The sequence below is a fragment of the Oryctolagus cuniculus genome, chromosome 9 (genome assembly GCF_964237555.1).
Source record: "Oryctolagus cuniculus chromosome 9, mOryCun1.1, whole genome shotgun sequence".
NCBI classification, from domain to species: Eukaryota; Metazoa; Chordata; class Mammalia; order Lagomorpha; family Leporidae; genus Oryctolagus; species Oryctolagus cuniculus.
Window position 1 is genome coordinate 64,424,408 of NC_091440.1, and position 134,997 is coordinate 64,559,404.

The 134,997-nt window shown below is 47.3% G+C and overlaps 2 protein-coding genes and 1 non-coding gene across 9 annotated transcripts; 1 reads left to right on the forward strand and 2 right to left on the reverse strand.

Moving 5' to 3' along the window:
• Window positions 1-17,664: 17,664 nt before the first annotated feature.
• Window positions 17,665-21,560, reverse strand: TPT1 (tumor protein, translationally-controlled 1). 2 transcript variants are annotated; one of them, XM_070048797.1, is made up of 6 exons: window positions 21,347-21,560; window positions 21,053-21,126; window positions 20,359-20,549; window positions 19,924-20,029; window positions 19,057-19,173; window positions 17,665-18,200 (listed from the first exon to the last, which is right to left on the reverse strand). In XM_070048797.1, exons 1-6 carry the CDS (start codon window positions 21,372-21,374, stop codon window positions 18,198-18,200), a joined length of 519 nt encoding a protein of 172 aa, XP_069904898.1. In that variant the 5' UTR covers window positions 21,375-21,560; the 3' UTR covers window positions 17,665-18,197. The 2 variants fall into 2 exon arrangements, with proteins under 2 accessions (XP_069904898.1, XP_069904899.1); XM_070048798.1 differs by lacking the exon at window positions 19,057-19,173 and having other exon boundaries at window positions 21,347-21,487.
• Window positions 18,258-18,385, reverse strand: LOC127492214 (small nucleolar RNA SNORA31). The gene has a single exon (XR_007921374.2). It is a non-coding gene; the product is annotated as a small nucleolar RNA SNORA31 (small nucleolar RNA).
• Window positions 21,559-110,555, forward strand: SLC25A30 (solute carrier family 25 member 30). 6 transcript variants are annotated; one of them, XM_051850042.2, is made up of 12 exons: window positions 21,567-21,693; window positions 58,469-58,565; window positions 59,728-59,839; window positions 92,630-92,752; window positions 94,574-94,721; window positions 96,751-96,845; window positions 98,648-98,733; window positions 100,890-100,985; window positions 101,764-101,888; window positions 105,752-105,890; window positions 106,784-106,864; window positions 107,898-110,555. In XM_051850042.2, exons 4-12 carry the CDS (start codon window positions 92,689-92,691, stop codon window positions 107,937-107,939), a joined length of 876 nt encoding a protein of 291 aa, XP_051706002.1. In that variant the 5' UTR covers window positions 21,567-21,693; window positions 58,469-58,565; window positions 59,728-59,839; window positions 92,630-92,688; the 3' UTR covers window positions 107,940-110,555. The 6 variants fall into 6 exon arrangements, 5 of the variants coding, with proteins under 5 accessions (XP_008258218.1, XP_051706002.1, XP_069904894.1 ...); XM_070048793.1 differs by lacking the exon at window positions 59,728-59,839; XM_008259996.4 differs by lacking the exons at window positions 58,469-58,565; window positions 59,728-59,839 and having other exon boundaries at window positions 21,559-21,693.
• The last annotated feature ends 24,442 nt before the right edge of the window (window positions 110,556-134,997 follow it).

Genomic DNA, 134,997 nt, shown 5'->3' on the forward strand with positions numbered 1-134,997 from the left:
CTGTTACAAGAGCAGTGCACAGCGAAGCTCTCTGGGCTCTCCGAGGGGAACAGAGGAGAGCGGCCCTTGTGGAGAGGGTCCCTGGGCTGTGCTGACGTAGCTGGGTGAGCTGGAAAGGGATGTTCTAGGCCAGAGGAATACCCGAGGAGGGGCATGGCGGACGTGTCTGAGGAAAAGTGGATTGTTCAGTTTGGCTCAAAGGGGGCTGAGGACGGCAGTGGGAAATAGAGTTGGAAAAGTGGATTTGGAGTTAAACATTTACCTCCAGCCCAGGCATTCTACGCCTGGGTATTTACCCAGCAAAAATGAAATCCGTGTCACTCAAAGGCTTAGGGGCACAGATGTTCCTAGCAACTTTATTCACAGTAGCCAAGAATAGAAGAAACACCAGTGGGATTCCATACTGCAATAGAAAGGAAAAAATCGGCGATATATGCAACAACCTGAATGACTTTCATTCAAGTGAGTGAAACAAAAATGCAAAACTGATCAGTAGTGTCGGGAGCGGGGGCTGCTCAGACCCAGGGCAGATGGGCTATGAAGGGGCCCAGTTATCCTCCGTGGGTAGCGGAAATGCTCTGTATCTCAGCTGTGGTACTGTCTTCGTGGGCAGACACATCCATAAAACTCATCAAACAGGGGCCAGCGCTCTGGCAGAGCCGGTAAAGCCGCCGCCTGTGGCACCAGCATCCCTATGGTTCAAATCCTGGCTGCTCCGTTTCCTATCCAGCTTCCAGCTAATGCACCTGGGAAAGCATCACAGGATGGCCCAAGTCCTTGGGCCCCTACACCCACATGGGAGACCCGGAAGAAACTTCTGGCTCCTGGCTTCAGACCAGCCCAGCTCTGACCATTGTGTCCATTTGGGGGCTGAACCAGCGGATGAAAGATCCTTCTGTCTCTCCCTCTCTTTCTGTCTGTAACTCTGCCTTTAAATGGATGCAGCTCATTGTATATAAGTCATACTTTAATGAAGCTGATTTTCAACAAGTAGAATTGGGACACATTGTGCAGGTTTCTGAAGCAGGGTGGGAGGAGAAATGATTGGGTTGGGAGGTTTAGAATTTAACAACAAAGTAAATTTACTTTTGGACTTTTTTGGGGGGGTACTTTTTTTTTTGGTACTTTTTTTTTCAGTACTGACTAAAGCTAGTTACTTAATACATGGCCCACAGCCTGGCCCAAAGACAAAGACACAATAATTTTATGTTTATCTAATTTAAAAATAAAATCAAAATAATCTCATAAGAAAAACCACTGGGACTGTATTTTGTGTTTTTTATTTCCGACAAACATTTCTAGTCATTTATGTTTATTGCATTTGCAAAAGCTACCAGTCCAGAAGAGACTGGAAATTTAAAGAAGGCCAGCCCTTTACCCACATACAGTTTGAAAAACATTGAACTTAGAGCAGAACAATGCAAAGCCAGATTTTTCTCTTGTAGTTTAGATTAACTGCTGGCAAAGAGAAAGGCAAGTGTGCTAATTAAAGTTGGCTGTTCAGAAACTTGTAGTTTGTCCAAGGAGTGGAAATGTGGAAGGAGTGTCGGCCGCTGGGTTAAGTACGTTCAGAGGGAAGTGTTCATGACAGCACCACTGGTTTCAGACGCCTGCGGGGCTCCCAGAACCTCATACCAGATTCAGATTAAAGTCGAGGCTGCTAGCAAGTAAATGCAGAGCAACCTAACGGGCGAGAATTGACGCTTTCTTCTTCTTAGGCTGACCTCTTGCTGTAACCTGGAAGAGCAGCTGCTTTCAGACTTTTAAAGAAGTTATTTACGGCCGGCGCTGTGGCTCACTTGGTTAATCCGCCACCTGCAGCGCCGGCATCCCATATGGGCGCCGGGTTCTAGTCCCGGTTGCTCCTCTTCCAGTCCAGCTCTCTGCTATGGCCCGGGAAGGCAGTGGAGGATGGTCCAGGTGCTTGGGCCCTGCACTCACATGGGAGACCAGGAGGAAGCACCTGGCTCCTGGCTTTGGAGCGGCACAGCGCACCAGCCGTAGTGGCCATGGGGGGGGGGGGTGAACCAACAGAAGGAAGACCTTTCTCTCTGTCTCTCTCTCTCACTGTTTATAACTCTACCTGTCAAATAGAAAAAAAGTAAAAGGAAAGAAGTTATTTACACATATGGGAACTATTTTTAAAGAAATCCAGTAAAGAAAAGGAAAGGCTGATGTTACAAAACACTGTGTACCAACTGCCGCCCAGGATGACTGCTGTGCCTGGCCGTGCCATGTGTTTCCATAGAATGACACTCACCCTCCTTCTAAACCCCATTGCCTTGCACAGCAACACAGAGCCCACAGTGACCAGGCACGGTGCCTTGAGGAAAAAAAGAACACAGACATATTCCAAAGGCACAAAGACATCCAGTATGAAAATAGTCCTCTTTATGTAGGGAAATCAGCTTCTCAATGAACTGGCAACTTACGATCCAAGACTCCCAGGGACAGCAAAGATTTTGGACTCGTGTCAAATGAAATAAGCTACATGAAAATGTGCTTCGGGGGCCGGCGTCATGGCTCACTTGTTAATCCTCCGCCTGCGGCGCCGGCATCCCATATGGGCGCCGGGTTCTGTCCTGGTTGCCCCTCTTCCAGGCCAGCTCTCTGCTATGGCCCGGGAAGGCAGTGGAGGATGGCCCAAGTGCTTGGGCCCTGCACCTGCAGGGGAGACCAGGAGAAGCACCTGGCTCCTGGCTTCAGATCGGTGCAGCGCACCAGCCATAGCAGCCATCTGGGGGGTGAACCAATGGAAAGGAAGACCTTTCTCTCTGTCTCTCTTGCTAACTTACCTGTCAAATTAAAAAAAAAAAAAAAAAGCAAGAAAGAAAATGTGCTTCAATCTACAGAACGTGGGACACACATGAGGAAGGCATTCTGGTTTTCCTGAGTCTCAGAAGCTTCCATATGTATTTATTTTTATTTATTTATTTATTTATCTATTTACTTATTTTACAGTGTTCCCCAGCGTAGCCCCTCAACACACAGCCACCTGCTGACAAGGCCGTGTCTTCCCATTCAATTCGTGGAACAGCACCTGGCACGTGTTAGCCTCCTCACACCCCGTCCACCCCCTGTAGCCTTGGCGGTGTGGATAACCGTGTGACACCAGTTATGCCGAATGTCACCCCTGAGAAGCATGTCCAGGCGAGACAGCATCTGACTAGCAGAAAACCCAGAAAGTGAGAACTGAAAAGATGGCAGAAAACAAGTTTTTTTTTTTTTTTCAAGAAAATTTCCAAGAAATAAAAACATGTTTCTAAGTTGAAATGACTGACCAAGGGTTCAACACAGGAACATTTAAAAGACACATAGCGAGGAATAACATGAAATGTCGAGACATCAGGAACAGAGTAAAGGCCCCTAGAAACTTCCAGAGAGGGAAAAAGTCACATGCAAAGTGTCGTCAAATCTGCGTCAACACCAGGGAAGCAGCAGGTGCTGGCTTGAGTGCTTCTTTCCTGCCACCCAGGTGGGAGACTCAGAGGGAGTCCCTGGCTCCTGGCTTCGGCCTGGCCCAACCCTGGCTGTTGTGGCCATTTGAGGAGTGACCCAGTGGGTAGAAGATCTCTTGGCCAGGTCTGTGGCGTAGCAGGTAAAGCTGCTGCCTGCAGTACCAGCATCCCATATGGGTGCCGGTTAGAGTCCCGGCTGCTCCACTTTCAATCCAGCTCTCTGCTATGGCCTGGCAAAGCAGTAGAAGGACCCCTGTATCTGCGTGGGAGACCTGGAAGAAGCTCCTGGCTCCTGGCTTCAGAAGAGCCCAGTTCCGGCCGTTGCTGCCATCTGGGGAGTGAACCAGATGGAAGACCTCTCTCTCTCTTTCTACCCCTGCTTTTCAAATAAATCAATACATCTTTATTTTCTTTTTTTAGATTTTATTTATTTATTTGAGAGGTAGAGTTACAGACAATGAGAGAGAGAAAGAGAGAGAGAGAGAGAGAGAGAGAGAGAGAGAGAGAGAGAAAGATCTTCCTTCCAGTGGTTCACTCCCCAAATGGCCGCAATGGCCGGAGCTGCACTGATCCAAAGCCAGGAGCCAGGAGCTTCTTCCTGGTCTCCCGTGCACATGCAGGGGCCCAAACACTTGGGCCATCTTCTACTGCTTTCCCAGGTCACAGCAGAGAGCTGGATTGGAAGAGGAGCAGTGGGACTAGAACTGGTGCCCATATGGGATGCCGGCACCGCAGGTGGAGGATTAATGTACTGTGCCACAGTGCTGGCCCCAATACATCTTTAAAAGAAAAAAGAAAGCAATGAGGCTTTAATAAGAATCCTGTGTGATACTCATTCCACATGTTTTCTTCCAGAAATTGAAATAGTGACTTTTTTCTTACATCTGCCAAGTAGATGCAAAATGGTATCATCTTTTATTTGTTTAAACAGATCTAAAATAGAATTTTAAAATTTTTTTTAAAGATTTACTTTATTTATTTGAAAGGCAGAGTTTTATATAAAGAGAGGTCTTCTAGTCCACACTCCCCAAATGGCAGCAAGGGTGCGGGCTGGGCCAAGCCAAGCCAGGAGCCAGGAACTAGGAGCTTCTTCCTGGTCTCCCACTTGGGTGCAGGGGCCCAAGGACCTGGGCCATCCTCCACTGCTTTCCCAGGCCACAGCAGAGTTGGATTGGAAGTGAAGCAGCTGGGACTCGAAGCAGCACCCATATGGGATGTTGGCATCGCAGGCGGCAGCTTTACCTGCTACGCCACAGCACCAACCCCGGCTTTGCATTTTTGTTAGCGAGAAGGCAGCCTGCTATCCATGTTGGCTACTTTCCAGTGATCTGATAAACTCATCTCCCCATAGTTTCTCATACAATAGTGGTCTCAACCCCCAGCAGGCAGCAGAATCCCCAGAAAGCCTTTGAAGTGCTGAACATTCTGGTTCTATGCCGGTGGTATGAGGGCGATCTTCCACCCATTGGTTCACTCCCCAAACCAACAGCTAGGGCTGAACCAGGGTGAAGCCAAGAGCCTGGAACTCAACCTGGGCAGACACAAGTACTTGAGCCATCCCTGCTGCCTCCCAGGTAGGGTGTGCGCCAGCAGGAAGCTGGAATAGGCAGGAAGAGGAGCCAGGACTCGAAACCAGGTACTCAGATGTGTGAAGTGGGTGCCTCCAGTGGCATGCTGACCTCTGTGCCCAACACCCACCTCCTTTGTTTTAGTTTTTACACACACGCCTCTGCACATTTCTTTTCCATATTAAATGTTTGTTGATTGCTTCAATGCAGTGCGTGATGAATTTTTCTTATGGATGCATAGTTCAGTGTGTAGAATGAGACAATCTATGCAACACCATAATTTATTCACACAGCCTTCTGTTGATAAATGTGTCTCCAATCTTTTGCTATCATAAATAAGAACACCCAAGGATGACTGACTATGCACTTACATAAATAAATTCATTTGCAGCGATGATATCTGTAGAACACATTCCCAGAAACAGAAGAGCCGGGTCAGAGGTGGGGTGCGCTTTGTGACCCTTTGGCGCTCTGCATGGTTCCCCTCTTCATCTATAACGTCCCCTGTGTCCCCCCTTCCCTCGCCGTAACCTGGCCAGGACTTCTTGTTTCCCTGCAGCCTGTGCAGCACAGCAGGGGCGGGGTGTTTTAGCTCTGCTAGTTTGATAGGTGAGCAGTGATATGGGGGTGCAGTTTGATTTGTGTCTCTCGTGTTATGAGTGAGGCTACGCATCTCCATCCAACATGTCCAGCGCCTTCTCTGCACTCTCTCTGATTCCACACCTTGCCCAGCTTTCTCTTCATCTTCTTATTGCCCCGCAGTGCTGGGAGGCAAAGCTCCAGGAATCTTCTCCTGCTCCTGCCTGGTCTGAGCGGAAGACATCCTTGGGAGCTATCAGATTGCTTTGCTATGGGTTGAATATTGGTCTCCAACCCCAACCCAGATCAGGAGTTACTATTCAGTCCCCAAGTCCTGTGGTAACAGTACTGAGAGGGTAGAAATGTAACCTAATTAGAGCACTTACTGGGAGGTGATGGGATTGAGTTAGAGGCCCTGTGATTGGATCCTGGTGACTTTGTCAGAGACCACAGCTGTAGACAAGCAAGTGTGCCTGTGTCTCTTGCCATGTGGTACCCTGTGCCACCATCAAGAATGCTATCGGCTGGTGCTAAGAGGTAACACCCTGGCCAGAAGCACTGGCATCCCATATGGACGCCAGTTCGAGACCCGCCTGCTCCACTTCCAATCCAGCTCTCTGCTATGGCCTAGGAAGGCAGTAGAGGATGGTCCAAGTCCTTGGGCCCCTGCACCCACATGGGAGACCCAGAAGAAGCTCCTGGCTTCGGATCGGCACAGCTCTGGCTGTTGCAGCCAGTTGGGGAATGAACCATCGGATGGAAGACCTCTCTCTCTCTCTCTCTCTGTCTCTTCTCTCTGTGTAACTCTGACGTTCAAATAAATAAATAAATCTTTAAAAAATAAAAAAGAATGCTATCACCAGAGGCCTAAATAATGTAGCCTGCCCAATCATGGACTGTGAACCTCCAAAACCCTAAGCCCAAATAAACCAATAAACCGCTCTTCTCTCCAAAGTAGTCTGCCTCAGGTGTTTCGTTGTAGTGACAAAAAGCTGACTACTACGCCCTTCAAGCAGACTTTGATATGCCCCTCCTAGAGAGTTCCCAGGGTGATCAACCTAAAGTCCCCTCCCCTCTCTCCTGGAGACCGTTCACCTCCCAGGGTAACGAGTGACGTCCTTGTTGGGAGGGGAAGGCAGGCAAACACGCTCGCATCCTTCTAGAAGCTCAGAACCTACTTTCAGGGGGTTCTCCTGTGGTGCACCCATGGCATATGCAGTAGCATCTGGCATCACGTCACCTCTGGAGACTGGGAATAAGGGGCCAATGCATATTCTCCTCTGGACTGCTGTTCTTGCCGTAATAAGTCTATCATCTTTGATCCAGAGGTTTTGCGTCTTCCATCAAAATGTGGCTATGGAACAATGATAAACTTGAGAGTTTGCAAATAGGGTAAAATCTCAGACCTTAACAGCTTCCTATTTAACACTGCAGAAACTTGGCTGTGATGTACATTGCAAAGAATTCCATTTGCATTTTAAAAATCCTATACCAGGAAATTCTGTGGTATGGCCAGGGGGAGTCGAGGGTGCTATATCCTTCAAGATTCAGCAAAATCCCACATCTCCCACTATGTAGTCATTCATTGGATATAGCTTTGGGATCTGGAGTAGGATTAAACAATGTATTATGCAATAGCAAATGCAAAGAGCCTCACAGCTAACTTTAGGCTCTCAGAAAGGCTAAGCATTTGCAGACATTAAGTGTTTTGAAAAATAAGGTGCAAAAGAATTATTTCACATTACTCTGAATTGTTACCTTAATTTTTTTTTAATATATTTATTTATTTATTTGAAAGGCAGAGTTACAGAGGTAGGGGCAGAGAGAAAGAGAGGTCTTCCATTCACTGGTTCACTCCCCAAATGGCCACAATGGCCATAGCTGGGCCAACCAGAAGCCAGGAGCCTGGAGCTTCTTCCTGGTCTCCCATGTGGGTACACAGGTCCAAGGACTTGGGCCATCTTCTACTGATTTCCCAGGCCATAGCAGAGAGCTGGATTGGAAGTGGAGCAGCCGGGACTCAAACTAGCACCCATATGGGATGCTGGCACTGCAGGTGGCAGCTTTACTCACTATTCCACACACCGCCCCAAGTTACCTTAAATTTTAACTCCATTGGTGCTACCAGGACTGATGGCTTGTGTGGAAACACTTCAGATAAAAGATACTGCTGTTCTTCAGACCAAAACTTTTTTTTTAAGATTTATTCATTTTTTAAAAAGATTTATTTATTTATTTGATAGCCAGAGTTACACAGAGAGAAGGAGAGGCAGAGAGAGAGAGAGGTCTTCCATCCACTGGTTCACTCCCCAATTGGCTGCAAAGGCCAGAGCTGTGCCAACCCAAAACCAGGAGTCAGGAGCTTCCTCCAGGTCTCCCATGCAGGTGCAGGGGCCCAAGGACTTGGGCCATCATTTACTGCTTTCCCAGGCCATAGCAGAGAGCTGGATCGCAAGAGGAGCAGCCAGGACTTGAATTCGAAGCCATATGGATGCCGGCACTGCAAGCGGCGGTCTTACCCGCTATGTCACAGTGCCAGGCCCCAAGATTTGTTCATTTAAAAGGCGGGGTTGGGGGGTGGGGAGAGAGAGAGCGAGAGAGAGAGAAAGGGAAGGTGTGAATGAGAGAGAGAGAGTGTGTGTGTGTGAGTGAAGAGAGAGCACTGTATCTTCCATCCACTGGTTCATTCCCCAAATGGCTGTAAAAGCCAGGTCTGGGCCAGGCCACAATCAGGAGCCAAGGACTTCATTCAGGTCTCCCACCTGGGTGGCAGGGAGAAGACTCATAGCTTGGTGTGATGCATTATATAACCTTTTCTCCATCCTGTGTCTAGCCTTCCATGCTTCCCAAACACCCCACCCACCCCATTGCATTAACTTGAGGGGAGTCCACAGTGACAGGTTGTCAGGTATTTGGACCATGTATTTGGACCACCCATGTATTTGGACCACCATCTTCTGCTGCTTTCTTGGGCACATCAGCAGGAAGCTGATTGGAAACAGAATAGCCAGGACTGGAACCTGCACTCTGATATGGGGTGCCAGCATCTTAAGTGGTGGCTTTACCCACTCTGCCACCACATTGCTCCCTAAAAAAACTTTCTTGTCTATCTGATTTTCCACTGTGTCCAAATTTTGTGGCAGTATTTGAAAAGAACAGGAGGGGCCAGTGCTGTGGCAAACGGTTAAAGCCGCTGCCTGCAGTGCCTGCATCCCATATGGGCACCAGTTTGAGACCTGGCTGCTCTACTTTTGACCCAGCTCTCTGCTATGGCCTGGGAAAGCAGTAGATGGCCCAAGTCCTTGGGCCCCTGCACCCGTGTGGGAGACCCAGAAGAAGCTCCTGGCTCCTGGCTTCAGATTGGCTCAGGTCCAGCCATTGCAGCCATCTGGGGAGTGAACCAGATGGAAGACCTCTCTCTCTCTGCCTCTCCTTCTCTCTCAGTGTAACTCTGCCTTTCAAATAAATAAACAAATCTTTTTTTTTAAAGGACTATCAAATTTATTTTAAAAAAATAAATAATTCCTTTTGTATCTTTCCAAGTCCTATACCTAGATACAAATAGGTATTAAATGCCTTAATGCCCATCTGGTGAGTTGGGCACATCCTTTGAGAAATAACTCCTATTGAAATGGCCATTTCATCAAGCGAAACAAGGGGAGTGCTGAGTTGTCTGGTGCATAGATTTTTTTTTATAAAGATTTATTTATTTATTTGAAAGTCAGAGTTACACAGAGAGAAGAGAGGTAGAGACAGAGGTCTTCCATCCGCTGCTTCACTCCCCAGATGGCCGCAACAGCCGGAGCTGAGCTGATCCGAAGCCAGGAGCCAGGAGCTTCTTCCAGGTCTCCCACCTGAGTGCAGGGGCCCAAGGACTTGGGCCATCATTTACTGCTTTCTCAGGCCATAGCAGAGAGCTGGATCGGAAGAGGAGCAGCCAGGACTAGAACCGGTGCCCATATGGGATGCCGGTGCTTCAGGCCAGGGCTTTAACCTGCTGCACCACAGAGCTGGCCCCTGGTGCATAGAATAATCAGACCATGCAAACATGGCCAGGAGGTTGGCTGAGGGAAGGAGAGGGAAGGGGCTTGAGATAGAGGCAGGCTGAGGCGCTCAAAGAGAATATTCAACAAGATAATCATAAGGTATTGATGGGGGAAGTTTGGCACAACTCATCCCATTTAGTGAATGCCTTAGAAAAAATCAGCCTCCATGTTGCTCTTGGGATACTAATGACAGAGTACTGGACAAGCCACCCCCAAAACAGCACCTTGGCATTTGGGAAAACAGCAGAAGCAGGAAAGCCACTCTCATTTCCTGAAGAAGCCATAGGCCCTCTTTTAAGAGGTGCCCACCCTAGGCCCAGAGGGAAGGCATAGCCTCATCTCTGAAGTCCCAGGGACACAGAAGAGAATCCAGGCAGGCCTTCCCCAGTTTGTTATCACCAGAGCCTTCCCTCTTAGTCCCAGGATACCTCCGCATAACCATCCATTCTTCATTAAACCTAAGCATAAAAATGCACAACTTTACCTGGGGGCCGGCGCCATGGCTCACTAGGTTAATCCTCTGCCTGTGGCGCCAGCATGCCATATGGGCACCGGATTCTGTCCCGGTTGCTCCTCTTCCAGTCCAGCTCTCTGCTGTGGCCCAGGAGGGCAGTGGAGGATGGCCCAAGTGCTTGGGCCCTGCACCCGCATGGGAGACCAGGAGGAAGCACCTGGCTCCTGGCTTCGGATCGGCACAGCACTGGTCGTGGTGGCCATTTGAGGGGTGAACCAATGGAAGGAAGACCTTTCTCTCTATCTCTCTCTCTCTCACTGTCTGTAACTGTACAGAAAGAAAGAAAGAAAAAAAGAAAGAAAGAAAGAAAATAAACCTAATTATAAAAATGCACAACTTGGCCTGTTTCTTTGAGTCTACATTTCCGAAGGCTCCCATGTTGAGTGAAACTTATAAAAAATGTATGTTTTCCCCTGCTAGTCTTCTGTTAGGGGTCTCAGCCATGAACGTAGCAATGGGCGATGGTAGGTGATGAAAGAAATCATTTCCTCCCCAAACATTTCTGCTCTCAAACTCACACGCGGTCCTCTTCCTCCCTTCTCTGTGGAGCAGAGAACAGGTTGCACATTACTTAAGCAAGTTGCAGAAGCTTAGTCACTTTTACTTTTAATAGATGCAGCAGTTGGTGTGACTGTTGTGCTCATATTATGGCAGTCACCAAAGGGACTGACACCTGACAGAACCCTCACTGTGGACTCCCCTCAAGTTAATGCAACGGGGTGGGGTGGGGTGTTTGGGAAGCACGGAAGGCTAGACACAGGATGGAGAAAAGGTTATATAATGCATCACACCAAGCTATGAGTCTTCTTAGCTTCCAATTTTACACTTGCCATCTGTTGATATAAATTATTCCACCTCAGTGAGGTGTTCAAAAAAGGTATTCATTTTCTCCTTTAATTTTAATTTCATGTGCAGTAAATTTCCTCTGTAATTAGACAGTTTTTCCTACCAGGTGAAACGTTAGTTTGCATATTGGACTTCCCATGATACATTGGTAATTCTTTTTCTTTCTTTCTTTTTTTTTAAAAGATTTATTTATTTATTTGAAGGGCAGAGTTACAGAGAGGGAGAGACAGAGAGGTCTTCCCATCCACTGGTTCACTCCCCAGATGGTCGCAACAGTCAGAGCTACGCCAATCCAAAGCCAGGAGCGAAGAGCTTCTTCCAGGTCTCCCATGCGGGTGCAGGGGCCAAAGACTTGGGCCATCTTCTACTGCTTTCCCAGGCCATAGCAGAGAGCTGGATCAGAAGTGGAGCAGCCAGGACTCTAATTGGTGCCCATATAGGATGCCAACACTGCAGGTGGCTTTACCCACTATGCCACAGTGCTGGCCCCATCTTTTTTTAAAATATTTATTTTATTTATTTGAAAAGCAGAGTTACAGAGAGGAAGAAACATACACACACACACACACACACACACACACACAGAGTGAGCGAGAGAGATAGAGAAAATCTTGCACTCACTGGTTCATTCCCCAAATGGCCACAATGACCAGGGCTGGGCCAGGCCAAAACCAGGAGCCAGGAGCTTTTTCCGGTTCTCCCCCATGGGTACAGGAGCCCAAGTACTTGAGCCATCTTCTGCTGCTTTCTCAGGTGCATTAGAGAGGAACTGGATGGGAAGTGGAGTAGCTGGGACTTGAACTGGTGCCATATGGGAAGCCAGCATTGCAGGCGGCAGCTTAACTTGCTATTGTACACTTCGGCCACCATTGGTAGTTTTTAGGACAACTCCCAAGTTAATGTACTCAAGAGAAAGGGAACGGCTGTATTTTGAATATACGTGCAGAGAATTCCAACTTTTCTATGATTCGCTCAACTTCTGCCAGCCAGTTATAGGAACAGTGGATTATACCCTGGGCAAAAGCACTGTATAGCCCTGTGCTGGGGGTCATGTGCAAGCTGCATGTGATAATCAGCCAGGCCTTATCTGTCCCTTATCATGAGTGGAACCACCAAGTACATGAGCACATTTCTATCACCTAAATGGATGTTAGGAACTCGAGGCTGGATGTTGTCTAGCAGCTTCACCGTGCTGTTATGAAAAGCCCTATACCTGGGGCTGGCGTTCATGCAGCAAAGACTGTGCTTGGGACACCACATTCCCTAAAGGAAGGCCTGGGTTTGAGTCCCAGCGCCACTTCTGACTCCAGCTTCCTGCTAATGTGCACCTGGGAGGCAGCGGGTGGTGACTCAAGTGTTTGGATTCCTGCCACTCACGTAGGAGATCCAGACTGAGTTCCAGGCTCTTGGCTTCAGCCTGTCCCAGCCCTGGATGTTGTGGACATTTGGAAAATCTGTCTCCCTGTCTCACTCTGTTTCTCTTTCAAATAAACAACTGAAAAACGATCGTCCCTGACTCTTGGCTAACTTGTGGTCTCATGTCCTCCCAGTCAGAGGACATCTACAGGGCATCATCCGATGTCTCCATATCCATTTCTCTGCCTGATGTGGGTGACGAACATATGCAAAAGCACTGCCTCCCGCCCTTCACTGGCCCTGCTCCCTGCTCTCCCCTAGTCCAGGCAAGAGCACAGCACATATATAAGTGGAGGGAGGAGTGAAGGGTGACCGAGGAGAAAGTCAGTAATTGAGGAAAACGCCATTGAACAAGTTACTTTAGAATCTCTCCAGGAGCTCATAGCTGGCATTTTTCTCATCACTTTGTATTGATTCCAGCTAATACCACATCCATGGCAGAGGTTCCCATGGCCCTGCATATGCAGGAATCTTAAATGCCGATCTCCTGCCTCAATTATACAAAACCATGTATAATACAGAAATCCACAAATTACAGGCCCTCAAAAAAATAGTCTGGAATGTTCCAGTAGTTAAAAGCATGCCCCTACAGAAGCTCAGCTCAGCTCAGCTTTGGGCTGCTGACACGTGCAAGGGTCTGTTGTGTCCCTACTGTGTTGACCAAGGGATGGACCTGGTCAAACCACGTGAGATAAAACTGTAAACATTATTAAGACTCCTAACTTACCTGCAGACTGCAAAGAACCTAGCTTATTGTGAGGGCTATCACAGCATCTAATTTGCACACAGTGGAAGGTGCTAAGCTTTTTCTTCACTTGTGTTAAACACTGTAGGCAGTCAACTCTGGTTGGAATAATGGAAATTTAAATGTTTCCAAAATTATGGAGTTATATCCTCAGTTCTTATGGGCAAAATCTCTGGACACACATGCCAATTGCCCACAGAACTGGAGCTCTTTTGGGAGGACAGGTCCATGGCCCACCAGAGCTGTCCTTTCTTTAGTATTAAGGGTTGTGTCATTGTGATCTACTGACTACAAATGACTGATTGCTGAAATGTGATCTCCATTAACTCAAGTCCGTCTCTCCTGGTTTTATTGACATATTTTTTTTTATTTATTTGAGAGGTATAGAGAGACAGAGCCTTGGCTGCTGGTTCACCTCCCAATTACCCACAATGTCTGGGAGGGGTTTGAGCCAGGAGCCAGGAACTCAATGCAGCCTCCCATGTGGGTGGCAGGAACCCACTTACTGCCTCTCAGAGTACATACCGGCAGGAAGCTGGAGTCAGGAGCCAGAGCCAGGCATTAAACCCCGACAGACTAGGGGTGGTGCTCTGGCATAGCAGGTGAAGCTACTGCCTGCAGTGCCGGCATCCCAAATGGGCAGCTGGTTCAAGTCCCGGCTGCTCCAGTTCCGATCCAGCTCTCTGCTATGGCCTGGGAAAGCAGTGAAGATGGCCCAAGTCCTTGGGCCCCTGCACCTGTGTGGGAGACCTGGAGGAAGCTCCTGGCTCCTGGCTTCGGATTGGTGCAGCTCTGGTCATTGTGGCCAACTGGTGAGTGAACCATCGGATGGAAGACCTCTCTCTCTCTCTGCCTCTACCTCTGTAACTCTGCCTTTCAAATAAATAAGTAAATCTTAAAAACAAAAAACAAAAAACAAACAAAAAAAAAACACACACACACACCCAACAACAAAAAACTAGACACGCTGACATGTGACACAGGTGTCTGTTACTGCTAGGCCAAATGCCAGTGCCTCCCCATCCCCTGCCCCATTTTATTCCACTTTACTAAATATTCAGACTGCCAACCCACGTCACTCTACATGTGGGCACATACGTGTACCTTCAAAGGATGCTGTTATGAGTGTTTTTTTTTTTTTCTCAAGTTGCTTGAGGTATATTGTTGTTGTTCTTGCAACTTGACTGCATTTGTCACCCTTGCCAGTTTATAGTTAGTAATTGGCTAACCCTGCTGTTTGGAATCTAGTGATTTCACTAGGTTTTAAGAAAAATTCCCAGTGATTCAAGGATGAGTCATTCCCATACCTATTGCTAAGCAGATACACATGTACTAACAAGAACCATCAACTTGTTTATGATATTTCAGGAGTGACATGCTGCCTGTGAAGATGCTGTTCTCTGGAGCTGACCCCCCCCCCCCCCGCCCCTTTTAAAGATTTATTTATTTGAAAGTCAGCTGCTTCACTCTCCAGATGGCCACAATAGCCAGGTCTAGGGCACACCGAAGCCTGGAGCTTCAAGTCTCCCACACGGGTAGCAGGGACCCAAGCGCTTGGGCCATCTTCTGCTGCTTTTCCCAGGCCATAGCAGGGAGCTGGATCAGAGAGGTGGTGTAGCCAGGACTGGAACTGGCACCCATATGGGATGCTGGCATTGCAGGTGGTGGGTTTACCTTCTACACAACACTGCCCCTCTAGATCCCACTTTCGTTTGCCACTCTCAGTGCTCGTCTTACTTGACCAGTAACAGGCAAAACTGCTGGCTGCTTCCTTTCCGAAGACATTTTTCTCACTTACCCTCCAAGTCCTTAATTATCTTTGCAGATTCCTCGTATCAATTCACCTCGGTGTTGGTGGGCTCTGAGCCTGTACATTCTCTAAGTGATCTCACCCAGTTTTATGGTTTTTCAATAACATGTATTGAGATCTTTCCATGATCTTTATTGAGTTCTCTGGTTAGACTTTGTTCTGTTCCAGGCTCAAAATCCAGCCACCTACCCAGTACACTTGAACAGACAATCAGCATCTCAGATTTAAACACCAGAACCGAACTATTGATTTCCCACCATCAGTCTTTCCAACTCAATGTTGATTCCTTTCTTCCACTTAGGCCAAAACACTTGGCATTGCACTTAAACCTGTTCTTTCACCCATTAGCACATCCTGTTGCCTCTATCTCCGTTCCAAGCACCTCCACTAATACCACCTTCAGCCAGCCACTTTTAATCTCTCACCTAAACAAATCTCATTATGTGCTTAATCATTTTGTGCTTTCTCCCTGCCATCCAATGATCCCTGAAAATTTAAGTCTGATTGTATCAATTTCCTGCATGATCTTCTTTCCCTGTGGACTCATTTCTCCACAACTCTTTTTGCCCTGGAGTTAGCACAGCAGCCCCCTCATTCCCAGAATGTATCACATACACTCCAGTTCCAGTCTGCATTTGCTCTTCTCTTGGTCTGGCCTGGACTGCCCACCCCCCGACCTGCCCAACATAACACACATCACTTAATTCCACACTTCAAGTTTGTATTATCACATTAGAAAGTTCTCTTGAAAGGTACTTGTTATTCTTGCCCCAAATCTCACAATAACGAAGACCCAAAGCTACCTGGGAATGGTGTTCAGCTCAGCAGTTAAGACACGGCTTTTGAACACCAGCAGCCCTTATTAGAGTCCTGCCTGCACCACCAACTCCAGCTTTCAGCTGAACCACATCCTGTTAGGCAGCAGGTGATGGCTCATTACTTGGATCCCTGCCAGCCATGTGGCAGAACCTGCTCTTGGCTTCAGCCTGGCCCAGCTCCAACTATTGTAGGCACTTGGGGAAGTGAACCAGTAGGCAGAAGTGCTGCCTTTCAAAAAAATGGTTAAAAAAAAAAAAAAAAAAAAAAAAAAAAAAAAAAAAGCTACCTGGAGCAGCACTGGCATCCAATTTCCTGCTAAACTACCTGGGAAAGCAGCTGAGGATGGCCTAAGTGCTTGGGTTCATGCATCCACGTGAGACATGAGGCTCTTGGCTCGTGGCTTCAGCATGGCCCAGCCCTTGATGTTGTGGCCACTTGGGGAGTGAACCAGCAGATGGAAGCTTTTACAAAAAGACAACTACTTATTCAGTTTTACTATGAAATAAATAGGGAGACTTGGTCACTTGTGGATTAGACATGAAAACGCCATGTACTATGATTGGACCTGGATTCTGGAGAAGACTACAGCAAATAAAATCATTTTAACAACTGCTGAAACTGTTTTGTAAACAGGTTGGGGCAGAGCCAGAGTCATCTCCCCACGAAGCCTTGCTCTACTCCTACCTTTTCAATTGGCTTTCAGTTTACAACAAAACCCAGTCAGGTCATGTTCATAGCACTGACCACTACCCGAGAATTCCCTTCCTGCTACTTTTCACATCAGAAAGGCACTTTCTTGATTTTAATGTCAGACATCAGAATGCTTGAAACTACTTGACTGGTTTCCAGTATCTGGGTTCACTTCTCTCAGTCAAGATTAACCAAGTTAGTGTCTTCCTCAGGCTCAGAACCACAGAGGTCACTATTCAGAACCCCTGACCAGCACATCACCAGATTCACTGGCCCCAATAAAGTTACTGGTTTGCCTTTAAGCTTCTGAAGGTGTAATTGCAAGCAGGAGTGGTAAGGAATAGGTTTAAAAAAAAATTTTTTTTTTGACAGGCAGAGTGGACAGCAAGAGAGAGAAAGGTCTTCCTTTGCCATTGGTTCACCCTCCAATGGCTGCTGTGGCGGGCGCACCGTGCTGATCCGATGGCAGGAGCCAGGTACTTCTCCTGGTCTCCCATGGGGTGCAGGACCCAAGCACTTGGGCCATCCTCCACTGCACTCCCGGGCCACAGCAGAGAGCTGGCCTGGAAGAGGGGCAACCGGGACAGAATCCAGTGCCCCAACCAGGACTAGAACCCGGTGTGCCAGCACCGCAAGGCGGAGGATTAGCCTAGTGAGCCGGGGCGCCAGCCAGGAATAGGTTTAAATTCTCCTGTTTTCCACCTGCATCCCTCTATGAGCTCTTTGCAGACACAACCAGGAGGCCCAAGGACACTTTAGTCCATTTGGAGTGGAGACCTCAGCAGTAGTTGCTGCTGCAGGCTCTGACAGAGCATGATTAGGCCATTTCCTCTGGATCTACCAGCAGGCCCACATTCCAACTACCTTCTTAAAGCAGGGGCTGGCAAAACTGCATGACAGGCCACATGGTTATCTTAGAACTTACAGGCCCAACTGCCACTCAGCCCTGCTCTTGCAAGGTATAGAGCACCTTGTCACCTGCTCAACAAGCACGCCAGTGCTCCACAACAGGATACGAATTCCAATTCCAACTCCTCTAAGGGGTCTTTCTCATTGGCACAAAGCAGGTGCAGGACAGGCCAGTGTGCCAACCTGTCCCTAGTTTCCAGGGAGTTCTGACATTCACTCCATGATACTTGGTTCATTGTCAAATAAGCTCAGACAATACTTTGCTTTCAACTCAATCAGTCTCTCTTTATTCTTTTGGTAATCTCTTCCAGTTAGCTACTTCCGTTGTAGGTGATGAAATGTGTTAAGGCTCCACTTCAAATGTTGGCACTGCTATGAGCATGGTTTTTCCCTTTACTGTAATTCAGAATTTAACTTTGGATTCTCAGTTTATATTCCAGTCCCAGCAGTTTTCACTGTAGAAGTTATCTGAAGACAGTCTTATGCTTTCTAGTAGTTGTCTACAAACCAGGCTTTAGCTTCTCCAGGAACACACTACAGGATGGATTTAGCTTAAATGTACATTAAACTAATAGGCATTCTCTCAAATGAATTTAAATGCATTTTATTTTTAGACAACCTACATGACAATGTTTTTTGCCTTAAAAACAATGCCTCCACTTGAAGTAAATCATGGTCAAAATAAGTGAGGAGCTCAAGATAACATCAGTCCCACTTCCTGTAAATCCTGGTGTTGTGTGGATGACAAGCAGCAGCCAGTTACGATGAGCAGTGATAGATCCAAATTGCCAACTTTGTTACTGAAGAAAAAAAAAAAAAATTACATCAACACTCTCCAAGCAACATTTCTAGGCTACAAATGTATTCCCCAATTCAATCTGGGCTGCCACAAAGACAGACAGAAAGCGCAGGGATTTTTCTTTGGCATCCTAGTGCAAACCAAAAGAACAACAGCAGACTGTTCAAGGTCTATCAGTGGATGCAGAACATCCTCACCAAAGCAGAGGTAACATTTTCCAGAGAAGTTCCCAAGTCCCACTCACACCGCGTTCTACCAACAAAAACTCCGGTTACTATCTGAATAACCTTCCCTTTGGCAAGTCATCTTGCCCTAATCTTGTTTAACACAGCTTTAAGTCTCTGAAATCCAGGACAAAGAATGCTTTTGTTTCTGTACAGCTTTAAACAGTGCCCTGTGTTTACTAATGCAATTTGCCTATCAGTTCAACAGTCAGCTCCAACTGTATTTACTAAAAGCTAACAATCTCCTAAAAGTTTTCAATGATTAGCTACCAAGGTGAAAGACTTGAGACTCACCCAGGCATGGCAAAGGGTGAGCATAGAATGAGAATGAGGCCATTATCTATGGGAAGATCAACGTAGAGGCTTCTCTGCTCACCAGCTGTTAAATTGCGGAATGCCTCATACACTAAACTTCCTAGAGAATCAAGATTCTAAGCCCTTTTAAATACTGTTATCTTTTACATGTGAACATCATCTTTTTTAGAGCCCACCCCAGAAGAAAATGGATCACATTTTAAAGAGAAAACTGTAGAATCTATGGCAACCATCTCTGTGGCATTAGACAGTGAGACTCACACCCAAAGTAACTCCATTTTTATATCATTTAATCCCAACCCACTTCCTCATACTTACACATTTTTCCATCTCTAAACCATCCTTAAAGAAAATCATAAACGGGGTCACACCATCCTCACGGTAGTCCAGCAGAGCAACCATGCCATCTGGATTCATGTTTTCACCAATATAGAACTTGAGAAACAAACAAGTACCCAGAATTAGACCACTGCATACAAACATGTATCCTATCCAATAAACTACAACGCAACAAAGGATGATTCAGAATACTACAAAATCAAATTTTTGCAACCAGAAGCTGATGCCTAGAAATGCTCATTAATCACAAACATCTGTTCACTTGACTAAAGCACAAATGCTGACCACAGTAAGAGTACAGAGCAATCAAAAACACTTTAGCATTTCTGGAAATCTACTTTCTCAGCCCTACATGCACAATTCCAAAACCTACAAGCCAATTGACATAACCAAACACAGGGAACACAATACTGACAACAAAGTATTATCACATAGGGAAACTATCTCACAGCCAATAGATGTATGACAGCTGGAAAATTAAGAGCCCAGCTGTGGTTTTTTTTTTTTTAATGAAAGTAGAGGGAAGTCACTTAAGTCTTAAAAAGAAAAAAAAAGTACCAACACAATGGAACTGTAAAGAGAAAAGTTGGAAGACTTAAGAGGTTAGGAAGCAATCCAAGAGAAATGTAATCTGGGAAAACAAAGCAAGGTGGGTGGTGGTAGGCTTTTCAATCAGTAGATGGGATCTGAAGACAAAGCACAGATGGACTGCTGCTCCCTGATCCTATGAAGCTAAATTTAACCAGCTCAAAGCCACAACTTCGCTGTTACAGATCAATGAAGTCATTTTTTGTTCTTGCAGTTAAAACCATAAATTATTCGATCCCAATATTTCAAGATGTTTACCTGGTAGTTTTTGAAATTAGCAAGGATGTGCTTGATTTGTTCTGCAGCCCCTGTCATAAAAGGTTTTACTCTCTCTGGTCTCTGTTCTTCAAGTTTGCCTTTGATTCTGGAACAACATTTTATTTACGTGTTATTTTTTAAAAAAAAGTAAATTCAGACCATAACAAAAGAAAAGAGCAAAGTAACATGGGAAGATTCAGTTATCACTAGGCTATAGACAGGGTCTTCCGTGAATATTTACAATTCTGAATTTCACGCTTACTAGTTCCAAAGCACTACTCCAGTATGCTCACATTGCTCAGAAGGTAGCAAAAAGCAAAGCCCCCACTAGGGTCTTTCACCAAGTCTGTCTACTGTTAAAGGAGCTCAAGCCAGCCCATCCCTAAATCCTTTTAAGAGTCCACACATGAGCTGTGCGTTGCTGGGACCACTTACGATTTCATGTAATCTTTGATGTACTTCTTGTAGGCTTCTTTTGTGAAGCTGGTTTCCTGCAGGTGATGGTTCATGACAATATCAACACCAGTGATCACTGTGCTTTCGGTACCTTCGCCCTCCGGGCCTTCGGCGGAGGCATTCCCACCGATGAGCGAATCATCAATGTTACCCTCTGTCCTACTGACCATCTGCATTAAGAAAAAGCAGTTAAGCTGGGAAGGGCGGAAACACTTCCTGACTCCACCACCCATCTCAACAAACGTTCCTAGATCTCAGGGAAAACCACGCGCGCACTGGGAGAGAAGTCACCCATGACCCTTGCTATCCAACTCAGCAAGCACTCATGGGTCTGTTGACTACAACGAAAACGGAGTCCTTTACAAGCAAAGGGAAGAGGTGTCCAGTTGTGGACTCACGCGTTGAGAAGCAGGAAAGGCCAAAGTCCGAGGGCTTGGCACTGCCAAAGCAGAGACCTGTCCCGGACGGCCAGGGAGGAGGATGGGCGCCGAGGCAGCGGACCTATTTACAGGCTCAGCTCCGCCTCCACTTTTCTAGAAAAACCCAAGCCCGGAAAGAGCGTCTCCTCCGCCAGGAGGCGGCGGGGAGGATTGCACAACCTCGGGAGGGGGTGCGGCGGAAACCCGAGCCCGCCCGGCCTCGCCTCCCCCGCGCGGCGGCCCGAGCGACTCACCTTCCCCTCCACCTCCAGGCACAGTCCGCCCGCGATCTCCCGGATCTTGTAGATGTCGGAGAACATCTCATCGTCTGCGCGGGGACAGAGACGCGCCCGTCACACCGCGCCCGGCGCCATTTCCCGCGCCGGCTGCCGCACGCGGCCCCCGCCCCTCCCCGGGCGCGTGTCCCAGGCACCGACCCTCCTCGCTTCGGGAAAAGCCGCCGGCGTCGCCTGGGCCCGCGGCGGCGTCCGCCCCCACCCGCACCCAAGCCGTGTGCGGCACAAGGGGGTAGTGCAGTCAAAACTCACGGCTGATGAGGTCCCGGTAGATAATCATGATGGCGGCTGGTAGGAGACGACAGCGGCGGCGCTAGCTTGGCAGGAGCCCGGAGCTCAGAGCGAGCGCGGTGCAGCCGGAGCGGCCCTCGGGGGTAGGGGGGAGCGGGCGGAAAAGGCCGACTCAGCCGCTCCCCAACCTCATATAGAGGGCACGTCCTTCTACGTCATCGCCCGCTGCGCTCCCGGAAGCGCCGCAAGCAGTGACGTGGCACGCAGAGCGGCGCGGGGGCGGGGCCACGGCTAGGCCTGGTCGGGGCGGAGAAACGCGGACATCCGGGTACTTGGCTGGGAGCCGGGATGCCGTCTGTGTTCGGCGGGTACGCGAGGGCTGGGACACGGGAGTGTGCGGGATGGGGAGGGGCGGGTTGGCGGGGGCTCGAGGAGCGGTCTTCCGCCCTCGGCTAGGGAGAGTGGGAGAAGTGAGGGCTCTGCGCCTCCCTACCCTGCCCTGCGGGGCGGCCTGGGGGCAGCTTACGTGAACTCTCGTCAAGCTTCCGCCCCACCCAAGTTCCCTCCCTTTTCTGGGAGCGAACATGTCAACAGAGGGAGGGACCTGCGTTTACGGAAGGAGGGGCTCTGACCCCTGGAGGCGACCCCAGCGCCGTCTGGGTGCTTGTCTAACTCCCGTGCTCTCCGAGAACTTCCCGGCTTTGCCCCACAGCGGTCCCGTCTGGGGTTCTCGGGCGCCTTTGTCCGGGTGGGGGACCCAGGACGGCCCGCCCGGCCCCCCGGGGAATAATCGTGGCGGGCGCCCAGTGTGGGAGAAGGGACCTCGCGAGGGAAGCAGGTGGCGCGGAAGCTTGCCCGGCTCTCCCGTCTGTTTCAGTTTGGTCCGGAATTAGAAAGCTTAGGGTGTCGTGTTTGTGGCAGACCGCCAAAGAGCTCTTCCCTTTTGTTTTGCACTTGGTATTGAAGTGTGGCCTTTGTTTGCAAGAAAAGGGTATGTTGTCCCTTTAGTATGACGTTGAAATTTTATCCCTGGTGCTAGGGGGTTAAACAAACCAAAATAGCGAGTGTCCCCCAAACCCAGCTAGCCTTTGAAGGGCTGGAAAGTCAATTATTAGGGACTTAGCCCTTTCTAGGAGCATCTTTTCTTTTGAAGGCATAGATGTAGGCCAGGAACAAATCTTTAAGTTTGTGGGAATTTTCCTGTCGCGGGCTGCGCGGGTCCTCTCATGGTTTTCTGAGACCCAAAAGTTGGGAAGTTCTTGGTTTCCAGGAGGCCACATCCAGCGGCCTTAAGACAGTCACCGTGCCACAAAATGAATATATTGAATTACACCGTAAATGCTATAGGTATCGTTTGGATTACTATGAGAAAGAAAAGTCGAGCGGCTCATGAACGTTCAAAGAAAGCAAAAAAAGATGATTGATCTAAAGGCTAAACTCTACGTAAGCAGTGCCTAGCTGAGAAGACACAGATGAAAATGACTATGGGGGGTGGGGCAGGGAGGGCTGACACTGGTGTAGGAGGTTAAACCTCTGCCTGCAGCGCCTGCATCCCATGTGTGCACCGGTTCAAGTCCCAGCTGCTCCACTTCCGATCCAGCTCCCTGGTAATGAGCCTGGAAGATGGCCCAAGTGCTTGGGCCCCTGCACCTACATGGAAGACCTGGAAGAAGTTCCTGGCTCCTGGTTTCAGACCAGCCCAGCTCTGGCTGTTGTGGCCATCTAGGGAGTGAACGGGTGGATGGAAGAGCTCTCTTTGTTACTTCCCCTCTCTGTAACTCTGCCTTTCAAATAAATAAATAAACCTTTAAAAAAAGAATAAAAACCATTAATAGAAAAAAAAGACTATTAGATTCATGAACAGAGAAACACCAAAGGAATGATGAAAAGACTCTCATGGCAGCAGTCCCTGCCTATCTGTTGGACAGAGAGGAACAGTGTGAGTTAAGATTAAACAAAATCACACAATTATAACACACAATTATTCTTAGGTGTTTAAATTTTAACTGAAAAGTGATCCCTGTTAAATATAAGAGTGGGAATAAGAGAGGGAGGAGATGTATAATTTGGGACATGCTTAATCGGACTTGCCCCAGATGGTGGAGTTAGAAACGTGCCAGGGGATTCCAATACAATCCCATCAAGGTGGCATGTACCAATGCCATCTCACTATTCCAAGTGATCAATTTCAGTTCACAATTGATCACACTGATAGGTCTAAGAGTCAAAGGGATCACACAAGACTAGTGTGCTAATACTAACTGATAGAATCAAAAAGGGAGAGAACGATCCAACATGGGAAGCAGGATACACAGCAGACTCATAGAATGGCAGATGTCCTAAATAGCACTCTGGCCTCATAATCACCCCTTAAGGCATTCGGATATGGCTGAGGAGCCCATGAGAGTATTTTAGGCATGGAAAGCCAAGACACTCTGAAAAAAAAAGAAGACGACCTAAATGAAAGATCTCCGCAAGTGAGATCCCAGTGGAAAGAACGGGGCCATCAAAGAAGGAGGTACCTTTCTCTGAAGGGAGGAGAGAACTTCCACTTTGACTATGACCCTGTCGGAATAAGATCAAAGTCGTCAAACTCAAAAGGCTTCCATAGCCTTAGCAACTCATGACTAGAGCCTAGGGAGATTACTGACGCCATAAACATAGAGTGTCAAATTGTTAAGTCAACAACAGGAGTCACTGTGTACTTACTTCTCATGTGGGATCTGTCCTTAATGTGTTGTCCAATGTGAAGTAATGCTATAACTAGTACTGAAACAGTATTTTACACTTTGTGTTTCTGTGTGGGTGCAAACTGATGAAATCTTTACTTAATATATACTAAATTGATCTTCTGTATATAAAGATAATTGAAAATGAAAAAAAAAGATTAAACAAAATCATAACCAGAAAGTGGGGAAATGGGAAGTCCCTCTGCCTAAAGTTCTTGCCCAAGGAGAAACAGAAGTATTAAAAGTTATTCAAATAGGAAAAAGAAAAAAGAAGGGATGGTTACCAAAGTCTGCTTTGTTGAAGATGGCTGTATAAGAAAACCACCTGAATCTGAAAGATTCATTAAACCCATGGACTTCTGTTTCTGGAATTGAAAGCCACCTGCTGTCTGGCAATACTTAGTGTAAAGCAGAATCCATCATGTCCATTATATACAACTTCGAGTATAACCATCTTTGAGGTGAATGTCAGTGACTTGGGCCTTGTGACACAAGGAGGTATATGCCCAAGTCACCAGCAGTCCTGAAAATGATGGTTGCATGAATTCGGTCTTAAGCAGTTTTCATTTAAGTAATTTCTAATCATTATTGAAAACTACAAGCTAAATGGGGAAACCATCATAACAGTGATGTTTCTGAACACTACCAGCCTTACATACCTACTGTCATCAAGAGAACTTTTTATTAAGCAGTAAAAAACGTTAAAATGATTCTACTTTTTAAAAAGCTCATGGAACAATAGAATAAAAGTTGTTTATTTTAGTGCAGAAAGTTTTGAAATCCACATATATATATATGAGAGGGTCTTCAAAGAGTTAATGAAACTCTGTATTATGAAAAACATAAGTTTTTTTGCACCAAAATAAATTTAATTAAAAAATTCCATTTTCCATGAGAAGTACCCTCGTATTTTGTATTTAACTGTGTCCCTAACACTGAAATTAGCACGGAGGTTCCAATCGTGAACAAGTTAGAGCTAGTGCTATTGGTAAAATTCGTCATTCTAGTAAGTCAAAAGAATTAGGGATTTACTTAATTTTTTATAAATCCCACAATAAAGCATTCAGCAGAGTAAGAACAACTCTTGTGAAATAGCAGGATGCAGGAGAGTGATTGCCTTGATGAGGAAGTCAAAATGGTGAAGAGCCAAGAAATGGGACCCCCTGGAACATGGGTTCTGGGGCCTCCCTGGACACCTGGAGGACACTGGGCAATTGGGAGAAAGCAAAATGGGTAAAAGTGTTACAGGTAAGGAGATGGGGGTCAGAAAAATAGCAGGAAATATCAGCACATCCTTCCCTAGGTTTGTCTCTAAAATCCCTATGGCCTGCAACCTAAAATCACTGCTGTAGCAGATCTCTCACCCACCTGCTGCCAGTAGAAATCTCTAACGTGCTGCTGACTTCATTCAGCAATACTGTAGTATCATTTAGTATAGTATCATATTATTATAGTGTCATTCTAATAAAATTACCATGGGTGACCTTCCCACTCTCATCATGTACCTGACACTGTGACACTTTTGAGGCTCTCCAACGTTCAAATTAGGCAGTCACTAGATTCCTGGAAATCCTTGCCCTTTGCTGCAAAACTCCACTCAAAGCACCACACCCTTTGCCTCCGTGTCGTGTAGATGGATGCCCCCAAACCTTGTGGGTCGTGGGAGTCTCACCCTAGAGCATGCTGCCCTTCTTGAGTGTGTATTTTCACTTTGCTAATAAACCATACTCCTCTGCTAATATTTACATCGCGAATTGGAGACAAGAACCTGGACTCCTCAGTACCCCAGTGAAAGGGATCTGAAAACAACAGATACCTTGTGCCAAATGAGAGAGGAAGGGTCTCAGACCTCATGTTTCTAGATTGTGAGATTATTATCCCAGGCAGATTACAGTTTAATTCTTTTCCTGAGCTCTAACATTTTCAGATAATTCAGAAAAACTCATGCCATATCCTCAAAAGTTTGTTACTCTTTTAACACCTCTCCAGTTTTGTAACCAAAGAAAAAAGAATTTTTTCCCCAAATTTTACAAAAACAGTAGCCACTGTGAAAAAGAATAGAGGTCAGAGTCAAGCCACCTTATGTTGAAATCTTGGCTTTTCCCGTTGCTAGTCCTGTGACCTTGAGAAGGTCAGCCTTCCTGAAACCAGGTAGAAATGGCATTTTTTTTAATTAAAAATTTTATGAATCAAATGACAAGGAGATTTCCAGCATCCTCAATAGGTAATTGTCAATATTGGTGGAATTTAATGCATAATTCTTTGTAAATTTTATTACTCCTGAAGATATTTCTGAAACTATTAACACTCTGTTGCTTGGAAGTATTTTGGGGTTTAGTTGATATTTGTTGTGTTAAAGACAATTCTATTTCATCACAACACTAATAGTGGATCGCTGAAAGAATTCAGCTTGTGTCCTACTGAGATCTATCTCAGGTTCATAGTTGATGGCCCATGGCAACTCAGTGACTAGACATAAAAAATTAAGGAAAACTGAAATTCCTTAAAACTCATCCTGTAGCCTACAAAATCTGTGCCATAACTTGAAAATATCTGTTTAACACCAGGAATGCAGCTAGATGGGGGATACAGGGGCTCCGTCACTAATTGCAAGCCACAGAGGAATGTCAAGGATTTTTACCTTTGTCCAAGTTGAGTAGCTGTTATTTTGGAATCATTAAAACTTTTTCTGTTTTTTTTTTTAATATTTATTTTATTTGAAAGAGTTAGAAGAGACATCTTCCATCCACTGGTTCACTTCCCAGTAGCCACAACAGGTGGGGCGAGGCCAAGCTGAAGCCAAGAGTCAAGAGCTTCTTTCAGGTCTCTCCCATGGGTGGCAGGGGCCCAAGCACTTGGGCCGTCCTCCGCTGCTTTCCCAGGCACATTAGCAGGGAGCTGGATTGGAAGTGGAGCAGCCAGGACACCAGCCGGGCCCATATGGGATGCCAGTGTTGCAGGTGGTGGCTGCCACAACACCCGCCCTGATCATTAAAATTTTTTGATAGCATTATTCCTTATGGTGATTTAAGCAGCAATTTCTAACTACATACAAGATTATCCTACATGTTCCCACTAAAGATGACTTGGTATCTTGTCCTAAAGGTACTGAGACAGAAAATGTCTTCTGGCTTCTTCACACAAGTCTTCACATGAGAAAGGCACCTTAATAGGGCTCACCATTTCATCACTTAGGAATTGATGACAACGGCTTAAACACACAGGGGTTTATTCTGTCATATAAAGAAACATGCTGCATTCCAGCTGTGGTCTCCCTTCTGAGGAGCTCTCCTAGGAGTCCCCCCCCCGAACTGTTACATTCGGGCACTTAGTTACAAAACAAGCAGCAAAACTGTCCTCTTCTAGCTCATTCTCCCTGGCTCATTGCCACCATGAAGTCAGAGTTTTGTTAGTAAGAATGTAGGCAGCTGAGAGTCCTTGCTGTAACTACAGTACAGAATCTGGTTCTTAGTGTGGGGCTGATCACTTTGCTCACTGGGGGTCAGGTTCAGAGAGACTGATTTCTGTTTACTAAACTTTTAAGAGATGGATTTATAAACCAGAATACCATTAACTTGTGATAAATTCTAGTTGGTTAGCTGCAGTATAGAAAGTAGGTTAGTCAAAATGTGCTTTCGTTGATAAAGAACTCAGGCAGAGGGGTTGGGATCTATTAAACATGTGCTGGTGATTCGGGTGAAACAGCCAAGCTGGACTGTTCCTGGTGTGTGGTCTGGACCCCTTCACTTTGACAAATGTTACTGAATTTTCACTGCTCTTTTTGGTCCCAGACTTTTTATAGCCTGTCACCAAATCATTGCTTTAGTCAGGTTACACGGCAGGATTCCTTCCTGTGGAAGAGAGCTGCCCTAAAAAGTTTTCTGCATGACAGAAGTGTTCTATATCTGCCCTGTCCAATATAGTAACCACTGGCCACGTGTGCTTATTAAGCACTTAAGCTGTGGCTGAGGTGACTGACTGTGGGCCTGAATGTTTACTTTTAGTTTAAATACCAATCGCTAGTGACTGTGCTGCACAGCACAGCTCTATAATGTGAACTCTCTGAGATAGGGAACTTTGATAACTGCTGAAAGTACCTCAGCAACTAGAACATTATTGAGCAACTAGAAGATTATTGAGCCAACTCAATAATCTTTTTAAAAGGATTTATTTATTTATCTGAAAGAGAGATCTGGTTCACTCCCGATATGACTGCAGTGGCCAAGGCTGGGGCAGGCCAAAGCTGGAGCCTGGTACTTCATTTGGTCTCCTCTATGGGTGACAAGGGGCCCAAACCCTTGGACCATCATCCACTGCTTTCTCAGGTGCTTTAGCAGGGAGCTAGATTGGAAGTGGAGCAGCCAGGACTCAGACTGGCACTCAGATATAGAATGCTGGCATTGAAAATGGGCTTAACCCACTGTGCCACAACACTGACCCCAATAATAATTTTAAAAATTACTTACTTATTTGAAAGACAAAGGGAAAGAACTCCCATCCCCTGATTCATTCCACAGTGCCTACAATGGCCAAAACCTGGAGCTGGAAATGCAGCCCAGGTCTCCTACCTGGATGGGAGGGACCTAGATGCTTCAGTTACCACCACGCCTTCACAGGTCTGCATAAGCAAGATGCTGGAGTCTGGAGCTGGAGGCGGGTATCAGTCAAACCCAGGGACTCCGATGTGGGACATGAGTGTCTGACCCACTGTCTTAACTGCTCAGCCCCGGCTAACTGTAGGTCCCAACAGTCAAGTTTTTCTTTTTTTTTTTAAAGATTTATTTATTTATTTGAAAGAGTTACACAGAGAGAGAGAGGTCCTCCATCTAATGGTTCACTCCCCAGTTGGTCACAACAGCCGGAGCTGCGCTGATCCAGGAGCCTCCTCTGGGTCTCCCACACGGGTGCGGGGGCCCAAGAACTTGGGCCATCCTCCACTGCCTTCCCAGGCCATAGCAGAGAGCTGGATTGGAAGTGGAGCAGCCGGGTCTCGAACCGGCGCCCATATGGGATGTTGGCACCCCAGGCTAGGGCATTAACCCACTGCGCCACAGCGCCGGCCCCTACAGCAATCAACTTTTGAAAGGTGAGCCAGCAGTGGGAGGGCTGTGTGGTGAGTAGAAAATTGCTGAAAGTCCCTCTATCCCTCTGAAAATGAAGCTACTTAATATCTATAGAAACAGAAGACATCAAGTTGGCGCCAATGTTGACTTTTCTCCATGGATCACTCCTGCCCACAATGTTTAAAATTGCAGTCCCTGGGGTGACCAGCACAGTAGGTTAAGGCACTGCCTGTGATGCCAGCATCCCATATTGGAGCCCTTGTTTGAGTCCTGGCTGCTCTGCTAGGTACGCTGTACCTAGGAAAGCAGTGGAAGTTTGCCCAAGTGCTAGGGGCCTGCTGCTACCTACATGGAGACCCAGATGGAGCTCCAGGCTCCTGGCTTTGGTTTGGCCTAGTCCTGCCTGTTGCAGTCATTTGGGAGAGTCAACAAACGATTGGAAGATTTTCTTTTTTTTTTTTTTTTTTTTTTTTTGACAGGCAGAGTGGACAGTGAGAGAGAGAGACAGAGAGAAAGGTCTTCCTTTGCCGTTGGTTTACCCTCCAATGGCCGCCGCAGCCGGCGCGCAGCGGCTGGCGCACCGCACTGATCCGATGGCAGGAGCCAGGAGCCAGGTGCTTTTCCTGGTCTCCCATGGGGTGCAGGGCCCAAGCACCTGGGCCATCCTCCACTGCACTCCTTGGCCACAGCAGAGAGCTGGCCTGGAAGAGGGGCAACCGGAACAGAATCCGGCACCCCGACCGGGACTAGAACCCGGTGTGTCGGCGCCACTAGGCGGAGGATTAGCCTAGTGAGCCGCGGCGCCAGCCGGAAGATTTTCTTTCTCTTTCTCTCTCCCCCTCTTCCTCTCTATCACTCTGCCTTTGAAGTAAAATAAATCTTTAAAAAAATAAATAAAACTGTAGTCCTTGGTTTCTTGGAAATCTGTTTTCTTCTTAATTTTTCTTTGTTTAAAAATGATTATTCATTTTCATCTGCTTCCAAGTCTGAGAGAGTAAAAAAGAGAGAGCACTGCTGACAGCAGCTGGGGCTGGGCCAGGCTGAAGCCAGTGTCAGGAATTCCGTGTGGGTCTCCTGTGGACCCGAGGAATCCTTGAGCCACCACCTGCTGACTCCCAAGATGTGTATTAGCAGGAAGCTGGATCTGAACCAGCACTTCAGGATGGGAGGCCAGGTCCCAAGTGATAGCTTAACCCATGAGGCCACACTGCCTGTCCTCCCTAATTTGTCTTTGTAGTACTTACTGACCCACTTATGATTCTTTTGACTTTATTGTCAGTCTCTCCTCAAGACAATGTAAGCGCCATGAGGTAGAGATGGTCTTTTTTGCTCACGGATGTATCCTCAGAGCCTGGAACAGTGCCTAGGAAGCAACCAGTGAGTCGTTATTGAATAAAGGATCTTCAGACCAAGTCTAATAATAGTAGTAATATGGTTTATTACTGAATTTTAGCATAGCAACTCCATGAGGTAATCATGTTTCTACAATCAGATTTTCAAAATTTCTTTATGACCTGCAACTTAAGGATTTTGTGTGTGTGTATGTGTGTTTGTGCAGTGCTATTGATTGAAAAGTAAAGGTGGAAGAGCAGCAGCCAGTGGCCAGAAGATCCTGGTGGAGTAAGTTAACCTACTACAGAGCTCTTCCCTTGGAGCAGGAAATGGGCTCTAAAACACTTTTTTAGGTTGAAAAATGCAAGATGCAGAACAGCACAACACGCACAGCGGCTTCCATTTACTTAGCACACAGACACACATAATTAAAACCATTACATTGCCATAGATACACGTGTGTGTTTGTAAAAGCAGACCCACGAGGCTAGAAGGCTATCCATACAGCTGATAACAGTGGTGACTCTAGGAGGCAGCTGTGGGGACAGGGGGCAGATCAAGGGAAACATGGCACTAATTGCAGTACTTGGTTGTTTACCCAGTAGTGTTTTCACATTTAATTTTTGAAATACTCTTTTTCTCACAGATACCAAACATCATAATGCAGATAAGTTGTGGGGAAGTGTTTATATTATATACAGGTAACTTATAAGGAAAATGCACTAAAGAAATAAACATTCATACCTGAGAAGAGCTAAGAGACTTCCAGATCTAAATTGTGTGGGTGAGAAGTAAAGGGTTTCTGGATCACAGAATAAGCAGAGTGTGTGTGTGTCTGTGTGCGGGTGAGCTAGCACAATTTTGATCCAAAATATTGACACATAAATTCTGTTTGCTAAAAATGGCAGCAAGTGCATCTTTAGGGAGAATGAAGAAGGGCTGGGAAAGTGCTCACCAACACACTGCAGGAGAAAGATAGCTTATCTCCTACTTTCCACTCTTCCAAGTACACAGCACACTGGGGTGGCAATTAGAGACAGCATAATTCAGAGAGCATATTAATTTCTTTTCATTATGCTTTGCCTTGTTGAATAATTATTGGTAGCACCACTTAGCATTGTATGTAATCCAACCTCCTTCAAACAGTAATGAGATTGTTGGTACAAATGAAAAATGCAAATAAGAAAATTAGATGTATCCAGGAATAAGGATGGTATCAAACTGGGTGTCCTGGCTCTGCTCAGTCATCAGAGATGGATTCCTAATTTTGTTGGGAGCGTTGAGCAACCAAAGCAAATGCAGAAATACAACTAGTTAAAATATTCATCATTTTTGAATAAAAATAATTTTATTGTGAGAAAACGTTTTTAAAAATGTTATTTGAAAGAGAGGGAGAGACAGAGAGCTTCCATCCACTGGTTCACTCCCCAGATGGCTGCAACAGACAGAACTGGGCCCTTCCGAAGGTACGAGCCAGGAGCTTGGGTGCAGGGGCCCATTTACTTGGGCCATCTTCAGCTGCTTTCTCAGGTGCATTAGCAGGGAGCTGGATCAGAAGTGGAGCAGCCAGGACTCAAATTGTTACCCATATGGGATTAACACGATAAGCCACAGCGCAGGCCCCAGCTTTTAAGTTTTTAATAATACAAAGTATTTCTCCTATGGAGCCTCATCACGTAATGAGTCTCAACAAAAGCCTCACTGTAAATTTAGTAATGTGTTTCCTATGGTTTTTTTTTTTGTTTAAACTTTTATTTAATAAGTATAAATTTCGAAAGTACAACTTTCGGATTACAGTGGCTTTTCTCCCCATAACCTCCATCCCACCCGCAACCATCCCATCTCCCACTGCCTCTTCCATCCCATTCTTCATCAATATTTATTTTCAATTATCTTTATATACAGAAGATCAACTTGGTATATACTAAGTAAAGATTTCAACAGTTTGTACCCACACAGATACACAAAGTATAAAGTACTGTTTGAGTACTAGTTTCACCTGTTAATTCGCATAGTACAACACATTAAGGACAGAGATCCTACATGGGGAGTAAGTGCACAGTGACTCCCATTGTTGAGCCAACAGTTGACACTCTTATTTATGACATCAGTAATCACCCGAGGCTCTTGTCATGAGCTGCCAAGGCTATGGAAGCCTCTTCAGTTCACAAACTCCGACCTTATTTAGACAAGGCCATAATCAAAGTAGAAGTTCTCTCCTCCCTTAAGAGGAAGGTACCTCTTTATTTGATGGCCCGTTATTTCTGCTGGAATCTCTCTCACAGAGATCTTTCACTTAGGTCATTTTTTTTGCCATAGTGTCTTGGCTTTCCATGCCTGAGAAACTCTCATGGGCTTTTTAGCCGGATCCAAATGCCTTAAGGGCTGACTCTGAGGTTCTATGGCTTTTTTCTTATAACTTCCTTCAAATTCAGTTCAACAAAAATAATTCTAGTAGGCAGAAAAAAGGGGCCCTGCCTTAGAGCTCTCTGAGATCTGGATTGATCCAAAGATAAATTTACTTTATGATGTGTAACGGACAGAATACTCTGCCAGCCATCAGTCACAAGCATTGTTCCTGTAACACAGATGCCTGGGGTCTCCTCGGGAGGAAACCCCAAACCTCCCCCAGATTTCCACCCAGCTTTAGCCACAGTTGCTGGTGACACGTAGGAAGAGGGAGAGTGTATCACTTCACAGCAGTGCCACTTCAGCTGCACCTCTGAGGGTCGCTGTTTATAAGGTGTCATCAGTCCCCCACTGTGACCTAGCTGACCTGCTTGCTGGCTGTTCTCTCTGCGTCCTCAGCCTCACTCTCCATCTTCCACATCAGCAGAAAATGATTAGGAATCCCTCCTGTTTCTCATACACAGCAGCTTAACCACCTCTCTGGCCTGCCTTCGAGTCCTCTCACCTCTACAACAGAGAGCTTGTTAAGTATTTTCCCAAAGGCGGTCCTTTCCCAAAAGAAATTTTACTAGCTTTTGATAAGAATCAAATATATACACAACAATTGCGAGATACCATGCTCCCTGTTAATTCCTAGATGTACAACATGAACAAGCCAGAGTCCTCGCCCTGAAGAAAAGTTGAACAGACATGAGACATGCAAATTACGGCATAGTGTGATGAGAAGACCTGGGTGTTGCTGACAGCACGTAACTTGGACAGGGTAAATTAAACCAGCAATTCCTAAAGAGTAGTAAACATTTCTAAAGACAATACTCAGAGCAAGTTTTGTCCTTTGGCGACTTTAATAACTGGCTTCTTAGCAAGGACCTCCAACTGCTAACACTCACCTATGCAACTGTGAACTGATGGAAATCTCCAGAATAAAAGGCGCTGCAGAGGCCTGAGTCAGCTGGAAAGATGTATGCTGTGAAGAGGCCACACACTAACTTCACGACCCCTCACCTCTCCACAGCAGGGACATCTGCTGCAGCCAAAAAACCGTGAAAGGATGAAAGGAATCAGCTTTATGTCCAAGGCCATTGTGGTAAAATAGTCAGTCACCCCAATACTTGCCTTCTGCTGCGTATGGGTAACACTATTGCATACTCCCTTGGAATCACAGCCAGGCTTGCTCTGTGTCACAGGGTGCTGTCCTCTCGGTAAAGACCAGCCAGATGTACTGTGACTGAATGTGTCTTGTGGGCCTGCCTTCTTGCACGTACTCAGGGAAAAAGGGTGTGAAACCCGAGTCCCAACAGACACAACTGGTGCAGTCTACTCAGGCTGCTGACCTGCCCGGGGCGCAAGTCCTCACTTTGACTCTAAATAAATTCTGCTTATTTTACTCTTCAACCAGACTGATATTTCAGTCAACAAAAAAGCATGCCAGAGTTTTTAAGGGGGCACAGTACTGCTGCCTGTCTTCTTCACAATTAGGATATGAGAGCAGAGAGTGGCAGGTGGAGACCAACACATTACCTTTATTGCTGACAAAGGCCAGGTGGGAGGTCATGTTACCCACTCCGGTGGTGGCTCCACTTCTTTTTGAAAAAATTTTTTATGTATGTGAAAGTCAGGAGTTAGAGAGAGAGAGGCAGCTAGAGAGAGAGAGATTTTCCATCCACTGGTTCACTTACCAGATGACTGCAATAGCCCAGGGCTAGGCTAAGCCAAAGCCAGGTCAGGGGTTTCTTCCAGGTCTCCCATGTGGATAGCAGGGACCCAAGCACCTGGGCCATCTTCCACTGCTTTCCCAGGCCATTAGCAAGGAGCTGGGTTGGAAGTGGAACAGCTGATGCATGAACCGGTGCCCATATGGGATGCTGGCGCTGCAGGCAGCGGCTTTACCCGCTATGCCACAGCACCGGCATCATGGCTCCACTTCTTGGTGATTCCAAGTCAGAACCTCCACCATAAGTAGTTGGCACACAAAGTAGGAGTTGTTACTTGCAGCAAATAAGGAGACCACAGGGAGTCATTTCCAAAGTAGAGGGAACTGGGTGTCTCTTATCCTAAAGGAAATGATTTGCAAGAAGGAAAGTATTTGTCATCAGATGTAGGGTAGGCAGAAGCCCACACAGGCACAGCTCAGAAACATGCTTAAATGTACATCTTGTGTTAAGGGAAAAAGGCTTAAGCCCCACTTGGGATGGAGATCTTAGCATTAACATTAAGGAAATGTTTCTTTCTGGTTAATTCTCAGATGTTGGCATATGCTCAGCTCTCCTGGCTGTGGCTATGACTATCCCAGGTTGGTGGAAGCCACTAATTTCCTGAGTTGAAGCCACCTGTTTCCTGTGTCTGGGCCTGAAAGACAGCTGTTGATGAAATGTTACTGTTTTGCCCAGGGACCCTGGGTGGGGGATGGGTCCTTTGGGCTCTTGTTATGTGGGATATGGTCAGAGATTCTATCTGTGGGCAAAGGACTTCCTAATGCTTAACCCCCAGATCACGCCAAATGATAGGCATTCTGCTTTGGAAGAAAAAGAAGGGAAAGGAAAGGGCTGGGCTATATAGCTTCAGGTTGTCCTGCTAAATTCTCCAAGTCCGTGAGAGGTGAGAAGGGGGAAGAGTGCCAGGGAAAAGGAGAGTCCAACATGGTGTGTTTCTCAGTCCCTTGCAGGATCTCCTTTTGCAGTGGATAGAGTAGCTCGTGCCTTGCCTCAAGAAATGGGACTTGCTGATTTAGGTTAAATTGATTTGAATACGAATATGTGTGGGATGACCAGAGTGTTTGCTGGTTCTGGTCCCTGGGCCTCCTGGTCATGGAGGAGGCCCACCTGGCTATGCTGCCTCTACTGGCTGTGGTAGGGGGAAATGAATACTCTTGTTCCTGAGGCAAACCTGTTGCAGGTGGTCATGAACCTGCGGTTAGCTGTGAGCCTGGGGTGACAGAAGGAGTCAGCTCTGGGGATTAGGCAATAGTGTTTTCAGATCAGATTTGTAATACTTTTTCTATTTTGACACCTGTTCGTGTTTGCAGTTACTTCAGAGACCTTTGGTTGGTTGTAGAAGGAAATTCTGCCTGGAGAACATACTGGTATGTCCCTCCCTTGGTTTGCTGGGGGAAGTGGAGCAGTTACAACCCGATCTTTGGCAGGTGGCCACTGAGCAGCCATGTAACCTATTCAGGCTGTCTGCTGGGCCTCAGTCTCCTCACCTGGGAAATGAGGTGGCTTTCAGGGTGGTTGGAAGGAGTCAGTGAAGTCGAGCATTTGACAGAGTTTCTGTTTGGGATAATGACAAAAGTTCTGCAAGTGGTTAGTGCTGATGGTTGCACAACACTGGGAATGTACTTAATATCTCTGAATTGTACACTTAAAATGGTTAAACTGGCAAACTTCATTACCTGTAATTTACAACGATAAGCAATTTTTTTGAAGATGTAATTATTTATTTGAAAGGCAGAATGAGAGAGAGAGAGAGAGAGAGAAAGGAGGTCTTCCATCCAACGGTTTACTCCCTAAATGGCTACAATGACCAGGGCTCAGCCAGCTGGAGCCAGGAGCCTAGAACTCCATCCAGGTCTTCCACATAGGTAGCAAGGACTCAAATACTTAGGTCATCTTCCACAGCTTTCCCAGGTGCATTAGGGAGCTGAATGGGAAGTGAGCACTCATACGGGACACCAGCATTGCAGACGGCAGCTGAACCCATTGAGCCAAAATGCCAGCCCTATTGATGAACTGCTGGTGCTCTTCCTGTCCTTCTGAGTGAATTTGCATCTTTGGGCCATCTTGTTTTGGTTCATGAACAATATACATGCAGAGAAGCACACATAGCACCTGAAGGGGACCTCTGTGAAGCGCACTTGTAAAGCAAGAAGCCCTGAGTGCCTTGAGCTCTGTATATTTTCAATTTTTTAAAAATTATTTATTTGAAATGCAGAGATAGCAAGGGAGAGAGAGAGAGTGATCTCCCATCTGTTGGTTCACTCCTACAAATGGCCACAACGACCTGGGGCTGGGCTGGGCTGAAGCCAGAATCCTAGTTTCTTCTGGGTCTCCCATGTACGTGCAGGGGTCCAAGCACTTGGGCTATCTAACGCTGCTTTCCCAGGCACATTAACAGGGAGCTGGATTGGAAGTGGAGCAGCAGAGTCTCGAACCTGTGCCTTTATGGGATGGCAGGCTGTGGCTTTACCCACTAGGCCACAACGCTGGCAACATAGCTCTGTGTATTTTCAGTTTTTCTCCTTTTAAGTAGCCAATATTGTCCATTCCTTCAATAGGGTGGCTTTCCAGAACCTTGTATCTGGAGCATCATGTTGAAATATTTATTTCATAGTTAAAGAAAACAGCAGGTAAATTCTCACAGCTAATGGATGCTGTCTTCCTACAAGGCATTTGTTTGACTACAAGAGGAGTTTCTGGAAACTTGATATTTCTTTTTTTTTAATTTTTTTTAATTTTTTTATTTTATTTTTTACAGGCAGAGTGGACAGTGAGAGAGACAGAGAGAAAGGTCTTCCTTTTTGCTGTTGGTTCACCCTCCAATGGCCGCCGCGGCGGGCGCATCGCACTGATCCGGAGCCAGGAGCCAGGTGCTTCTCCTGGTCTCCCATGGGGTGCAGGGCCCAAGCACTTGGGCCATCCTCCACTGCACTCCCGGGCCATAGCAGAGAGCTGGCCTGGAAGAGGGGCAACCGGGACAGAATCCGGTGCCCCGACCGGGACTAGAACCCGGTGTGCCGGCGCCGCAAGGCGGAGGATTAGCCTGTTGAGCCACGGCGCCGGCCTGGAAACTTGATATTTCTAAAGCAATGCCTGGCCAAGGGGCTCAAGTAGCTGGACTGTACCAACATTTTTAGGGAACAAGAATTCCACTTCCTTCCCAGTCAGTCTTCTTAGGCTTTAGGAATCAAGGCTGATGGTTACAGTAAACCACATTTGATGAATAGTTCTTTAAGAGAACCTGGAATTTCAGAGTTAATAGGATGAGAAAGTTTAAAGCAAAAGTCTGTCCCAGTGTTAGTTGTCATTCCCACTAGATAAATGATAAATAGGATGATTTATGTTTGATAGGAATATAGGAGCCTATAGCATGAAGAACAATATTATGCTAGACATAATAGAATACAATTTTATTTACGTTGCTGTCTCTCTGTCCTTCTCTTTCTCCTGTTTCTTCCCAGGGCAGGCCATTAGTGGGATTTTCTCCAACTCCCATGGAGTCATTCATTGCAGTCACACCCAGTAATCAGAGGCATGGCTGTTCTTGGGGGTAGACCAGCATGTGGGTGCTGCCAAGTCACTCCTAGGCCAACACATCATTGGTGTAATTGCCATAGTCGTGTCTCCTCTGGCAAGAACAGCAAGCTGATGAGTCAGGTCCAACTCATTCCATGGATAATTAATGAGTGGACAGGACAGCAATCCAGTTCTACATGCTAGCATGCATTCTTTAATTCCAACAGCCTAAAAAATTATTGACTGCCTCCCTAAAGTAAAATCTTAGACAGAGGCTTTACATTTTCAGAAAGTATAGTACCTATACAAGGGAGCTTCAAAAAGATTATGGACAAATGGAGTTAAAAGATAAGTTTATTTTGCTGCAGAAAATTTTGGAATCAATGCATAGGTTGTTCATATTATGCATTTTCCACAAACTTGTACATAAGAGAAGTTCACATATTGTATTTTTGTACAGCCCAAAATTTTTTCATAAACTGAGCTCATGCAATCAGCTCTCCCACAGTGCCGGCCCCTAGCTCTCAAATATATGAACAGATAACGACTGGCACCCCCAGATGCTCCATTTTTACTCTTAGAAGGGCCTTTGAGGAGTTGTTTTATATCTGAATATCTGCCCTTAATTAGGTCCATGCCTAAATGTACCTACATAGATGGGCAGAAACTCTCCATTTTATTTTGTGTATTTATTTCTACAAATATAGACCCACAATTAACTGTTGGGAAATGTGTGTGATTGATCATTTATGTGGTAGGTGAAAACATCTTCTCTATTTTGGGGTGGCTCTTTCTCCCCCTCCTTTCTCCACATGTATTCATCTCACAGCCTTGCAAACACACTTGTAATCACTTCCCAGGATGAGAAGTAGAACAGCGGTGAGTCATCCCAGAAACTGCATGTGCCATCCCCATTAGCATTTATACGGCCTGTCCATAAGAAGCATACCCCTGAGTCACCACATGATAGAGGGGGTAGAGAATGTCTCTGAACAAAAGAGTTCCAATGAATACATTAAAAAGAAGAAATGCCATTTTGCATCCCTTAATTAATTGTACCTATTCTTAACCCCTCCTTTTCTTCAAAGTAAGCATTCTTTTGACTTGATAGTGATTGCTTCCTTGTAGTTTTTTACAGCTTTGTCACTCAAATGGTATCTGAAGACATCGTAGTTTGGACATTTCTATTTTAAAAAATTAATACTCTTTTAAGTTACCTTAAATCTAACAGTTTCCCTCATTCTCTATCTTAATATTTCTTAATTAAAATATTTCTTTTAGAGACCACTGTTGTAGCTCAGCAGGTTAAGCCACTACCTGCGATGCCAACATCCCATATTGGAGCATCAATTGGAGCCCCAGCTGCTCTGCTTCTGATCCAGCTTCCTGCCAATGCACCTGGAAAAGCAGCAGAAGATGGCCCAAATACTTGGGCCCCTGCACCCATGTGGGAGACCCATATGGAGTTCCTGGCTCCTGGCTTTGACCTGGCCCAGCCCTGGTCATTGTGGCCATTTGGGGAGTGAACCAGCAGTTGGAAGAGTTCTCTCTCCCTCTGTCTCTCTCTCTAACTCTGCCTTTCAAATAAAATAAATAATAATCTTTTAGAAAATGTGTTGTATTGAATTTTACCTCAATACTTTGCTGTTGTTCATTCTGGCATGAGGTTCATCTTTCAACCTTCTGAATGAGGTATGCTAAGGGCAGCTTTTCTAATATCAGAGAGTTCCAGTTTTCATTATTCTGTGTAAGGTTTGTATATATTGCTGCTTCAGATCCAGGGTCTCCTGGCTCTGCTTCTGTCCCCCACTCTTACCTGAACCTCCTATTTATTTTGTCTCTGATTGCTACCATTCCCGATCACAGACCTCATGCACTCCCTCACTAGTGCAGTGAGCAAACCTCGTCCAGGTTTAGTGATTGCTAGAGAATCACCTGCTGATTATTTTGGAGTTTTCCTGTTCTTGGGTAAATCAGTGCTATAGTTTGGCCGTAGTTTGTCCCCAGCAAGACTCCTGTGGAGGCCTGGTCCCCCAGGTAGTGGTGTTGAGAGGGGTTGGGGCCTGTCAGAGATGTTTGCATCCCAGTTGGGGCAGGGGTGGAGGGAGGTGTGCCTTTGTGAGGGATTAGTGCCGCCTCCCAGGGCTGAGTTCTTGTTCTCCTGGGCCTGGACTCGTGACTTTGTGCATGGCAGTCGTAAGGCAGAGCGGCTGCTCACACGTCACAGAGCGGCGGCCCTGTCTCGGACTTCCAGCCTTCAGAACGGTGAGCTGAGATGAACCACTTTCCGTTATGAATCACTCTGCTCCGATGTTTTACTATAGGAACAGAGAACAGTATAAGACAGAGAGACACCCCATTGTCACTTCTGCCTTTCTCTCCTCAGATGCTCTCTGGGGGCTTTCGGAGGTTTGCCCTTCTCTGCTTGCCTTATGGTTGTCATGGAGATACGTTACCTCCTAATTTTGTCCCATGGATCTGTATATTGGGTTTATTATGTTGCACTATTTTTATTTGAGGATTCAGTGAGATTAAAAAACTACTGCATCCCTGCTTACTGCCATCTTCCCAGAAAGCATCATTATTGACTTTAATGAAAGTAAAAAATACACACACCCATACACAGTTTGGCCACTCACTGACGGGCTTATCAAAGAAACACTTTCTCAGCTTATTGGTTTATGGGGTTCATAGGTTTATAGGTTTTAATTTCTCAGAGATTTTATTTCATTTTCCCTACCACAATACATCCCTTTATCCAAATGCCCTAACATATAGCCCCAGGACCCTAACTCAAGTCATCAGAGGCCATTTGAAGAGTACCTCTGCCTTGCTAAATTGTGTGACTGTTTGGGTCTTTAGGGCTAGGTGAGCAGGGCTTAACCTGGGCACTTTACAAACATGGCCTGAATTAGTGACTAAATATAGTCCTAAAGAGGCCAGTGCTGCGGTATAGTAGGCTGGGCCTCTGCCTGCTGCAATAGCATCCCATACAGGTGCCAGTTCGTGTCCCGGCTGCTCCACTTCCAATCCAGCTCTCTGCTATGTCCTGGGAAAGCACTAGAAGATGGCCCAGGTGCTCAGGCCGCTGCACCCACATGGACCTGGACCTGGAGGAGGCTCCTGGCTTCTGGCTCCTGGCTTTGGATCAGCCCAGCTCTGGCCATTGCAGCCATTTGGGGAATGAACCAGTGGATGGAAGACCTTTTCTCTGCCTCTCCTGCTATCTCTCAAATAAATAAATAAAATCTTAAAAAAAAAAAGGTAGTCCTAAAATGATGGACTTCTTGTCGGGAACAGAGGCTGTATTATGACAGGGGCAGAGGAGAATCCAGTGCACAGCTCTCATGTTAGCAGAAAGTGACCGACACTCAATCCAGTGGGTCCAGTGTGACACCATTCTGGTACCAATTCCCTTTGTGGTTCTTGATTTTTTTTTTAATCCAATACCATTAAAATCTGATAAAATATACAAGCTTCTCCCTCAGAAAAATGCATACATCCTGAAAACTTTGCACACAATATTAAGTGTTTATGGGCCATCTCATACCCTCCCATGAATACTAGGTTAAGGATTCCTGCACTAACACATTTGCCAGAAGCTTGTTTTCACATGAATGGAGGATTATTTACGATAGACAGGTAGATAGTCAGGGGGCCATCTCCTGGGGCTATCATGAGTCCACTCAGGTTTAAAGAGCGAGAGCTCCATGCCATATGGCAGCCAAGATTAGTTTGCTGCATGGGAGGCCAACCTGACAACTGTGGGTCTGCACAAGCTTGGCTTCCTGCCAGAGTCCAGGCTGTGTGGGGAGTACAAGGCTCTGCATATTACCATTGCTAACTAGCCAGGTATTTTAGGCTGATGAGCAGATGGATGTGTCTCACTTCCCCTCTTGCTTTCTCTGCCTGGTATATTTCAGATGAAATTCTCAAAATGAGAATTCTCTATCTTCTCTGTTGTCTTGGCATTTCCATGGATGTTGAATTCCAAGGAGGTGAGACACCTGTGCAAATAGTCGGTGTCCCCAGAAAGATACAACTCAGAGGCGGGGAGTGGGCATTGCTGTTGGTGGTGTGGATCTTCTGTGAGAGTCAGAAGCTGTGGTCTAGGAGATGCCCTGTCGTTCTTTGGTATAAGTCTCTCTCTCTCTCTCTCTCTTTTTTTTTTTTTTTTTTTTTTGACAGGCAGAGTGGACAGTGAGAGAGAGAGAGACAGAGAGAAAGGTCTTCCTTTTGCCGTTGGTTCACCCTCCAATGGCCGCTGCCGAAGCCAGGAGCCAGATGCTTTTCCTGGTCTCCCATGCGGGTACAGGGCCCAAGCACTTGGGCCATCCTCCACTGCACTCCCAGGTCACAGCAGAGAGCTGGCCTGGAAGAGGGGCAACCGGCACAGAATCCAGCGCCCCGACCGGGACTAGAAACCAGTGTGCCAGCGCCGCAAGGCGGAGGATTAGCCTGTTGAGCCACGGCACCGGCTGGTATAAGTCTCTTGATTTACTGAACGACCAACCCATGTGACAAACCCATTGGAAGGAACTACATTGCTCCTAGACTGTCTGGAAGACATACTTAAAGACTAGTTTCTGAAATTGGCATAACTTTATTTCTTTGACGTTTTCTTATTCTATGTCTATTAATAATTTAAAAGACTCAGGGCCGGTGCTGTGGCTCACTTGGTTAATCCTCCGCCTGCAGCGCCAGCATCCCATATGGGCACGGGTTCTAGTCCCGGTTACTCCTCTTCCAGTCCAGCTCTCTGCTGTGGCCCAGGAGGGCAGTGGAGGATGGCCCAGGTGCTTGGGCTCCTGCACCCGCATGGGAGACCGGGAGGAAGCACCTGGCTCCTGGCTTTGGATTGGCACAGCGCCCCAGCTGTAGTGGCCATTTGGGGGGTGAACCAACAGAAGGAAGACCTTTCTCTGTGTCTCTCTCTCACACGGTCTATAACTCTACCTGTCAAGTAAAAAAAAAAAAAATGATGGAATGAATTTGATCTTCATGATAATCTGAGATGTAGGCAAAGGGGATATTATTATTACTCCCACTTAAAAATAAAAGACTCAAAGTTATCAATATTTCTTTTTTTAAAATATTTTTATTTATTTGAAAGTTAGAGTTAGAGTTAGAGAGAGAGAGAGAGAGAGAGAGAGAAAGATCTTCCATCCACTGGTTCACTCCCCAATTGGCTGCAATGGCCAGAGCTGCGCCGATCCGAAGCCAGGAGCTTCTTCCAGGTCTCCCATGTAGGGGCAAGGGCCCAAGGACTTGTGCCTTCTTCTGCTGCTTCCTCAGGCCACAGCAGAGAGCTGGATTGGAAGTAGAGCAGCTTGGACACGAACTGGCGCCCATATGGGATGCCAGCACTGCAGGTGGCAGCTTGACCTGCTACGCCACAGTGCCAGCCCCAAAGGGATCAATATTTCTACAGTTATGATAGTAGAGCACTAGACAGTGTTCTGTAACATATTCATTCTTCTTGGTATCCAAATTTTCTTTTGCAAGTTCAATAAAAGCCTGGCAGAGAGCCTAATGGCATAGCAACTGGCACAGCACACAGTTCAGAAAATGACTGCTCCCTGATGAAAAATGATACCACAAATAAACACCGCACGGCCATGCTATTGTTTCTTGAGGCATAATCGCCTCAGCAACATTAAATATCCAGTTTTCACCATTCTCTTGAAATTCATTATTTTGCATAATATTTATTTACTCAGTGATGATATTCTACAGGGGTTTAAATGAAAAAAAAAAAGGAGGGTGGGTGTTGTGGCACAGCAGGTTAAGCTGCCACTTGGGATGCCAGCATCCCATATCAGAGTCCCTTGGGTAGAGTCCTTCCTCTGTTTCTGATCCAGCTGTCTGCTTGTTCACCGGCAGGCAGCACATAAATGGCCCAGGTACTTTGGTTCCAGCCATCCACATGGAGAGACCCAGATGGAGGCTCCTGGCTTCGGCCTGGTCAAGCCTTGGCTGTTCTGAGCATCTGGGGAGTGAATCAGTGGATAGAAGACTCTCTCTCTCTCTTTCTCTCGCCCTCCCTTCCTCTCTCCCCCTCATTCCCTCTTCCTCCCTCCCTCTGTTATTCTACCTTTCAAATAAATAAATCTTTTAAAAATGGGGTTGGAAACTATGACTGTATGCCAAATCCAACTGGCTGCCTTTTTTCCTTTTATTTAAAAAAGTTGTTACAAATATACCAAATAATATGGGGCCGGCGCTGTGACACAGTGGGACAAAGCCCTGGCCTGAAGCACCGGCATCCCATATGGGTGCTGGTTCTAGTCCCGGCTGCTCCTCTTTCAATCCAGCTCTCTGCTATGGACTGGGAAAGCAGTGGAAGATGGCCCAAGTCCTTGGGAACCTGTACCCACGTGGGAGACCCGGAGGAAGCTCCTGGTTCCTGGCTTTGGGTCGGTGCGGCTCCAGCCATTGCAGCCAATTGAGTAGTGAACCAGCGGATGGACAACCTCTCTCTCTCTCTCTCTCTCTCTCTCTCTCTCTCTCTCTCTCTGTGTCTACCTCTCTCTGTAACTCTGTCTTTCAAATAAATACAATCTTTAAAAAAACAAATATACCAAATTTATGATTTAATGCATTTTTAAGCGTACAGTTCAGTGGCATTAGTTACATTCACAATATTGTTCAACCATTGCCTCTCTTTTTTCAGAATGTTTTCATCTCCCCAGACAGAAAGTCTGTACTCTTCATGTGAGAATTCCCATTTCCCCCACCTCATCCCCACCTGTACTTTCTGTGTCCGTGAGGTAGCCTGTTGTAAATATCTCATGTAAGTATTTTCATATAGTATTTGGCCTTTTGTATCTGGCTTATTTCACTTAACATAATGTCTTCAGTGTCCACCCCTGTTGCACCACGTGTCAGAACTTTCATTTTACAGGCTGAATGACACCCCACTGCATATACCTTCAAAGAGCTAGTGGGAAAATAAGTTAAAAGTTTGTCCTGGTGTAAAAATTTTTTGAAATCCATGTATAGTTTTTTCATATTACACCTTTTACATGAAATTAACAATTTTTAAAATTTGACACACGGGGCCATCGCTGTGGTGTAGAGGGTAAAGCCTCTGCCTGCAGTGCAGGCATCCTATATGGGTGTTTGAGTCCCAGCTGCTCCACTTCCAATCCAGCTCTCTGCTAACACACCTGAGAAAACACTGGAGGATGGCCCAAGTCCTTGGGCCCCTGTACCCATGTGGGAGATGTAGAAGAAGCTCCTGGCTTTGAATCAGCCCAGCACCAGCCATTGCAGCCATTTGGGGAGTGAACCAGTAGATGGAAGATATCTCTCTGTCTACCTCTTCCTCTGCCTCTCTCTAACTCTGCCTTTCAAATAAATAATAAAATAAATATTAAAAAATTTTGACAGCGAAAGAGAGCTGCCATAAGCTGGTTCACTCCTCAGCCACCAGCAGCCAGGAGGAGTCCCTTGTGGGTGGCAGGGACCCAAACCCTGGAGCTATCACTGCCACCCCTGAGGGTACACATTAGCTGGCAACCGGAATGGGGAGTGAAGCCAGGACTCGAACCCAGGCACTCTGACATGGGCTGCAAGTGTCTTAACCACACTATTAAACGCCGACCTCTCCATGAACATTTTCAAGACTCCTTCTATATAGCACATTTTCTTCATCCGTTCATCTATAATGGACTCTGGGATGATCCGTCTTTTGGCTACTGTGAGTAATTCAGCCATGAATATGGATGTACATATATTTCCCTGGGACCCTGCTTTCAATTCTTTTGGGTATAAAACCAGAAGTAGAATCACTGGATTACATGGTGATTGCATTTTTAATTTTTTGAGAATTTTTTTTGCACATCTGGAAGACACGTAAATGTTCTGTTATTTTTAAAAAGATTTATTTATTTATTTGAAAGAGAAGAGGGAAGGGGTAGATAGAGACAGAGACAGAGAAAGGTATCTCCATTTGCTGGTTCACTCCCCAAATGACCACAACAGCTACAGCTGGGCTGGTCCAAAACCAGGAGCCAGGAGCTCCATCTGGGTCTCCCACATGAGTGGCAGGGGCCCAAGTATGTGGACCATCCTCTGCTGCCTTCCCAGGTGCATTAGCAGGGAGCTGGATCAGAAATGGAGCAGCAAGGACTCGAACAATGCTCCCAAATGGGATGCCAGTGTCACAGGTGGCAGCTTAACCTGTTGCACCGCAACTCCAGTCCACAGCATCCTGCTATTAACAGAGCAAAATGTTTGAACATCCAGCTCTATAGAGCTGAACAAATTCGAGCCAGCTCTGCAGTTACACTGGGAGCATAAAGTGTTGCAGCTGCTCTGGAAACCAGTACAGCAATTAGATTTATCACTGGCATCTCAGACTTAATGTGTGCACAGTTGAATTCTACTCATTCTCCTGAATTTGATGCCTCCCCTCATCTCAGTCAAGGCCCCACCAGAACTCAGTTTCCTGAAATGGGGAGCTATTTTTGACAATTCCCTGTCCCCCACCACTCCAATCTCGTCCATCACTAGTCCTGTCACTTCTGTTTTAAGCCCTTCCACCTCTCTCCCATCTCCATTTGTCCAGGCCACCATCATCCTTCACCTGGACGACAGCACTTGGCTTCCACTTGTCCTCCTACTCTTGCCTCCCTATAATCTATTATTCATCCAGCGCCATCTTCTTAAAATGTCAGAGATCACACAGAACCCTTGCTTAAAAACTTACAAAGATGTCTCATTGCACTTCAAATAAAACTCGAACTTCTTAGCAGCGTCTAGAAAGGAGAGGAAATATTTTTTAAAGATTATTATTTTTTTAAAGATTATTATTTATTTGAGAGCTAGGGTTACAGACAGAGGAAGTGATAGAGAGAGGTCTTCCATCCACTGGTTCACTCCCCAAATGGCCGCAATGGCCAGAGCTGGGCTCATCTGAAGCCAGGAGCTTCTTCCAGGTCTCCCACATGGGTGCAACGGCCCATGTACTTGGGCCATCTTCTACTGCTTTCCCAGGCTATAGCAGAGAGTTGGATTGGAAGCGGAGCAGCCAGGACTTGAACTGGCTCCCATATGGGATGCCAGTGCTGCAGGCGGTGGCTTTACCTACTACACCACAACACCAGCCCCAAGAACAATACTGAGCATGGGTGTTGAGGCTGCACTGCCCAGGTTTAAATTCCAGTTTTGTCACCTACGATAAAACTTGGAGCAAAGTACTTACCCTTTCTGTGCCTTAGATTTTTCTCATCTATAAAATTCATAGCATGACACTACCATCTACTTCATTTAAAAAAACAAGACTTGGCCGGTGCCGTGGCTCAATAGGCTAATCCTCCACCTTGCGACGCCGGCACACCGGGTTCTAGTCTCGGTCGGGGTGCCAGATTCTGTCCCGGTTGCCCCTCTTCCAGGCCAGCTCTCTGCTATGGCCCGGGAGTGCAGTGGAGGATGGCCCAAGTCCTTGGGCCCTGCACCCCATGGGAGACCAGGAGAAGCACCTGGCTCCTGGCTCCTGCCATCGGATAAGCGCGGTGTGCCAGCCGCAGAGCGCGGGCCGTGGTGGCCATCGGAGGGTGAACCAACGGCAAAGGAAGACCTTTCTCTCTGTCTCTCTCTCTCACTGTCCACTCTGCCTGTCAAAAAAAAATTTATTTTTTTGAAAGGCAGAGTTAGAGAAGGAGAGAGAGAGAGAAAAAAAGTGCTTCTGTCTGCTGGTTCCCTCCCCAAATGCCACAATGGCAAGGGCTGGGCCACACCGAAGCCAGGAGCCAGGAGCTTCTTCTAGGTCTCCCACATGGGTGCAGGGGCCTAAGCATCTGGGCCACCCTCTGTTGCCTTTCCCAGGTATACTTGTAGGGAGCTGAATCAAAAGTGGAGCAGCCAGGACATGAACTGGCGCCCATAGGGAATGATGGCATCCCAGACGAAGGCTTAACCTGCTATGCCACAATGCCGGCGGAGCATCTACTTCTTTTTAAAAATATATATTTATATTTATTTTACTCAAAATCCAAGGAAGCAGAAAGAGATCTTCCATTTGCTGGTTCACTCCTGGCCTGCAGTAGCCAAGGGCAGGCCAGTCCAAAGTCAGGACCCCAGATCTCAATCTTGGTCTCCCATGTAGGTGGCAAGGACTCAAGCACCCAAGCCATCACCTGCTGCCTCCCAGGCAGGAAGTTGAAGTGGAAGTGGAGAAACTGAGACTCAAATCAGGAACTCCAATACTGGATCCTTTTTATAAAAAAAATAAAAGGTTTTATTTACTTATTAGAAAGGCATGGTGATGGAGAGGGAGATTCATCTTCCAGCCACTGGTTCACTCCCCAAATGGCCACAGCAGCCAGGTCTGGGCCAGGCCAAAGCCAGGAGCCAGAACTCCATCTGGACTTCCCACGTGGGTGCAGGTGCCCAACCTCTTGGGCCATCTTCTGCTGCGTTCCCAGGTGCGTTAGCAGGGAGCTGGGTCAGAAGCGGAGTAGCCCAGACTCCAACTGGCACTCTGATGTTGGATGCTGGTGTTACAAGTGGCAGCTTAAACCACTGGGCCACCATGCTGGTCCCATGGAATGCTGGCACCTTAACCACTGAACCACATGCTTGCCCCATCATCTCTTTCTTAAGGTGGGCAGTGGGCACCCAATGAGACAGCACATGTAAATCAGGTGGAATGGTGCCCATACGTCCTCTGTGATTATTGCTAATCCCTACCCGTTTCATATCAGTTCATGCCCCCTTCTCAGGATGCTCTAGCCACCCTGGCTTGCTCTGAGTGCCTCAGATGAGCACTAGACCACCTGCAGTCCCCTCCCGCTTTGTATGGCTCTTTCTAGAACAACTTTCAGATCTTAGTTTCAAGACAGCGTCAGAGAAAGGCTATCCTTGACCGTTCTCTGGCCACCATCTGCTTGTCGGTATGTATTTAATACTTGCCTTCATCGGTAAAGTCTTGGCTTCTGCCGCCAGAGAACTGCTTGGACTTTATTGGGCGTTCCATAAACTCCTGCTGAGAAGAGGCCTGAAAACTACGAAGTCTGTGCAGCTTCTGAGAAAGCCAGTCTCTACCCAGTGCTTGCCCTTGCTTCCCCAAGTGTCAGCGGGCGTAGTACTCATCTCGTCATCCCGGTGGGGAAACGCATCACATCCTTGGTTACAAAGAGGCTGCGGACGCCCCCAGCACGCCCCTGAAGCGCGGTAGGATGCGGTTACGATTTCCCGCCTGTCCGGCAGAGGGCGCGGCCGAGCCGCGGCAGTCTGGGGCGGGGCCGGGGCGAGCCGAGCGGCGTTCTCAGGGAGTGCAGTGACCAGGATTAGCACCTTCCCAGGGCGCCTTCCAACAGCCCCGCAGAGTGCAGGGCTTTCCAAGTCCCTCTGAGGATCACCGGGACTAGGAGAGACTGAAAAACTCGAATTCCGGTTCGGTGGGCGTTGGGTGGGCCTACCTGCTGGTTTTGCAGATCCAGAGCTTTGGGTCGCGTGGGTGGTGATTGGCTGGAGTGGGCTCTGGGAGCGGCAGGGGTGAGGGAGAGACCGGCCTGGGTAGCAGTCCTAGTCCTATGGCGCCTTGGCTGTGACCTTTCTGTGAAGTCCACCCCGACCGTACTTGTAAGGCAGAGGTGGTAAAGACGGAGCTGTTGCAGAGCCTGGTTCAAAGCCTCCTGGTTTCTGAGCTGAGTCACAGGCAGAGGCGCGGCCCTGGGACCCCCACGTGTGGCCTTGTCCCTACGAAGGAAGATGCCATGTGATCCAGTATTCGGAGACCTGAAGACAACACTTAGTTCCTGAACTTCTGAACCCTGTCTGCCGCTGCCTGTGCCCCCTCATTTGCTGTTCCTGGGGAGGGCGGCCGAGCTGTACAGCAGTAGACCATCATAGCAGTTTCCAGTTAGGAGGGATCGTAGGCAGCATGGAGTGAACCCACCCTGTGTCTCAAACAGGCACCTGCTGGGGAGCACAGAGCTGTGGGCCGGCGGCCTCACCAGCACACACCTGCTGCCTCAGGAAGCTTTGGGAACAGATCACTCTGGATCTTGTTCTTGTCCTCTAGAGGAAACAAAGGGAGACTTGCTTTTAAAATCAGTGATTCCTGCTCTCTGTTTTGGGGTTGCTATTCCTGCCTTATCCAACATCAGACTCGGGACAAACGTGGGGTGATAGTGACTGTAATAATAACAGTTGGTGCCAGTGCTAAGTTGCCTGGCATTTTTCTTTTTGTTTTTAAAGGTTTATTTATTTGAAAGGAAGTGCAAGAGCGAGAGCGAGAGCGAGAGAGAGAGAGAGAAATCTTCCATTCCGTGGCTCACTCCCCAAATGGCTGCAACAGCCAGGGCTGGGCCAGGCTGAAGCCAGGAGCCTGGAACTCCACCTTGGATCTCTCCCTGCATGGGAGCAGGGGCCTGAGTTGGGCCACCTTCTGAGCAGCCTTCCCAGGCACCTTAGCAGGGAGCTGGATCAGAAGTGGAGCGGCCGAGACTTTAGCTGGCAGTCTGATGTGGGATGCTGGTGTCACACTAGGTGGCTTAACCTGCTGCACCATGGTGCCGGCCCCTGCCTGGCATTTTCCAAGTGCTTAGGGACACCATCTCACCTAACCCTCATTATATCCTATTCGTTCATTCATTTGTCAATATTTATTAAGACTTCAAAGGATCCCAGGCACTGGGATGCCTCAGTAAGGGAAGGTGCATTGTGGCGGAGAGAAGCTGATACTCACAATCACACAAGGAAATGAGATTTTTGGACCGCGATACGAGCTTTGAGAAAACGTCGATGCAGCGTTGTTGTAGGAAGTGGCTGGGAACAGGGGACTGGGATGTGGCTGATGAGATGGAGCTTACACACCGAGATCTTGGAGAAAGCTCCCTGCACAGAGGACAAAGCAGGTCATGCAAAGCCGCAGGGAATGAGCTCCAGGGTGCAAAGGATCTGGAAGGAGCCTGGTGTTCCTGGAATCCAGTGAGCAGGCGGAGAGGCCCGGGGAGTGCTCTGGACAGAGAGGAACTGAAGCCCGGAGTGGTTTAGAGGGGGTGCCTCTGGAGAGGGAGGGGGGCAGGTCCAGGTTGGTTATGCTCACTTGTCCCCTGGCCCTGCCCTTGGCCTTACCCTAACGCAAGTTCTTGGGTTAGGGCCTTACCCTTAACCTTGCTTTGGGAAAAGGGTCCCTGAGACAGGACTTTGCAGGGAGGTGCTGGTGGGAAGTGTCCAAAAAGTAGTCACAGGACTCCGGGAGGTAGACAGTATTGAACTCATTTTGCACAGAGGCACAGAGCCAGGGCAGGCTGGATGGTGTCTGTCATCTATTTGCTTCCATTTTCTGCATCCTTCCTGCCTTTATTTCTACCTCTGCTTGCCTTCCCCCTTCAGTGCACTCCCGGTGCCTTTCTCCTTAGCCCGGTCCTGCCATCCCCTGACCTCACCTGGCCCCGTCTCCTCTCCCAGCAGCCTCTGAGCCCAGTGTTCAGTTCTCTTCGAGTTCTCGGGTCCCTATTCCCGTGGAAATCAGAGCCCGGTTTCCTGTTGTGTAAACAGCCATCACCAGGTCACGCCTCATCCCTGTCTCCTGTTTATTAGTGATGCCATGTGTGCTTCCCATGTCTGCCCCTTGCAAGGCTCCCCGAGGGGCTCCTGGGGGTGTCCTTAACAGCACATCCAGCGACCCCGAAATTACGATTGTATTGCGTTCTGGAGTTTACAATAAATGGCCTAAGCTCTCAGTTCTAAAGGTTTTTAAAATAGAAAAGGCAGATCTTTCTCTTTGGGGGAGTTAGCAAGTAACTGCTACAGTCTCAGAGCCCATGAGACACTGCCTGGAAATGAACCGGGTGCAGTTTGCTCCTTTCCTGCATGGATTTACCCAAACCTGTACTGGCCCTCATGCCTGGGGGGTAGGAGCATTTTTTGTGATCCTCAGGGAGTCACAGGAGAATCTCAGTGTCCAATGCAGCCTCTAAAACTGCTCCCATATGTCACTCATCTTCAGAATCAACCCATGTAGCTGGCTTAGAAAAGGTAAGCGACTTCGTCGAGGTCACCCAACTGATTCCTGGAAGAACTGGGTCTAACCAGAGCCTTAGAGCTCTGCTCTTATTCCTCTGGATCTTAATCCTTTGGGCTTCAGAATGGGTGAGTTTGGCATTAGGGTCTTTACTACATTGGCCCATCGTTTATTAAACCATCCTGACATGAGAGTTGTGTGACCATGGCTGGGTTTGGGACTTTCCAGGTTTTCCTACCAACTATATGTGAAAGAGTTACAGAGAGAGGAGGGGAAAGAGAGAGAGAGAGAGATATCTGCCATCTGCTGGTTCACTTCCCATATGTGTTGGCTTTACCCACTATGCCATAATGCTGACCCCAACTAGGATCTTTTTCTTTTTTTCTTTCCTTTCCTTTTTTCTTTTTCTTTCTTTCTTTTTTTTTTTTTTTTTTTTGAGATTTTATCTACTTATTTGAGGTAGAGTTACAGACAGAGAGGGAGAGACAGAGAGAAAGGTCTTCCATCCTGTGATTCACTTCCCAAATGACTGCAACTGCTGGAACTGGGCTGATCCAAAACCAGGAGCCAGGAGTTTCTTCCAGGTCTCTCACATGGGTACAGGAGCCCAAGCGCTTGGGCCATCTTCCACTGCTTTCCCAGGCCATAGCAGAGAGCTGGATCAGGAGAGGAGCAGCTGGGACAGGAACAGTTGCCCATGTGGGATGCTGGCACTGCAGATGGTGGTGTAACATATTACAGGGCCGCCCCTAGGATTTTTTCTGAATTGTGGTGTAGCTGATAAAACTACCACCTGAAATGCTAGCATCCCATATAGGCTCTGGTTTGAGTCCCTGCTGCTCCATTTCCAGTCCAGGCTTCTGCTAATGTACCTGGGAAGGCAGAAGAGAATTGCCCAAGTGCTTGGGCCCCAGCACCCACGTGGTAGAAAGGGAAGAAGCTCCTGGTTCCTGGCTTCTGGCTGGCCCAGCCCCAGCCTTTACAGTCATTTGGGGAGTAAAACAGCAGATAGAGGATTCCTCTCTGTCTCTCCCTTTCTGTGTCACTCTGCCTTTCAAATAAAAGTAAAACAAATATTTTAAAAAAATTCTTTTTATTTGAAAGTCAGAGAGACAGAAGAAATAGATAGATAGATAGATAGATAGATAGAGATTGGTTTTCCATCTTCTGGTTTATTCCCCAAATGCCCATAACAGCCAGGGCTGGACCAGGCCAGGAAATCAATCTAGGTCTTCTATGTGGGTGGCAGGGACCCATGTACTTGAGTCGCCATCTCTGCTTCCCAAGGTGTGCCTTGATGGCAAGCTGCCATCAAAAGTGGAGCCAGGATTTGAACCAGGCACTGTAATATGGGATATGGGCATCCCAAGCTACATGTTACCTGCTGGGCCGAACGTCTGCCCCCAGTTAAGATCTTTAAACTAATTGTTGTAATTTTATCCTTTGATATTTGGAAGAAGGGAATATCAGGGGGTGAATTTTCTATGGTTGGGGCTTCTGTCCTCAAGGTGTAGGGTTAACATATGAGTAATAAGAATTCCAGAAGGAGAGGAAGGAACATGGGACAGAAACAAATACTTGAAGAAGTAACAGTTGAAAATATCCCCTATTTGGTAAAAGACATTTATAGGTCCAAGAAGCTGAATAAATTATGTAAACCAAGTAAACCTTGCTCAGGCACACAGTAATTAAACTGCCAAAAAATAAAAGTAAAGAAAAACATTTGGAGGGGCCGGCGCCGAGGCACAGTAGGTTAATCTTCCGCCTGCGGTGCCGGCATCCCATATGGGCTCCGTTTCTAGTCCCGGCTGCTGCTCTTCCAATCCAGCTCTCTGCTGTGGCCTGGGAAAACAGTGGAAGATGGCCCAAGTCCTTGGGCCCCTGCACCCATGTGGGAGCCCTGGAAGAAGCTCCTGGCTTCTGGCTTTGGTTCAGGGAAGCTCCAGTTGTTGCAGCCATTTGGGGAGTGAACCAACGGACGGAAGACCTTTCTTTCTGTCTCTCCCTCTCACTGTCTGTAACTCTACCTCTAAATAAATAAAATCTTTGAAAAAAAAAAAAACATTTGGAGCAACCGGGGCAAGATGTCACTTCCCATACAGGAGAAGCAGGATTTGAGTCTTCTGACTTCTCATCAGAAATGGCGGGGGCCAGAACAGTGGAGGAGCTTCTTGAAAGCACTGAAAGGAACCATCAGACAAACCTGTCAGCTTGTCTACATCTGGAGAAACTGGCCTTCAGAATGAAGGTGGCCCGCACCGCGGCTCACTAGGCTAATCCTCCGCCTTTCGGCGCCAGCACACCGGGTTCTAGTCCCGGTAGGGGCGCCGGATTCTGTCCCGGTTGCCCCTCTTCCAGGCAGGCTCTCTGCTGTGGCCAGGGAGTGCAGTGGAGGATGGCACAGGTCCTTAGGCCCTGCACCCCATGGGAGACCAGGAGAAGCACCTGGCTCCTGCCTTCGGATCAGTGCGGTGCACCAGCCGCAGCGCGCCGGCCACGGCGGCCATTGGAGGGTGAACCAACGGCAAAAGGAAGACCTTTCTCTCTGTCTCTCTCTCTCACTGTCCACTCTGCCTGTTAAAAAAAAAAAAAAAAAAAGAAAAAGAAAAAGAATGAAGGTGAGAAGAAGAGGTTTTCTGCTGAAAGAAACAAAGTATTTCTCACCAGCGGACTTGTACTCTCTGACATGCTGAAGGAAGGAAGCTGGAAGAATTAAACAAGTGTTGGGGCTCATAAAACCATGCCCTGAAGTGAAGGGCTTGGAAGAAAAGTTCTTTTTGGACCTTCTTCTGTCCTCCTGTCTATCGCCCCTCATTCTCCTCAGACGAGCCACAGAAGGTAGGTTTTTTTTTTTTTTTTTTTTTTTTTTTAAGATTTATTTATTTGAAAGGCAGAGTTACAGAGAGGGAGAGAGAGAGAGGTCTTCCATCGCTGGTTCACTCCCCAGATGACTGCAACGGCCAGAGCGGAGCTGATCCGAAGCCAGGAGCCAGGAGCCAGGAGCTTCCTCCAGGTCTCCCATGCAGGTGCAGGGGCCCAAGGACTTGGGCCATCTTCCACTGCTTTCCCAGGCCACAGCAGAGATCCGGATCAGAAGTGGAGCAGCCAGGACTCAAACTGGCGCCCATATGGATGCTGGCACTGCAGGTGGCGGCTTCACCTGCTACGCCACAGCACCAGCCCCAGAAGGTAGAATTAATTCCTCCTTCTCAAGGTACAGGAACCAGAACCCATTCCCCTGAGACAACTCTAAAACCTGAAAATATTTCTCTAACTTCCCTCACTCTTCTGTCCTGGAGGTGGCAATAAAGACATCCTCTGTCCTGCCTTGTTGGATTATAGATTATAAGATGCCCATTCCAGAAAGGATCTGGAAGGAGGAAGCACAATAGAGAGGCCAGAAGAATCTGAACAGACTTGCTGGCTTCCCCACAGTCTGTTACTATGAGATCATACTCTATCAATCCTATGTCTATACAATTATCTGTGTTCCATCAGATCCAAGCATGAGAATGAATAGCTCACCCCTGGGTATTTGGGTGTTCAATCCTATGTTACATACAGCATGACCGAGTACATGTGTTAGGCTTTTCTCTTGTTAACCTGTCTTGTTATAGGGGTGTCAGCCATGACCCTGTTCTGCCACTACATAAGCAAACAATTAGATTGCAATTAAAAACAGAAAACAGAAATGATGCGAAGAGGTAGTGAGTGATTCTGCCTACTGGGGTCTGTGAAGGACTCACAGGGCAGTTGAGGCCTGAGCTAGTTGGGAGACCAGATGGATAAAACCTGGGATCTGGGGAGGAATATTCCAAAACAAGAGAAGAATGTGAGCACAAATCCTGAGAGTGTGGAGCGGCACAGGTGGGAGGACTACAAGTAATTCAAAGAATCACACAGTTTTGCTTGTGGTGTTTTTTTTGTTGTTGTTGGTTTTTTTTTTTTTTTTTTTTTTTTTTTTTTTTTTACAGGCAGAGTGGACAGTGAGAGAGAGAGACAGAGAGAAAGGTCTTCCTTTTGCCGTTGGTTCACCCTCCAATGGCCGCCGTGGCCGGTGCACCGCGCTGATCCGCTGATCCGAAGGCAGGAGCTAGGTGCTTCTCCTGGTCTCCCATGGGGTGCAGGGCCTAAGGACCTGTGCCATCCTCCACTGCACTCCCTGGCCACAGCAGAGAGCTGGCCTGGAAGAGGGGCAACCGGGACAGAATCCGGCGCCCCGACCGGGAGTAGAACCCGGTGTGCCGGCGCCGCAAGGCAGAGGATTAGCCTAGTGAGCCACGGCGCTGGCCACTTGTGTTTTTTATTCACAATAAAAGTAATTGCTGACTTTATGCTTGTTCAATCACTGCGCTAATTGTTCTTGATCATACTTCAAAAAGTTCACGGAAAAAGGAACTAAAGGATCAATTTATTTTGGTACAAAAATTTATTTATTTATTTATTTATTGACAGGCAGAGTGGACAGTGAGAGAGAGAGACAGAGAGAAAGGTCTTCCTTTGCCGTTGGTTCACCCTCCAATGGCCACCGCGGCCGGTGCGCTGCGGCTGGCACACCGCGCTGATCTGAAGGCAGAAGCCAGGTGCTTATCCTGGTCTCCCATGTGGTGTAGGGCCCAAGCACTTGGGTCATCCTCCACTGCACTTCTTGGCCACAGCAAAGAGCTGGCCTGGAAGAGGGGCAACCGGGACAGAATCCGGAGCCCCGACCGGGACTGGAACCTGGTGTGCTGGCGCCGCAGGCGTAGGATTAGCCTAGTGAGCCACGGCGCTGGCCACAAAAATTTATAATCCATGCACATGAGAGGTCTTCAAAAAGTTCATGGAAGTGTGTATTATGAAAAAATGGCATGGATTTCAAGTTTTTTGCACCAAAGTAAACTGACTTTTTAATTTCATTTTTCCACTACCTTCTTTCTTTTTTTTTTTTTTTTAACATTTATTTATTTATTGAAAGAGTTACAGAGAGAGAGGGAGAGATGGAGAGGTCTTCCATCCACCAGTTCACTCCCTAGATGGCTGCAACAGCCAGAGGTAGGCAAAGCCGAATCAGGAGCCAGGAGCTTCTTCAAGGTCTCTCATGTATGTAGCAGGGGCTCAGACACTTGGGCCATCTTTCGCTGCTTTTCCCAGGCCATTGGCAGGGAGCCATATTGGAAGTGGAGCACTGGGGACACACACTGGTGCCCAAATGGGATGCCATCATTGCAGGTGGTAGCTTTACCTGCTATGCCACCATGCTGGCCTCTACCTTTTTCTATAGCTCCTTGAAGAAAGACTTTTTATTTAATTGCTTAAGAAAATGTACTATTGAATTGTATACTTTTTGTATTTGAAAAGCAGACTGACACAGAGGTACAGAGATGGACACACACAGAGATTCCAACTCCTGGTTCACTTCCTAAATGCCCACAATAGCCAGGGCTGGGCAAAGCCCAAGCCAGGATCCAAGAAATCAGTTGTGGTCTCCCACATAAGTGACAGGGATCCAAGACTTCAGCCATCACCTGCTGCCTATCACATTAGCAGGAAGCTGGAATTGGAAGTGGAGCCAGGACTCAAACCCAGGCACTCAGATATGGGATGTGGGTGTCCCAAGCAGTGTGTTAACCACGGTGCCAAATGCCTGCTCTTCCCTAGCTTTTTGAAGTACGCTCATACATTCACTGTTTCACAGTAGTCTCATTGTTACAGGGAGCGGTGCTGTGGCTCGGTGGGTTAAGGTGAAGCCAATGTTGCCAGCATCCCACATGGGCAACTGGCTGCTCCACTTCCCATCCAGCTTCGTGCTAACATGCCTGGGAAAGCCGTAGAAGTTGACCCAAGTGTTTGGGCCCCTGGTGGATGGAATTCCAGGCTCCTGGCTTTGGCCTAGCCCATCCCTAGCCCTTGTGGCCATTGGGAGAGTGAACCAGCCAATGGAAGAACTCTTTTTCTCTGTGTCTCTCCATCTCTATCTGTAACACTTTTTTTTTTTTTAAAAAAGGTTTATTTATTTTTATGTATTAGGAAGAGTTAAAGAGAGAAGTGAAGGAGAGAAGGAGGGAGAAAGAGAGCTTCCATTTACTGGTTCACTCTCCAAATGGTCACAACAAATGGGGCTCAGACAGGCCAAAGCCAAGAGCTAGGAGCTCCATCCAGTTCTCCCATGTGGGTGCAGGGACTCAAACATTTGGACCATCTTCCACTGCTTTCCCAGGCATATTAGCAGGGAGCTGGATCAGAAGTGGAGCAGCCGGGACTTGAACCAGTGCTTACGTGGGAGGTAGTGTCCCGTGCAATGACCTAACCTGTGTGCCACAATGCCAGCCCCTGTAACTCTGACTTTCAAAATAAAGAAATACATCTTTTAAAAAAATACCATAGAATGGGCGACATTTACAGTCATTGATTTCTTGCAGTTCTTGAAGCACCAGAGTCCAAGGTCAAGGTGGAGCAGATCTGATGCCTGGTGAGGACACTACTCAGCAGATGGCCACTTTGCCGCAGGGAGAGCAAGTGAGTCCTGCTCTGTCTTCCTCTTGATATCAAGGCACTAATGCCCTCATGAGGGCCCCACCCTCCTTATGTAACCTTAATCATCTCCCAAAGGCCCCATCCCCAAATGCCATTAGGCTGGGGGTTGTGGTTTCGACATATGAATTTCAGGAGACCACAAGATAGTCCATAGCAGAGAGTAAATAAAACACAAGTAGTGCACTTGGCTGTTTCAGTGAAGGAACTCCAGCTGTTGCACCTGAAGCTCTCATGACCAGGGGCTCCTCCTGGACCCAGACTGCCCCCCACAGAGCAGTCAGGAATTTTCCAAAGGGATGCTGCAGGCCAGCAAACAGTGCGTGAAGACTGTCACGGAGAAGCAATGATTTAAAGACAGCCCTGGAACCTGCAGACTCAGGGAGACTGGAAGGGTGCAGGCAATGTGTGCCCAGAAAGTAGAAGACATGGTGATGCTCACTGAAGGGAGACTTTCATGTCCCCCTCTCAGAGCTAAGCTTCACAATTGAGAATATGTGCATATCTCTGAAATGCTAATGGCAGATATGTCTGACAGATTTTTCTTCTTGATACACTCAAAATGCAAAGTGAAATAAGTTAGAAAGTATCAAGAAAATGCTACAGTTTGAATATGATTTGGCTCCCCAAACCCATGTAGGTATTTGAACCCCAAAGTCCTAATTGAGTGGTACAAAGAGGGTAGAAAATTTATTCAATTAGGGTATTAGGAGGTGGGCCTGGTGGGAGTTCTTAGGGCACTGGGGGTGTCCCCCAGAATGGATTTCTCAGGAGAGAACTTGGGTTGGGTTAAAAGCATGGGATGGACCCAGCCTCTCTGTCTCTGCTCCTGGCTCACCACGGGATTCTTCCCCACCATTGCCATCTGTTACTCTCACTAGAGGCCAAAGCAATGGGGCTGCCTGATCTTGGACTTGAACCTCCAAAATGACAAGCCAAAAATAAACCTCCTTCCTTTGTAATTTACAAAAATCTGACTTATAAATATTGCTCAGAAATTCAGCTATAATTTATTTTTCCTCCTTAAAATGAACATATACAAACTCCCTTATTCAGCTATGGGTTTCTAATAGCATGAAAGGACAACTCAAGTTCAGCCTTAAATTTGAGGTTCTGAACTGGATTCCACATTGTTTTCCTTTGCCAGGTGCATGCATGGCAATTGTAAAAGTTCATCTCTGAGAGAGGTTCAGAGACGCAGGCCCAAAAGCAGCGCAAAGCCCTACCAAAAGCTAAGTAATTGAAACAGAAAGATCAAGGTAAACTTCCCTGGTGGGAATTCCCTGAGAATTGCCCTAGGTAGGGCCTGCTGGAAGCGTCTTCTATAGAGCAATTTCTGCTCTCCTAGCACCCAAGGGCTCCCCCTTGGTAGAAATGAAATATGCCCTGTAATGCCCTCGGGACACAAGACGCACTGAAGCTGCAAGCAGCACCTTTGTGTGCTGTCATTTTGGTTCTGTGAGTCACACATGGAGAAGTGACACATCCTATTTCAGCTTTTAGTCCATAGTCCACTTGGGTGGGCCCGGTGCCTAGTGCTGTGGGTGTGTCTGTGAGGAGATGCAGCCCCAGCCGAAGGAGCCAACCCATATCCACATCACTCAGTGCACAGAGAGAACAAAACAGTGGGATATACCGGATGACAAAAGGTCTGTATGAAGCAGACCCAAGCAACATGGTAGCCGCTTACCAGCCGCAGTCCCTCCACATTTCCTGCTCTTGAACCTGTTGAGGGCAGTTAAAGAAATCTGGGCACGCTGAAGTAACTTTAAACTAAGTATAGGGAAGTAGCAGGCTGGGAAGTAAAAATCCTCCCATGAGCATTCGCTGGCTGCCTGTCTCCTGTCCCTCCAGGTCCAGCTACACTGGCCTCTCTTCTGGCCTCAGGTGAGTCACACACTCCCCTCAGAGCCATTGCACTTCCTGGGCCCACGTCTCGGGTCCTGGATGTCTTGTCCCTGCCCCCCAACTCTTATCCCTGGTGCGGACACGCTTGTTTTCTCCTTTCCTTCAGTCTCCTCTGAGATGTGCTGTGCCCTGCCCACTGTGTCTGACGTGGTACCACATGATTCTTCTGTTTGCTCTGCTTTTGTTTTCATTCTAACATGCCTCACCTGACAATGTGGACTTGCATGTTTGCTCATCTGTCTTCTACACATAGGGCAAAGTTCACGAGGGAAGGCCCTTTGATTTGTTCATTACCACATACACTGTGCCTACTATAGTGGCTGTCATAACAAAAAAATATATAATATATATATACACTAAATGAAAGAACAAACATACTGTTGGAACACAATGTTTTTTTTCTCAAGATTTAATGTATTTATTTGAAAAACAGAGTGAAAGAGAGAGGGAGAGAAAGAGATCTTCCATCCACTGGTTACCTCCCCAAATGGACACAACAGCCAGGGTTGGGCGGGTTGAAGTCATGAGCCTTTAACTCCATCTGGATCTCCCATGTGGGTGGCAGGGGCCCAAGCACTTGAGTCATCGTTTGATGCTTTTGCAGCCACAGTAGCAGGGAGCTGGATGGGAAGCAGAGCAGCTAGGACATGAACCAGCGCTCTTGTGGGATGCTGGCATCACAGGTGGTGGTTTAACCCACTGTGCCCTGAAAGCGTTATTTTTTGAATGATACTTATGTGTTTTATTTTTAAAATATTTATTCACTTATTTGAAAGGCAAAGAGACAGAGAGATCTTCCATCCACTAGTTTATTTTCCAGTGGCTGCAATAGCCAGGTCTTTACCAGGGCAAAAACAGGAGCCAGGAACTCCATCCTGGTTTCTCATATGGGTGGCAAGAGCCCAAGTTCCTGGGCCACCTTCTGTTGCTTTCCCAAACGCGTTAAAGAGAAGGTGCGTTGAAAGTGGAGTAGCTGGAGCTCAAACCAGCATCCTAACATGGAATGCTGGCATTGCAAGTGGCAGCTTAACCCCTGAATGTATTTTTTAAATGAAAACTTAAAGCTAGCCTGTTCTCCCAGTTTTTCCATTTTACATATTTAAATTGGTTTAAACCAAGAACAAGACTTTATAAGAATAAAACATCAAGGAAATGAGACCTAGCCAATTGGGTAATGGCTGATCTGCATTCAATTTGTTTCCTTGGTGCTTAGTGAATTTCCTGTAAGTCATAAAGTCAGGTCATAAAAGAGACTAAGTATGATATCAATTGTGTTCACTAAGCTTTGCTTTCTAATTAGAGAGCATTGAAAATTATTGCTTCAGAACTAGTCATCGTGAAAGGAAGTAGATATTAGGTAAAATAGATAAAACTGGGGCATCAGACATCCAGATTGGCCAAAATAAGGAGGCAATTGCCTCCACAGGTGCTATTTCGTGTTGTGATGCCCAGATACTGAACCCTTGAAATCTTCATTTATGTAAACAATGGGAATATGGGGTAGGATATTTCTCCAAATTAACTGTGAGCTGTGCTGTCAGCCTGGGGTTTCGTTTTCACAAAGACCCACACTTCGGTAGAAATGTATACTGAGAACTCTTAGAGGTAATTGGTTTGTCACACTTAGTGGTGAATGTATGATTGCAAAAGGATGGTTATGTTCTTAGGGGTAGGGTTAAAGAAAAGTAATGGCCCCCAAGGATGTCCAGGTATTATTAATTCCTGGAATCTATGAATTTAATTGGCCAAAGAGACAGTGCGGCCTCTCTTGTTAAGTTAAGGATCTTGAGAGATTTCCTGGGTTTCCTAGATTTCTCTGGTGAGCCTTAACTATAATAATAAGGGTCCTTATAAAAGGGGACATAGAACAGGCTCTGAGTAAAGACTGGGAGGTATGAATACCATACATTTGGCCAAGTGCTCCTGGTTTGCCAGAGCAAAGCTCAGTGTGCCATGGGTTGGAGGAAAAAAAGGCAGGAGCTAGATCAAGGCTCTGGGGTCCTGTGCTAGGGCAGTTGGCTTTCATTTTGAAGGAGGCACGGAACTACAAAGGGGAGGGAAACAAGCAGATTTTCATTTAAAGAATGTTTTTAGGGCCGGTGCCATGGCTCACTAGGCTAATCCTCCGCCTGTGGCGCCAGCACTCCAGCTTCTAGTCCCGATTGGGGCGCCGGATTCTGTCCCAGTTGCTCTTCTTCCAGTCCAGCTCTCTGCTATGGCCCGGGAAGGCAGTGGAGGATGGCCCAAGTTCTTGGGCCCTGCACCTGCATCAGAGACCAGGAGGAAGCACCTGGCTCCTGGCTTTGGATCGACGCAGAGCACCAGCCGTAGCGGCCATTTGGAAAGTGAACCAACGGAAGGAAGACCTTTCTCTCTCTCTCTCTCTCTCTCTCTCACTGTCTAACTCTGCCTGTCAAAAAATAAAAATAAAAAAAAGAATGTTTTTAAATGAGATTTTACTTGTTTAAGAGAAGAAGTGAGAGAGAGAGACACACACACACACACACTCACACATACACAGAGTGATCCCATCCATTGATTTACTTCTCAAATGCCCACAACAGCCAGGAATGGGCCAGCATTGGAGGGAGGAGTCTGAAACAGAATGCAGGTCTCCCATATGGGTGAGACGGCTCCCATATGTGAGCCATCACAGCTGCCTGCCAGGCTCTGCACTGGCAAGAAACTGAAGTCAGGATCCAGGGCTGGGAATTGAACCCAGGCACTTTGATGTGGGATGCAGGTGTCTTAACTGCTGGACTAAATGCTCACTTGATATTTTCATTTTTGAAAGACTGTCTGAGTTAGATGTGGAAAATAGGTTAGATAATCCAGGCAGGCTCAGAGGCAGGAGGCTGATGGGTACAGGTGGGTTACAGCAGGACAGGTAGGCAATGACAGTGGCCTGGTGGAGGGATGCATGGGACAGGGACATGATGGATGGATACAGGTGATATTGAGGAGGACATGCTGGCATTGGTGATGGAGGTAAGGGAGAGGATGGGTTAAAGATGACATTTGAGGCTGGCGCCACAGCTTACTAGGCTAATCCTCCGCCTTGCGGCGCTGGCACACCGAGTTCTAGTCCTGGTAGGGGCGCCGGATTCTGTCCCGGTTGCCGCTCTTCCAGGCCAGCTCTCTGCTGTGGCCCGGGAGTGCAGTGGAGGATGGCCCAAATACTTGGGCCCTGCAGCCCATGGGAGACCAGGATAAGTACCTGGCTCCTGCCATCGGATCAGCGCGGTGTGCCAGCCACAGCGCGCTGGCCACGGCGGCCATTGGAGGGTGAACCAACGGCAAAGGAAGACCTTTCTCTCTGTCTCTCTCTCACTGTCCACTCTGCCTGTCAAAAAAAAAAAAAAAAAAAAAAAAGATGACTTTTGACCTCTGATTTGGACAACATAAGGAACAGAACTGAAGAGAAGATGGTGGGTAGAGAAATGGGGTTTTGTGGTCAGCAGGAATAAAGGACCCTACACTCGTCTAGGATGATTCTTCTTGTTCAGTTTAATACCAGGCGTGTGATCAGAATGTTGTTATCCTGAGTCACCCAAGGAAAGGAATGGGGGTAACTAATGCCATCTGCCAGCCCACCAAGACCCTCGTCTGTGTTCCTGATGCTCTCAAACACAGTCCGAGCTCAAGGTATAGTTGAGGGGTTCTCACAGGCCTATTGTCCTTGGAATAGAAAGGTTGGGGCCAGGGTTGGAACAGGGGCCCTTGATATCACCACTTCCTGCTTAGTATGTCTTAGAAACTGGATTAATGTGATCTAGCTCCAGAAACTTCCTAAATCTCACACGAGTCTAATATAAAAAAACTCGGGATACTTTTTATTGATGTTCAATGAAATATGGAATTGATAGGGAACTTTTCTTCTCTGCTCAGAGCAGGCTTTCCCAATTGGTGAAGCAGCAGGATGTTGAATGATCCTCAGGATGCTCAGTAAATCCATCTCCTGAGCGTTCATTCCTGAGTCTGGGAGCTGTAATCACTCATGTCGGTCAGTCATGGGTTGCTATAAGCCTTAAACCAGAGAAATCATGTAACACACAAAGAACATAAGCATTAATATATGAGTGACTTTAAACAGTTCATGGAAAATGAAATAAAAAACATTAGTTTTGCGCAAATAAGTGTTTTAAGCTATGCACAGTTTTTTATATGGATTCTCCGTGAACTGTTTAAGACTCCTCATAAGGGCTTAAGAATTAATTGCTGTAATTTTTTTCAAAGGTTTATTTATTTGAAAGGCAGAGTGACACAGACAGCAAGGGAGAGACAGAGCGGGGGGTGGGGGGGTGGAGAGACAGAGACAGAGACAAAGAGATATTGATCTTGTATCCACTGTTCAGTCCCCAGATGACTGCAATGACCAGAGCTGGGCCAGGCCAAAGCTAGGAACCAGGAGCTTCTTCTGGGTCCCTCACATGGGTGGCGGGGGTCCAAGTACTTGGGCCATCTGTTGCTGCTTTCCCAGGCACATTATTAAGGAGCTGGATTGGAAGCAAAGCAACCAAGACTCAAACTGGTGGTCCAAAATGGGATGCCAGAGTCATAGACAGCTTAACTTGCTGCAACAGAGTGTAGGCCCCTGAAATATATTATTTTATTTAATAATAAGAGTAACCACATCAGTTAACTGCATTCAAAAAAATTTATTTGACAGGCATAGAGGAAGACAGAAAAGTAGACAGGGAGAGAGAGCTCTCATATGCTGGTTCACTCCTCAAACGCTTAAAATGGCTGGGAGCTGAAGGCAGGAGCTTGGGGATGCAATCCAAGTCTCCCATGTGGGTGGCAAGAATTCAACTACTTGAGCCATCACTGCTGCCTCCCAAGGTCTGCATTAGCAGGAAGCCAGAATCAGCAGCTGGAACTGGAGATCAAACCCAGGTACTTCCATGTGGGACATGGATATCCTAGCCAGGGTCTTACCCACTAGGCCAACCATCCACCCTTAAATGCATTCTTGACAATTATATCTAATTCAGAAGTCAGAAAAATTGGATCCTTCCCAAGTTAAGTTTGAATTATCTGACAGAGGCAATACATAAGGAAAGGCATGGAAGTCCATCAAAACCATCCCATGAAATCCTCCTTGCGGGAATATTTGGCTTGGTATAGCGTTTGGATTCTGGGCATTGGGCTTTAAAACTGTACACTTTGACTTTGTTTTCTGGTAAGTTCCTGGAATGCTTTAAAGAATGGTCTCTTCAGATGAATTCCATTGTAGTTTTTGTATTTTACTGGCTTTGTCAGCTCAAACCACTTATGTCAAGGTCACCTCCCAGTTAACAGTGCTTCATGAGTCAGTTTACAAAGTAGTTATTTGGCTTCAAGACTTTTTAAGTTTGGAGGAATTATTCTCAATATGTTTTCTTCTAGAATATTTTCTCAGGGAACCTTAAATCTGTTTAATTGTCTGTACTAAGCCCTACTGTATTCTTTCAACTGTTCTGGGTTTTCTGGAGATGAGAAGTTTTACTAGAGGGTAAGAGGTTACATAGAAGTCAGAAGATAAACAGGTACAGAGAGGAGTGGGCATTTAGCTGATTGGTTAAGATGCCCGAATCCCACATCAGAGAGCTTGTGTCAATTCCTGACTCTGGCTTCTGACTCCAGCTTCCCACCAGTGCAGGCCCTGGGAGATGGCAGTGATGGCCCAAGTAATTGGTCCCTACAGCCCACATGGGAGACCTGGTTTGAGTCTGCAGCTTCTGCCTCTAACCCCAGTCCAACCCTGACTGTTGTAGGCATTAGGGGAGTGAATCAGCAGATGGGCATCCCCCTCCCACTCTACCTCTCTCTCTCTGCCTCTCAAATGACTTTTCAGAATAGGCAGGTACAGAATAAAAATGAGTTTGGAGGAAGTTGAGAGGAAGAAAGCCTTTGGGAAAATTTTAGTTTCTTGGTTAAACAAGCATTATTGTGTAGGTATTATGTATAAAATACAATGTTCACTGATGATAAAGAGTAATATGAAAACACATCAACACTGTATGTGGGAGATAAGATGTACACTTATGTGTGGTTGAATAGTATGAGAGGTGTACCAAGGTAGGTTGATTGTTGATATGAATTGCTGAAGTAATAGCATCACCAAATGTTTTGTGCAGAGTCATTCATCCATAGCATTATTGATCCTAGGCATCTAGGATCTAGGTTTATTGGTGAACAAACCTTCTGGTGAGGCATCCCAGATGATGGGAGGTTGTCTGGGCCTTGATGCTAACATAAAGGAGGAAACAGCTGTGAACAGAGGCACTAAAATCCAAGATGGATTTATGAGACTGGGAGTTAATTATGTGAATGATTTCTTCCAAACAGGTCAGCTGGACCTGAGTCCTTTTAAAAGCTGGAATGAAAGGAAATTGCCAAGAGGATTAATTTTTTTTTTTTTTTTTGACAGGCAGAGTGGACAGGGAGAGAGAGACAGAGAGAAAGGTCTTCCTTTGCCGTTGGTTCACCCTCCAATGGCCGCCGCGGCCGGCGCGCTGCGGCCGGCGCACCGCGCTGATCCGATGACAGGAGCCAGGTGCTTCTCCTGCTCTCCCATGCGGTGCAGGGCCCAAGCACTTGGGCCATCCTCCACTGCCCTCCAGGGCCATAGCAGAGAGCTGGCCTGGAAGAGGGGCAACCGGGAAAGAATCTGGCGCCCCGACCGGGAGTAGAACCCGGTGTGCCGGCGCCGCAAGGCGGAGGATTAGCCTAGTGAGCCACGGCGCCTGCGAGGATTAATTTTTTCTAAAGATTTATTTATTTATTTGAAAGTCAGAGTTACAGAGAGAGGAAGAGAGGCAGAGAGAGATCTTCCATCCTCTGATTTAGTCCCCAAGTGGTTGTGATGGCCAGCACTAGGCCAGACCAAAACCAGGAGCCAAGGGCTTCATCCAGGTCTCCCATGTGGTATAGGGGCCCAAGCACTTGGGCCATCTCCCACTGCTTTTCCCAGGCCATTAGTAGATTCAGAGGCTTTGAACACCATCACATTGAGCATTAGAGCTTCTCTACATGAACCTACACCAGACCTTTTGGTGTGTGACACGTGGACGACTCCCTCCGTGGCTTTGCGGGCACTGCCCTCTCCCTGGCTCGTGGGCTCATGCCCTCCACATTGGCACCTCCTGAGGTGGGTCCTGACTCACTTCCCATCATACTGCCCCAGAGCCCTCACTCAGAGCTCTGAATTCAGCTATTTGCTCGTGGAACTTCAGTGATTCTACCTTTGCTTCTAGCTTGTACCTAACTGCCTGAGATCTAGCCCTATCTAGCAAATTAACTCCTAGACATTGCCATTTAAAGTCTCTTAGGTAGTTTAAGCCTGCATATCTGAAACAGAATCATTACCTGAACTTCTAAACTGCCCCTTTCACCACAGTCTGCTCCATGAGTGGCACCATCAGCCGCCTTTCAGCACAAGCTAGCAATCCAGCTGTTTGCCTCTGTAGCAGATCTGTCAAGTTCTGTGGATTCTACCTCCTCAATCAGTCTTGAAGCTCTCTCCATCCCCATGATTCCTGTCTTAATTTAGCTCTTCCCCTGCAAACCTATATCCATGCTTTAAGCCTGGCTTGGTTCAGGTGTCGTCTCTCCCAGGAAGCCTTCCAGGAGCTTGTTTAGGCCATTATCTGAGTTTTTTTTCCTCTCTCGATCAGACTGTAAACCTCTAAAGGCAAAGACATTTCCCCCACCTTCCAATATGGCACTCAACTGGTGATTATTAAATGCATGAATGCATAAGTAAATCAATGAACAAAGTAAGAAAATATTTATTTTTCCACAGTTGCAGGTTCATGGTCACATGTGGGAAGTTTCCATTTTCATTACCTATCATTCCTCACAGATTTATCCGTTGTTGCTTTTCCCCTGTGCTCATTTTCTCTGTGGTTCTGTTTCATTCTTTATTAAACTTAACAGAAAAGAAGACTGACAACATAGGATTCACACCGGTGGTTAAAAAAATCAGTGATAGTGGTTTTTTTGTTTTTTGTTTTTTGTTTTTTTTTTTTTTTTTTTTTTTTGGACAGGCAGAGTGGACAGTGAGAGAGAGAGAGAGAGAGAGAGAGAAAGGTCTTCCTTCCATTGGTTCAGCCCCCCAATGGCTGCCATGGCCAGCGCACTGCGCTGATCCAAAGCCAGGAGCCAGGTGCTTCTCCTGGTCTCCCATGCGGGTGCAGGGCCCAAGGACTTGGGCCATCCTCCACTGCACTCCCGGGCCACAGCAGAGAGCTGGACTGGAAGAGGAGCAACCAGGACAGAATCTGGCGCCCCGACCGGGACTAGAACCTGGTGTGCTGGCACCGCAGGCGGAGGATTAGCCTAGTGAGCCACGGCGCTGGTCTAGTGATAGTGTTCTGAGCTAGAGAACTGAATACAGATATTTGAAGGAAGTGAATTTGTAAATCACAGCCAGATAAAAGTAGCAATCAGGGGCCTGGCATTTGGCACAGTGGTTAAGATGCTGCACGAGATGTTTGTATCCAGAATGTCTGGATTCAAGTCTCAGCTTCACTGCTGCTTCTGGCTCCTGCTAATGCAGACCTTGGGAGGCAACAGGTGATGGCTCAAGTGGTTGGGTTCTTGTCACCGGTATGGAAGGACCTGGATTGAGTTCCTGGCTCCTGTATTAGCTTGGCTCAGCCCCACCTGCTGTGGTCATTTGGGGAATGAATCAGTGGATGAGAGGTCTGTCTCTCTCTGCCTTTTTAAACATTAGCATTCAAAGATCCCATTGTCCTGGACAGAGGAGTCCCCTTCCCTTCTATGGCTGGCTCAGGAGACATTATAGTTGGACAATTTACCTTTCTTCTATTCTTCCTGAATGGTTTGCTGCTATGATTCATTTTAAGGTGAAGTGTTAATGGGCGAGAGCAAGTAATAAAGTGTCAAGTTGGATACGCGCATCGGGGACAACTCCTTTTGGTGTACTCACAAAAAACCAAGGACAGAAAACAGTGTGCAGTAGAATCTTGCGAATTTCCAGGCTGGATTTATGGATTATTGTTTACCTGGCATTTCTGAAGCACTTACAGCTTGCTGTGTGTGATGGAGTCACAACCGGAAAAGCCATCTGACTGGGCCCATCGAGAGTTTTTTCTTTTCAGTGTAGAATGAAAGAGGACAACAAATACCACTCACAAACCACATTGTCACATTGTCAGTTGTTGTTTCTCGGTGAACTCTGATGAAAGGAAACATATCTGGGGAAAGGGTCATCCTGTTTGTTTATGTAGGGCTTTTTTTTTTTTATTTGGGAGATAAAACATGTGAAAGTATAGAGGGCATTATCTTGACTAGATCAATAAACCCCAGCCAACCAGCCAAAGTCTAGTTCAACCTTTTTAGGTAAGTAGGTGAAAGGGTCACTGTGATAATGAGAGTACTTTTTTTTTTTTTTTTTTTTTTTTTTTTGACAGGCAGAGTGGACAGTGAGAGAGAGAGACAGAGAGAAAGGTCTTCCTTTGCCGTTGGTTCACCCTCCAATGGCCTCCATGGCCGGCGCACTGCGGCCAGCACACCGCACCTATCCGAAGGCAGGAGCCAGGTGCTTCTCCTGGTCTCCCATGTGGGTGCAGGGCCCAAAGACCTGGGCCATCCTCCACTGCCTTCCCGGGCCACAGCAGAGAGCTGGCCTGGAAGAGGGGCAACCGGGACAGAATCCAGCACCCCGACCGGGACTAGAACCCGGTGTGCCGGCGCCGCTAGGCTGAGGATTAGCCTATTGAGCTGCGGCACTGGCTGATAATGAGAGTACTTGTAGTTCTGGCTGCAAAGTACTTCCCAGGGTGTTGGAAAATCCAGATTAAGGTCAGACGTTTCTGGCCACATAAAAACTTCCAGCAGTTCAAGACCATTCTGAAGTGTACACGGAGCAGGTTTGGCATTTGTCCACTCCAGAGGAATGCATGTGACTCAGCCATCAAGTGACAGGTGTCCTTGAGCTGTGGGAAGGACATGATGGGGGGAGGAAGCCAACAGGGTACTGTTGGCAGCTGCAAACCAGGCTGGCATTGACATATGCCTGCTGTGTGAATTGCCTGTAGGCAGAGAACTCTGTTACTTGACCACACTTGTTGAATGTCTGTTATATGAGGGGGTCTTCAAAAAGTTCATGTAAAATGTGTATCATGAAAAACTTGCATGAGTTTCAAAAATTTTTTGTATCAAAATAAAATTAATATTTTAATTCCATTTCTGTAACCTTTTTGAAAGACCCTATGGGTACACACCCAGACCTGTATACAAATGTTTCTAGCAGCTTGAATCCTACGTGTCTACAACTGGGCCAGAATCTTTTCAGTTGCTTTGTTTTGTGGGCACTTATTCGTGAATTAGATTCTTTGAGGCTTCACAGTATAGACACATCCTCAGATGATTGCTGCTTATGGAGGGCCACTTGTAAGGCTACACAGACAAAGGAAGGGGGCAGGAAGTTGTCTCGGGCTGCATGGTCAGGCTCTGCAGGCTGTGGTCTGGGTTGTGCTTGTTGCCTCATTCCTCCAATAGCAGCTCTGGTGACCCTGCCCCAGTTCCTGGTGGGCAACTGTTCTGAACTGGGCAATGTGGGGGAGCTCTGGGGCTCCCCCACACTGGTGACTCACATATGCCTCTGGATCTGCCAGCTCCTACCTTCATCAGTAGAAGGGACTCAGTTTGACAGGCCTGCAGCCACTTTGGCCATAACTGCCATCTTGCATCTTTTCTTTAAGATTTTTCTTAAAGATTTATTTATTTATTTGAAAGGCAGAGTTACAGAGAGGGAGGGAGGGAGGGAGAAGGAGAGAGAGAAAGGGAGAAATATCTTCCATCTGCTGGTTCACTCCCCAAATGGCTATAGCAGCCAGGGCTGGGCCAGGCCAAAGCCAGGAACCAGGAGCTTCTTCCAGGTCTCCCATGTGGGTGCAGGAGCCCAAGTACTTGGGCCATCTTCTGCTGTTTTCCCAGGCACATTAGCAGGGAACTGGATTGGAAGCAGAGCAGCTGGGTCTTGAACTGATGCCCATATGGGATGCTGGTGTCGCAGGGGGTGGCTTCACCAGCTATGCCACAGTAGCCCCCATTCCACATCTTATGATAGGGCAAACAAAGTTGTTAACACAACCTGCTGCTCTAATTTGATGCCAGAAAGTCTCTTTTCTGATGCCTGGAATGTTTCTTATTATTAGTAATTCTGGGAAAGGTCTAGGTATATCCCAATTAGCCATGAGCCACTTTTGTCTACAAAGCCTTTCTTCTCCTGCCTCATGGCATGGAGATCCAGATGTAGCATAGCTGTCCGAGATCACACTTCTGCCTGTAAGTGCCCCCAGTAAGCTATACTCTGCGTAACCTTGTGTTTGTCCTCTCTCATAGGTCTCACTGCCCATTGTTTACAAAGAGTTACTCATCTGTATACCTGTATTTGTTAAAGCCTTAAAAGCCTTTTGCTTTTACTACCTGGAGTGATAGGAAGCCAGAAAAGAAAAATAAGATAACAAACCCCCCTCATTTTCATTGCTCTGATGGTGTGTGTTCCTATATATGTTTTTTCCTCACTTTTTAAAAACTGAGGTGAAGCTCACATCAGATAAAGTGCGGTCATCTTACAGTGTTCAATGCCGTGCCGTTCAGTGCATTCACAGTGTCCTGCCACCATCACCTGCACCTGGTTCTTGGAACAAGGGTGAGCGCGTGCTGGGGGTGATCTTGTCCTTGGTATTGAAGAGACTCCATCAGGACTGCCTGCCAGACTGACCCCAGGAGCCCTAGGTTTATGGGACTAACCTTCTCTGTAGACTTTGCCCGAGACAAAGATAGCTTTCTGACCCCAGGTCACGGCAGACACCCCTTGCTCTCCCTTTCTCGAATGTCCCCAGCTGTTGAAGTTGCAGTGAGGTTGTTTGCTGAGGATTTGTTGTCTAACCATTCCACGGCAACTTAGGTGGCAATTAGACTCACACAAACACAAACCCATGATGGCAAACTGAGTCAGCCTCAGGGTCCTGGTGGCCACCTCTGACATGCAAACAGAAGTGTCTGTGGACTTACTGTGAGGAGAGGAATTGCCAGCTTCAGGCGTCCAGATGAGTTAGCGTGAACCTTGGCAACACTTTTTTATACAACGACTCTGATTCTTTCTTGGCACTGTCCCAGAATGACTTTTTGGGTCCTCACAAAGACCCCAGGAGGGAAGCAGGGCAGGGCAAGGCTGCAAGAGTGCTGCCCGCAGGCAAACAGTGGCTGCCTCTCTACCATGGGCCTCTCTAACTCCGCAGAGACAAGGAGAGCCATATGTATTCCACAGTAGCTCAGAAAGAGTGGACTTTGACGAGACTTTTCTTTTTTCTTAAGCTTTCTTTCTTTCTTTCTTTAAAAGTCAGAAAGAGATAGAGAAATATCTTCCATTTGCTGTTTCATTCCTTAAATGCCCATAACAGCCATGGCTCCAGGCCAAAGCCAGGAGCCAGGAACTGCATCCAGGTCTCCAATGTAGTGGAAGGGTCCTAAGTACTTGGACCGTTGTCAGCTACTTTTTGAGGCACATTTTCCGGAAGCTGGAGCAGAAGTGGAACAGCCAGGACTCACTTGTACTGCAAGTCTCATATAGGGTGCTGGTGTTGCAACTGATGGCTTAACCCACTGTGCCACGACACTGGCCCCTGATTGGACTTTCATAACTAATATTTTATAACTATAGATTTTATATATGTAATTTATATAACTCTTATAACCAATAGTTTTCACTGTGTGGCCTTTCAGTTTAGTGGGTTATAAACAGTGTGAACAATAAATGAAATAGAATAATAAATAATGGCATAATAAGCATTGTTTCCTGAAATGTTTACCACGGTTGTGTGTATGTGTGTGTGTGTGTGTGTGTGTACTAAGTCATGATATAAAATGTGTTTTTTTAAATTTATTTGACAGGTAGAGTTATAGACAGTGAGCGAGAGAGAGAGAGATAACGGTCTTCCTTCTGTTGGTTCACCCCCCAAATGGCCGCTACGGCCAGTGCTGTGCCAATCCGAAGCCAGGAGCCAGGTGCTTCCTCCTGGTCTCCCACGCAGGTGCAGGCACCCAAGCACTTGGGCCATCCTCCACTGCCTTTCAGGGCCACAGCAGAGAGCTGGACTGGAAGAAGAGCAACTGGGACTAGAACCCGGCACCCATATGGGATGCTGGCGCTGCAGGCAGAGGATTAACCAAGTGAGCCACGGCGCCAGCCCCCAAAATGTGTGTGTGTGTGTGTTTGTTTTTTTTTTTTAAGATTTATTTATTTATTTGAGAGGTAGGGTTACAGAGAGGAATAGATAGACAGGTCTTCCATCCCATCCACTGGTTCAATCCCCAAATGGCCACTATTACCAGTTCTGGGCAGATCTGAAAACAGGAGCCAGGACCTTCTTCCAGGTCTCCCATGTGGGTACAGGGGCTCAAGCACTTGGGCCATCTTCCGTTGCTTTCCCAGGTGCATTAACAGGGAGCTGGGTTGGAACTGGAGCAACCGAGACTCAAACGAGCGCTCATATGGGATGCCTGCATTGCAGGCAGAGGCTTAACCTACCACACCACAGCATCAGCCCCTAAAACATATTTCCTAATGTGAACCACAGATGAGTTTGGAAGCCAGGGGGCTAAATGGCTATGACCCTGTCAGAACCACACAGACTTTTCTTTAGTGCAGCCTGCCTCATGCTAAGCTCAGGTAGAGTTACAGAGAGACAGATACGTCTTCCATCCACTAGGTCACTCCCCAAATGGCTGCAATGGCCAGAGCTGGGCCAACCCAAAGCCAGGAACCAGGAGCTTCTTCTGGGTCTCCCACGCAGCTGCAGGGGCCCAAGCACTTGAGCCATCTTCTACTGCTGTCCCAGGCCATAGCAGAGAGCTGGATCAGAAGAGGAACATCCGGGACTAGAACCGGCACCCATATCGGATGCTGGCGCCACAGGTGGAGGATTAACCTACTTCACCACAGTGCTGGCCCCTGTACACTCACTCTTTATCCCTGCGAAAACTGAGCATGACAATCTGTTCCTAGGACAAGTTCTAAGAACTGAAAACAGCCCTCTTAGGGTTGTACAACCTCTCAGTTTTCCAGTTAGAACCGTGTCGGTTCTGACTTTGCTGTCCCATTATTCCGTGAATGTGTTGGAACTTTCCAGGACGTTTCTGCAGCCACGAGCCAGGGCGCTGACCTCCCTTCCACTCTGAAGCGCACACTGCAGAACACCCTGGCTATAGTTACCCAACGGGATCCACCTGTCTAGCGCCTTTTATCCTCAGGCCTCTCGGCATCAGATGCCCCAGATCACTTACAGTTCCCCACATTCTGGTTCATGGAAAAAGTCATTTATCTTGTCTGGGGTGGTTTGCAGTCAGCCCTTTGAATTTTGCTTCTGGTAAGCTGAAGCCTCATAGTTTGCTTTGACAAATGCAAAAAATTAGAGAGCGAAATGATCATTACTCCAAATGCTGGATTCAAGACAAAAATGCGGACAATTCCAAACAAGACTCAGATTGTTTTTTTTTTTAAAACATGTTGAACTGATTTGTTTTCTTAATGTCCTGTAGATATAACTGTCCATATAGTTTGTAAGTGGCTATTTTGGTTTCTATTTATATTGTGCTTTTTGAAATTGTAATGCTTAATAAAATGTACTGACTATAAAGACCAGCACTGTGGCTCAGCAGGATAAACCCCAACTTGCGCCTCTGGCATCCCATAGAGGAGCACTGGTTTGAGTCCTGGCTACAGTGCTTCCAACCCAGCTTCCTATTAATGGCCTGGGAAAGCAGCAGAACATGGTCCAACTGCTTGAGCCCCTGCACTCAAGAGTGAGACCAGGATGGAGTTCTGGGCTCCTGGCTTTGGCCTGAGCCAGACCTGGCCATTGTGGCCATTTGGGGAATGAACCAGCAGATGGGAAATAAATAAATCTTTAAAAACAGGAAAGTACTGACTATACACTACTGAGAAATACTGTAAGGCTTTTATTTTAGACCCTTCACTTTTTAATCAATGTTGGTTTTACCTAAAAGATCCGGATCTAGATCTTTTGTGGAAACCATGAAAGGGACATTTAGGATGATGGTGATCCTCATGGTAGTAATAGCAACTGTGGCAATAGCGATGTATATGAACTGTGTTCATTATTTCATTGATCTCCTTTTAACAGTCTCCCACAGAGACTCTCAGAGAAAGTCTGTGGTTTTTTGTTTGTTTGGTTGTTTTTTTTTTTTTTTTTGGACATTCAGAGTTAGACAGTGAGAGAGAGAGAGAGAGAGAGAGAGAGAAAGGTCTTCCTTTTGTTGGTTCACCCCCCAAATGGCTACTATGGCCAGTGCACTAGGCGATCCGAAGCCAGGAGCCAGGTGCTTCTCCTGGTCTCCCATGCAGGTGCAGGACCCAAGGACTTGGGCCATCCTCCACTGCACTCCCGGGCCACAGCAGAGAGTTGGACTGGAAGAGGAGCAACAGGGGCAGAATCTGGCGCCCCAACCGGTACTAGAATCTGGGGTGCCGGTGCCGCAGGCGGAGGATTGGCCTAGTGAGCCGCGGTGCTGGCCTCATTGGTTTTGTTTTAAGAAAACTGAGAAACATAATGAAGATAGGTGACTTTTAACATTCTTGTTCCTGGGATGCTGAATCCTCTTGCTGGAACTCCACACGGACTGAGAGGTTTCAGCCAGGCCCGTGTGCTCTCTCAGCCCTCTTCCTGGACAGCTTCTGTGTTTTTATTTCCCCACCTGGCTCATTGTTCCTGCTTGTCAACTCACCTGGTACAAATAAATGGGGGTGGAGAAGGAGCCACAACACATTCCCTAGTGTTGCCGGTGAGGTTGGATGAAGTGAAGGCGAAGGCCAGGCTCCCAGGTCCACGCTGGAGAAGGCCCTGGTATGGGCCTGCCTGATCCGTGCCCGCAATGGGAGAACCACTGAGAGCTTGATGTGAAAGAAAATCCAACTAGGCTGGGGTGGGCAGTCAGGAAGAGGTTAGGGGCTTTTACAAAGGACCACAAACGTAGTGGATTTAAACAACTCACAGTGCGTGGTGCAGCAGTACAGATACCACGTGGGATGCCCACATCCCATATGGGAGTGCCTGGGTTTGAGTCCTGGCTCCGCTTATGATTCCAGCTTTCTATGGGCACACACCCTGATGGCTCAAATCCCTGCTACCCATGTGGGAGATGTGGATTGAGTTCTAGCCTCTGGCTTTGACCTGGCTGTTGTGGGCATGTGAGGAGTAAACCAGCAGATGGAAGAACTCTCTGTCTTTCCAATAAAAAGAAAATAAATCAATTTAAAAAACCTAGCCCCCTCTACCCCGCATACGTATTTTGTAGTTCTGGAGGTCAGAAGTCTGAAATGAGACTCAGTGGACTAGAATCAAAGTGTCCTCGGGGCTGTGCTCCTTCTGGATGGCTCTGGACTCTTCCGGCTTCTAGAGGCTCTTTCCCACTCTTTGGCTCACAGCTCCCTTTCCTCTTCAAAGTCAGCAATGGTGACTCACATCAAAGTACTCTAACCTGCATCCTTGTCACATCTCCCCTGACTGGTCTGCCTTCCTCTTCCCCAGGACCCTCATAATTACACTGGACCACCGAATGATCCCACTCTCAGATGAGCTGATGGGCACTTCTAATTCCATCTACAGCTTTAGTTCCCCTTTTCCATAACTCTAACGTGGTTGCAGGGTTGCAGGTTAGGACACAGATGCCTTTGAGGCCCTTATTCTCCCTATCACAGAGGGCTTCTTGGGGGCAGTCTTTGGCCTGAGACTAACAGGAAGAGTGAGTATCCCGCCGTGGAGACAGGGAGCAGGGCAGGTAGCACCGCAGGCAGAAGGAACAACCTGAGCATGATTTAGGATGAAGAGGAGATTGGCACATCCGGGGGGCTACAAGTAACCCTGGAGCTGGGGTTGAGAGTGTAAGGAAGCGGAAATTGGCCTCCTAGGTCATGTGAGGATTTAGGGCTGTAGGGTGAAAATAACACAAAATTATTACAGGCTTGTAACTGGCAGCAAGACCTGTTCCAGTTCACTCTGCTCTGTGCAGAATGAAATGGGTGACAAGTTGCTATCATAAATCTACCTGCCAAGGACTACATGCCACCAAAGTTGGCAGACATGGATTGGTCGTATATTCATCTAAATCCATGTTCTCTCCCTGGATACAAAGGTAACCCACATTGCAAAGCATCCTTGTATTTAAGTGGGGCTTGGTAATCAGTTCTTGCCAATGGATTGTGACAGAAGTGGCAAAAGAGCGGGTGTGGGGCTGTCACTGCGGCCCCACCTGCAGGGCCGGCATCCCTTGTAGATGCCGGTTTGAGACTCAGCCGTTGCATTTCCAGTCCAGCTCCCTGCTAGTGAGCCTGGAAAAGCAGTGGAAGATGGCCCAATTCTTCGGGGTCCTGCATCCCTATGGGAGAGCCAGAAAAAGCTCCTGGCTCCTGGTTTAGGATCGGCCCAACTCCAGCTGTTGCTGGGATTGTAAATGGGGAGTAGACCAGCAGATGAAAGACTTCTTTCTGCCTCTTTCTCTCTGTAACTCTGCCTTTCAAATAAATTAATTAAAATATTTAAATAAAATAAAAGAGCAAGTGTGCCTCCTCCACTCTCTCTCCCTTTCCTACAGAAGTTGAATCAGAAGCAGAGACACCAAGACTCGAACCAGACAATCCCGTATGGGATGTAGGCATTCAAAATTACATCTTACCCTCTGTACCCAATACCCCTGCCTGAGTACCGAGTTCTAATTCATGCCAAATGCTCCATTAGAAGTCTAAAGTCTCCTATCAGTGTTTTCACAAGCATCAGGTGATAGGTTCATTTCATTTTTTTTTCTTGGCAACATGTTTTCACGATCTCTTTGTACTAGTCTCCTATTTCCTGCACCTCATATCTTCCTTTTGTTCATTCCTTGCTTTGTGGGACGCTGATCCTGAGGGCACATGCATGAGAGGACAACTCTTTAAGGACTTGCACATCTATAACTTTTTCAATTATCTCCTTGCTGGTTTGGTTGGGTATGTATTACAGTTTGGCAAGAATTTCCCCCTCAAATTTAGGGCATTGCTCCATTATTTTCTGGTTCCAGAATTGCTATGGAGAAGTCTGAAGTTGTTTTTCAATCCTTTCAATGTTATCTGTGTCTCTCATTCTCTCCACCTAAATCAGGCTCCAAAGGTTCAAAGAGCACATGAACAAATTAGGTGAGGGTATGACTGGATTAAAAATACCCAGGGATGAAGGTAGAGATGCCAAATACCAACTAACAGACTTAGACTCAAGGTTCTGGCTTTTTGTGTCAGACAAAACTTCCCTGTAACAAGGGGAAACAACAGTGTAGCTCCCATGTGCCAGGTTCCAGTCTTACGTGTCTTCAAGACAAGTAATATCATAAATGTCCTGGTTTTTCTCATCATCCAACACTCAGCTGATTTGAGTTACAGGATTATATAACTCCAAAAAGGTTTAGGATTAAATATAGACACGATGAGCTAAGTTAAACCCAAGGTACCAATATTTTTAGTACTAACCATTAAGTGTAAGACAAGCTGCATGTGTGTGATTTATGTGATAGGAAATAACGAAAACAGAAATTGTCCTCTTTAGAGACTCTGATAGATTACCTTGTGATTTCAGTTCAAAGTGTGCAGTTGATCTTGTACCTGTGGTTTTTAAGTTGTGGATGGCAGAGAATTTGGTGTCTAAAAGGAGCTGATTGTATGAAGAGACTCGTGCTGCCAGGTGCCTTGGTGAGGGTGCCATGGCAGTTGCTTCTGCTCCCAGCGGCAGATTTGCTCTTAACCAAATGAGCCCCAGCATCTCAGGACACAATAGCCACTGCACAGCTGAGGCCAGACTGGATTTAAAAGCAAATTTTGCTAAAGTCTAGATTAGAGAACAGTAAACTAAATTTTCTGGAAAGGACCAGATTGTCAATATTTACTCTTGGCAGGCCAGCAGGCAAAACTCAAAAATGTTACAGAGATGCTTACATAACCACTTAAAATGTAACCATTTAAAAACTCTTCTTAGCTCTACAGCCACACAAAACCACACAACTGTATGCATTTGGCCCACGTGCCACAGTTTGCTGATCCCTAGGCGTAAAAATTAAAAATTATAAAATAAACATTATAAAAATTAAAAATTATTAAAATAAATACATACGGAGAGTAACATAAAAATAAACTAGATTTCCCAGTACAGCTCACCTGACTTCATGTGGGGTTCCCTGCACAATTGCTTTTCCTAATTTTTTTCTACTGGAACACCCTGAAAGAAGCAGGTGTACTTTGTGCAAGGTCAACACCTGTGGCGATATCCATGGGAAGGGATGGATCATTGCAAAAGCCCCCATCCTGGCCTTTGCCTCCCTGCCAGCTCCCATTATTACACGGACTCTGTGTTTCTATTTCCTGGGAGCTTACCTTGCCAGGGGCTGTGCTGAGCAGGAGGAGCATGATGGTGAGCAAGCTAGGTCTCAACACCAAGGCGCTTACTGTCCAGTGCGGAGACTGACAAGGAACTGTTCACTTACATGTGGTAACTGATCTGATAGCTCCAGGAATGTACAAAATGTGACAGTGACGTTACTCAGTGTTTAGGGAAAAGGAGAGGTTTCCTGGGGGAGATGTCCTAATGCAGGCCTGAAAGATGCAGAAGAATTAACAAGAGAGGGAAGTCCACAAGGGCAGCACAGCCTTTGCCAGCTGTAGACGTGAGAAGGAGCCCTGGCGTGTCTGAGCAGCTGCAGGCATTTTACACAACCACTCGCTGACTTCCCTAAAAGAGTTGGTCTCAGCAAAGCATCTGTAACCAAGCAAAGCATTTTTCCAAAGCAGCTGCCTGTTATACAGGATTTCCCCAGACTTCAGTTTGGCTCCATTTGGATAATTTGGGCATTGCGTAACATCCAGCCACAGCTGTGGTCCCAATCCACTAGATACCAGTAGCAAGCACCTGGATGTGAAACCCAAAAACCGCCACACATTGCCAAATGTCTTCTGGGAGTAAAATCTCCTGACTAAGAACCCCTGCTGTGCAGCTCGATGATAAAGACTCTCACGGCCCCAGTTCCAGTACACGGGCTGTGGACACATGCCTGTCCGGAGGCTCTTGTTAGAAGTAGCATGGCTCATTGCTGCTCCCTTTTGCCAAGGGGTAGAGAGGGTGACCAGATGTCTCAGTCAGATACACTCTCCTCTCTTCACCAGCCACTGAGGGCTACCCTGAAAAGGGGTGCATTATACCTTCCATTCTGCCTGGTACCAAGCACCCAGAAATCCCCAAAAAGATGATTTTCTGACAAGGTGTAGAACCATATGAGAGTGTATCAGCTTCAATTTTTTTTTTTTTGGACAGGCAGAGTTAGACCGTGAGAGAGAGACAAAGATCTTCCTTCCGTTGGTTCACCCCTCAAATGGCTGCTACGGCCATCCTCCACTGCCTTCCCGGGCCACAGCAGAGAGCTGGCCTGGAAGAGGAGCAACCGGGACAGAATCCGGCACCCCAACTGGGACTAGAACCCGGGGTACTGGCGCCGCAGGCGAAGGATTAGCCAAGTGAATCGCGGCACTGGCCAGCTTCAATCTTGTCAAAAAAACCGCATCTATTAGATTCTAGTTGATTCCAAAGCACTTTTTATTTTTTTTTAAAGATTTTATTTATTTATTTGAGAGGTAGAGTTACAGACAGTGAGAGGGAAAGACAGAAAGATCTTCCAACCACTGGTTCACTCTCCAAATGGCTGTAACAGCTGGAGCTGAGCAGATCTGAATCCAGGAGCCAGGAGCTTCTTCTGGGTGTCCCACGTGGGTGCAGAGGTCCAAGTGCTTGGGCCATCTTCTACTGCTTTCCTAGGCCATAGCAGAGAGCTGGATCAGAAGAGGAGCAGCTGTGACTAGAACTGGAGCCCATATGGGATGCCGACACCACAGGCGGAGGATTAACCTACTGCGCCCCGGTGCCAGCCCCTCCAAAGCACTTTCTAGTCATTATTACTAGACAGTGCAAGTGCAAATGCCAGGTAACGAGAACCACAGTGTGGGTGGGGAATCGTGCCTGCTGTCCAGCTCTTCATGGGCACTGGCTTCATTCACCTGTGGGAGCGTGGTGCTGGCTTACAGCTAGGGGGACCCTACTGTTCTCAATACTTACATGCACAGTGTGCTAACAAAAGGCCTAAAGTCCAGCTATGTGAGCAGTGCCTGCCTGAGCAGTCTTTAGAAAGCAGGGCTATAAGAACTGTCATGGGGCTCCAAACCCATAAGAAGCAGTGGTATAAACGGCATCTTATTAAATGTTAAAGGCAGCAGATAGATCGATCTAAGTTTAAAAGGGCTGACATAAATAACATCAAGTACCCGGTAAAAATAATAGAATTAAAAAGGAAGGAAGGACCAACATGGGAAGCAGTCCACACAGCAGACTCCTAGAATGACATTCACTGTAAATAACACTCTGACCTCAGAATCAACCCTTAAGGCTTCCTGGTCTGGCTGAAAGGCCTGCAAGAGCATTTCAGGCATGGAAAGACAAGACTCTGTGACAAAAAAAAAAAAAAAAAAAAAAAATCCTACATGAAGGATCTCTGTGAGGCCTCAGAGGAAAGAAAGGGTCATCAAAGAAGGATGTACTCTTCTCTGAAGGGAGGAGAGAACATCCACTTTGCTTATGGCCGTGTCCAAATACCGACGGAGTCTATGGTCACAAAGGCTTCCATAGCCTTGGCAGCCCATGGCAAGAGCCTCGGGAGATCAGTAACGTCATAAACAAAAAGTGTTAATTGTTAAAAGAACAACAGTAGTCACTGTGCACTTGCTCCCCATGTAGGACCTCTGTCCCTACTGAATTGTAATATGAGAATCGACTGCAAATTCTCTCCCCAAACTGCACTCTATATGTTGTGTGTGTGCATGGGTGCAAATTGTTGAAGTCTATGATTAGCATGGAGTTGGTCCTCTGTATATAAAGACATACTAAAAGTGAACCATAATGAAGAAGGAGATGGGAGAGGGAGAGGGAGGTGGGATGGGAGCTAGCGGGAGGGGTATGGGAGAAAGAACCACTGTATTCCTAAAGTTGTATCTATGTAAAAATGCATTCATTAAATAAAAATTTTTAAAAAAGGCAGGGCTAAGAGGCAGATGATGGGGGAGGAGGGGGGAGCTGGGTTCCTGTGGCTGCAGAGCTCTAAGGCTCCCATGGGCAAGGGCGCAGTATGCTCAGGGCTCACCCTTCATCCTAAGGACACTGGGGAGGCAGCGACATCCCAGCTGGCAAGCGACATGGCCGCGTGGATTTGGAAGATGCTTCCACAGTGCTTCCATTTCACAAGATGTGTTTTGCACACACTCTGTAGGGTAGGTATTGTTTCCATTCTGCAACTGAGGACTTAATTGACTGAGTCATTAATTAACCAAGGACAGCGAGCTAATAAAGGTGTGTGCAGGATTAAGTAGAACCTAGAGCTTTATTTCCATATGGGTGTGTTTATATTGTGGTCAGAGCTGATATGAAGCTGGTAGGGGTAGGGGGAAGTTAAAAGCAAAGAATAGAATAAAAACAGATTGTGTCTAGCAGGAGCCAACGCTGAATGGTTCGTTAGAATTCTGTTTTCAGAATCACCCTTTGTGTTGTTTTTATTCTTGTTGATTCTAAGCTGGTTTTGCTTCTGTAACCAAGTTACCATTCCCAAGAGAAGTCATTTTCAACCCACAGACCAAGATCTTTTGGGGGACCCAAAGTCACTGCAGAAGGTCCTCAAATTCAATATGGATACTGAAAATCTTACCATCTATTTTACGGGGTTGCAACATTTTTTAAAAATACAATTGCAGGGGCCAGTGTTGTGGCACAGCTGGTTAAGCCACCACTTACAATGCCAGCGTGTCCTATTGGAGTTCTGGTTCAAGACCCAACTGTTCTTCCAAACCAGCTTTCTGCTAAGGTGCCTGGCAAGGCAGCAGAAGATGACCCACCTGTTTGGGCTCCTTCCACCCACATGGTGGATAGAGTTCCTGGCTCCTGGCCTTGGCCTGGCCCAGCCCTGGCTGTTGAGGCCACTTGAGGAATCAACCAGCAGATTCATTCTCTCTCTCTCTCTCTCAAATAAATAAGTCTTTTGAAAATTCAACTTATATGCAAAGGAATAGTCATACTTGAAGACTGGAAATTCCTGGTATTACTAACTGCTATGTGTGCATGAACACTGGCTGTTGGGGCTTAGGCAATGGTGGAATTTGGGTGTCCAAAGGCTCTGAGGAAAGGGAGCAACCAGTACATTTGTGTGCACCTGCCATGTGGTCAGGAGTCTGGAAAGGGCTCAAGCAAGGTGCGAGTGGTGGTGGTGGTGGTGGTGGGGAGTGGTAAACTTATTTCCTTGACGTAGAAAGAAAACATTCCAATGCCTTTCTCCTAGAGGCTGGAGATGGACTTCTTTTTATGGCCAAGATTCAGGTAATATCTTCAATGGGTCCAAACCATATTGACTTCAAAATGGTGTGTGAGTGAAAATCCAGGGGCTCAGCTAGAGTTCAAATTGGAGAGAAGAAGAGGGATTGTCTAAACCCAACCTGGGACCTGGGCTGGAGGAACAGGAGAAGGGAACGGGAGAGAGGCAGCTGGGGGCCCTGGATTTGGCACAGGCCAGTTTCCTCCCTCAGAGCAGAACCTCTGGTCCCTCCCGTGTACAATGGAAATAGCACTCCTCTGGCTTGAATGAACCAATGAATGTAAAGTGCCTTGTAAGTTACTGGTTGGAAGTTATCTTTATGCATTTATTCTTTGATTCCACTTCTAGGAATTTATGTTGAAGCTGCACCTCCTCCAATAAAAATAATATATGAGTTTACAAATGTGTGTTCATTATACCATTATTTGTCATAGAAAAACATTACCAACAACCTATAGGCCATATATTATAGTCTTTGATCGTTGCATAATATGTTTCTATAAAGTTAGCAACTTAACAGCCACAGGCATCTGTGAGCTCACCATTCTGTAGGTCAGAGGTCTGGCATGGGGTGACTGGATTCTGTGCTCAGGGTGCTACAAGGCTGAACTCAAGGTGCTGGCTGTACTGAGTTCTCATCTAAAAACCAGGGAAGATGCATTTGCTGCCGAGCTTCTCCTTGTTGTTGGCAGGATTTAGTTTCTTGTGGTGCTGGGATGAGCTTGCTGTTTCTTTGCTGCGTGTTGAGTAGGGGCTGCTCTCAGCTTCCCGAGGCCATGGGCATTCCTTGCCAGGAAACCTCTCCATCTTCAAGTCAGCTACGCTGTGTCAGCTGCTGCTTGTAATTTCAATCTGACTTCCCCCTTCTGTTGTAAGTAAGAAAAAACACTGTACTTTTGAAGGTCTCATGTGGCTAGGTAGGGTAGGGTTATGGCTTAGACAGGCCTTGTCCTGCAAAGGCTCATGTGCGGGGGGTAACACGTCGCCAAGCTAGGAACACCAAGATCGCCAGCAACTGCCAGGAGCTAGGAGAGAGGCAAGGAAGGCACAGCCCCTAAGGCCTTCAGAGAAAATACGCTCCTGCTGACATCTTGATTTCTGACTTCTTGCCTTCAAAATTGTGAGAGGAAAAACAAAATTTTTTTTTACGCCAGCTGGTTTGTGGTCATTTGTAATGGCAGCCTCAGGAAGCCAGTGCATCAGCCAACAGTCAGTGAGGACCTGCAGCTTGCCGACTGACTGAGCTGGGAAGTGGATCCTTCCCAATCCAGCCTTGAGATAGCAGCACTCCAACGACACCTCGATTGTAGCCTGTGGGACCCCTACTTGAACCTCCCCTGGGTTTCTGACCCAAACTGAGATACTAAAGGGCCGTCCGTGGTTTTAAGTTGCTAAGTTTTGGGTAATCTGTCGTACAGCAATAGGTAATACCTATATGCTCATACATAGTCTGGAGAGAGATGGAGGGATAACAGAAACAAATGATGGTTACTGACAGGGGACAGCTGCTGATTACTGATGGCTACTGGCAGGGCTGAGTGGATATGGAGTACAGGAATAGGAATGGGTGCGAGGCTTCTCTGAGTAAATTTTGCATGCTTTGATTTTGAACCACATGAATGCTTCATATTCAATGATACAATTATTTAAAAATTATAAAATTATGAAAATAACTCTGAAATTGAAATGTGCGAAGTATGGGTGTTCCAGTTTTCCGAACGGCGTGTACATTTTCAAACCCAAAGCTGGGTTAATAAAAGTAAGTGCAAGCTTACTTCCTTCCCACTTTGGAGGTTCGCGAGGACAGGGAGAACCACCCCCTGAGAAAGCTCCCTGTCCGTGGCTCTCGGGGCGTTCCCCAAGCTTTTCTACACAGCAGACTCGAGAACCGGGGCGGTAGAGGCATCCCCGAGTCGCAGGTCATTTCCTCCCTCGTGAGTCGGAGTTTCTCTCGGCCCCGCCCCTCCGCGGCCGGTGACTGGTGGATGGGGGCGTGCCCTGGGCGGGGATGTGCCGGCGTCGGCCAATAGCAGCTGAGGCTGAGGCAGGGGCGGGACCTGGGCGAACCATCCCTCCACGGTCGGCTAGCGCGGTAAGGGGCGTGTCCCGGGCGGGGCCATGCCGACTCAGACCAATGGGAATCTAGGTGGTGGGCGGGCCAGGGTGGCCTGGGCGGAGCCACGAGTGGGCGCCTGGGCCACCCGCGCCGCTCGGCGGCCCTTTTTCCACCTCCTGTGCCACCTTCTTGGCAGGCCGCAGCCGAGCCCGGGTTGGAAAAGGGCGGAGCGGGGCCTCTGCCGCCGGGTAAGTCCCTGACCCTCGGCTGCTCTCGCCCGGCTTGCTTGCTCCGCGGCGCCGGGAACCCGACGGCGGGCGATGTCGTTGGTGGCGCGGGTGTCGTCTGGTTCGCGTGCAGGGCCGGGCTCAGGGGGCGCGACGTTCCGGGGACCGGGCCCAGCTCCTCGGGCTGCTGCCGCCCCGGGTGGGCCGGCCCCTCAAGCACCGCTGTGGGTAGTGGGCGGTGATTCCTGTTCCCTAGGCGTTGGGATGCCGGCGCGACGCCCGCTCTGCATCTGGGCGTTTGTGCCGGAGCGAGCTCCGGCGGCTTCCCTCCCCGCGCATCCCTGCCACTCCGGCTGGCCGCTGGCGGCGCGCTGCGCTTTGAAGCGCCCATGCCGCGTGCCGGGTTGGCTTCCTTTCTTGAGAATGGGCCCAATGAGTGTGCTGGGGGAAGTTCCTGTAGCTGTGGGCTTCAAGGGCTTTCTGGGTTATAAGATTTCCCGTACAGCAGTTGCAGCGATCAGCCTTAGTGCCCCTGCGCCAGAGAGCCGAACAGGGTCGGAACCGCAGTGCAGATTCTGCCTCCGTTCCTCTGGTGAAGGTGCAGGTTTGGTCTTGGCTTTGCTGCTGCCAAACCTTGTGACCGTGGGCTCGGTGCGTTCATGTGAAGTCAGATTTCTAAGGTTCCTTTTCAGCGCCACGTTTCTCTTCAAGTCCGTGATGAGCTTAGTCTTCGTTCTGCACCTTTAAAAAGAATAGGAAATGGGAAAAGTTCGTGAAAGGGCTGTCAGCAGGGGGCAGGGGACGAAGATTTATGAGGCTAGTTTGCAGGCTGAAAAGGGAATGCCAGGTAGGTGAGAGAATTTATGAACAGTTACCTGGGAGGAACTTGGAAAGCGTGCCGAAGTACCCACAGCAAATACTGTTTAATTACCTCTCTTCACAGCTGTACAAATGAGATCAGAGAGAACAACATACCAAGTGTAAGGGAAAGGGTGCAGAACAGAGAGGAGGCAGATACGAACTTGCAGCCAGACTGAATGTATTCAAAGGCAAGCTCCATCACCAAGTAATGGTGGAAGAGAGAGGGTGGGTAACTTAGCCTGTGTGGGAAGTGTAGGGAGAATCCTCTGGAATTCTTCCTGTGCAGCATTTTCACCCAGAAAACAGTTTCATGCAGACAGCTTTCTAACTCCTCAGTGGAAAAATCCTGCATTTATTCCAGATGTGGAGGATTCTGTACCCACCCACCCACCAGTCTTGCCTGACAGCTTCTGCACAGGACCATGTGGAGGGAAGACCAAGCGACCTTGGTTTGAACACTGCGCAGCTGGGACCGGGAAAAGTCATTGTTCCTTTGGGAAGCAGTGTTTCCTCATCCGTGAAATGGGAGTAACCATATCTATTTCATAGGCTTTTAGAAAGCCTGTGTAGAAATGTATGGTCATGCCCGATGCCACGTATCCAGCGATGACAGCTAGTATTGTTAGGATTGTGTTCATAATGCAGGCCACATCGTGACAGAGGGGTGCCGAGTGGGAAGCGATCTAGAAGCTCAGCCTCCCCCAAGCTGCCCCCTCCCCGCCCCTGCAGAGTTGTCCTCCCTTGCCTGGATCTGGGGCTGAGACAAGGTGACCGCCAAGGCCATGTGAATCTCTGATTGCCTTGAGCTGTCAGTCTCGGCACATCAGTGGCTAGAATTGGAATGTTTCCAGAAACTGTGCTTGGAAGTATAGGAATGTGTGTAAGGGGACTCCTTCCAAAGAGGGCCCCAAAACAAAGTGTATGTTGACCAAACAGAGATTGCAGCCTGGGATCAGTGAACCCCGGAGAGGGGCAGCTTGGAGTAGCTTGGCCAACACCGGCTCCCCCAGGCCAGTCTTCACCTGCACCTTTTGTTTGGATGTTTGTCCAACTCCCCAGCTCTCTAGTTCAGGCTTAAGCCAAGTGATTGTTTCTTTAACTCAGCAGACATTCACCTGGGAAGGCCCAGTGGTCTCATCTGTTCAGGGAATCCAGTGCTAGCATTTGGAAAGGAAAGTGGAAGAGTTGGGAAGTGGTGTTTAGTCTCTGGCTAGCTAACTTGCATTGAATAGGAAGGAAGCTCTTTCTTAGAGTCTGGGGGTGGAAGCTGCTGATGGGGGGGGGGCACACTCATTTGTGGAAGGTTAGTTTCACTTAGGTGGCACATCTGGCTAGACACTGGGGGTTTGTGATCCCAAGCCACAAAAACTATGAGGAGGCAAGTCCACGGCCATTTGGAGCTCTAGTTGACTGCATGTAGGTATTAACTAAGAGCCTTGGGTTTTAATCTCATTAAAAATGTAATATTAAAACTGTCAGAGGAAACCGTAGTGGAAATTCATTAAAACTAAACTAGCAAAACAAATAGAAGTAGTGGCAGAAAACTAGGAAGTTAATCAGTGAGATGACATGAGTCATATGACAGTACGGTGGTTAAACTTTCTTACAATTAAATATCAATTAGAATCCCATCTCCCATGTTTTTTTTTTTTTTATTTTGGGGGGGGGCTGGCATTTGGAAGAATATATTTTAAAGTTTGTGTTTGTCTTTCAATATGTAGTAGGAAAAAAATCACTGCTAAATTAGATAAATAGAAGGAAGAATCAACTTTAATGTCAGCATTGAAAATTAACTGCTTAAAACATGATTTAAGTGACTGCAGCTTCCCAGGGAGGAAGTGGCTGTTGTTTATTAACTCAGGAACAACCCTGGTGCTTGGGCTGCGCCCTTGAGATCCTCATTCCCTGGGATGGGGGAGAGGGGAGAGGGGCTGGGGGCAGGGCCCTGGTGTCTGTATTTTAAGAAGCGATTCACCTGGCTGAAGGCCTGATAAGGAATCCTGTGTTCCACACTGGTGCTTGAGGCAAATATCACACCCCCAAGTTAAATTAAAAGTCATTGGCCATCACCGTGGCTGCCGGATTCTGTCCCGGTTGCCCCTCTTCCAGGCCAGCTCTCTGCTGTGACTTCCCCCTATCGGATAACTTGAGGGAGAAAACTCAGATAGAAGTTTTTCTATTTACATCCAAAAAGCCCTTTGTTCCAAGAGGAGCAGAGGTGGGGAAGCAAGACCCAACTCCTTAACCACCCCCATCCACACCTTCCCCCTCCCCCGCCCCCGCCTCAACCCGACTGTGGGGCCTCACTCAACCGGACTGGGACTGTGCACTCAGTCCTCTGCCTCCATGCTGAGCCGCCTGCCTGGCCTGTCCAGGTGTATTCTGTCCACTCAACTGCTCCTCCCCCCAGTCCGAGCAACTGTGCACTCTCTCAGGTCCTGTCTGGAGAGGTGCCCATCCGTTCTTACGGATGTCCTTTTCCCTAATAAACTTTGCTACTTCTGCTTTCCACTACTCTGTCTCATGTCTGAATTCTTTCTTGCAGGAAGACAAGAACCCTGCCATTCACCGGTAACAAAACCGGTATCCATATGGGATGCCAGCATTGCAGGTGGCAGCTTAACCTGTTATGCCACAACGCTGGCTCCTATATTTTCTCTTAATGTTTTTTCTCCTTTATTAAGTACATTTTTAGTGTTTATAAGATACATTCTCCTACCAGTACATTTTTTGATTTTGCTTGGTAATATTTCTCCTTAAAATTAATAGAACATTAGCCGGTGCCGTGGCTCAGCAGGCTAATCCTCTGCCTTGCGGCGCCAGCACACCGAGTTCTAGTCCCGGTTGGGGTGCCGGATTCTGTCCCGGTTGCCCCTCTTCCAGGCCAGCTCTCTGCTGTGGCCAGGGAGTGCAGTGGAGGATGGCCCAAGTCCTTGGGCCCTGCACCCGCATGAGAGACCAGGATAAGTACCTGGCTCCTGCCATCGGATCAGCGCGGTGCGCCGGCCGCGGCGGCCATTGGAGGATGAACCAACGGCAAAAAGGAAGACCTTTCTCTCTGTCTCTCTCTCTCTCAATGTCCACTCTGCCTGTCAAAAAATAATAAAAAAATTAATAGAACATTACTAGAATGTTTTATGTTTAGAATCTGTGGATTCTAAAAAATCTCCATACCCCACTTCTTTATAATAGTGGACAACCTCAGGTGGCAGCAGAAAGAACTCTGCACTTGCAGTCAGGATGCTTGGAGTTGTCAGCCGTGTGGCCTGGCAGGGGGTGACACTGGGTGTCCTAATCTGTGAGGATGGCAGTAACTGTCTTCCTATCCCAGACTTGTGGGGGAGTCCACTGAACTCACTTACAGAGAACATTTTGTTGGTGTCAGTACTTCCACATGCCACTGTTATGTAGTTATTATTTTGCTTTTTAACTTGACAGTCAGCAAAATCCAAGAGAGGGCTGGAAAAGGTATTACTGGTTAGTAAATAAATGATTGTCTCTTAATAATGTGTTTTCCTAACTTATAGTGTTAATCATCAGATTAGTTAGGAATTTGTAAAAGCTAAGAGTTAAGTATAGGTGTTGTTAACTGTTTTCAAGGATAATAGGTAGATGAGATGATTTGTTGGGAGGGCCAGAGTTTGCTACATAAAACCATATGATTGGGGCCGGTTCTGTGGCGAAGCCAGTAAAGCTGCCACCTGCAGTGCTGGCATCCCATATGGGCGCCGGTTCAAGACCTGGCTGTTCCACTTCCGATCCAGCTCTCTGCTATGGCCTGGGAAAGCAGTAGAAGATGGCCCAAGACCTTAGGCCCCTGCACCTGTGTGGGAAACCCAGAAGAAGCTCGAGTCTTCTGGCTTCAGATAGGCCCAGCTCCGGCTGTTGCAGCCATTTGGGGAGTGAACCCGCAGATGGAAGATCTCTCTCTGTCTGTCTCTGCCTCTATCTCTCTGTAACTCCACCTTTCAAATAAATAAATAAATCTTTTTAAAAAAATATGATTTTCAAGTTCCATATCTAATAAGCCTTCTTATTCATTTGTGATCCCTCTGAATTTGGTTAACATTTGTAAATGAGGAATGGCTATCGGTAGATTTAATCTAGGGACTTCTGGGTTTCTTGTGTTTTCTCTTAGCTTTAACGAGCTCCTTGGCCTGTTGAGAACTGCCGTTCTGGGCAGTGGTGACTTGTGAAGGTCACTTCCACAGGTAGTCGCTTCCTGGGAAAAGTAGACTTGGGAACTCCCTAAGCACATGCATAGTAAAAGCACTGGGCATGTTGCTTGCCAATACTGACTCTAGAATATTCGAAATTCACTTTAAGCCAACAGTAGTCACAGCTGATAGCATATACACAGAAGTAGGTTGATTTGCATGTGTTTCCTGGTGATGGATACCAGGCCAGAGTTTCCAATTCAAGTCCCAGAGATCCACAGAACACATGAACATGGAAGGCCTGGCTGTGGTGCCAGTGAGTACTGTCACAGTGGGTAAGGGAAAGGAGGATGGACGGTGTTCGTTGGGTGTTTTTATAATATTTAATCCCCACAGTAGGCAAAGGTAAGCATTTTATTTAGCTTAGAGAATAGAAGTGAGCTGTTCTGCATGGTCGTGCTGGCTTCTGTGATGGTTTTTCTACAGATTTACTGGGGGGAGGGGCCAGTGCTCTCATCCAGCGGTTCATTCTCCAGATGCCTGCAATGGCCACAGGTTGAGCTGCGCCAAATCTGAGAACCTGGAACTCAAACCAGATCTCATAGCTGAGTGACAGAAACCCATGAGCCATCATCGCTGCCAGGGTCTCCATTGGTTGGAAGCTGGAGTTGGGAGCAAAGCTGGGAATCAAACCAGGTGCTCCGATGTGGGAGTTTGGTGTCTTAACCACTAGGCCAAGTGTCTGTTCTGGTGATTCTGGCTTTGAACCTAAACTTGGAGGTTAGCAAGAATTTCCCCTAGGGAGAAAGAGTGTGGCTCCGACCAGAGTCTGCCTCTTTCCATCATGCTAGGCTGCCTCCCAGCTAGTAACAGAAGATGGCCAGAAGAGAGCCCACGTTCACAGAGTGTGAGCTCCAAGTAGGTCGTGGCAACTTTAAGTTCATTTTTGCCTTGCCACAAGGGTTTGCAACATTTTTCTGTCAGTGCATCTGTGGAATGCGTTGCCTCCTGGTCTGGACTCACTAAGACAATGTCAAATGAATGGCAAATATTTGTTGCACAAGAACAGATTGAAGATAATACAGACTACCCAGAAAGCCTGTGGCGCCCTGGCGCCCTACACTGAGTGCATGCACACTTATCAGGGTTCCAGCACAGAGATTACTCTTTAAGGCCTGAGTGACAGTTGAGGCCACTGGTAACAGGACAATAGAAAGAGCTGGTTTGGGCCTTGGGTGCTAAGGGAAGCTGAGGCTTCCTTTGGGGTGGGGGGTGGATTGCGATGCTTGCATCTGAAACCACTTCCCAAATAAAACCAAAGAGTTGAGAGAAGCAGCTGCCTGTGTGCAAAATCCTAAATGTGAAACCCCTTCCTTTTGTGTCCAGGAAGAGCCACACTGGAGGCGATGTTTGCATAAATCAAAGAGGAAAGCAACAGTGGGAAAATGTCAGCCCTCAACTGGAAGCCGTTTGTGTATGGAGGGCTGGCCTCCATCACGGCCGAATGCGGTAAGGAACCCCTTTGCCCGCTGCGTGGGAGGCTGTTGGAATTTCAGCCTGCGATTTCGCTCTTGATGTAAAAGCAGTTCAAGTGCAGAACGGGAGCTTGTGAAGCAATCTCAGAATTCTAAAGTGTCTTTTTTTGGGTGCTGTTTTCAAGACGAAATAGTCATTTGGGTCACCCAGTAGCAGTTTGGGGCTCAGAGTTCAGTGGGGGAGAAAGTTGGGTCTGTGGACCAAACAAAATCCTCGTGCGTCATTTCTGGCTTGCCGCGGGCCCCCGCCTTCCCCCTGTTTATGCATTTGGCTGTAAAGAGGTTGGGACACTCTGGGGTCTTGCCTGAGCCAGGTGAGGTTGACTGTGACTGTGGAGTCACTGTCTAATTGGGTACACTGGCCACAACCTATGCGTGACTTCCTCGCCGGGCAGGTTCATCTTGGATCCTATCTGTTCCTGGGTTTGTTTATTCTCTGGAATCATTTCTTCAACAAACATTGATTGGGGAGCCTCCGAGTGCCCAGTGTGAGGCTGGACACTGCACTGCTTCCAGGACTCAGCTGCTGCTGAGCTGGGACAGATGCCCGAGGAGTCCATGGGGACCAGGGTGAGGGTCAAGGCTTAGATTCTGTGTGCTGGTGGGCTCTTCCATGGACACAGTGAATCGGACTTCCTGTGTGACACTGGGTTTTACATATTTGGGTGGACCTTTAGGTACTATAGTAGACATATTTACTTGCTTTGTCAGATTATTTGTTTAGTTTTTAAATAACTTATTTATTTATTTGAAAGGCAGAGATACAAAGAAACCAGAGATCTTCTATCTGCTGGTTCACTCCCCAAATGGCTGCAACAGCTGGATCTGGGCCAGGTTGAAGCCAGAAGCCAGGAACTCCCACATGGGTGACAGGGGCCAGGAGCCAAGAACTTCCACGTGGGTGGCAGGAGCCCAAGGACTTGGGCCATCTTCCTCTGCTTTCCCAGGAGCATTAGCAGGGAGCTGGATCGGAAGTGGAGAAGCTGGGACTTGACCTGATGCTCATGGGATGCCTTTTTTGCAGGTGTTGGCTTAACTCACTGTGCCACAACAATAGACGCAGATTTCATTGTAGACTGTTTTGTAAGCCACTTTAGAAAGTGAACTTCTTTATCTCTATTCCTTTATATTGAACCCAATTTTAGCCTTCACATAGTTACCCAGTAGTAGCATATGTTTTTAAGTGGATTTCCTGTTTGTATAAATCATTCCATGGGGGCCAGCACTGTGGTGCAGTGAGTAAAGCCTCTGCCTATGACTCCGCCATCCCATGTGAGTGCCAGTTTGAGTCCCAGGTGCTCTACTTCTGATCCAGCTCCCTGCTAATGCACCTAGGAAAGCAGTGGAAGATGGCTTGGGTTCTTGGGCCCCTGCATCCATGTGGGAGACTCAGATGGAGTTCCAGGCTCCTGGCTTCAGCCTGGCCCAGTCCTGGCCATTGCTGACATTTGGGGAATGAACCAGTGGATGGAAGATCTCTCTCTCTCTCTAAGTCTGACTTTCAAATAAATAAATAATTTTTAAAAAATCATTGTAGGTATCTTCTTTGAACAGCAAGGCAGCCTTCCGAAATCCTATGTAGAATAAGATCACGTATATAAAAATCTAAAGAAAAGAAAATAGGTTTATGCTTCCTTTTTGGTTTTATGCATCTTTTGGTTCCCCCTGTTTTTATTAATAGGAAAAATTTTGCAATGTCTGCCATTTCTTGATTCACAGTGTGACTGCTTCCTCCATGAACTTTATGTATCACTAGCCTTTATGTAGTGAAATTTTCTTTTTTAAAAATTTTAAGGCACATTTCCAATTGATTTAACCAAGACAAGGCTCCAGATTCAAGGCCAGACGAACGATGCAAACTTCAGAGAGATTAGATATCGAGGAATGCTGCACGCGTTGGTGAGGATAGGCCGAGAGGAAGGGCTCAAGGCGCTGTACTCGGGGTGAGTAGACCTGCTGCATCTGTGTCCCTGTTGACCTCTGCTGGTGGCTAGCCTTAAGACTCAGACTTCACGGAGGAAAAAGCTAAGGTTTGGGGTGTATTTGATCACAGCAGTTAGCAGGGTGGGTTCGTCACCTATACTTCCAACGTTATTTTTTAAATACAGATTTCATTTAGTGAATGTGTTGGGGGAACCACGTTTTTATTATGTTCAAGTGCAGACAACAAAACAAAGATTGCATTTGTTTAAGAACATCCTGTTAATTCAGTTTTTCATTCTTTGAAAACAATCCTTTCCTGTAGCTGTTCTGAATTCCCATGGTTTGCCACAGGGTTGTTGAAGGATGCTTTGGGAGTGCCCAGGGAGAGAAAACAACACCCACCATCTTCTTCCTCCCTCCCTCCTTCTCCAACTGACTGAACCCACCCGGAAGTCAATTGGTGGGGGAGTGTGGGTGATGTAGGCCTTGGGTGTCACCCTCTCAGGGCACAAGGGAAGGGTGAGGGTGAATTGGGAGGCTAAGTGGCAATCGGCCGTGGCACACCGTCTTAAGGAACCATGCTTAGTAGGGGCTGCATGTGTGTAAACGGGGTTCCGAGGGAGCTGATAGGGACTAGAACCTGGTAGAGAGAGGACCTCAGTCCCAGACTTGGGGGTGGGAAATTGAGGGGGGTGTGGTTTCAGGAACGTGGTCAGTCCAGAGGGCACTGGATCAGATTTTGAAGGATCAAGAATCGTCAGCCAGGTGAGATTAGAGGGGAGCTATGTTCAGACAGAGCCAGCAGTATATGCCAGAGAACACGGACCATTTTAGGAACTACAGGTAATTCAGCCTGGGTGTAGTATGGGAGTTGACAAGAAGCAAGGGATGGAACTGGAGTGTTCATAGCAGTTGGGATAGGGACAGCCCCACCCATGCTAAGCATCTTGATCACCTCTATTACACCACTGGTCTCATCCTGGGCGCACAGCACCTGCATGGATTCACCATCCTAGAAGGTTTTTGGCTTCTAGTTGTGTCATTTTAAAAATGAGAAATTGTACATAAAATCTGGGTTTCCTTTGAGGAAGACTTACATTCATTCACTTATGACAACTATAGCGGGAGTCGAGGGTATTCTCTCCAGTTTATGAAAGGCCTCACTCACATCATGTATGTGTGTATACAGTTAGACCCTCACTCGCTCATGGCTTCCACCAGGTTCCTGTAAGCATTGGAGTTTTCTATGCCTGTAGCAGACAGAAGCTGCTGCAGGGTTTTAAGAAGTAGAATTGACAAGATTTCCATTGTAAGAGTTGCCTGCCTGCCCGTCTTTCGATGGAAGTAGAAGCCATGGGAGTAGATGAGCTGCCCAGGGCGTGTGTGGAGCAAGGGGTCCCTGGAGGACACAGGATTCAGAAGTGGAGAAGGTGACGTCACTGCAGATCTGGGAGGAGACAGCTGCAGGGGGCCTGAGCAGATACTGCACAGAGGCTAAATGAGCTACTCCTTGAAAGGTGTCATTTGATTAGCAATAGAGATGTCAGCTGGTCACTTCCTTGAGGGGAGCTTTGAGGGAGGGCACTGCAAGGATCCCAGATTGCGTGGGTGTGGTGGGTGTGGGGTTGGAGTGTCATAGGAGGGGCATATGGGATGGAGAAAGCTGACTTGTTTTTCCTGGTTCTGTCTTGAGCTTGCTTGCTTCCGTATTGCAATGGGGAAAGTTTGAGGGAACAGGGCGAACCTCAGGAGGTGGGAGGTGACATGGGAGGTACTTTCCTGGGGAAGGGAAGCCCTTGCCTTTTCACTGAATGGGCACTCGGACTCCTCGTGTACTACGTCTTCATGGAGGGGACATACGTTGGGGGGGTGGGGGCGGAGCTTTCACTGAGCGCACTAATAATTGGTGCAAACGCCACTGTTCTCTCGCTGGATTTTGAGTTGTGATAGACCGTATCCGCGCCGTCTGATTGTGGAAGGCACTCTGTGGGCCGTCTGGAGGAGTCTGATGTTGAGATTGTCCTTGTCCCTTTGCGCTTGGTTTGACAGGATCGCCCCAGCCATGTTGCGCCAGGCTTCCTATGGCACCATCAAGATAGGCACTTACCAGAGCCTGAAGCGATTATTTGTTGAACGCCCCGAAGGTGAGCGGACAGCAGGGGGCTGTCTTTATCAAGCGATTTCAGAGCAGGGTGTTCAGCTTGCTGTAACTTCACTGCTGCTTTGTGCTTCATGTGAGTGTGGGGGGGAGGGGTAGGCGTTGCACCTGCTGCTTGGATGCCTACATCCCATGTCAGGATGCCCGTGTGAGCCCTGGCTGCTCTGCTTCTGATCCAGCTTCTCAGTGCCTTCTGGGAGGCAGCAGATGATGTCCCAAGTGCCCCTGAACCCGGTGAGGGAGACTTGGATGGCGTTCCAGGCTTCTGATTGGCCTGGCCCAGCGCTGGCTGTTTGGAGAGTGAACTATCAGGTGGAAGATCTCTGTGTCTGTCTCTGCCTTTCTCACTTTGCCTTTCAAGTAGAAGAAAAGAAATAAACATTGAGGGAAACAAGGGCAGGTCAGTTATCAGCTGAATTGAGGTGAGCAACACTTACCAGGGCCACGACTACAAACAGCTCAGTCAGTTGTGGCATCTGCAAAGTGCCTGTTCTGGAGAATATGTTGTCACTGTTCTGTCCAGCTGATCTCTTGGTATTCAGAACTGAGTTCTTTTTTGTAAAAAAAAAAAAATATTTTATTTATTTATTTGAGAGGTAGAGTTACAGACAGTGAGAGGGAGAGACAAAGAGAAAGGTCTTCCGTCCATTGGTTCACTCTCCAAATAGCCGCAACGACCAGAGCTGCACTGATCCGAAGCCAGGAACCAGGTGCTTCTTCCTGGTCTCCCATGTGGGTGCAGGGGCCCAAGGACTTGGGCCATCTTCGGCTGCTTTCCCAGGCCACAGCAGAGACCTAGATTGGAAGAGGAGCAGCTGGAGCTAGAACCCGGTGCCCATAAGGGATGCTGGCGCCACAGGCAGAGGATTAACCTACTGTGCCTCGCACCAGCCCCAGAACTGAGTTCTTACTCTCCATGCCTGGCTGGCTCTGTGACATGATTTTCACCCATAGATCTTTCCATGTCATTTTCACAATGAGATGAGCACTGGCCACCATTAGCTGAGAGTGGGAGAACAAGAGCTAAGATGCTTTGAAAGTACTTCAGAATATTTCAAACTAAACACATACGACAGTCATTGACACTTTCTATGTCAACTCTCCATGTCATCTCTTAGCAATATATATCTTTTTAATTCTTCTAACAAATGCATCTTGTCTTGATTATAATGGTCTGAATTTATACACCAAGTAAATTGGTAGGTGGTTTCTCACTTTGTATGATGGTTTGTGTTCCTTTTTAGGGATCAAGAAATTTTGCTTAGCAAAATCCCTTTAGCCAGAAAAAATACTAATCTTTTAAGCATTGCTTATTCATACGTATTCATAAAGTACACAATTATTTTTTTTTTAAGATTGATTTATTTATTTGAAAGGCAGAATTACAGAGGAAGGGAGAGGCAGAGACAGAGTGAGAGATCTTCCATCTACTGATTTACTCCCCAAATGGCCACAATGGCCCCGGGCTGGGCCAGGCTGAAGCCAGGAGCCAGGAGCTTCTTCCAGATTTCCCATGTGGGTGAGAGAGCCCAAGCACTTGAGCCACCTTCTGCTGCTTTCCAGGCCAGTTAGCAGGGAGCTGAATCAGAAGTGGAGCAGCCGGGACTCGAACTAGTGCCCATAAGGGATGCCTGCAGTGTTTCAACCCACTACACTGCAAGACCAGCCCCACAATTCTTTCTCTTACAGTGAAGGAGTCATGTGTACATGAGTTACACCTATGTTTGAGTTACTCATGGGAACAATCCTGTATGTTTGGAAAGTGTAATGCTATGTCTTGGTTTACAGATGAAACCCTACTGATAAATGTCATATGTGGAATTCTCTCTGGAGTCATCTCTTCAGCCATTGCTAATCCAACAGATGTTCTGAAAGTAAGCCATGCTCTCTCGATCTTACCAGCACATTTTCTTACTGAGAACAACATTTGGGTAATGAAATCTGTGAATATAACAGATGCAGTGTATGTGAAAGTGTTCCTAATGTAAGTGCCAGGACATTTTAACTTTCATTGCCCACCACGGGGATGTCCCCCTGACACAGATAAGTTCAAAAGAGGTCATTTTGTAGACATTGGTTTTGCTGGTTGAACAAGATCAAGTTTGGATGCAGCTGAATCTCTCTTTTTTTTCCCTGAAAAATCTCTTTTGTTTTACAAAATATACAAGTTTTATGCATATTTCAACTGCTCAGTCATGACAATTTCTGGATACATTTTCTTATTGTTAATTTTATTTTAGGAATTACAAATGAAAAATATTTACTTACCCCAATCAGACATAAGATGTTAGAATGACCTTATTAAGAACGCTGGGCATACAGTCTCCTTCAGTCCCTTTTGGAATAAGGCAAAGAATGAACTAATAAAATAAAATAAAAATTAGGCATCAGTTACTTTTTGAGCTTTCTTAAGGTATGTCTCTCTACCCCCCCAATATTATTTAACTTGTGTCTTGTGCTTCTACCTTTTACTACCTGAGTAGCACCCAAATGAAATAGGAAAGATCCTGTGTAGCAGGGTTTCTGACAAGCAGTACATTGGGTGCCCTGCAGTGACACGGGCCCCATAGTGGAGCTGCAGCATGGGAGGCACAGACATACAGGGCGCTCTTGTCCCAAGTTTCCCAGTGTTGAGGTCAGAGAGCTACAGAAGAATATCTGTACTCCTGGCAATTTCCTAACTGTATCTCAGGGCTCATAGGAAGGCAGTTCCTGTATATTGGTTTATTTTCCCACATTAGTGTGGCAGTAATGGTTCCTCTTAGAAGTTCGTGGTGATGTGTTTGCTCTCTAAACAAAAATGAGGGCACCAGTTTTATTTTGTTTTTAACGATAAATCTCTTTTCATTCTTAAGAATGCAAAGAGAGTTGCATCCAACTTTATGTCTGTGGTGGAATCTGGTCACATGGATTCCATGGCCTTTGTGAAGTTCAAGTGTAACAGTGTGTAATGAGCATCATGTGGCCATCACACGGCCAGCTTGCCTGCATACCTTTTGGTCCCGCAGGTTGGAAATAGAAGTGACTTGGAAAGACTAATTTAAGAACTATGCTTGCTATGCCCAGTGCTGCCAAGTACATCAGATAACTCTTATTAATCATATTAATAAAGTCTTTAGCATTACTATCATTTTCTCTCTTTCCTACATACAAACCTTTTGGGAAATACACAAGTACTTCAAAAAGTTTGTAGAAAGATGAAATCAAAAGAATTTAAAAATTAAAAAAAAAAATGGAAACCCATGCATAGTTTTTTCAGAATATAGGTTTTCAGTGAACTATTTTTTTAAAAGATTTATTTATTTATTTGAAAGTCAGAGTTATGGAGAGAGAGAGAAAAGACAGAAAGATCTTCTATCCCTGATTCACTCCCTAAATTGCCTCAAGGACCAGGGCTGGGCCAGGTTGAAGATAGGAACCAGAAGCTTCTAGTCTCCCATGTGGGTGCAGGAGCCCAAGCACTTGGCCATCTTCTGCTTTCCCTGGGACATTAGCAGAGAGCTGGGTCAGAAGTGGAGCAGCCACGACTCAAACCAGCACCCATATGGGGTGCCAGCACTGCAGACAGCAGCTTAACTCACTGTGCCACAGCACCAGCCCTTCCATGAACTTTTTGAAGTACTCTCCTATATTATTTTCTATCCCTCTCGAAAATCTTTTCCAAAAAATTAATTTTAGGGCCAGTGTTATGGTGTAGTAGGTAAAGGAAAGTCAGAGAGCTTTACCCACTATGCCACAGCACCCCTCCCCCCCCCCCAATTTCTTTTTTGATACTTAATGAATTGCTGTAGGGAGGATTCTTTGGACTCTCGTTAGATGCTTTTTGGAGCTTCTAGAGTCCTGAGGACCAATTCTTACACATATGTAGTGTGGTGAGGACGTTGTAAAGTGGCATCCTGGTAGTATCTGTATCACAGTGTTTTTTCTGTTGATGAGAACAGTAGCAGTTGAAGGATTTTCAGAGTCGCACATCAGTAGGAAGGAGTGGGCTGGTGTCCATTCTCATGTTGGTCTTTGGAATAATCCCTAGATACGGATGCAAGCCCAAAACAACACCATTCAAGGAGGAATGATAGGCAACTTCATCAACATTTACCAGCAAGAGGGGACAAGGGGACTGTGGAAGGTAAGCTTGAAGAATGTTTTTTAGCTGACTTTTTAGTTCTTCCTTTTTTTCTGTCTTTATTTTTTCCTGTCTCCATTGCTTGTTTTAATCTGAGTGGAATAATGGAATAAGGGGAGATATTCCAACATCTTCTGTTCTTGAAGGCATCCTCCTCCTTCAGCTCCGCCCCTGTCACCTGGGAATGTGGGGACCATGTCAGGAATCTGAAGTGCCCTTTGACCAATTCATATAGAAGAAGTGAAGGTTGAACTTCCCTTTAGTTTGATCATTTTCGTTTTGAAGAAAGAATTCTATGGAGAAGCTGCCTGGGTTCCCGTTCTGATGTACATTTTGATCTGTATGGTGTCCTGGCTCTTAAGGAAACTGTGCTTAGGCAAGAGCTGACCTGGGGTGTGCAAGAGCTGAACTGGGGTGTGCAAGAGCTGACCTGGGGTGCCATCTCCTAGTATCCTGGTGGCTTTTCAGTTTATAGCATGGTTCCCCAAGATCATCCAGTGTGAGCGCTCAGTGTGACAAGGAGACCAGAGACTCTCAGAGGCGCCTTCTCCTTGGTCACTGTCTGGCCCAAAGTCGTACAGTTAGTGCCAGAATCAGAATTAGATTTCACTTTTGAGTTGCCGCCCTGTGGTCTTGTCCCTTCAGTCACTCTACATTTCTGCCCAGCAACAGGAAAGCATAAAAATTCATGGCAGTTTGTAGGGTGGACCTTTGCATATTTGTAAGACTTGTTCTTTGCAGGCAAATCTGAATTATTTTTCTTATTAATATTTTTACCCAGGGTGTGTCCCTCACAGCTCAGAGGGCGGCTATTGTCGTTGGTGTGGAGCTGCCAGTCTATGACATCACCAAAAAGCATCTGATTCTCTCGGGCCTGATGGGAGACACTGTGTATACCCACTTCCTGTATGTTTATGGATTTTTAAAAATTAATGTTTTAGGTATGCATGAGTGTGAGTGGTAATTTGATATAAATTTATAGAAAACTAATTTTTTTAAAGATGTATTTATTTGTTTTGAAAGACAGAATTGCAGTGAGAGGGAGAGTTAGGAATATCGTCCATTTCTTGGTTTACTCCCTAAATGCCTGCAACAGCCAGGGCTGGGCCAGGCCAAAGCCAGGAGCCCAGAACTCCATCTAGGTCTCCTGTGTGAGTGGCAGGGACCCAAGCACTTAGGCCATCATCCTCTTACTTCACAGGCACCTTAGCAGGAAGCTGGATCAGAAGCAAAGTAGCTGGTACTCCCATCAGCACTCCATTGTGGGATGCCAGCATACCAGGTGGCAGTTTAACCTGCTGTACCACAGCACCTACCCCAAAATTTTTTGTAAAGATTTATTTATTTATTTATTTGAAAGTCAGAGTTACACAGAAAGAAGGAGAGGCAGAGAGAGAGGTCTTCTATCCGCTGGTTCACTCCTCAATTAGCCGCAATGGCTGGAGCTGTGCTGATACAAAGCCAGGAGCCGGGCCGGCGCCGCGGCTCACTAGGCTAATCCTCCGCCTTGCGGCGCTGGCACACCGGGTTCTAGTCCCGGTCGGGGCACCGGATTCTGTCCCGGTTGCCAGCTCTCTGGTGTGGCCAGGGAGTGCAGTGGAGGATGGCCCAGGTGCTTGGGCCCTGCACCCCATGGGAGACCAGGAAAAGCACCTGGCTCCTGGCTCCTGGCTCCTGCCATCGGATCAGCGCGGTGCGCCGGCTGCGGCGGCCATTGGAGGGTGAACCAACGGCAAAGGAAGACCTTTCTCTCTGTCTCTCTCTCTCACTGTCCACTCTGCCTGTCAAAAAAAAAAAAAAAAACAACAACAACAACAAAAAACGAAGCCAGGAGCCAAGCAGCTTCCAGGTCTCCCACATGGGTGCAGGGGCCCGAGGACTTGGGCCATCTTCCACTGCTTTCCCAGGCCATAGCAGAGAGCTGGATCAGAAGTGGAGCAGCTAGATCTCAAACATGTGCCCATGTGGGATGCTGGCACTGCAGGCGGCGGCTTTACCCACTGCAACAGGGTGCTGGCCTCCAAAATTTTTAGAAATTTTAAAAGAAGTTTATTATTAAAGTGTTATATTCTTATATTTGAAAAATTACAACTCAGAAGTAGAACAGGACAAAATCAAAGTCCTTACCTTTTACAGAGGTAGCCTTTGTTACCAGTTTGATAGATATCTTCCAGACATTTTCTATGTGTATACAAGATGTCTACAAAAGTACATTACACACTTTAATATTTACATATATATATATATATTTAGAAAGATTTATTTATTTACTTTGAAGGAGTTACAGAAATTGAGATCCTCCGTCCACCAGTTCACTCCCCAAATGGGTACAATTGCCAGTGCTCCGCCAGGCCAAAGTCAGGAGCCAGGAGCTTCATCCAGGTCTCCCACATGGGTGCAGGGACCCAAGCACTTGGGCCATTCTTTGCTGCTTTCTCAGGCCATTAGCAGGGAGTTGGACCAGAGGTGGAGTAGCTGGGACACGAACCTGTGTCCATATGGGATGCTGATGTTGCAGGTTGCTGCCTTACCCGCTCTGCCACAACGCCAGCCCCTAGGTATATTTTATTAACATAAATAAAATCATGGTTTGTATTCTCCTTTCTGCTTTAAAAATTTTAGTAGAACTTCCCAGGTATCTTTCCATAAGTCAGTACTTAGAGACTTCATTTATTTTTAGTAGCTGCAGATGATTACATTGTATGAATATTTCATGGTTTATTTGATCCATTTTTGGGATTGCGATTTTGTCCAAGAGGACATTTGGCAATGTGTCAAGACTTGCGGTTGTCACCACTCGGGGAAGTACCGTTGACATCCAGTGGTTAGAGGTTAGGGATGCTGGTCAGGCGGAGACACTTTCTCCGAGTCGATACCATTCAAAGAACAGAGTTCAGCTGGGCAGACAAGTGGTTCCTGAACTGGGTAGCACTCAGGACCAGAAATGGTTCCGAGAGCTCCTTCCCACCACGTGTGCCGGTGGTATTTATAGCCAGGGAAGTGGAAACGCCGCGCAGAGGGCCCCTTCCAGCGGTTCTGCTCACAGTTTGCACTTTGCAGTGGAAAGCAGCCATTCTGCTTTCTACTTTGAGTGTGGTCAATAAACTGCCCACGACATTGAACCCTTTATTGTAACACAGGCCTGGGGTTAGGTGGCTTTGCCCGATGGTAGGCTGGTGAAAGTATTCTGAGTTTAAGGTTTCTAGGCTAAGCTATGACGTTCTGCAGGGCAGACATATTAAATGCATTTTCAGCTTGATATTTTCAGCAGATGGTGGGTTTGTTGGGATGGAACCTCATTGTAAATTCAGGAGTATCATTGTAGATATAGCCTGATTTTCTGGGCTTTTGGACATGCTTTGGTTGTTTTCAGTCTGTGATTGGTGGAAGGTTTAGATGCCATGAACAGCTGAGACTCAGTTACTTGTTATGAGTTTAATCTCAAGTTGGGTTGAATGTTATTTAAATATTCAGTCAGGTGCCAGTTATGTATGGAGGCTCGTATAGGCCAAACTTAATTCAGTTTAACAATACCAAGTGTGGTCTGTGGTAATCTTGTGAGACAAAAATTATAGTCAGACCCTAAGACTCCTGGTGGGCATTACAGTAGGGAGATCTTTTTCTTATCTTTCTTTTTATCGTCTTCATTTTTTTTTAAAAAAATGTTTAACTGAGGATCAGAGCTGTTGTGTTGCGGGAAAAGCCACCACCTGTGACACCGGCATCCCGTATGGGTGCCAGTTTGTGTCCCGGCTGCTCCACTTCTGCTCCAGTTTCCTGCTAATGGCCTAGGAAAGCAACAGAGGATGGCCCAAGTGCTTGGGCCCCTGCACCCACGTAGGAGACCCAGATGAAGCTCCTGGCCCAGCCCTGCTCATTGTGGCTATCTGGGGAGTGAACCAGCAGATAGAACATTCTCTGTCTCTGTCTCTGTCTCTGTCTCTCCCTCTCTCTTTCTCTCTATAACTCTGATTTTCAAAAATAAGTAAATCTTAAAAAAATGTTTAACTGATACAAAAGACTGTACATTTATGGGGTACCATGTGATGACTTGATACATGTGTACATTGTGTAATGTTAAAGTCAGGGAGTGGGCCTTTAGCTTAGCAGTTATATACCTGCATCCATGTCAGAGCACGTGGGTTTAGTTGCAGTTCCCAACTCCAGCTTCCTGTCAGTGCAGGCCCTGGAAAATAGCAGTGATGGCTCAAGCAATTGGGTTCCTGCCACCCATGTGGGAGACCAGGTTTATAGCCAACTTTGTCCTCAGCTTTGTCCTAACCATTGCAGATATTTGGGGATTGAATTAGAAGATGGGAGCTTTCTCTCTGTCTCCCCCTGTCTCTCTGTTATTCTCTCTCTCTCTCAAATAATATTTGAAAAATGTTCTAATAGGGGGAAACTTGTCTTTGCAAACAGAGATCTTTTTCTTTGATCTCAGAACTGCAGGATTATGATTCGAGTGGAAATACTTGTGCCTACTTATGGGTTGGTAGATGGAGTAGATCATCCCGGGAGGACTTTCCCTTGGCATCCCAGAGCCTCAGAGCTGTCCTGAGCTGTGGCTGGGATTTCTAAGCCAGTAATCGGTGTAGATCTTTAAGGGATTTGGCCGGCTCTGGCTGGGGCCCTCCTCCCTGACCTACTTCCTGCTGCTCCATGTGACTCGTACATCGTCCTGGGAGGCAGTGTCTCCCGCCCATAACAGTGGCTGCCGTGGCTGGGTGGGCGTTAGCGTTTCCATGTTTCCAATGGCATCTTCTTCATAGTTCAAGCTTCACCTGTGGTCTGGTGGGGGCCTTGGCCTCCAACCCTGTGGATGTTGTGAGAACACGTATGATGAATCAGAGAGCCCTTCGAGATGGCAGAAGCTCAGGCTACACAGGTACCCTGGACTGCCTGTTACAGGTGAGAAGGAATGAGCGTGCAGGGCTGTGAATTGTGTGGGTTTTTTTTTTTTTAACCTCAGATGTTAAAGCTAAGAGGAGAGATGCTCTAAAGCCCTGAGATGTACATATGGGACACAATTGTTGCCACACTGGGGCTACAGTTTATAAATATGAAATCTAGGTGAATGTTGAGAAATGAAAGCTCATTTTCCTCCCACCCACACTCTGCCATGAAGGAGGAAATCGTAATGTTTCCTGTGATCATAGTAGAACCGTGTCTCCTTCCTAAATACACCTTCTTCCTGTTGAGTGAAACTAGGATGCAGATCCCTCATTCAGATACCTGTCGAGGAGCAAGTCGGTCTTGGTGCACAGCTCAGCGTCTGTCACTGGGTCCACCTGCTCCCGGACGGGTGGCAAATGTGCCCAGAGCCAGAGAATGGGGACCACTTGGTGGTTCCCGTTCTCTGGCCTCATGCTGCATCCTGCACTTCAAGTACTGCCTTAGTGTAGCAAAGTTAGTTACTTTTGTCCACTCAACAACTTAAGAAACAGTGGTGGGTGCTCTGAAAGATGTCTCTGCCACCATTGCTTTTTAATTTCTGACCTGTTTAGGAGACCAAATCACATGGCAGCAGAGACCTTAGCTGGAATTATATCTGATTTTGTATGCATTCAGCTGCTGTTCATTTGCTTTCTGTGGGGCTCAGTCAACCCTCTGAACAAAGAACCTTAGTCTTCCACCTACAGTGAAACCTTTAATGAATAAAGATGGGGTAAATATTTCATAGACATTTCTTTCAAACAAGATTTAATTTTGCAGAAAAATAGATCAGTCTGGCTAATAATTATTAATGCATTTGATATAATTGGAAAGTTGGAATTAACTCTTTCTTCTTTTCCTTTTAACAGACATGGAAGAATGAAGGTTTTTTTGCCCTCTATAAAGGGTTTTGGCCAAATTGGTTAAGACTTGGTCCTTGGAATATCATTGTATCCTTTTCTGGATAAAAAAGAATGTAGCTAAAGAATATATATTTTAAGATTTATTCTTTATTGGAACAGCAGAGTTTACAAAAAGAGAAGGAGAGAGAGAGAGAGATTTTTCCATCCACTGGTTCACTTCCCAAATGGCCACAATGGCTGGAGCTTGGCCAGTCTGGATCCAGGAGCTTTTTCAGGTCTCTCACGTGGGTGCAGGGGCCAAAGCACTTAGGCCATCCTCCACTGCTTTCCCAGGCTCATTAACAGGGAGCTGGATTGGAAGTGGAACAGCCGGGACTTGAACCAGTACCCACGTGGGATGCCAGTGCTGCAGGTGGCAGCTTTACCTGATACGTCACAATGATGGCCCCAAGGATATTATTTATATAAACTATCCTGTTGTTAATTATAACTTAGAAACAGTTTATTCTGCTGAGTTCTTCTGACTCTTATGTCTGAGAAGCACAGTCTGTGTGCAGGACACTGTGGCTGCTAATTTAATGAGAGTGTTAGTGGGAGGTAATGTTGTTTATAAAGATGTCTACTTGGCCCCTGTTCTGGGGGCGGAGGACATTTGTGATCTCAGAGAATCAAGCACTGATTCTATGGCCCAGGCAGCCTGGGAAAGGCATGACTGCGAGAGCCGGCAGCTGTGGGCCCCGGCGGGCGCAGGAACAGCGTGGTGGTTCCTTAGCCGTGAGGAGGCAGCCTTGTGAAGAAGGCCATTCTCTTCTTTCCCTTTATCCACTCCTCCCTTCCCGGAAGGTTGCCTGGTGGAAGCCATCGAGGTGAGCTTCCTCGGGCTTGCCCTCTCCCTCGCCTGCCCTCCCAGGTGACATTGCTGAGTCTCCCTACCCCAGCAACATCAGGGAGCATTATAATCCGTGTGGATGTGCCTAGGGGATTTGTCTGTCTCAGCTGGGGTCCCTGTGCCCCAAGCCCAGGGCGTGAGTCCGCCCCAACGCACTGTTCGTAGCTGTGCGGTTTGCACTGGGGTTGTTGAGATGGCATCTTCTTGGTCAGCCTTAACCTGTAACTGCAGTTCTTTGTGACCTACGAACAGTTGAAGAAACTGGATTTATGACGGAACTGGTCTGCAAAGGACCTGCGCCTGAGAAAGCCGACTTCCGGAACAGCACAGCCTCCTGCGTATCACCTGCCTCTCACTGCTTGGCTCATCGCAGATTCTGGGATGTGAGCAACAGATGAGGACGGGGTGGGCTCATACTGCTGTTGGCATGGGCCGCCCATCATCCCTGCACCGTGCCGACACCAGCCTTACCGCTCAAGTGCCCCTCGACAGCACGGAGAACGGACACGACGCGTGTTTCTTGCTAAAGGACCCTTGCGAGGAAATCGGGACCATGCTGTTTTCTTCAGAGAGAGCAGCTCTTGATGGGAGTCAGCTTATAGCCAGGAATATCTGAGTGCCCTGGAAAAGCCCATCGGAACCGTGCAGGGGAGCCTCCAGGAGGGCCCAGTGGTGTTCCTGGGCCTCTGGAGCTTTCGCTTCTTGCAGCAGCGGAAGAAATTCCAGGAGTGGAGACCTGGGCTTTTTAACCTGGGTCTAGACAGTGCAGGTTACGGATCCTTGGGAAATTGTCCTGTTCTGGGAGGATCCTTCACTTACGGGGATTTTCGGCCTCTAGAGCCTGACCTTCGGGAGGCCTTGTTACGGCATTGGCAATGTCTAGACTCGTGGAGGTGGGATGCGTTAGCTTGGGAGGCGAACGAGGGCTATGGGGGTGGGAAGCATTTTCAGACAACTTGAGCCTCTGTCTTAGGAGATGTGAGTCACTTGCGCGACGATTTTTAGCAAAGTTTATTATTTCCCAATCTGTGAAACGAGGATAGTAACGTCTATTGTTGGAGAATGTCAAATGCTACTGGGGAGTCAGAGGGTACACTCCCCTGTGTACACCTGCCGGCCCTCAAGGAACCGTTTGTGTCTACAGGAGTCATGCCATCATGGGCTTCCGGTATTCATGAGTGAAGCGTGCGGTTAAAGAAGGAACACTGCACACTGCACATGCTAAGGTTGTAACACGTTTTGCTTAGCATAAGCTTGCAAGTGTGTTGAAGAGTAGAGTTTTTCAGATTCCCAGTTTTTAAGCCTTCATTTGTATCATCTTCGCTAAAACACTTCCTGTCTTCTCGGACTTCCTCATTGCTTTGGTTGGACAGTACTTGCTTGACATTTTCAAAATGATTTCTTCAGTGCATCTGTGTATCCGGTTTCTGATAAGAGGTATATAATATTTCCCCTTTCCTTTTCTTGATCCTATTCTTTTCAAAGCAAAAGGTGGCTCTGAGTCCCAAGAACATGCAATTTACGCTTCTAGAATGCAGCCCCAGGAAAGTGAATGTATTTACTTGGGTCGTTTCTGATCTTTGGGAACCATGGTAAACGCAGTAAACACAGACTAGGGTTCCAGGCAGACCCCTCCTGCAGCGAGTGCCGGGGGGGGGGGGGGGGGGGGGGTCCCCAGCCTGTCTGGGGGACTCCTTCCTCTGTTGATAGAGAAGACAAAGAATGAGAGAGTTTTTCATGGAATCAGAAGCAGTTTCCCTCCCAGCCATTCTCACCTTTTCTTCTTTATGAATGTTTGCTTTGAAAAAGATTTTGCAATGCAGAATTTTATTTCCCAAAGTAAGAGCCTTAACAAAGTCCTAGAAAACCCAGGCAGGACAAAGGTGACTGGTTGGTCTGTAGGTGTTACTTGCTTAAGGCTAGGGTGAAAGTGTGCATCTCTCAGGCCGACTGTAGGTGGCAGTAGAGGACCCTACACCCTTTCAGACCTGGCTCCTGGTACTGAACCACATGTCGCAGACTTTTTTTCTCTTACCAAGACATTCCGTTGATGGGATACTTTCTATGGAAAGGCTCTCAGCTTTTGAGTTCTTTGAGTTTAAAGGATTGCTTTTTTTTTTTTTTTGAACCATTCTTTTTCAAATGCAGAGAACATTTTTCAAAGTGTACATATGTCTAAAACAGGAGAAACAAGTTCATTTTCAAAAACCATATAGTTAAGGTCAGACATTATTAAAAAAACCATTATTATAAAAACCATATTAGTTAAGGTCAGTCGTTATTATCAACTTGTTCAGATTATGTCCATGTTTATACCAGGATGAGGAGCAATTCAAACCTCACTGTAAAACTCAGCCACGTTGTAAGACAAAGACAAGCGCAGTTTTCTTCAGCACAGATCTAAGTGCCTTATGGAACAGGACCTTACCCGCCTTGTTTCTTACTCTGGTTTTTCTGTTTCCTGAAAGAGTTGCTGTGATTATCGAAGCTTCAGAGAAACAACTTAGGGGACTGGATGACTTGGTCCCCTTGTTTTTTGGGGGGTATGACCACATACAGGTTCCTCCTTCTTTTATATATTGCTGAAATCCGGCAAAAGAATGTCTAGTTTTTATAACCAAGTTGAAGAAGATGGTTTAGTTAGTTAGTTTGTTTAAGGATTTATGACCATTGACACCGAGTGTTGCGGATCTGCAGTGTTAACAATGGCTCTAGTTCCCTGTATTTATTCATGTGCTAGAAATCGTATGCTTTATATGAAGGGTATACATTTTTTTCAAAAGCTTTTGTACCCCAAGCTCTGTATTTAAACATTGTTGGAAAGTGTGCTGTGAATCTTGTTGCATTTATTTAATAAACTGGAGTAATATATAATAATAATAATAAAAATGATTTATTGTCCTTTCAGATAAATAGAAACCATTAAACAAAGGCAAACTCCAGAATGTACAGAGGCTGGGGTAGACACGGTGCTTGTGAAAGTGGCTAGGGACACTGCTCTGCATTGAATCACGTTGTTGGGATCCTCTTACTCATTGTCTGGTACCTGAGTTGCAATCCTGCCTCCATGATGGGCACCACCCTGCAAGCCCAGTACATGCCCATGAACTTGATTAGCAAGGCAGCCTACACATTCACAACACCAATGTCAGGTCAGGAATGGTCAAATTCTCTTGTCCTTTATTTATTTATTTTTTTTTTCTTTTAAGATTTATTTATGTATTTGAAAGGCAAAGTTATGGGGGTGTTACAGTCAGAGAGATAGAGAGTGAGCTTCTATCTGCTGGTTCACTCCCCAAATCCCTGCAACAGCTGGGGTTGGGCCAGGCCAAAGCCAGGAGCCTGGAACTCCATCTGGGTCTCCCATGTGGATGACAGGGGCCCAAGCTCTTGGACCATCCTCTGCTGTTTTCCCAGGCACGTTAGCAGGGAGCTGCATCGGAAGTGAAGCAGACAGGACTCAAACCAGGGGATGTCAGCATTGCAGGCAGCTGCCTACCCTGCTGGACCACAACACTGGTCCCCAAGGTACATGTCCTCTTAATCTGATAATCAAGCACAGTGGTTAATTAAAAAAAAAGGATTGGGAGAAATGGAGAGACTTTTTTGGTTGATTAATAAATTATATAGATTATTTTATTTTTAAGAGCATTTTAGGTTCACAGCAAAAATGAGTGAGAGAATCTGAGATTCCCATACACCAGTTGCCTTCCTCATTATCAACTTTCCTCTTACCCCCTGGGTTGGTACGTTTGTTACAGTTTATGAACCTACATTGACACACAATTATCACCCAAAGCTTACTTCTTTTAAAACATTTATTTTAGGGGCAGAGAGATCTCACATCTACTGGCTCACTCCCCAGATGCCTGCAGTGGCTGGGGGACTGAAGCTGGGAGCCAGGAACTCAATCTAAGTCTCCCACCTGGGTGGCAGGACTCCGCCTACTTGAGTCACCATCATCTCCTAGGGTGTGCATTAGCGGGAAGCTGGAATCAGCAGCTGGCGCTGGGAGTCAAACCCAGGCACTTTGGTGTAGGATGTGGGCATCCTAACTGGTGTCTTAGTTGCTAGGCCAAATGCCTGGCCCAGACTTCACTCCTAGCGTTAAGCATTCTAGGAATTCTGACCCTCATACAAGGGCACTTCAAAAGGTCCATGGAAAACATAATTAAAAGATGGTTATTTTTGTACAAAAAATTGAATCTTTGCAGGTTTGGTTTTTTTTTTTTTTTTTTTTTTGGACAGGCAGAGTGGACAGTGAGAGAGAGAGACAGAGAGAAAGGTCTTCCTTTGCCATTTGTTCACCCTCCAATGGCCGCCGTGGCCGGCCTGCTGCGGCCGGTGCACTGTGCTGATCCAAAGGCAGGAGCCAGGTGCTTCTCCTGGTCTCCCATGGGGTGCAGGGCCCAAGGACTTGGACCATCCTCCACTGCACTCCCTGGCCACAGCAGAGAGCTGGCCTGGAAGAGGGGCAACCGGGACAGAATCCGGCGCCCCGACTGGGACTAGAACCCCGTGTGCCGGCGCCACAAGGCAGAGGATTAGCCTATTGAGCCACGGCGCCGGCCTGCAGTTTTTTCATAGCATGCATTTTCCATGAACTTGTTGAAGGCCCCTCATCCAGTGCCCGTATGCACTATTACAGTATGCAGAAGAGTTTCACTGCCCTAAGAGGGGACACTTTGTGTTGTTCTGCCTGACAGATCCAGTGACACACCCTTCCAGGCGACTTCCTGTGGAGGGGAGAGCAAGTGGCAGCTGATGTGTATGCAATGTCTGCAACAGTAGCACCTGCACTTGGATGGTGGCACCTGTTGGACACATTTGACTTTCAAGCCTGTATTTGTTTTTAAACCAGCAGCTGGGAAAGCGTGACTGGGTAGACAGCAAGTAGGTTCATCCTGTAGCAAAACAGGGAAATACAAGACAAAGGCAAATCTTTTTCTCAAAAGCATAGTGCAAATAATGGAGCCCAAAGCACCAAGTGCAAGAGCAAAAACATTGAAAAAAATCTCAGTGTGTAAGTGTTCCCCGCTGACCAAACCCTGGTCCTTCTGCACAATGCCCTGCTGTGTGGCTCATGAGAAAAATGAGTTAGAGCTCAGCCTGCTGAGTTTCTTTGTGGTCAAAGAAATCAAAACCTCTGTGAACTGGTGTTCAGCTCAGCCTGAGATGAAATTTTTCAACTGCAAAATGCACATAACATTTAACGATTCTTAAAAGATGCACTTATAGGGGCTGGTGCTGTGGCGCAGCAGGTTAAAGCCCTGGCCTTAAGCACCGGCATCCCATATGGGCGCTGGTTTGAGTCCCAGCTGCCCCTCTTCCATTCCAGCTCTCTGTTACGGCCTGGGAAAGCAGTAGAAGATGGCCCAAGGCCTTGGGCCCCTGCACCCACGTGAGAGACCTGGAAGAAGCTCCTGGCTCCTGGCTTCAGATCGGCGCAGCTCCAGCCATTTCGGCCATCTGGGGAGTGAACCAGCTGATAGAAGACCTCTCTCTCTGTCTCTACCTCTCTCTGTGACTCTGTCTTTCAAATAAATGAAATTAATCTTTTTTTTTTAAAAAAAGATGCATTTATTTGAAAGATGGAGTGACAGAGGAAGAGAGAGAGGAGATCTTCCATCCACTGGTTCACCCACAAATGGGTGCATCATCCAGGGCAGGGCGGGGCTGAAGCCAGGAGCCAGGATCCATCTGGTCTCTCACACGGATGGCAGGGACACAAGTACTTGGATAATCTGCTGCTGCCTTCCCAGGCGCATCGGCAGAAAGCTGGATTGGAAGCAGAGCAGTCGGGACTTGAACCAGCACTCTGATATAAGATTTTTGTATTGCAAGCAGCAGTTCAACCCTCTGTGCCACAATGCTGGCACCGCTTTAAAGTATACAACTCTATGACCCTAAGTACAAAGACACTTCAAAAAGCTTATGGAAATATGAATTATGAAGCAATTATACATGGATTTCAAAAATTTTGCACCAAAATAAACTTATCTTTGAATTCCATTTTCCCGTGGATATTTTAAAGAATCTTTATTGCTACTTTTTTTGTTAAGATTTTATTGAGAGGTAGTTACAGAGAGAGAGAGAGAGGTCTTCCATCCACTGGTTCACTCACTAAATAGCAGCAATGGCCAAAGCTGGGCTGATCCAAAGCCAGGAGCCAGGAGCTTCTGGGTCTCCCACACGGGTGCAGGGCCCAAGCACTTGGGCCATCTTCTACTGCTTTCCCAGGCCATAGCAGAGAGCTGGATCGAAAGAGGAGCCCATAAGGGATGCCGGCACCACAGGTGGAGGCTTAGCCTAGTAAGCCACAGCACCAGCCCCCTGTTGCTATGTTTTGAATATTGGTTTGGGTATTGAATGTCTCCCAAAGACCCTTGTATTAAAGGCTTGATCTCTATTCTTACGTTAATAGTACTAAGAGGGAGGAAACCTCTTTCTTTTTCTTTTTTGTTTTTTAGATTTATTCAGAGTTACAAAGAAGCAGAGGCAGAGAAAGAGAGATAGGTCTTTCATCCATTGGTTCACACACCAAATGGCCTCAATGGCAGGAGCCGGGCGGATTTGAAACCAGGAGCCTGGAGCTTCTTCCGGGTCTCCCTTGTGGATGCAGGGAGCTGGATGGGAAGTGCAGCAGCCAAGACTCACACCGGTGCCCCTATGAGATGCTGGCTCTGCAGGTGGTGGCTTTAACTGCGACACCACAGCGCCGGCCCCAGAAACTTATTTCAATTGTGTCTGATGGTAAGGCCTTTGGAAAGTGATTAGATTGGATTAAGTAGGGTAGAGCATGAAGTACAATCATGTTATTCAATTTACGGGGTTGAATTGTGGCGACTTTCTAAGGAGAGACAGACACAGACACACACAGCCTCGTTTGCCATGTGATGTTCTGTGTTTCCTCAGAACTCCGCTGGGAGGAAAGACGTCACCAGAAACTGAGCCAATGTGAGCTGTGAACTTCCAAAAGTGTGACCAAAGTAAATGCCCTTCCTTCCTCAGCACCCACTGCAAAAAGTAGTGTCTAGTCCTTGGTGCACTTACGTTGTTATGTAACGGTCACCACCAGCCACCTCCACAACATGCCTGAGATGGTTTGGGTTTGAGTGCATCTTGGGCCTCACTTCCTTTAACATGTGTGTCCCATGGCTCTGGGGACAGGACAATGCTGGGAGAGCTCACATATACATTGTGAGTTCTTTGGGTTCTTTGTACATGTGAGAGATTCTCACAATTCCCTGAATTGGTCTAGAAAGGGAAACTACCGCCCATCAAGCTAATGGTTTCTCACTCAAGCACCCTATTCCCTGGCCTCCCAATCCTCTCGTGTAGGGACTGAAGTCAAACGCCACTGCCTGGTGACTGCTGTGTAGACCTCTCATAAGAGCTACTCCTAAGCATTCTCACATCGGTAGACGAAGCCAGGTCATGAGCATAAGATAGTCTGGTCCAATACACACTTGCTTTTGAGTTCTACAGCGCTGGTGGGTGTGGCCAAGTGACAGAAGCAGGTTGCACACCACGCCCCAAATGCAACTCTGCGTGTTGAGGTATGAGGAGCTGGTGGCTGCAAGGTGTCTGGTGCATAACAAATCTTCCCAGGCAGACGAATCAATTAATTCACAGGCTTTTATTGGGGTTCCGCTCCCGGGTGAGGTTCCACGGCCCCAACAGAGCAGCAGAGCGGGGGCCGGGGAAGTCGCGCGTCAGAGATTGGGAGAGCTCCTTTTATAGATTCAGGGCATGGGGGTTAAAGGTTGAGGCGGGTCTGATCCTCATTGGTTGACCTTTAGGCACCCATGGGGACCTTGACAAGGACTTTTCTTCCCTGGAAGTACAGGTAGGAACTTTCCATTCCTAGAAGTGTAGGCCTTCCCTCCTTGCGGATCCCAAAGCTACCAGTGCCAAGGGCAGATCTCACCACTGGGGCAGGAACAGCTTCATGATTGAACAGAAAAGTTGTCAACATTTCTGGGGATCTTATGAGCTGGTTGCTGTAGATATTGTTAAAAAATAAATTACATAAACTTACAGTTAAATGTAAGACAGAAGTCATAAATGTTTCAAGCTCACTGCTTCCTAACTCTTTCTCTGGAAGCAGTGCCCAGGGGTTGATTCCATCTATTGTACCTGTATAGTAGGAATGCTGCATAGTGATGTGCTATTGGGCATCTTCTTCCCAGCTCTGTACCAAGTGATGTCTTGTTGGGAGCTTGAACTTGACCATGATGGGAGAAAACTTATACTGCAGGTGCCACCAAGTGCTACAAATCAGAACTTTTTATTTTTTTTATTTTTTATTTTTATTTTTGACAGGCAGAGGGGACAGTGAGAGAGAGACAGAGAGAAAGGTCTTCCTTTTGCCGTTGGTTCACCCTCCAATGGCCGCCGCGGCCGGCGCGCTGCAGCCAGCGCACCGCGCTGATCCGATGGCAGGAGCCAGGTACTTCTCCTGGTCTCCCATGGGGTGCAGGGCCCAAGCACTTGGGCCATCCTCCACTGCACTCCCTGGCCACAGCAGAGAGCTGGCCTGGAAGAGGGACAACCGGGACAGAATCCGGTGCCCCGACCGGGACTAGAACCCCGTGTGCCGGCACCGCAAGGCGGAGGATTAGCCTAGTGAGCCGCGGCACCGGCCCTACAGATCAGAACTTTTAAAAGTTTTGTTTTGCTTTAGCCCTTGAGATCTGGTTGTTCAACGTTTGCTAGCTCACCATTCACTTCTGGGTGAAGAGGGAGCGCAGAGCCAGGTAGAAAACTCTGTGAAGTGAGCCACCCCATGGTTGTTTTGCATTCTACGTGGCTCTCCACACCAAGATTACTGAAGGTTCTTCACTGAGTTGTGTCCCCCCTCCCCCATGAGGGCTTACAGACACTGCCCTCAATGATACATCAAAGCGTATGTGGAGGGGAGCTCCGGCTGCCGAGTGGTGATGAGAAATCTGCCTTTTCAATGTACTCCCTGATTTCAACAACCAAGTGACAGTGTTTAAAACCGGCGACATCCTGGCCACAGTTTCTGTAGGAGGCAGCACGGCCACAAAGGGAATGCCTGGCCTCGTGTGCATCTTTGCTGGTGTCCCTAGGATGATTTTGGGGATGGTGGAACATGAACTCTGAACCGAGGCTAATCTCTGGGGGATTCATTAATATGCATCAGTTTAGGCCAGATGATACCTGGGTGACATCACCAAAAATCCCAGGGATGAATAATAACAAAAGCTGATTTCTTGCTCACACTACAGGTCCACTGCAAACTGACTGAGGGCTTCCTGTTCTGTCTTCACTTCATGATCCAGGCTGTGATGCAACCTCTCTGTGGACATCGCTTGTCTTAACGGTAGGAGGAAAATACAGCACAGCACACATCGGCTCTCACAGCTTCTGTGTCTAGAAGTGACCTATGTCACATTTTGTTGCTAGAGCAAGTCACACGAACAAGACTGGCTGGGATGAGGGAAGTGCATGATTCTTCCATAGGGAAAGAAACGGAGTATTTGGCAAACAATAACACATTTACCACCCAGCTGATTTCATATATGTCTCCATTGTCCTTACTTATTTGGTTTGCAAAAAGTGGACAAGTCTTAGAGAATGAGAGCCATGTGGCCAGCATTGTGGTGTAGCGTATTAAACTGCCACCTGTGACGCCAGCATCCTATATGGACGACTGCTGGAGTCCCGGCTGCTCCACTTCTGATCCAGCTCCCTACAAATGCACCTGGAAAAGCAGCAGAAGATGGCCCAAGTGCTTGGGCCCCTGTACCTATGTGGGAGACCTAAAGAAGCTCCTGGCTTCTGGCTTCAGCCTGGCAAGGTCCCGGCCATTGTGGCCATTTGAGAAGTGAACCAGAGGATGAAGACCTCTCTCTCCGTCACTCCCTTTCTTCTCTGTGACTCTGCCATTCAAATAAAGAAAAGATAAATCTTTGAGAAAGAGAGACAGAAAGAGAGAGATGGAGAGAGAGAATGAGAGCCATTTAGAGTACAGTAAATTTAGTCAGTTGCTATTGCAAATGTGTTAATATTCCTTACCAGTGTAAACCAACATGGCTTTAGCATTTGAGACACAGCTATTGATCTAGAAAATGCTTTTCTTCTCTCTTGATTACCAGACACTTCTGGGAGCAGTTTGCTTTCACATACTGGGGACAGCAGTACAACTTCTCTATTTTTAGCTCAGGTCTATGGCAGCTCTCCAATTGTGCTATAATCAAAACTTCAGAGATTGGGGCTGGCACTGTGGTGTAGCAGGTAAAACCGCCACCTACGGTGCGGCATCCCATGTGGGCACCGGTTTGAGTCCCAGCTGCTCCACTTCTGATCCAGCTCTCTGCTATGGCCTAGGAAAGCAGTAGAAGATGGCCTAAGTCTTTGGACCTCTGCACCCATATGAGAGACCTGGAAGAAGCTCCTGGCTTCAGACTGGTTCAGTTCTGGCTGTTGCAGCCATCTGGGGAGTGAACCAGCAGATAGAAGAACTCTCTCTCTCTCTCTGCCTCTGCCTCTCTGTAACTCTGCCTTTCAAACAAATAAATAAATCTTTAAAATAAAATGAAATGAAACTTCAGGGATCTTAATAATCATCTCACAAAATAGAACTGAGTAGCCCATTTTTTGGATAACAGACTGAACATGAGTGGTCAGACATGCTGGTTGTCCCCAACACAGTGAAAGCAAATTGTAGCACCATGCACCTGCTGCCCTAGGAAAGAGTTAACGTACTTGATGGGCTCTTTGGAGGTGACATAGAGCATATTGGAGCATGCTGCCCTGACACACTGATGGAGGATTTTGCACAGTTGCTGATTTTGAATGGGTCCAGTGCAAGGGAAGGGTTGCAGCAGGCCCAGGTTGTTGTGCAAGATTCTCTACCCCGTGTGACATGCCTAAGGTGCCTAGGACCCTGTATGTAGCCCTCAGGACAGTCACAGCGAAGACCCCTGGAGGTTTGGAGCAAGGCCACGTCCTCTTCCGGAAATGAATGTTTTCTCTCTGAGAAGCAGCCTTGCCTTGCTTATGGGTCTTGGTAGAAGCTGAACATTTGATGGTGTGACCGGAGGTGTGTGTTGTGAGCTGAGTGCTCTCAGATCCACCAGGCCACGAAGCTGTGCACAGCAACTGGAAGGGGTATGAGATAGACAGCATCAAGCTGGTGCACGCTGTATCACGCAGGTCCTGTGGGCAGGAGTGGGTGGCTCAGACCATGCCATGAAGTTCCACACCATTGTGGTTTCTTTCTTAGACTGTGTCTATGTCATCATGGGAGTTTCTCTATGGACAGGTGATGGAGGAATTAAAGCCTGAAACCTGATTTACTGGGGATTCTGAACTATACTTCTATATTGGTACAGAGAGAAATAGACTGCCACAGTGTGACTGTCCCAATCAGGAGTGTCACAGAGAAATAATTGGGAAGGAAGATACTCCAAGTGTTCAGAACTTCAAGCAGTGCGTGTGTACTTCCAGAATTGGAAGCCTTCAGTTTCATGATTGAGGACAAAAGTGGTTGATTTCCATTGTACCCAGTTCCTGTACATCTGTGCCCTGCTTGGTGTTTTTGATTGCTGACTCCTTGCATGGGGACTGCACCATTCATGTCCCCTTACTCTCTGGTGTCCAGTTGGGTTTAGTCAATGAAAAACACCAGCAGGAAATCAGAAGGGGAGAGGATATTTTGTCACTCTCCCTGCATCACTGCTGGGTCCCTGGCAATAGGACCCTTGATGATCACAGCTCCTGCCAAGTGACCCCTCCTCCAAATCTAAAACTTCTATTGCGCTCTGGAAATACTATTTGCCAATTTTACCTCTTCTCCCCTACGGTGCTCATGTGTTCCTACTGTAGCTTATCTCTAGGAGCTTAAACGTCAACCATTATTGGGCTCCTTCAGTGTGCCCACTGCCCCATAATTATTTTCTTCGTCAAGTTCTCTTTATTTGAAACTTCTCAGATAAATTACGTTTGCTGATGAGACCCTGGCCAAATAGAACCTTTCCATTCTCTTCTTCACGCCCCTTAACTTCTTAAATTGTCCGTCTCCCCAACTCATGCTGTAATTGGAGAAATTTCTCTATGTCTATTTTCCAGTTTACTAATTCTCTCTTCAAATGTTTACTCGTTTATCTTAATTCCAGAGGTAAGCTTTGTCAGCTTTAAGGATTGTTTTATAATTATAGGTTTACATGATTCTTTTATAACCTTCCTGGTTATTCTTCTGGTTTTCTTCCCTTGTTTGATTTATTCCTTTCATTTCATGTGTGTATGAGAGCCGTGCTTCTGTCTTTTCTCAAAAATTGTGCTGGAAAAAAGAGAAGCACAGGGCACTGTGGGGAGCAACTCGGACTAGACTAAGTTACTGGAATTAAGACTTATTCTATGCATCTGCTCTCCCACAATATGGCGCTGGGAGAGGAGAAAACAGCTTCTACGCAGCTGCCTCCAGTTCGACCAGTAACCTGCAGGAGCTGATCCTGCTCCTGATTGGAGGAGAGCAGCATACTCGGCGTGTGGGTAGCAGAGTTGGGATTGGTGGAAGAGGACTATAAAGGAGGAGAGAGACAACATGCACCAGGAACATCTAAGAGGAACATCTATCTGAAGGAACACCTGAGCAGCCCCCGAGAGAGCCAGCCGGTGGTGTGCCGCTCCCCCGCGGAAGTGGGGAAAGTGGCAGGGGGGCCCACCCCTCCACGGAGGTGGAGGGACAGCAGCCAACCCGGGAAGAACCAGCAGCAATCCCGGGAAGGGCCGAGCAGACAAAAGAACAGCGCAGGGTCCTGTGTCGTTCCTCCGCAAAGAGGGGGAGCGACATAATGGTGCCGTGACTCGGATAGGAAGCCAAGGAGACATAATGGTGCCGTGACTCGGATAGGAAACCTAGGAGGGAAGAAGTGGGAAAATACCGGAGAGAGAGACTGGCAAAGAGCCTAGGGAAAAGCTGGAAGGAAAAGGTGCCGGAAGAAGCTATTGAAAGCCTAGGCATAGACTTGGATATGGACTACGGGGGGAAGCTGGGAGAAATCTCTAAGGTCGAAAGCAAAAGTGAAAGCTAGAAGAAACTTAGACTCGGATATGGACTGTGGGGAGAAGCCAGGAGAAATGAGAGGGGAATATTGTTGGAAGAAAAGTTAGGAAACATACTGGGTAGAGAAAAATATGTTAGGGAGGATGAAGCCGCGGGGGCAGGCCGAAGCGGAGACGTAAGCTAGGTTGGAATTCGTCAAGTTAGCCTGGGGAGCCAAAGACGGGAAGCCAAACCGGGAGCGGAGACATAAGCTAGGTTGGAATCCGTCAGATTAGCCCGGGGAGCAAAAGACGGGAAGCCAAACCGAAAGGCGGAGACGTAAGCTAGGTTGAATTTCGTCAGGTTAGCCCGGGGAACTTGGACTGAAAGCCGGTGGCGGAAACGTGAGCTAGGCTGTGTGATTCGCGGAAGCCGCCACGCGCAGAGAGAGCGCATGGGGCGCGAGTAGATAGGAAGTGTGGGGCTGGCGCGAGGCCGTGGTGCGGGCTTGAAGGGGCGCGGAGACCGCGGAGCGCGCGAAGCCGGGAAGCCGCGCAGAGCCAGGAAGCCGCCACGGGGCGAGGTGCCGAGAAGCTGCCTGGGGCGGGCGCCAGGAAGCCGCGGGGATAAGAGAAACAGAAGTTTAGAAGTAAAATGAGAGAAATAGGAATGCTGGCAGATAGAAGTAAAATAGGAGAAATAGGAATGCCCGGAGATAGAGAAATAGAGAAAAATAAGGCCTCCCCTCAACATGGCAATGAGAGAGCTTGGATTCGGTCTGCCTGATTAGGGAGGTGGTGAGCACCTGCGGGCGGCTAGCAGCTTATGCGCTGCAGGTCACCGAAGACAGGCACGTTATCAACATCAATAAGTCTCCCCACAATACGGCAATGAGAGAGCTTGGATTCGGTCTGCCTGATTAGGCGATAACTACTTGCAGGCAGCTCGAGCAGAGCATGCGCTGCAGGGCACCAAACACAGGCATGCATCAGCGCCTAAAAACCTCCTCACAACATGGCGAAGAGAGGACCCGGATTCGGTTTGCCTGATTGGTAGGGCTTGTAAGCACCTGTGGGCAACTCTAGCAAGCAGTGCAGAGTGTGTGCTGCGGGGCACCGAAGACAGGCAAGTATCAACGCCAAAAAATAAAAAGAAAGGGGGAATTGTGGGGAGCAACTCGGACTAGACTAAGTTACTGGAATTAAGACTTATTCTATGCATCTGCTCTCCCACAATATGGCGCTGGGAGAGGAGAAAACAGCTTCTACGCAGCTGCCTCCAGTTCGACCAGTAACCTGCAGGAGCTGATCCTGCTCCTGATTGGAGGAGAGCAGCATACTCGGCGTGTGGGTAGCAGAGTTGGGATTGGTGGAAGAGGACTATAAAGGAGGAGAGAGACAACACGCACCAGGAACATCTAAGGGGAACATCTGAAGGAACACCTGAGCAGCCCCCGAGAGAGCCGGCCGGTGGTGTGCCGCTCCCCCGCGGAAGTGGGGAAAGTGGCAGGGGGGCCCGCCCCTCCACGGAGGTGGAGGGATGGTAGCCAACCCGGGAAGAACCAGCAGCAAACCCGGGGAGGGCCGAGCAGACAAAAGAACAGCGCAGGGTCCTGTGTCGTTCCTCCGCGAAGAGGGGGAGCGACAGGGCACCACAGGAGTGGAGGATGGGGCAGGTTCTCCCTTAGGGTGCAGTGGAGACCTCCCTGAGAGATTCTAAAGCTGCAAAGTGAGGGGCACTCAGCCATTTGTAGCTGAGCCTCTCCTGCCCACATCCAGTGCCCCGATCTCTTCTATCAGCACTGGAAGTACAACACCATCTGCTTGGTCCCTGCATCATGCTGGGGTCCCTATGGGGTCTCGTGAAGCTGCCACCAGACTTTCTCAGGCCTTTCCACCCCATTGTTCATGCACTACACTAGGACTTAGAGCTGCTCTGGTGTTAATTCCATTCTCTCCTACCCCAGTGAGGAGGCAAGAGGTACATTTCTCTGTTCTCAGGACTTTCAGGACTACAGAGTAGCATTCTTCTCATATTTAAATAAATTTAAATAATAAATGGCAGTCTAATAAGCCATCAAGTAGATTTATCATAATCCTTCATTAATTATTTCAAATCCTAGTATTCTTTGATTAATATCTTTGTACACAAAGGTTTTTTTTTTTAATATTTTATTTATTTATTTGAGAGGCAGAGTTACAGAGAGAGAGAGAAGTCTTCCATCCACTGGTTCACTCCCCAGATGTTTGCAATGGCTGGGGCTGGGACAGGCCAAAACCAGGAGCCAGGAGCTTCTTATGGGTTTTCCACACAGGTGCAGGGGCCCAAGCGCTTGGGTCTTCTTCCACTGCTTTCCTAGGTGCATTAGCAGAGAGCTGGATCAGAAGTGGAGCAGCCTGGTCTCAAACCGGCGCCCATATGGGATGCTGGCGCTGCATGCGGAGGCTTAGCTTATTATGCCACAGCGTGAGCTCTGAACATAAAACTTAAAAAAAAAAAGATATTCAAGAGAGCAGACACTTAGCCTTGTAGTTAAGAAATCCTCACCCAACATCAGAGTACCTAGGTTCAATTCCAGGCTTTGGCTGCTGACGCCAGAATTCCAGCTAATGCAGGTGCTGGGAGGCAATGGTGATGGCTTAAATAGTTGGGTTCTTTCTACCCATATGGGACACCTGGACTGTGATCTGGGCTCCTGGCTTTGGCCCTAGCCCAGCCCTGGCTATTGCTGGGGAGTGAGACAACAGATGGGTACTCTGTCCACTCATCTCTCTCCTCAAATAAAATATTAATCAGTTAGTTAATTAATTAAGAGAGTAACATCTTATTTTAAAAATTTCCAGAAGAGGAAGTTAAAACAATGAATATATTAATGCTAATGATAGATATTTCCAAAGATGTTTCACCAATATTTATTCTCACTGGTGGGCCACGGTTCTACTAAAATTTTAAGCATTGTGCTACTAGCAAAGATGCAAGTCATCATTTTCTGTAGTCGGCATTTTGGAAGGTAATTACACCTTCTTCAAACTGTGCCTTGATTCTAAATATTGATTTTAAATTCTATGGCAGGGGACCATTTGTCTGATCCAGGCAGCAATTCTTCTGTTATGAAATAAAATCCTTAGCTACTGTTTAAGTCAGTCATCAAGGTTTAAGGTGATTTATGGAGTTCACTGATGTGTGAGTGAGAAGCTGATAAAGTGAGGAAGCAGGGAAATAATTTGAAAAGGGAAACATCGTCACACACTTGATGAAGCTGTAAAAGCCAATTTTAAGAGAAGTGGTTCTGATAACAGGCTGGGGGTTGTACATAAAAAAATGCATCAATTCTGCGTGAACGTGCCCTGAAAAGCAGTTGCACACATGCAAATGTGCTTAAGAATGATATCTTTTATTTAAAAAAAAAGATTTATTTATTTATTTGAAAGGCAGAATTACAGAGAGGCAGAGGCAGAGAGACAAAGAGAGGCAGAGAGGTCTTCCATCCATTGATTTACTCCCCAGATGGCCGCAACAGCCAGAACCACGCCATTCCAAAGCCAAGAGCCAGGTGCTTCTTCCAGATCTCCCATGTGGGTGCAGGGGCCCAAGGACTTGGACCATCTTCTACTGCTTTCCCAGGCCACAGCAGAGAGCTGGATGGGAACTGGAGCAGCTGGTACTCAAACCAGTGCCCACATGGGAGGCTGGCACTGCAGGTGGCCACTATACCTGCTATGCCACAGTACCGGCCCCCAAGGATGATGTCTTTTAGATTGCTCCAGCTTGTGACTTCTCTCTTTTATAAGCTGTGAAGTAAAACGGAGTGTGAGCTGAGAAAACTGTGTGTTCTAACATTGGTCCTCGTTGATGTCATGATTTAGGTTTGTTTTCATTTTTAATTTTTTTTATTTATTTGAAAGAGTGATGGGGGGAAGAGAGAGAGAGAGAATGTCCCAGAGCTGGGAACTCAATCCAGATCTCCCACGTAGGTGGCAGGGACCCAACTACTGGAGCTGTCTCCCAGGGTGCACGTCAAGCAGGAAGCTGGAATTGGAAGTGGACTTGGGACTTGACCCCAGGTACCCCAATATGGGGTGCAGGCATCCCAAGCTGGGTCTTAACCACCATGCCAAATGCTCATGCCCAAGTATGTGATCTTTAAATTCTCTACCAGCTCTGCATTCTATTCTTACAAGTGCAGAGCCTTCCTTCAGGAACACGGCCTGGCACTGGTTTGTGCCATTCAATCCTCTGAGAATAAAGTCAGATCATTTCCCCAGACAACCGTCAAGTTGGCCAGGAAGCTGCTTCCAGCTGCCCCGACCCTGGAGAAGGGCAGGAAGAGGCCTCCGCAGCTGCTGTTGGCTTGGCCTGCGTGGCTGTGCCTGGTCTATGGCAAGGACTCTCTGTGGGGCATAGAGGAGGGGAATCAGCAGAGTCACCCAGGGGCAGTTCAGCCCAGCTGGCACCCGCCTGCCTGGAGCCCTGCCCCACTTGACAGCTGCCCCTGTTGTTGAGATCGGATCCCCTGGGGTGAGGCTTGGAAAGCAGCTGAGGCCTCTCTCCTCGGGCAGTGCTTGGTGTGGTTCTGACGATGGGAAAGGAGGGACCAGAGGACTGGGTCCCAGAAGCCTTGGCAGAGCAGTGCAGAGAATTCCAGCAGGATTACCATCTAAAGAACAGAAATGGTTCTCCTACCCGCCCCCTCCATTCCTTCCTCCTCCCCTCTCCTCCTCTCCCCTTCTCCCTTCCCCAGAAGCAAAACCCACTGACCACTTCCACCTGTGGCTCTAAGGCCCTCGTGTGTATCATCTCACGATATTCTCCCGGCACACCCTTTATTACTTAGCCACATTTTCACACGTGGTTACTAAGGCCCAGTGGGTTTAAGTTGCCCACACTTGTACATGTAAGAGATCTAGGGTGCACTCTTGGGTGTGGGCTCTGGCTCTTAAACAACTGTTGCTTGGTCAGTACAACCTGCAGTCCATCACCCAGCCCTGGCACCTAGCAGGTGCACATAGTACAGTAGCCCAGTGACTGTGGCATAAATCCACAAAGGGAATCCCTTTCCCCGGAGCCTTCCGAAGAGCCACAGGACCTCCTTGCCCCCATCCCTGGTCACAGGACCTACTTTTGGTGGGTTGGGGTCCTCCAGTTCAGACCTTATATCAGGGCTCATTAGTCTTACATTTACCAGTAGTGCATATGAATGACTGCTGTGTGTTTTCCAAGCACAGCGCTTTCTGCCCCTCCAGTGGGAACACAAGCTGAACGCGTGCTGAACTCCTCTGTTGTGGCGAGCAACTGAGACTAGACTAAGTTACTGGAATTAAGACTTATTCTATGCATCTGCTCTCCCACAATATGGCGCTGAGAGGGAGCAAACAACTTCTACACAGCTGCCTCCAGTTCAACCAATAAACTGCAGGAGCTGATCCTGCTCCTGATTGGAGGAGAGCAGTGTGCTGGGCGTGTGGGTAGCAGAGTTGGGATTGGTGGAAGAGGACTATAAAGGAGGAGAGAAACAACATGCACCAGGAACATCTGAGGGAACATCCGGGTAACATCTGAGCAGCCCCCGAGAGAGCCGGCCGGTGGTGTGCCGCTCCTCTGCAGAAGCGGGGAAAGCGGCGGGGGGGCCCGCCCCTCCACGGAGGTGTAGGGGCCGGCAGCTAACCCGGGATGGCGGTCATTCCTCCGCGAATGAGGGACCGGCAGCTAACCCGGGAAGAGCCGAGCAGACAAAAGAACAGCGCAGGGTCCAGTGTCGTTCCTCCGCGAATGGGGGAGCGACACTCTGTGTCCTTTACAAACCAGCGGAGTCGGCCGGGGATGAGCGTCCAGCACTTCATCGACCTTGGAGTCCTAAGGCACCCCTGGCTTTCCTTATCTGCCCTACATTTAGCCCAGCTGTCACTCAGTCCCTAGGCTGCTGTGATGTCCCGCCAGTCCTCTTAATGTCTGGAGAGTTCACACCATCGAGAGACTCCCTGCGCTCCACCTTTTTCTGAAAGGCTCCTCAAATCATTGGAAAATTTACATGGAAAAAAATCCTTAGCAAGTGGGTTCTTTATTTCTTCACAAAAGGTTCAGTAATAATGGCTGTACACATTTTGTGAAATATTAGGGGGGAAGCAATCCCAGAGCACACAAGTTAGGTAGCATAAGGAGAGGCCCCATCAGAGTGGAAAGCACACATTGTCTGATTTGGGTAAGCTCGAAGCTGCTGGGGACTGTGCCGGCCGGCCTGGAGTACCCTGTGTACTGCTGCTTTAGACTCTGCCCAGGCCATGAAGGGTATATATGTCAGTTTGCGTAGGTGTTAAAAGGGTATGGAGTGTTGCTGCAAGCATGCACGTTGTGTTTTAGGAAAGTAGTTTGCAGATCAGAACTAGTTAGTTGCAGAACTGGAACTAGAATTCACTTTGATCTCTAGTCCAATATTCTTCTAAAAAATATTTGTTAATATATTTGAAAAGCAGGATGAAGGGGGGTTGGGGAAGAGAGAGAATCCTCCATTTGTTGGTTTATTCTCCAAATGACAGCAACAACCAAGGCTGGGCCAAGCTGAAGCCGGAAGCTAGGAACCCCATCTGATCTTCATGTGAATGGCAGGGACTCAAGTACTTGAGCCACCATCACTTGCTTCCCAGGTGTGTTTGCAGGGAGCTGGATAAGAGTAGCACTCTGATACGGGGTGCAGACGGTGTAAGTGGTAGCTTACTCTGCTAAGCCACAATGCTGGCACCCAATAGTAATTTCCAAAAATCATTCTGTTTCAATGTATAATCTTAAAATAATGACAACTTTGTCTTATTGTCTTCTACCTGCTCTGCCAATTTTATTCCTAGTGGATAACTGTGGGGAGCAACCCGGACTAGACTAAGTTACTGGAATTAAGACTTATTCTATGCATCTGCTCTCCCACAATATGGCGCTGGGAGAGGAGAAAACAGCTTCTACGCAGCTGCCTCTTGCCAACTTGAGTGATGACCTCCAGGAGCTGATCCTGCTCCTGATTGGAGGAGAGCAGCGTACTCGGCGTGTGGGCAGCCGAGTTGGGATTGGCAGAAGAGGACTATAAAGGAGGAGAGAGACAACATGCACCAGGAACATCTAAGGGGAACATCTATCTGAAGGAACACCTGTGCAGCCCCCGAGAGAGCCGGCCGGCGGTGTGCCGCTCCCCTGCGGAAGTGGGGAATGTGGCAGGGGGAACCGCCCTTCCACGGAGGTGGAAGGGTCAGTAGCCAACCCGGGAAGAACCAGCAGCAAACCCGGGGAGGGCCGAGCAGACGAAAGAACAGTGCAGTGTCCTGTGTCGTTCCTCCACGAAGAGGGGGAGCGACAGATAACTACTAATAACAATTTGTTGTGTATATTTTCAAACCTTTTTTCTCTCCAAGGGTGCATGTGTGTAATTTTTGAAGCGAGAATAGGATTACATTCATATTGTTCAGCAACTTCTGTTTTTATCAACAATATGTTGTGAACCTTCTTCCAAGTCATTTCATATGAATCTACTTCAATCTCTCCTCCCTTTTAATTTTACTGAAGTACAATGTATATGCTGATGTATTCATACATACCAGGGGTATTCAAAAAAGTTCATAGAAAATACATATAATGAAAAAAAGCCATGCATGGATTTCAAATTTTTTTGTGTGCTAAAACCCCTTATCTTTTAAAACCATTTTCCATGAACAGCACTTACTTCAAATGTACAATCTGACCTGTTTGTCGCTCTCCCTCTTTGTGGAGGAACGACACAGGACCCTGCGCTGTTCTTCTGTCTGCTCGGCCCTCCCCGGGTTTGCTTCTGGTCCTTCCCGGGTTGGCTGCTGGTCCTTCCCGGGTTGGCTACCATCCCTTCCACCTCCGTGGAAGGGCGGTTCCCCCTGCCACATTCCCCACTTCCGCGGGGGAGCGGCACACCGCCGGCCGGCTCTCTCGGGGGCTGCACAGGTGTTCCTCTTAGATGTTCCCCTTAGATGTTCCTGGTTCCTGTTGTCTCTCTCCTCCTTTATAGTCCTCCTCCGCCAATCCCAACTCGGCTGCCCACACGTTGAGTACGCTGCTCTCCTCCAATCAGGAGTAGGTCCTACAGTTTATTGGTTGAACTGGAGGCAGCTGTGTAGAAGCTGTTTTCTCCTCTCCCAGCGCCATATTGTGGGAGAGCAGATGCATAGAATAAGTCTTAATTCCAGTAACTCAGTCCAGTCCGGGTTGCTCCCCACACTGTTCTGGCATATATGTGCACTTGTGAGACCATCACCACAATCTGGACAACGTTTCCATTGCTTCTGGAAGTTTCCTCTTGCACCTGTGTGATCCATGCAGTATGCAGAAGCAGAATCCACAAAATCCTTTGTTCCTTTGAAAGGTTGCAGAGGATCGGGTCTGTGGTAGGTTAAAAATGCTGCAAGTTCTTTGCTGTTTTCCCACTGAGAGGCAGACCCGCTTGCCCTCCCCTTCAATGACGGCTGCTCCTGGTGACTTGTTTGGCAGAGAGACCAGCACAAAGTGGTCCGTGAAGGTCAGAAGAAGCCTGTGGGAGCAATGCAGCTGGGAGTTGCTTCAGAAGTCCACAGACCCAGAGGTCTTCACGGTGGAGACAGCAGGTGCAGAGCGCAGGCAGGGAGGCTGTGAGACCACGCGGGAGAGGAGCAGCTGGGGCCCAGCTGTCCAGTCTGTAGCCACTTAAGTCATTCCAGCAATGGCTCCAGACTTCGTGAGCAAGGAAAATTCTTTTCTGATGTGCCCTGTGAAAATTCCTCTCCCACAAAATCAAGAAAGGCAAGAATAAAATGGACTTTGTTTTAGGATACTTTTTTTGGAGGGTTGTTTTTTATGCAAAAGTAAGTAAAAGAAAAAGATTATCTCCCCACCTATAAATATTTAGGTTGTGTCCAATTCTCTCCTATAAAACTATCTGGAGCGCCAGCACTGTGGTGCAGTCCTGCTTGCAAGGCCAACACCCCATACTGGAGTGCCGGTTCAAGGCCCTGCTGCTTTTCTTCCAATCCAGTTTCCAGCTAATGTGCCTGGGAAGGCAGTGGAAGATGGCCCAAGTACTTGAGCCCCTGCTTCCATGTGGGAGACTGGGATGGAGTTCCTGGCTTCAGGCTTCTGCCTGGCCCGGCCCTGGCATTTTGGGCATTTGGGGAGTGACTCAGTGGATGGAAATGCTCACTCTCTCTCCCTAACTCTCTCATTCTGTTTCTGTTGCTCTGCCTTTCAAAGAAAGAAAGAAATCTTAAAAAAAAAAGAACACTATTTGGTGTGGGGAGCAATCCGGACTAGACTGAGTTAACTGGAATTAAGACTTATTCTATGCATCTGCTCTCCCACAATATGGCGCTGGGAGAGAAGTAAACAGCTTCCGCACAGCTGCCTCCAGTTCAACTAATAAACTGTAGGACTTGCTATTGATTGGAGGAGAGCAGCGTACTCGGCGTGTGGGCAGCCGAGTTAGGATTGGCGGAGGAGGACTATAAAGGAGGAGAGAGACGGCATGCACCAGGAACATCTATGGGGAACATCTATGGGGAACATCTATGGGGAATATCTAAGGGGAACATCTAGCTGAAGGAACACCTGTGCAGCCCCCGAGAAGAGCCGGCCGGCGGTGTGCCGCTCCCCTGCGGAAGTAGGGAAAGCGGCCAGGGGGAACCGCCCTTCCACGGAGGTGGAAGGGATAGTAGCCAACCCGGGAAGAACCAGCAGCAAACCCGGGGAGGGCCGAGCAGACAGAAAGAACAGCGCAGGGTCCTGTGTCGTTCCTCCACGAAGAGGGGGAGCGACAATTTGGTATCTGTTCTTTTTTTTGTATATGTAAGAATTTCTCTAGGATAAATTCCCAGACACAGAATTGCTGAATCCAATAACTGTCTTCCCTCCCTTTTTTCTCTCTTAGATTTCTCCAGCCTCTATTTTTGTGCTTGTTGGCAAATTTCCCTCTAGAAAGAGCATAACACACACCTCCCGCACTCTGCCCACACAAAAAGTGGCCCTCACCCTCCTCTAAATCTTTTACAGCTTGCTTCATTTCACTGTGTTTGCTTATTTCTAAATGGAACATGATAAGTCAAACACTGCTTACTCAAGGGTCATGATAAAGAGATCAGAAGAAAAATCTCAATAAAATCAAACAAACAAAACGTCACCTATGATATGGGGACCTTCATCACTTAGGGAAGAAATTCCTCTGGCTTCATCTTCGTCCTTCTCCCCCAAATAGTCTATGTAATCCCATGTTCCCCTTCTCCTTCTCTCTCTGACACCCACATACACATCATGAACACGTATGTGTACCTTATGTGTGTAGATATATGCAATATGAGTGTTTATTGAATCATCAATTTGAATGATTTCATGGGGAAAATTACACAGACTTTAATCAAATAGAAACAAAGTAAGAATTGTGGTAGACAACTAAGACACCAGTTGTATTCATCAGGCTAGCCACCGCCGAGAAGCAGGAAGGAGCAGGAAGGAATCTACTTGCACCACGGAGAGGCAAAGGGACTCCTTATTGGAAGTTTGTCCTTGGGGTGGGATGTGACTGGACCATATTTCTCCAGACAGAAAAGAGCATTAGAATCTAAAGAAGGATGTGGTATTTTATATGTCACTTCACATTACATTTTGAGCAATATTACATTTTTTTTCAACATATATATGTCCATCCTGGTGCTCTAACAAATTAACACGTCCCATAAAAACTGTTGTTATTCTGTTCTATTGGATCCCACCCCACTGAACCCCTGAGGCAGCTGGGGACTCCCCGGTGCTCCAGCCCTGGTGTCCTCCCGTGGGGTGCTCCGTTCCTCAGTTCAACAATAGCTCAGGCATCCTGGTGTTGCCTGTCCACCTCCCTCTCCCCTCATCTCACCTCTCAGCAGCTAATTCAACCTCCATCCTTGGCCTAAATTTTTTTAGACTTTTTTTTTTTTTTTTTGACAGGCAGAGTGGACAGTGTAAGGTGTCCGGCGTGTAACAGATCTTCCTAGGCAGACAAATCAATTAATTCACAGGCTTTTATTGGGGTTCTGCTCCCAGGCGAGGTTCCACGGCCCAAAAAGAGCAACAGAGCAGGGGCTGGGGAAGTCGCGTGTCAGAGATTGGGAGAGCTCCTTTTATAGATTCAGGGCATGGGGGTTAAAGGTTGAGGCGGGTCTGATCCTCATTGGTTGACCTTCAGGCACCCGCGGAGACCTTGACAAGGACTAGGCCTTCCTTCCATGCGGATCCCAAAGCTACCAGACAGTGAGAGAGAGAGACAGAGAGAGAGAAAGGTCTTCCTTTGCTGTTGGTTCACCCTCCAATGGCCGCCGCGGCCGGCGCACTATGGCCAGCGCACCGCGCTGATCCGATGGCAGGAGCCAGGTACTTATCCTGGTGTCCCATGGGGTGTAGGGCCCAAGCACTTGGGCCATCCTCCACTGCACTCCCGGGTCACAGCAGAGAGCTGGCCTGGAAGAGGGGCAACCGGGACAGAATCCGGCGCCCCGACCGGGACTAGAACCCGGTATGCCAGCGCCGCAAGGCAGAGGATTAGCCTAGTGAGCCGCGGCGCCGGCCTTAAACATTTTTTAAAAGGTGTATTTATTTATTTATTTGAATGGCAGAGTTACTGAAATAGAGGAGAGACAGAGAGAATCTTCTATCTGCTTGTTCACTCCACAAATGGCTACAGTGACCAGGGCTGGGCCAGGCTAATGCAAAGAGCCAGGAGCATCCATCCAGGAGCCCAGTTACTTGGGCCATCTTCTGCTGCTTTTCCCAAACCACCAGAAGGGAGCCGGATTGGAAGTGAAGCACCTGGGACTCAAACTGAAACCAATATGGAATGCTGGCACTGCAGGAGGCGGTTTTACACTTTGCGCTGAAGTAGCCCCCTGACAGTAGGGACTCCATTTTGGAGTCCTTGAGACTCCAACACCCCCCCCCCCCCCCGCCACTGTGAGACTCTGGTCTGAAACTATGGTTTCAAATAGTCAAACAATAGCAGTACACTATATCACCCTTGGCAGAGCACAAAAACCCCCTAGCATGATTGCTCAAGCTTACAAGCACAAAAAGTTGCCCCTGGGTTACCTGGGTTCATAATGAAGATGTGATTTGTCTGTGTCTTACATTAATGTCAAGTCCTAATTGCTAATTGTAAGATTGTAACTGGTATTGTCAAGATTATGATAAATATTAATTTCACTTAGGTTTTAGGTTATGTTGACCCCAGTAACCATATACTCTTTTGATTTTATGTACTCTCTTTTGATCTTAGCAATTGTGTATAGCAACTGTGCATAGCAACCGTGTATTCCCCCCTTCCCGGTTTTGCGGTTTTTGCCTTTATAAACCCTAACCTTTGGTTATTCGGGGCTGCTCTGTTCATGATGATCAGACAGCGCCAGCATGCTGGATAATCAATAAAACTTCCCCGTGCTGTTTGCATAAGAGACGTGTCTCTTGGTGACGTTTTTCAGGTGGTCGACTCTAACAGCGCCACAATTCTGGTCCGGGCCCAAATTTTTTCCACGGGTTTCATGGCCTGCATTGAGTTCCTTAATCTCATTAATGACTAGTTGGTAAAAATATTTTATGGCCGGCGCCGCGGCTCACTAGGCTAATCCTCCGCCTAGCAGCGCCAGCACACCGGGTTCTAGTCCCGGTCGGGGCGCCGGATTCTGTCCCGGTTGCCCCTCTTCCAGGCCAGCTCTCTGCTGTGGCCTGGGAGTGCAGTGGAGGATGGCCCAGGTGCTTGGGCCCTGCACCCCATGGGAGACCAGGAGAAGCACCTGGCTCCTGCCATCGGATCAGCGCGGTGCGCCGGCCGCAGCGCGCCGGCCGCGGCGGCCATTGGAGGGTGAACCAACGGCAAAGGAAGACCTTTCTCTCTGTCTCTCTCACTGTCCACTCTGCCTGTCAAAAAAAATAAAAAAAAATTTATTAAAAAATATTTTAAGGAATTGAAAATCATGTTTAAAAGAAAGTAGGGTGATCACGGATTTAGGAAAATTTGCAATAGAAGCCCATCTGGGAGAGGAGATGCTCATATTTGACCCTTGCAGGGTGATATTTTGTAAAGAACTGTCAGCAGAAAATTCAACAGGATTCATTCCATTTCTGAGATTTGTGGAACTGGAGTTCAGTCCAATCTGAAGTAGAGAGAGTATGTTTTACAAATCTGGACAAATAGAACCATATGCTACATGTACAAGGATATTTCAAAAATTCATGGAAAGATGCATGTTATCTTTATTTCCATTTTCCCACATTTTGAGGTATCCTTGTATCTACAAGATGACTTTCTTTAGGAAATGATGGTGGATTGATGTGGAGGAGCAGTGCTCTGAAGCCAGATTGAGTCATTTTAAACCCAACTTATTATTAAATGCAAAGCTCATTGCAAAATAAAAGAGAAAGAATAAAACAATGATCAGTAATTGCAACCATGCATCAGTGTTTTTGAAATGTTTCCTTTGGTTAGTAGGGTCACAGACTGTTTCATTTTTCCTAATTATATCACAACCATTTTCTCCAAGTGGATAAAATTTCCTGCAACATAAATGTTTAAACTATTATTAGATAATTTTAAGTTTCTGAAAAGTTACAAAGGCAGTATAGGGAGTTCAGGTATGTCTGAACCTCACCACGCACAATAATGAAAACCAGAAAGTTAACATTGGTCCAGTATTATTATCAAAACCACAGATGTCCTTTTTCTTTCCCAGGCTCCAACCTAGGAGCCTACATCACTCTGGGATGTCAAGTCTCTCTTGTTCCCTCCAACATGGAGCAATTCCTCAGTCTCTCCTTGTTGTCAGGGCCTTAACACTTTTGAGAACATTGGCCAGTTTGTTTGCAGGCTTTTTCTACATGTGACTTGATTTTCCTATGATTTGAATGGGTTTTGCATTGTTTAAAAAACATTTATTCATTTATTTGAAAGGCAGAGTTACAGAGAGAGGCAGAGAGAGAGAGAGGCAGAGAGAGAGAGAGAGAGAGAGAGAGAGAGAGAGAGAGAAAGAGAGAGAGAGAGAGGCAGACAAAGAAAGAGAGAGGTCTTCCATCTGCTGGTTCACTCCCCAGATGGCCACAACAGCCAGAACTGCGCCATTCCGAAGCCAGGAGCCAGGAGCTTCTTCTGGGTCTCCCACATGGGTGCAGGGGCCCAAGGACTTGTGCCATCTTCTGCTTTCCAAGGCACATCAGCCAGAAGCTGGATCAAAAGTCGAGCAGGGCCAGCACTGTGGCGTATACAGTGGGTAAAGCTGCCAGCATCCCATATGAGTGCTGGTTTGAGTCCTGGCCACTTCACATTCT

Coding starts and splice junctions, on each gene's coding strand:
- TPT1 (XM_070048797.1), bottom strand. CDS start 21,374: ATGATTATCTACCGGGACCTCATCAGCC. Junction 20,550..21,052: donor GCCTGGAGGTGGAGGGGAAG/GTGAGTCGCTCG, acceptor TTCTTAATGCAG/ATGGTCAGTAGGACAGAGGG. Junction 20,030..20,358: donor ATCAAAGATTACATGAAATC/GTAAGTGGTCCC, acceptor ATGTTGTTCCAG/AATCAAAGGCAAACTTGAAG.
- SLC25A30 (XM_008259996.4), top strand. CDS start 92,689: ATGTCAGCCCTCAACTGGAAGCCGTTTGTGTATGGAGGGCTGGCCTCC. Junction 100,986..101,763: donor GGACAAGGGGACTGTGGAAG/GTAAGCTTGAAG, acceptor ATTTTTACCCAG/GGTGTGTCCCTCACAGCTCA. Junction 106,865..107,897: donor TTGGTCCTTGGAATATCATT/GTATCCTTTTCT, acceptor CTGTAACTGCAG/TTCTTTGTGACCTACGAACA.